The following is a 144,179-nucleotide window of genomic DNA, read 5'->3' as shown; positions in this document are numbered from 1 at the left end:
CAAACACTGCTCCATCCTTCCTCCAGAAGGGTTCCATGGGGGGCAGAGGAGAAGCTGGCATTTGTGGTGCTCACCTCTTCTCAGTCCATAGTGACCACCTCATCTTCTAGAAACAGGGAAGGCAAATATCCCAAGTCCTGGTTGTCTTAGAACCTTTGGATCTTCCTTGACGCCAAGCTGCCAAGGGTAGATTAAAAAACCTGAACCAATAATCTGCTAACTGAAATTGGCTTCCTTTTCCCGGTTGGCCCAGGCACAATGCCCAGCATATCTGAAACAATCACAAGAGTTGTGGTCCATGAGTTGGATGCTGAAGGCGATATGATTGAAGTCAGAAGCATCATTGATGCAGACAGGTTTCATTGCTTCTGTCTGGTGACGGGGAAGAGAAGTTTCTTGAGACGCCGATACTGCAGTACAGACCTCACCCTGGAGGACATACTGGAGAGAGAGGAGGGTAAAGGGCAGTTGGATAAGCTGGATTCTGGGCTCCAAGGTCAGTATGAGGTACATGAGAGGCCAGCCAGGAGACTTTGCCCCCTCCTACACTCCACCCTCAACTTCCCATTGCCAGCAACCAAGTCAGCCAGTCAACACAGACACTGGAATTTGTATGAACATGTCCACACACCTCAGTTTAAGAAATGCACTGAAGAGCTGCATGGGAGATGGGAATGGGGGCAAGTGGAAATTTATTTCCCTTTGTAAATCATTTGTTTTAAAATTAGCCGATGTTGCCCTAGCCAGTGTAGCTCCATGGTTAGAGTGTCGGCTCCTCCCACCAAAGGATCGAAGTCAAGGGTTGTGGGTTGCAGGTTTGATCCCCAGCCCCAGTCCGGGTGCATGTGGAGGCCACCAGTTAATGTGTCTCTCTTGCATCCATCTCTCTGTCTCCTACCCTCCCTCCCTCCCTTCCACTCTCTAAAAATCAATGGAAAAAATATCCTCGGGTGAGGATTAACCAAAATAAATAAACAAATAAAATAAAATTAGCTGTCTTCTCATGTATTTATAATGTTTATTATTTAAGTGGATACATAAATGGAGGTCATTTGCTTAGTGGTTAAGAAAAGACACAGGCTTTAGAGCTGGGGGTATCTGGTTTCTAAGCCTGGCTCTGCCACTTACCAGCTGGGTGACCTCTGAACAAGTTTGTTTCCTCATCTGTCAACTCAAGCAGACTATTGCAAGAATCAAAAGAAATAAATTATGTAAATTGTTTATCACAGTGCCTGCACAGGAGGAATGCTCAAAGTTCAGCCCAGTCATTCTGCGTGGCGGTTATTATTACTACTTCTTTGTGTTCCCCAGAGATCATGACTAAGTGACTGGTGAGCAGAACTCCCCAAGGACTTGAGGGGATTCATAGAGGAGTCTCTGTTCCATACCTTGCTTCCATGCTTAACTATTCTTGGGGTTTTGGGGATTTGAGAAGTCCCAGGGTAAGTGTTGTTGAAGCCTTACTTGGAGACTTGTACCAGTGTCTTACGCGTCATGGAGAGGAGTTTTACAGCTCAGACATCCCGGCTATCACCCATTTGGGTCTGATCATGAGATGGAAAAGAATTCTAACAGTACAGTTTTAGAGCATCTGCCAGGTGCTAGGCACTGCTGTTATGTGACCAAGAACATGTCCAGATTACTCAGAGGTGGTGGGTGTTTTCACATTGGAGTTTACTTAAGCAAGCAAGAGGCTTTAGGGAAATTTCAGATGAGCATTTTTCAAAGACTCTGGGTCAGTTCTCTGAAAAGTAAATTGCCAAGAGCCAATTTACTAAAAGCTAGTTCTCAGTCAGTTAGCTGAATGACCAGTTCCCTGAAAACAGAAAAACACTTTAAACCAGAACTAGGATGTTTTACCACAGTCATAAAAATTTGACTAAGTCAGTTTAACTTCCTTTAAGGGAAAGTCTATCTGTTCTCATAAAACATTCAGAGGCAGAGGTAAAACCAAACTTAAAAAACCACAACAACATAAAAATGAAGTGAATTGGTAATTTGAATTGATTTTTAACAAACAACTGGCCTGTTCCCTTTTCAAATGGGTTATATTTATTTATTTATTTTAAAATATGTTCTTATTGATTTTTTTTAGAGAGAGAGGAAGGGAGAGAGAGATAGAAACATAGATGTGAGAGAGAAACATCGCTTGGCTGCCTCCTGCACGCCCCTACCAGGGATAGAGCTCGCAACCCAGGCATGTGCCCTGACCAGGAATCGAACTGGGGACCTCTCAGTTCATGGAATAACGCTCAATCCACTGAGCCACACTGGCTGGGCATATTTATTTATTTATTATTATTTTTTTGTTAATCCTCACCCCAGGATATTTTTCCATTTAGACAGAGTGGAAGGGATGAGGGAGAGAGGGAGGGAAGGAAGTAGGGAGAGAGAGAGAGAGAAACATCAATGTGAAAGAAACAAGAGACACATAGATTTATTGCCCCCAGCAAGCCCCTCGGAGTCGGGGATTGAACCTGCAACCCAGGTATGTGCCCTTGACCAGAATCAAACCTGAGACCCTTCGGTTCTTGGGCCAATGCTCTAAATGCTGAGCCAAATCAGCCAGGGCAAGTGGGTTATTTATTTATTATTATTTTTTTTTATCCTCACCCGAGGACATTTTTCCATTTTTTGTTCAGATAGAGTGGGAGGGAGAGAGAGAGAGAGAGAAGCATTGACGTGAAAGGGAAACATCGAGTGGCCGCCACCCACACAACCCAACCAGGGCCGGGGACAAACTGCAACCGAGGTACGTGCCCTTAGCGGGAACGTGCCCTTAGCGGGAACCGAACCCGGGTCTCTCTGGACCGCAGGCTGACGCTCTAACTGCTGAGGCAAACCAGCCAGGGCTGTTTTTTTAACTTCATGGTGCTGATGGTGATGTTAAAGTGTGCATAGGATTTTTTGTTTGTTTTACTATCTGAAGTCCATACATCATTGAGACGATCTTAAACTACCTAATATCCCTACCAAGATACCATATTACCTTTGGTTGTCATACCTGGTCAGGCTCCTTTTGACTGTGACAATTTCTCAGACTTCCCTCGTTTTTGATGATCTTGACAAGTTTTAAGGAGTCCTGGCCAGGCATATTGTAGAATCCTCGCCACTGGAATTTGTCTGAAGTCTTTCTCCTAGTTGGACTCAGGTAATTCTGGGTTTTGGGAAGGCAGACCAGAGAGGCAAAGTGCTCTCATTGCATGATATCAAGGGTACATACTATCAACATGACTTTCACTGTTGATGTTTATCTTGGTCACCTGGCTGAGGTCATGTTTGTCAAGTTTCTCCCTGGAAAGTTAGTCTTTTATCCCCCTCCGCAAGCTGCATGCCTTGTGTGTAGAGGTTTGATTTCTCTTTTCTCTCTTATAAAGCACATGCGAACTTTTACATTGCTCAAGAAGCAGATGGGTCCTGAGGTATCTGCTGCACATACAGGATTGATTCCAGGCACTATTCCCACTTCTGTCATGTCTCACCAGTTCCAAAGTGTATTTTCCTCGGAAATTCGGAGCTCAGTGTGACCTTTACCCTTCTCTTTCCAGGTCGAAAGACTATGGATCTGGTAGACTCAACCACGATGTTTACAGTGGAATTGCCCAAAGAAATTACAGTTGAAAGGTCCTTTCATGGGTCCCACAAACATAAAATCTCGATTTTGGGGTCCAGGATATCCCAGCAATATCTGGATTCGCTCAAGAACAGGTGAGGCTGGTGGTAGGCAGCAGTGGAGAGAATGAGAAGGAGAAACCCATTCTGGGCACCAAGGACGTCTGAGGTGGGGGCAGCCTCAGTCCCTCCTCCCAGTACTCCTCCAACCCACTCCTTTACCAAGCGTGCCACCCTCTTCTCCACCTTCGGGAAGCTGTTTCCTTCTTCCAGGAAACCTTCCGATGCCCTCAATTCACTCACGTCTCCACTGCCCTCCAAGGTGACTGATTTCTCCGGCTTGAACCAAAATCTACTGGTTTCAAGAGGCTACTTTCCTCTGTTTTCTTATACTGAGTTGCCCAAATCTGTACTTTGTGCTTTTTTCTCCTGCTTTGTGGCAAGCCAGAGGTTTTCATGTCCCTCTCCTTCACTGGACTAGGAGAAACTCGTGACCAGGGCCTGCCTTCAGGCGCCTCGCTGGTTTGTCCCCGCGTGCCGCGGGCGCTCGGAGAGCTGAAGGGAAGCCCAGTGAAAGCAAAGCGCCTTGTGGGACATTTCCTGCGCGGAAGTGCCACCGTCCCACCCCACCTGGGTAGCACCAGTCAAGTGCCACAGAGGTTCTGATAGCTGCGGTGCTTCAAGGGACTTCAAGGACATCACCAGCCTTCCCCTCAGCGATTGTTTTGTTGCTGGTGTTGGTGTTTTCTTCCACAGCTGGAGCAGCTCAGGAAGCGAGGCCCCGTGGTTCACCTGGGTTAGCCCTCCCTGAACGGGTGGATGCCTTTGTCTTTCCTTTTTAAAAAAAATCCTCACCCAAGGATGTTTTTCCATTGATTATTTTAGATAGAGTGGGAGGGAAAGAGGGAGAGAGAGAAACATCCATGTGAGAGAGACACATGGATTGGTTGCCTCCTGCATGACCCTGACCAGGGCCTGGGATCAACCCTGCAACCCAGGCACATGCCCTAGAGCGGGAATTCAACCCGAGAGTCTCCGGTTCACAGGCTGACGCTTTAACCACTGAGCGAAACAGTGCAGGGCTGTCTCTCCTTTTTAATTAAAAAGTGAAAGGCTTACAGAGAAACTTTACTGGTCCTTTGAACTCTCTCTCCCCACCATAGTATTGTTGGGGAGGAGTCTTTGGAATTTTTCTAAGGGAGCTCAGTTCTTTCTCGAAGGCCTGTTGCTTCTGGGGTGAGGCTACGTGGTGTGTGCGGGCAGAGTTGTGGGGCAAGGTACTGGACGGTCAGCAGAGGCAAGGATGAAGGTCTTCTCTGAGGGTCTTTGGTTGCGAATACCAGAAGCTCCAATCAAGTGCCACAGAGGCTGTTTTAGTCACAAAATGAATTTCCTGATGGATCAGAGATGCCTCCTGGAGCCCAAGGGTGGACAGTGCTGCCAGGCCCCAGGAACCAGTTTGAGGAGCTGGAGCCCCTTCTCACAGGAAGGGGCGTTGTGGGTTGGGCAGACGCCTATCTTTTTTTTTTTTTTAATATTTTTTCTTTATTGATTTTAGAGAGAGAGGAAGGGAGAGGGATAGAAAGATAGAAACATCAATGAGAGAGAACATCTGTTGGCCCCCTCCTGCATGCCCCACCCTGGGGATTGGGCCCACAACCTGGGCATGTGCCCTGACCGGGAATCGAACCCGCGACTTCTTGGTGCATGGGTCGACGCTCAATCACTGAGCCACGCCCTCTGGTCTCTCTCTCTCTCTCTCTCTCTCTCTCTCTTTTTGTTAATCCTTACTCAAGAATATTTTTTCCATTGATTTTTAGAGAGAGTAGAAAGGAAGGGGGGGGAGAGAGAGAGAGAGAGAGAGAGAGAAAGAGAGAGAGAGAGAGAGAGAGAGAGAGAGAGAGAGAAAGAGAAGAGGAGAAGAGAAGAGAGAAACATTGATGTGAGAGAGACACATCGATTGGTTGCCTCTTGCACACTCTCTGACCAGGGCCAGGGGTTGAACCTGCAACCGAGGTTGAACCTGCCCTTGATCGGGAATCGAACCTTCGACCCTCCAGGCTCAGGTTGACGCTCTAACCACTGAGGAACCCTGGCCAAGGCAGATGCCTGTCTTAGTGCCATGGGAAAGGCACGTGCTGTGGACACATACAGAGCAAGGTTTCAATCCCAGCTCTGTACTTATTAGCTGGGTGACCTTGGACCATTCATAACCTGTCTCTGAGCCTTACTTTCTTTGTGTGAAAACAGGCGCAGTTGTGCCTACACCATAGTGTTGTGGTGAGGGTGAAATGAAATGGCGTGTGAAGGTCTGGCATATTCTTCCATAAGTCCTCACTTGGCCCCCTCTTGCCCCCACGGTGGGGAAAGTGCGCTTAATCTCAAATAGGAACTGGCTGCTGGAGAGGGAAAATGTCACTGAGAGGTGGGGCCCCTGAGATCCTGAGCTCTCACCACCCCTCCTCCCTTCAGGAAGCTGAAGAGAAAACTACCCACTTCATTTTTATCGATGCGCACGAGGGGAGAAGACCTGTACCTGGTGATAGAAACTCTGCAGACAGCAAAGGAGGAAACCCTGACAAGTGAACGGCAGTATACATTTTGGAACCAGCTGAACTTTTGCAGTCTCAAATATGAACGAAAGGTTAGGGTTCTGGGGAACAGGGCCTCGGGGGGAGCCCGCCTGGGCCCACCTGCTGCAGCTGGAGGAACGCCAGCCCAGACTCCAGGCTCTTCAGCTCTCCTCGGGCCTCCCTGAGCAGAGTTGCCTGCTCCTTGGCCTCCTAAGCACTTCCCTCCTTGCCCAAGAAGGTGTGTGTGGCACTGCTAAGTTCCTCCCCTGGCACTCTTCTAGTAAAGCCCTGTGCTCGTCCGCTTCATAGGGCTTCCCGCGGTTCATTATGGCATGAGGTATTTTGCTTATTCATTGTCTGCCTCCCTTTCTAAGAAGTTGGAAGGCAGGAGCCACAGCGCCTGGAATAAAACAGGTCCTCAATAAACATTTGTTTATTGAATGTACAGTGGAAACAATGTGAGTTTTGAGGTCAGATGTGGGTTCACATTTCAGCTCTGCTACAGTTTTTAGCTGTGCAACTTGCTCACCTACTTACTCTGTCTGAGCCTCATTTCTCTCGTCTGTAAAATGGGCATAAAATCTCTACCTCCCAGGATTGTTTGGAGATCAGGCAATATAACTATATAAAGCACCTAGGAATCAAGTAATGTGAGCTCCTTTTCCCTAGCATCAAAGGGCAGTGACCATACCCTCAAAGCTGGTCCTGGGCTATCGAATGAAGCAGCTCGTTTTCCCCAACATGGAAAGGATGGGTAAGCAAGGCCTGGCGGGGGCAGGGCAGGTGGGCCTGACATACCAGTGGGGTGGGGGTTGATTCAGCCAGGCTCTGTGTCAGCTGGAGGGGCCCTGGTGAGTTGAAGGTGCTCACCAGGTAGGAAAAGGGAGGTTTCAGGACTGGGAAGAAGGACTGAGGGTCCTTGCTCAGACACCTCTGAACCAAGGACCTGCTCCATCGTGACACTAATCCTTCTTCTTTTTCTTTTTAAAAAATTTTTTATTGATTTTTTTTTTTTTTGAGAGAGATAAACCTCAATGTGAGAGAGAAACAACGATCCGTTGCCTCCTGCACACCTCCACCAAGGATCGATAGTGCAACCTGGGCATGTGCCCTGACTGGGAGTCGAACTGGGACCTCTCAGTCTGTGGGACATTGCTCAGTGCGCTGAGCCACACCAGCCAGGCACTAATCCTTCTTTAGAGGCTTTAATTTCCATCTCTCTCCCAGTATTTGTTTTTTCAGTGAGGAACAGGGCTTGAGGATTGGGAGAGACTAGAAAGAGGAATTTAGAGAAAACTGGTCTTTCTGATAACGGGTCTCTCTCTTTTTGTGTTGGTTTAGATATTTGTTTCTCCGGAAAAACAAAATCCTTTCCAGAAGGTGAGTAAGTTTCTGGGCCTCCTGTTCATCATTGCAGCATAGGCGAGGATACTATTTTTTAAAAGAGGATAACAAATAACAATTGGCCTAAAAATATAGAGCTATTAGGACTAAGAATGTACCCCTGGCCAGTTCCTTAATGGTTAGAGCATTGGCCTGCGGACTGCAGGGCTGCTGGTTTGATTCTGGGTCAAGGGCATTACCTGGCTTGCAGGTTCAATCCCCAGCCCTGGTCTGGGCATGTGCGGGAGGCAACCAATCGATGTGTCTCTCTCACATTGATGTTTCTCTCTCTCCCCCACTCAATTTAAAGGTAAATGGAAAAATATCCTCGAGTGAAGATTAAAAAAATAATAAAAATAAAATAACCATCCTTAAAAAAAATTAATGAGTTAGACTAGAAGATCCCTGTGATTCCGAATGTGGCTTCCTCTGGCATTTCCCTGGATCCCAGAAGAATTGTGCTGCCTAGTAGGCCTCAGGAAGCGGTAGTGAGGTCTAGATGTGTTTGAAAATTCAAAGACTTTCAGGAGCTGTAGAAATTACAGGTTCTGTCTTAGCAAGGACTTGCTAGCTCAAAAGAGTGAATTTCTGTCATTCTTAAGTGCTGTAACAGAGGAATCAGGAGATAGATTCCAGTCCCTGCTCTGACATATTTGCTAAGTACTGAGGGCAGGCTTACCCTCTCTGCACTTCTTTTAAAACCATCTAGGCATAACCCTATGGCTGCCGATCTCTGAGGAGGTGGGCCTGGGTCTGAAAATACAGTGCTTTGTCATTTACACACGATGACGAGTACACACGGTCCCTGGCATGGGCAGTGAGGGCTCAGAGTTCAGGAATGAAAACTTTCATTACTGGGAAGGGAATGTCCACAGGGGGCTGGAGGTGACCTAAAGACTCTCTGAGATTACTTCTCCTCTCTTTGCAGAGAAAGATGGTGGTTCATCTTGCTTAGGTAAGGATGGGAGCCAGCTACTCTCTGGGTGGCTGCACACGTCACCCTTGAGCCCTCTGGTCTCAAGAACTGCAGCTCAGGTTGGGTAGCTGAGTGTGTGTGTTGGGGGTGGGGGTGAGGGGAGGTTGAGAAGAGAAAGGTAGGGCAGGGCCCAAAGCAGATTTCAGCTTTGGTCCGGATCTGTCTCCTAAACATAGTGGTTCTCATTAGTCGTACATAGACATCACCTGGGGGAACTTTAAAACCAGTGATGCCTGGGTCCCACCTCCAGAAATTCTGATTTAATTGATCTGGGGGTACAGCCTGGGCATCAGGATTTTTAAAATCATTCCCTAGATGATTCTCATTTACAGTCAAAGGCTAAGAACCACTGCTCTAATTTCCTTTAAATCCTCACTACTCTTAGTGTGATCTAAAGCCTGCCCTTTGAATGGCAAGGACTCAATAAGTTTTGATTTCCTGGAGGCGAAGAAGAATGAGAATGTGGGGTAGGTACTAGACTGGGGGTGAGCTAGGGAGATGGAAGTGGGGTCACTGGGGAGCAATGATGGTGGATGTCTGGGAAGAAGGGTGCTTCATTTTAACAGGAAAGGATTAGAAGAGAGGAAGATACAGAAGTGGTCTCCAGAAGGAAAACAAAGAATAGGGTCTTGGTAATGGAGCTTGCTGGGCTGGGTAGGTTGGGTTCCTCATTGCTGCCTCTACAGGGAAGTCCTTGAGCTTCGGGGATTTCAGAAGCCTGAAGGAGAAGGTGCAGGACACAGTGAGAAGCCTCCAGGATCTGACTGAAGAAGAGCGAGATGATGTGCTAAGCTGCCTCACTAGGTGCCTCGCGGCAGACGAGGAGCTGCAGGATCTAGACGAAAGAGTAAGAGGCCCAAGAAAGAACTGGGGCAGAGAGAGGGAGAAACCAGAGTGGAGGGCAGTGGGCAGGCTGCAGACAGTCCGCTCTAGTGGGACCGGTGCTCATCTCCCCATCTCCCCATCTCCTGGCCCTAGGTGTCCACGGTCCTGATCTCCGGTGAGCTGCAGATGGAAGGCCCGGCAGGTCCTCTCCTAAGTAGCTTTTTTAATGCTGCTGGGCTCTTGGTTGAGGCACGCAGAGAAGCCATTCTGGAGTTCCTGGATGCCTTGAAGGGTGAGGAGGAGTCTAGATGGATACTGGCGTGGAGGGCATGCTGAGCAGAGGGGCCTGTGGGTAACCAAATCTTGGGAGGAAGGTGGTACACATTGCCTTTGCCTTTTGTGATGAATCAGCCACCACATTTCAGAAACTAGCCATCTTCCCCAGGCCAGGGGGAAGGGACTGCCTCCTCTTCCCCCGTGGCACAGTCTGTGACCTCCTGTGGGCCACAGCGGGAGCCCACCTGGAAATACTCCTCTCATTCCCAGGAGCTCTCTGGAACCTTCTCAGATGCTTTTCTTGGGTCTCTTCAGACACTGAAGCCCTGTCCCACTATGTGCCGCTCCTCTTGCCAACCACCATCTTTTTCACCCTCAGAGCTGTCTGAGGAGAAGGAGCTTATGGCTGAGACCCTAAAGAAGGGGACCCTGCCCCTGTTGAAGGACCAGGTAAGAAAGCCTGGGCGGAGGGCCAGGGTCTTAGTAGAAGGGAATGCCCATGCTCTCAAGAGACCTAGAAGCCCCAGGGTTCTGTCCCTTCTGACTTCATAGCTCCTTGTCAGCTCGTGTCCATCCAGCTGGTTTGTGGCAATTCCCTGGACATATAGTTTTCAGGACAATTAGGGATGGGCAAGAGAGGGGGGTGCAAAACTGTTTGCCCCAGGATGGCAGTTGGCACCATCTTAAGTGCCAAACTGGTTGGTTAGCAGTACCTGTCACCATGTTGAGAGAGTATCAGGAGCTCTCCAGGCCCTGCAGGGAAGAGCGCCCTGCAGGATGACTCTGCCATGGGCTCAGGGGTAAGGAGTGTGGCCAAGTATTAGCCACTGCTGGTTTATTTCTATGTTTGTAGCTTTACCGTCTACTGGGTTTCCTTCCAGGTAGAGTCTATCCTGGAGCAGAAGTGGAGCGAGCAGCCCGGTGATGAGGGCTGTGACCCCGAGGCTCAGACTCTCTGTGCACTCTATGTTGCTGTCTCCATCCTGCTGCAGCTGAGTGAGAAGCCTGTCTCTGTGTCTTCCTGTTAGCTCTTTAATCATTCTCCCCACAAACCTCTGGGTGCTCCCCTCCCCGGTCCATCCTCACCCACACCACATCCCTTCTTTTAAGAGAGAAAGGGAGAGAGAGATAAAACATCAGTGTGACAGATCCATCAACTGGCTGCCTCCTGTACGCCCCCTACTGGGGACTGAGCCTGCAACCTGGGCCTGTGCCCTGACCAAGAATTGAACTGGGACCTCTCAGTCCATTGTCCATTGGATGACGCTCAATCCACTGAGCCACACCATCTGAGCCAGAATCAGGTCTTTAAAACAAGCAGCTGGTTCTTTGATACATCCTATTCCCCACATGGTAATGTACAAAAGCCAGCCTGGTGTGTATGCTTAGACTTCTGATTAAAAGCGGAAGATTGCTCATGTTTATTTCCTCTCCTTCTTGAAACTTTACTAAATAGCAGTAAAGCAGGAGAAAAGACATAAACCCACAAGAATAAAGAGAATGAGGTGGTAGGTAAGGGATTTCAACACATCTTTGGACTCTAGAAAGTCATTAAGGAGTGCGAGCCGGGAGGTACGAGACTGAGGGGTGCAGCGGAGACTGCTGCTTTTTCATCAGGAGGCTTTCGGTGCTATTTAATATTTTTAAGACAATGCAGTTAGAGGTAAAAGACATATGCTTGTTATAAAGCATTTCAAATATTTTTCAAAGTCAAAGGAAAAGGTGATCCTCTTTTCCCTCTAATGTTGAACCACTATTAACATTTTGGGGTATGTTAACTATGTGACAGTCTTTAAAATGGTAATTTAAACATGAAGCTAGGATGATATGACAAATTTGTTTTGTATCTTTTGAATGAGAGTTATTTTTTTCCTTTAAGTTTATAAAAAAGTGATATGCAACAGGAATTCTCATAAATGCTGGTGGGAGTATATATTGGCCAACACTTTGGAAGACTGTTTGACAGTATCTACCAAAGCTAAACATATGCCTATGACCCAGCAACCCCACTTCCAAGACATATTCCAAAGAGAAATGAGTGCACACATTCACCAAAAGACATGCCTATACAAAAGTGTTAACATAAGAGCCTCAAGCTGAAAACTCCTCACATGTCCAGTAACATTAGGATGGACACGTTTTGTGGTATATTTACACAATAAAAGAGAACACATTAGTACTATACATAACAACATGGATGCCTCTCACAGACATAATGATGAGCAAATGAAAGAATATTGTGGTTTTTTATTTTTATTTTTTTGGTACGTGACCCTAGCGGGAACCGAACCCAGCACTCTCTGGTCTGCAGGCTGACGCTCCAACTGCTGAGCCAAACCGGCCAGGGCAATATTGATTGATATTAGAGAGAGGGGAAGGGACAGAGAGAGAAAAACATCGACTTATTTTTCCACTTATTTATGCATTCATTGGTTGCTTCTTGTATGTGCCCTGATCAGAGATCAATCCCGAAACCTTGGCATATTGGGACAATGCTCTAACCAACTGAGCTACCTGGCCAGGGCAAAACATTCATAAAAAGCCTCTACTTGCCCTGGCTGGTTTGGCTCAGTGATTAGAGCGTTGGCCTGCGGACCGAAGAGTCTCAGGCTTGATTCCCGGTCAAGGGCACATACTTAGATTGCAGGTTCCATCCCCAACCACCCCCGTCAGGGTCATGCGAGAGGCAACCAATCAATGTTTCTCTCTCTCTCTCTCTCAAAATCAATGGAAAAATGTCCCCAAGTAAGGATTAACAACAACAAAAAAGCATCTACTTGCTAACAAGATAAAGAAGCTCAAGCCAAAATATAAGTGAAAAGGAGACCCAGAGAAATAAGTATTAGAACACTAACACAATTTTACCTCAGGTTAAGGGGGTTGAAATGTGCAAATCCAAGCAAACTGGGGCTTCAGTTTGGCCAGTCTTGTGGATTGATGAGTCCAGAAGTCAAGGCCAAGAACCCACTCAAAATAAGGAGTCAAGTAAAAGGAGACCTTCCCCATATTAAACTGGAATCTCATTGAGATAAGGGTGAATCATCAGTAAACCCACAGCTCTTGCCTCACCTGCTGTGTATGGAAGACTTCGGGTATTGAGCGATAAAGAGGTTTATAAAACAGAAGGACAAAAGTTGTGAAATAATGTGGCCATAGACTAATCTTTTCACAGAACTTAACCTGGATTTGCATCATCTGGGTGTTTCAGAATATCTCAAATTGCAAACTTAGGAATGGTTGTGTACCCAGATACCTGTCAGAGCCAAACAGAAATATTTTTGGACAAGAGTGGTTCCCAGTAAAAAATAACAAAGCATACAAGGAAATGACACCATGAGCGAGATTAAGCAGAAACAACAAACAACTCAGACATAGATTCTCATGCATAAACGGATACTTGATATATGGGAGAAGTGTCATTACAGATTAGTGGGAAAAGGCTAGACTTTTCAATAAATGGCCCAGGATATCTGGATAACCACATGGATAAAAAATGAAATTTTATTTCTACCACATAGCATATATAAAATTCCAGGTAGATTTTAGATCTAGATGTGAAAGGCAAAATTATAACTATATTAACATTAAAGACTTTTGTTCATCAAAAGATATAAAGATGTGAAAATACAAACCACAGAATGCAAGAAAATATTTCAAAGATATGTAACTTACAAAGCAATAGTATCCAATATACAGAGCTTGTATGAATCAGTTAAAAAAAGGATGGTTCAGTAGAAAAATAGATAAAAGTCTTACACAGAATTTTTTGGGAAGAGAAAATCCTAATGGCTAACAAACATATAAAATGATAATTAACCTCATTAGTAATCAGGGAAATAAAATAAAAACCACTATGAGATACCAGCATTCACTCACCATATTGGCAAAAGGTTAAAAGTGACAATATCACTTTTCACAAAGATGGCACTAAAAGCCAAGAAGGAAGCCCTGCCCCTCCCAAAGCCAAAGCCAAAGCAAAGGCTTTGAAGGCAAAGAAAGCAGAGCTGAAAGGCATCCACAGCCACACACACACAAAAAGATCCACACTTCACCCACCTTCCAACAGCTGATGACACTATGGCTCAGAAGGCAGCCTAAATATCCTCAGAAGAGTGTCCACAGGAGAAACAAGCTTGACCACTCTGCCATCATCAAGTTCCCCTTGACTACCGAGTTGGCCATGAAGAAGGTAGAAGATAACAATACCCTTGTGTTTATTGTGGATGTCAAGGCCAACAAGCACCAGATCAAACAGGCTGTGAAGAATCACTATGACATTGACGTGGCCAAGGCCAACACCTGATCAGGCCTGATGGAGAGAAGGCGGCATACGCTCGACTGGCTCCTGACTGTGATACTTTGGATGTTGCCAACAAAGTTGGGATCTAAACAGTCCTTCTGGCTAATTCTAAATAAAACATTTTACACTGTAAAAAAAAAAAAAGTGACAATATCAAGTGTTGTTAAGTGCCTGAAACAATGAGAACTTTCATGCACTGCTGCTGAGAAGATAAAGTAGTACAACCACTTTGAATAACAGCTTGGCATTCCCAGTGGAAGATTTACCTATGCTCTGACCCAGAAATTTGACTGCTAGTATAAATTCTAGGGTAACTTGTGCACATGTGCATGACAGGGGATATACTTTTAAGAATTTTTGTTAGTATGATATTGTAATAGTCAAAAACTAGAAACAATTTGAATGTTCCCCAATGATAAAATGGATAAACAAACTGTGGTATAGTTATATAATGGAGTACTATACAGCAACAAATATAAATGAACTAATGCTGCCTGAGATTAATCTTTAGAAAGAAAGAATTGAGGAATAAAAATATATTCAAGCCCTGGCTGGTTTGGCTCAGCGGTTAGAGCATCAGCCCGCAGACCAATGAGTTGTGGGTTCGATTCTGGTCAAGGGCATGTACTTTGGTTGCGGTTTGTCCCCAGCCCTGGTTGGGTTGTGCGAGAAACAACCAGTCTATGTGGCTCTATCACTTCAATGTTTCTCTCTGTCTCTCTCTCCCTTCCTCCCACTCTATCTGATAATAGGTAGAAAAATATCCTCAGATGAGGATAAAAAAAATACACACACACACATATATATATTTTCAATATGATTCTCTCTATATGATGTTAAAAAGCAGAAACTACATTGTTTAGAGACACACTTCTGTGGAGGATGGGTTATATGATGAGGCACTGAGCATAGTAAATAAAAGTAATAATAAAAGCTTACTGACTGAATGTATAAATATGGAGAAAGCTGTGGATTCATCCATCACAGGGCATACAAGTTAATGAAAAGTCTCAAAATTGGGTGTTTTATGATTTATAAAATTCTTTCATATACATTATATTACATAAAGTTACATTTTAAGAGAGGTTGAAACTGGTATTAGTTTCCCCACAGCAAGAATGAGAAAATGGTTTTTGCCAAAGATACACTAGAAAATGATGGAGCCAGGACTAGAATCAGAAGGCGAGGGTCTTTCCATGTCGGTTGCAGATGTCTTCCTCACTTGTTTTCTATCATTCAGGGGATCCATGTCTTGGAAGATGCTTCAAAAACCATTGAATAGCCTGGCTGGTGTGGCTCAGTGAACTGAGTGTCGTCCCATGGACTGAGAGGTCCCGGTTTGATTCCCGGTCAGGGCCCATGCCTGGGCTGTGGGCTCAATCAATCCCCAGTGGGGGGCATGCAGGAGGGAGCTGATTGATATTTCTCTCTCACACTGATGTTTCTATCTCTCTCTCTCTCTCCCTTGCTCTCTCTCTAAACAAACAAACAAACAAAAAACATTGAATATTAGACTCAAACAGAGCTAGACCACAAAGAAAGAAGAGGGAGGCACATATACATTTCTACCCTCAATTTAATCTTTCCACTGGTTGATTTCCTTCTGTGTGAACCTCATTCCAGAAAACTTCCACAAAAATTAGGTAGGATGTGGGAGCCTAAATTATAGCTCTTCAGTCAAAACTGTGTGACCTACATCTGAAAAAAAAAAAAAAGGACTTCAAGTTCATTTGGACTGAGGTGTGCTTCCTCTACCCTCTCAGTTGCGTGCAACCATTTCTATTCAAGGGTTGGTGGTTAAACCACTCTTTTCTGCTTTCGGTTTCCTTATCTTCTTTGTTTTCCAAACACCTTCATTGCTCTATTTGTTTCCAGGTTCTGACACCAGATATCAATGTGTTTACCCTGGGATGATCCAAAGTGATAGCATAGTATCTGTTTATCCAAAGACCACCTCACACATCCGGGAGTCTTCACAATAAACACTGCCACTCTGAAACTCTGCTTTGGCATCAGTCATGTTTCTGTAACCTCAGGGTCTTCTAGGCCTACATAATTCATTACTGTGCAATAACTGTCTGATGTTATGTTACTTTTTGACAGTTATATCTGACTCAGTGAGAAATACAAAGATCTTTCTGCCCTGGCCAGTTTGGCTCAGCAATTAGAGCGTGGGCCGCAGACCAGAGAGTCAAGGGCACGTACCTAGTATCTCAGTTGTGGTTTGGTCCCCGGCCCTGGTCAGGGTCGTGCAGGAGGCAACCAATCGAGGTGTCTCTCTCACATCGATGTTTCTCTCTCTCTCTCTTTCGCTCCCCCCACTCTATCTGAAGATAAATGGGGAAAAAAAATGTCCTCTAGTGAGGATTTTAAAAAAAATTCTTTCTTTGGCTACTTAATTTGCAGTTCTGAAGAATGGATTGTTCATGAAATAATAAGCCTGCTATGATAAAAAATAATTTCCACTCTAGGCCACTGACACATATACAAACCTGGTGATATGTTTTTCCTCATTATTGTAACTCAAAAATTATTTTTTGAGATCAGGTTTTGTTTATGACTGTAAACAATTTCTGCTCTTAGAGCTGAAGGTAACCATACGAATCTGTCAGTTGGTCTATGTTCTTCCTTCTGAGCGACTGTAGAAGTTTATGAAACAGGAGGAGGAAAGCAAGAAGGGCCCTTAGAAATGCTTATCAGATGCAGGCCTGTGGGGTAAGGAAAGCTTGGTGAATACAGTTAAGATGGAAATATGGCAGCAATCTAAAGGGTAAAAGGGCACTGGAGGATGAAAAACAAAATATAAAAGGAGGAAATAGCTTCCTGGCTCAGGAAAAAAGAAATTCACAAACCCAAGAGCAGTGCCTACACTCTGCGAGATTTTCTAAGGAGAGAGGAAGAAAAGTAACTCAGCGCTGACAGCAACAGGTGGTGATCTTGAGGTAATCAGTACCATCATTAATTCACCCTTTAACCTGCACTGTTAGTTTTCTCTCACTGGGGTTGGTTAAAATTTGTATTTTGGTATATCTTATTTGCCTAATGGGCACTTTATCATTAAACTGCTTTGTTTGGGCCCTGGCTGGGTAGCTCAGTTGGTTAGAGTGTTGTCCCGATATGCCAAGGTTGTGGGTTTGATCTCTGGTCAGGGCACTTACAAGAAGCCACCAATGAATGCATAAGTAAGTGGAACAACAAATCGATGTTTCTCTATTTCTCTCAATTAAAGAAAAAACCTGCTTTGTTTGAAGAGGTTATATAAAACGTTAGAAATATTTATTACCTGTTAAATTTAAAACTTATTAGGAAAGCCAGAACACTAGTAATTAAGAACCTAAATTGTGGAGACTTCCAATGCCATCTTTACAATTTATTAGCTGTGTGACTTTGGGAAAATTAACTTGCAATTATGTGCCTCTGTTTGCACTCTGTAAAACGTACTCTACCTTCTGTGATGAACATTTAGGATAGTGCCTGGCACATATATGCATCAGCTCCTATTTGGGAGAACGAGCGGCTTTCCCCTTGAACTGTCTAGGCATCCATCTCTCTAGGATGGTTCTGGTTCTACCTTCAAGAAGGAAACCTTGCCCTGGCCGGTTTGTTTTTTGTTCAGATAGAGTGGGAGGGAGAGAGAGGAAGAGAGAGAGAGAGAGAGAAACATCGACATGAAAGGGACATATCAAGTGGCTGCCACCCGCACAACCCAACCGGGGCTGGGCAGAGCGTCGGCCCGGGGACCAGAGAGGCCTGGGTTTGGTTCCCTCTAAGGGCACTTACTTTGGTTGCGGTTTGTCCCCGGCCCTGGTTGGGGTTGTGTGGGTGGCAACTAGTTGATGTGTCTCTCTCACATCAATGTTTCTCTCTCTGTCTCCCTCTTGCTCTATCTCAAGATAAATGCAAAAATGTCCTCTGGTGAGGATAAAAAAATGAAATAAATAAATAAAAAGAAGGAAACCTTTAATTCTCAAGGGGACAGATGTTCTACTTTAGAATACTATCACTAAAATGTTCTCATTGTTTCTCTTTTATAAAATTCTGCTGTTTCAAAATGAGACATGCTATTATAAATAAAAAAGAATAATGCATTAATCTATCTCAGGAAAACATTCATTAAACTGTGTATCTAATTTTTTTTTTATGGTGATAGACTAAAACTGTTTAAACAACAGACAGAGGTTCATCCTTATTGGAAGAGACACGTACTCTGGATGTAGATTTGCCTTCCATGCTTGTAATGCTTCTGCTAGCATTGTCACCAGTGGACTCATAGACTGCCTTTTCCACCATCACAGCCTTCCACACAGCATTATGTCTGATCAAGGAGCTCACTTCACAGCAAAGGAAGTGAAACAGTGGCCCATAACCGTGAAATTAAATGGTTTTACCACATACCCCATCATCCAGAAGCAACTGATATAAATGAAAGGCAAACTGGCTTATTTCTAAAATCTCAGTTATAGTCCTGGCCGGCTTGGGTCAGTGGTTAGAGCATCAGCCCGTGCACCAAAGGATCATGGGTTCAATTCTTGGTCAAGGACACGCACATTGGTTACAGGTTCGATCCGCACAAGTGCAGGAGGCAACCAATCGGCAACACATCAATGTTTCTCTCTCTCTCATACACAAGTTGTTGGAAGCTAGTTTTACAATTTAGTCCTTAGGTAACAGAATGGGACAGTGACTAAATTGAGAAGTGATACAGTCAGCAACAGAAACAGTGATTGTTGGGACTATGCGTCTCCACATTTGGGGGAAATGGTGAATGCTTGTAAGATGGATAGCTGTACATATATTCTTAGGCAAAAATGTAAAATTGTTTTGTCAATGTAAAAGAGCTCAAATGTGTGTATAGAAAGGTGTATAGAAAGGGTTGGACTGTACCAATGATCAATTATTGCCTCTGAACTCCAAATATATACTTTTGCCTGCTTGGTGAAAATGGATCTGAGCCTTGTAAATATTTAACTTTCCCAACTGGCACAATGTTAAACTTTGTCAGAAGATGCTGGAGAGACACTACAGGAGGAAATAAATTTTCTTTCTGGTTCTGGGTTGTTCCCTTGACAGGCTCCTGTAGCATGTACAAAGTCTTCAGTGTCCATGTGCTACAATTCATGGTGGCCAGTAGCTGCGCCAACCCCCTCCTCCTTGTGTGGTTTTGTAGCACAATGAAACTTTTCCCCATGAACAGCTTTCCTTGACACCCTAGAGCAGTGGTTCCCAACCTTCCTAATGCCGCAGCCCTTTAATACAGTTCCTCATGCTGTATGTGGGTGTATCTGCATGTGGGCGGACCCGTCTGGAGACGGACAGAGGAGCGGTGTCTCGGTTCCTAAGACCATCGGAAATATGTGTTTTCCAATAGTCTTAGGTGACCCCTGTGAAAGGGTTGTTCAACCCCCAAAGGGGTCGCGACCCACAAGTTGAGAATCGCTGCCCTAGAGTGTGGATCTCTGGCAAGTTCCAGAGAATGAATTGCCAGCATCAGTGACATTTCTGCCGCCCAGTGACCTGTGGTTGTACCCTCTTCAATATGGTCTGGATCTCAGCCTTAGGAGATGGTGGGTCTTTTCTGGACACTCTATTTCCATCCTAGTGGTACTAGCTGTTCTTTATATCTGCTAATCCTATATCCTTTAGGGTTCTCTTTATATCTTCCTAGCCAATTCCTTGTTATTCTAATCCCCTTATAGTTAATAATTTTTTTATATTAAGCTTTCTCTGTTCAAATTACTGTGTGCTTTTTCTCTACTGATTGGACCCTGACTGATACATATACCTACAATATTAATACTGATACTAAATAACCTTAATACTAAAAGCAGATAATAATGTTACAAGGAAAACTACAGACCACTATGTCTCATGAACATAAATACAAAAATCCTCAACAGAATATTATCAAATCCAATCCAATAATGTATAAAAATAACTATACACCTTGACCAAAAGGGATCTATTTTTTTTTTTTTTTATCCTCACCAGAGGACATTTTTCCATTTTTTGTTCAGGTAGAGTGGGAGGGAGAGAGAGGAACAGAGAGAGAGAGAGAGAGAGAAAAACATCGATGTGAAAGGAACACATCAAGTGGCTGCCACCCACACAACCGACCAGGGCCGGGGACAAACTGCAACCAAGGTACGCGCCCTTAGCGGGAACCGAACCCGGGTCTCTCAGGACCGCAGGCCGACGCTCTAACCGCTGAGCCAAACCGGCCAGGGTAGGATCTATTTTTTTTTTTATCCTCACCTGAGGACATTTTTGCATTTTCTTCAGATAGAGCAGGAGGGGGGGTGGGGGAGAGAGAGAGAGAGAAACATCGACGTGAAAGAGACACATCGAGTGGTTGCCACCCACATGATCCCATCTGGGGAGGGGACAAACTGCAACTGAGGTACATGCTCTTAGCGGGAACCGAACCCGGGACTCTCTGGACCGCAGGCCAACGCTCTAACCGCTGAGCCAAACTGGCCAGGGCTGAACACTTGGGATTTAAAATTAAAAATACAATATCATTTACATCACACACACACAAATTTATGCATAAATCTAAAAAAATATGTATAAGATGTATATGAGGAAAATGACAAAACTTTAATGAAATAAATAAAAGAAGATCTAAATAAATAGAGAAATATTCCATGTTCCTGGATAGGAAAACTCAATATTAAAATGTCAATTTCCCCCCAACTTGACCTATAGATTCAATGCAATGTAACCGAACTCTGAGCAAGTTATTTTGTGGCTATCAACAAAATGATTCTAAAGTTTATAAGGAAAGGCAAAAGATCTAGAATAACTAACACAATAATGAAGAACAAAAACAAAGTCAGAGAACTGTTACCAAATTTAAGACTTACTATACAGTAATCATGATAGTATGGTATTGATGAAAGAACAGAAAAATTGATAAATGGAGAAGAATAGAGAACAGAGACATAGACCCACATAAAACAAGTTAATTACTCTTTGACAAAAGAGCAAAGGCAATTCAATGGAAGAAAGACAGTTTCTTCAACAAATAGTGCTGGAACTGGACATCCATATAAAAAAATGAATCTAGATACATACTTACTTTTCACAAAAATTAATTCATCTTAGACCTAAACATAAAACACTAAACTATATAAGTTCTAGAAAATAACTGAAAACATAGATGACTTTGGGTTTTGTCATGAGTTTTTTAGCTAGGACTTCAAAAGTATGATGCATGACCCCCATGTTCATAGCAGCACTATTTACAATAGCTAAGATGTGGAAACAGCCCAAATGTCCATCAGTAGACGAATGGATAGAAAAGCTGTGGTACATATACACAATGTAGTACTACGCAGCTGTAAGAAAGAAAGATCTCTTATCTTTTGAGATGACATGGAGGGATCTAGAAAGTATTATCCTAAGTGAAACAAGCCAAACAGAGAAAGACAAGAATCATATGATCTCACTTATTTGTGGAATATAATGAACATAACAGTCTGAGAAATGGGGTAGTCCCAGAGACGTGGAAGTGGGGTACAGACTGACAATCCCCAGAAGAGGGGGTGTGGGGGAGAGATAAACCACAGAACTTATATGCATGTATGCATGAACAATGGACATGGACAACAAAGCTGGGGACGGCGGGGAGGGAGGGAGAGGGGGGAATCAGTGGGGGGAAAAGGAGAAACATCTGTAACAAAAATAAAGTAATTAATTATAAAAAAAAACAAAAGTAACTTCCGGTCAAGATGGCGGAGCAGGTAAACGCGGTATCGCGTCCTCCCACAATCACATCAAAGTTACAACTAAACTACAGAACAACCATCATTCAAAACCGCCTGAAATTGAGCTGAATGGAAGTCCTACAACTACGGAATTAAAGCAGCAGCCACATGGAGACTGGGAGGAGGGGCGGAGGCGGAGGGGCTGGTCCCACACCCAAGTGTGGCGGATAAAAATCAGGAGGACACCTCGGCTGGGAAGGTCTTCCCTGAGGACTGAGGGGTCCCCGTCCCACACCAGACACCCTGCTCAGGGTTCCAGTGCCAGGAAGAGAAATCCCCATAACTTCTGGCTGGAAAAACCAGCAGGAACTGAGGCTCAGGGAAGCTGACTCGGCTGGAGCCCCAGGCAGCTCCTCTTAAAGGGCCCGTGCACAGACTTGTCGGACTCACTCCCTCTAAGCTTGGAGGGGAGGCAGCTTGAGGGACACCAGAGACATACAGGGAAGAACTGAACTGTTTGGCATTGGAGCGAGGGCTGGAGAGGGGGCTTTCTCCAGGACAAATGTGCTGTCAGAGGCCTTGGTTCCTTTGGTGAGCCCTTCCCTGGGGCGGCAGACAGTCGCCATATCTGGGACAACAGCAACCTGGCTCACACTGGTAGCCCAGCCCTGGTGATTCCCTGAGGCACTGCCACACCCAACCTTCAGGCCCACCCAAGCTGTTGCCAGTTGCTTAACCATAGGATTGGCCTATCTTGGATCCTGCTTCAGGTTTTCCTAAATTCTTTCAAACAAGCAGCATCTGGTCTCAGCTAGCCCCATACTTCTCATTAAGTAATACACAGAAACAAACACAGGAAGGCAGCCAAAATGAGGAGACAAAGAAACAGGTCCCAAATGAAAGAACAGAACAAAACTCCAGGAAAAGAACTAAGCGAAATGGAGATAAGCAACCTAACAGATGCTGAGTTCAAAATACTGCTTATAAGGATGCTCAATGAACTCAGTGAGGGCCTCAAGAGCATAAAAAAGGACCAGTCATAAATGAAGGATGCACAGTCAGAAATGAAGGAGGCATTAACTGAAATAAAGAATAATTTACACAGATTCAATAGTAGAGTACGTAAATCCAAGAAGCAAACCATTGATTTGGAATATAAGGAAGCAAAAAATGCCCAATCAGAACAGCAAAAAGAAAAAAGAATAAAAAAAAAATGAGGATAGTGTAAGGAACCTCTGGGACAACTTCAAGCATGCCAACATTTGCATCTTGGGGGTGCCAGAAGGAGAAGAGAGAGAACAAGAAATTGAAAACCTGTTTGAAACAATAATGGCAGAAAACTTCCCTAACTTGGTGAACGAAACAGACATACAAATCCAGGAAGCACAGAGAGTCCCAAACAAGATGAACTCCAAGAGGCCCACACTAAGACACATCCTCATCAAAATGCAAAAGGTTCAAGACAAAGAGAGAATCTTAAAAGCAGCAAGAGAAAAGCAGTTCGTTACCTACAAGGGAGTTCCCATAAGGCTTTCAGCTGATTTCTCAAAAGTAACTTTTCAGGCCAGAAGAGAATGGCAAGAAATATTCAGGGTGATGAAAAGCAAGAACCTACAACCAAGATTACTCTATCCTGCAAAGCTGTCATTTAGAATCGATGGCCATATAAAGAGTTTCCCAGACAAGAAAAAGTTAAAGGAGTTCATCACCACCAAACCATTATTATATGAAATGATGAAGGGTCTTTTTGAAGAAAAAGATGAAATATATGACAAACAAAATGGCGATGAATACATATCTATCGACAATGGAATCTACAAACAAAATGAACAGGCAGAGCAGAAACATTCTCATAGATACAGAGAACATTTTGTTGGTTGCCAGATGGGAGGGGGGTTAGGGGAATGGGTGAAAAAGGTGAGGGGATTAAGCAGTACAAAATCATTGCTAGACTGACAAACCTCAAACCTCAAAGGGAAAGGGGTTGGGGGGTGGGAAGAAATAAACCAAAGAACTTATATGCATAACCAATGGACACAGACAATAGTGTGGGAAAAGGCAGGAGGGGGGCAGGTGCGGGGAGGAGGGGGGTCAATGGGGGAAAAATGAGGAACATCTGTAATACATTCAACAATAAAGATTCAATAAAATAAAAAACAAACAAAAGTATGATGCATGAAAAAATATCAGTAAGTTGGATTTTGTTAAAATTAAAAACTTTTTTTTGGTAAAAGAAACTGTTAAAAGAATGAAGAGACAAGCCACCAGGAGAAAATACAGGAGAAAACAGGAGAAAATATCTGCAAAACACATATCTTATAAAGAACCTATATCTAAAATATACAAAGACCTCTTAGAACTCAACAATAAGAGAATAAACAATCCAATAAAAATGGACAAAAAACTGAACACCTCACCAAAGAAGATATACAGATGACAAATCAGCATATGAAAAGATGCTCAGCACTGGATTTCATTGGGGAATTTAAAATTAAAACAATGAAATACCACTATGTACTTATTAAAATGGCTAAAATCCCAAAACTGAAAGTACCAATAGCTGGTGAGAATGAGGAGCAACAAGAACACATTCATTGCTGATGGGAATGCAAAAAGGTAAATTTGGGGCAGTTTGGCAGTTTCTTACAAAACTAAACATAATATTACCATAAATCCAGCAATCATGCTTCTAGGTATTTACATGATTAAGTTTTATGTCCACACAAAAACCTCCACACAAATGTTTACAGCAGCTTTATTCATAATTACCAAGGACTGGAAGCAACCAAGATGTCCTTTATACATCCATACAATGAAATATTATCCAGCAATAAGAAATTATCAAGTCACAAAAAGACATGGAGGAACCTTAAATACATATTGCTAAGTGAAAGAAGCCAGTCTGAAAAATTTACATACTGTATGATTTCAAGCATATGACATTTTGGAAAAAGCCAAATTATAGAGACAGTAAAAAGATCAGTGGTTGTCAAGAATTCCAGGGTGATGGGGAGAGATAAACAGGTGAAGCACAGGGGATTTTTAGTGTGGTGAAACTATTTTATATAAAACTGTAATGATGGATGCATGTCATTATGCATTTGTCAAAACATATAGAACTGTATAACACAAAGAATAAATCTTAATGTAAACTATAAATGACAATTAATAATGTATCAAGATTGGTTCATTAATTGTAATGAATGTATCACACTAATGCAAGATAATAGGGGAAATGGGAGGAGTGAAGGTATGGGCTACAGTGGGTATATGGAATTCTATAATATCTGTTCAATTATTCTATAAATATAAAACTACACTAAAATATAAAGTTTATTAACAATGTAAAAAAAAACAAACTAAAAGCAAAGGGACAAAAAAAGAAATTTTTGCTTTTAAATGCAAAGGTAACATATATGCCTTTATATCATATAAGAGTGATTTCAAGCAAATTAATATATGGAAAGTACAAAGTTTTTTATTGTATTATACTTTGCTACTGTTCTTGACCTTAATATAGTCTTAGGTACAGAGCAACAGATTCAGTTTGCAAACAACAAAACATTTCATTAAAAATCATCCACTAATATACTTTACTTTGTACAGTGGAGATAGGAGATTAAATACCTTCTTAGAAATGCCATGTCAACTATCTTTTTAAAATTTCTTAAATGTATGTTTTCCATTGTTTTGGTCTTATTGATCTTACTTAATGGAACCACGATGCTCTGGGATGTGAACAAATCTTATGTCCCCTATTTCCACAAGCAAGTAACAATGATTTCACCTCTAGTCTTCATACTGCAATTTTTGTTTGAAGTTTATGGGCAAACTTTAGCTCCGTAGTTAAGAATGGAACTGCAGGTCTCACAAGTGACATCAGCATCACGACTAAAAGTCCCAGGACCACAAACCACTGCAGAAGAAAACACATGGAGTAAATTATTATAATTTCAGTTAGAGATATTTTATACCAATAATGTAAAGCTGCTTTTAATATCACACCATTTGTATACCTATGATAAACTGAGTAATGTTCAGTCAATTAAGGTGTGGAGATTATTTATGAGATTCAAATATTGTAATTTAATTATTTTAAAGGCAGGAGAAAGTTAGAATCCTGTTGTTTCCATTAGTATCAGCATTTTACAGTATCTTCTGCAGTGCCCATTTATGAGTTCCTATTTCTAGTTTACTAGTTCCTATTTCCAATTCTCTGTTTTCTAGGTAGGACCATTCTGTTTTCCTTCACAGTATAAGTAGCTCAAGTCAGAACACTATAGAAATGTTTTGTAATATGAAAGAGTACATTAGGAAGAATTAATATTAATATAATTAATAAGACTCATACTCAGAAATTTGGTCTTTGAATTTTTACTTTCCTTTAGTTAAATATAGCTTTTTTTTGGTAAGAGGATCACTATAAAGATTCAATTCAATTATCCTAAGTGAATTATTCATTTATTCTTCTGACTATATACCCTAGATTTTTAGATATTTATATATATATATTTAAATTTTTACTGAATTTATTGGGGTAACATTGGTTAACAAATAATATAGGTTTCAGGTGTACAATTCTATAATACATCACCTGTAAATATTTATATTTTATAATTACCGCAACAGGTAGCACAATTACTGTGTAGACCTTCATTTTTCCCAAAGCCTGCACGACAGCTATCCATACGTGCCATTTGAAAACTGTGGTCCATAAAATGCATAGCTGGTAGAGTTTTATTAGTGTTATGGTAGAAAACATATGCTTGGCTCCGGAAAAATTCTTCTATTCGATCTCTTGCCTAGATTTAAAAATACCAGAGAATAGTACAATGACTAAACTGTGAAGCAATTTCTCCTCCTGCATCAGAGGCAATGAAATGTACTATAAGCACGCCCACGCCATCCATGTTTTATACAACAGATGAATTCCTGAAAAGTTGTGTGTTAATACTAAAATTAGGCTAGCCTTGACCTTATCAATTATTGTCAATTCGTATGTACAATGGTTAAGGAAAATTAAACTGAGGTTAATAAAAACTTGTTTTGAATTATCTGCAGCATGTCTATTCCATCTGTAGATAATATTTATTATTTCTAATTCCAAAGAGCCAAGTAAAATGGAAACTAAAAGTTTTCTCTAGTCAGCATTACAAACTAATGAAATAAATTTTATTTTTTGAGCAAAGAGTTTAATAAGGACTAATATAAACTCAGTGCTTCCCATAAGCCATGTACAATATAAAAGTTATGGGCTCATGACCTAGACCAGCGAAGTGAAAGGATTTTTTAGATTATGTCCTTAGCCTCTGAGAACAGCGGAGGAGACACCAACTATTATGATCATCGCAGAACAGTTTTGAAAGAACTACTGGTTTAATATAGGATGACCTGATTGTCAGGTTGCTCTTCATGCTGCTACTTAGTTAACATTTAGGGAACAAAAACCAGATATCCTTCTGTCATAGAAAAATATATAATATTAACCTGGGGAGATATATAATATTCCACATGTACTATTCCAAGACAAAGCATTTTGAAATAGCCAAGATTCTCACCCTGGCTGGTCTGGCTCAGCCCACAGACTGAAGGGTCACAGGTTCAATTCCCTGTCAAGGGCACATACCTGGGTGGCAGGTTTGATCCTAGGCCCCAGTCGGGCTTGTGCAGAAGGCAACCAATTTATGTGTCTCTCTCACATCTATGTTTCTCTCTCCCTCCCTTCCTCCCTCCCTTCCACTCTATCTAAAAATCAGTGGGAAAATATCCTCAGGTGAGGATTTTTTAAAAAAAGGAAAGCCCTGGCCGGTTTGGCTCAGCGGTTGGAGCGTTGGCTGCAGTCCAGAAAGACCAGGGTTCGGTTCCCGCTAAGGGCATGTACCTCGGTTGCAGTTTGTCCCCAGCCCTGGTTGGGTTGTGTGGGTGGCAGCCACTTGATGTGTCCCTTTCACATTGATTTTTCTCTTCCTCTCTCTCCCTCCCACCCTATCTGAACAAAATATGGAAAAATGTCCTCGGGTGAGAATTAAAAAAAAAAAAGGAAAGAAAGAAAGAAAAAAATAAATAGCCAAGACTCACAATTTCAGTATGAATAACCAAAAGCAAAAGTCAATAATACTTCATATTTAAATTTTTTAAATAAAAGAATAATTTAAATCTACTTGCTTAGAATGGCTTTATTATTGATAAATATTCACAACATGGAGAAATAGATTTTTGAAGTAGTTACAAAAATTTAAAATAGCTTTATTGACTACTGAACTACTTTCCCCTTACAATGAAACTCACCTGGAGGACATTGTAATTAGTGTTATCTTCACAGTCAACAGCATCGTTGCATGCACTTTTCCACTGTGGTGCAAAAGTACTAACTGGAAAGGAAAAAAATGATATATTCACAGAGGATTCTAAAAAATTCCAAACATTCCAATAATGCTGAATTCAGAATGAATGGGTGCATGTGCTTAATCTATCTAATCCTAGTAATAAAGAAAGTTGCAGAATTTGAATAATTTATACATTATGATTTTACTCCATCTGGGGGCTAATGGAAGTAACTACAAGGCTTTAAAAGAACTAGAAATAAAAATAAATTTGGTTTGGTTCCTCCCTTTTATTAAGTTCACCAAAGTGCAATTTAAAATTCTATAAAAAGCTAGGTAAATATTAGTTGCATAGTTAAAGACTATATTCATAAAATAATATTGACTTCTAAAAAGCAAGCAACAGTATATCACAGTTGAAGGTAAATAATGTGTTAATTTTTATTTATTTTTATTTTACTTTATTGATTTTTTTAGAGAGGAAGAGAAACACCCATGTGGGAAACATCCATCGGCTGCCTCCTGCACGCCCCCTACTGGGGATGGAGCCCACACCCTGGGCAAGAGCCCTGACCAGGAATTGAACCAGAATCCCTCAGTCCATGGGACTGATGCTCAATCCACCGAGCCACACTGGCAGGGCTAATTTTTTAAACTATAACCAGGCTAAGCCCAACAATATACTTTAGTGCTTAAAAAACATTTAAAGCCTACTATTTGAAAGATAGCTCACATTAATATGGTAATTAATTTTGTAATCTGCTATGGTTCAAGATTAAACTCATAAAATTAAAGTTAAATTTTTTTTTTTTTTACCTTGAAAGGCTATAAATAGCTCAGGTACCAGACCATGTTTTGGAAGTTTTACAAAATGGCATTTATATGATGGTTCTGTGACATGGCATGACAAATCAGAGATTAAATTATCCAAGGTTTTCTTCAGCACTCTAAAAAGCAGTTCATTGTATCTTCCTACACAAGACTTTGCGGTAAAACGTACAGCCATCTGATATGAATAATCAGGTTCCTGATAGGCTTAAAAAAGATGAGAATAAAAACAATTGTGCCTAGCATTAATTTTTTTCTAACAATTTTCAAATAACATGCAATAGTAAATTCATCAATCTTGCAAATCAGCATAGAAACTTAAGTTATTCAATAAAATGTTTTATCAGTTTGGTCTCACAAAAAATACAAAACTAATAGCTTTAATGAAAAGAAGGTTATTTTCATCTGACATATTATCTATTCAGTACAAGTAAAGAAATGGCTTCTGTGGGCTGGCTATACAGATAAGTTAACAGTATTGAGGGAAAAATAAGTTTGCGGGGAGGGTCTTAATTGGCAGAGTGTCATTGTTGTCGGAAAAGTCCAGTGAAAGGGATCAGTAATTTGCTTTTATAGGATTAAACATCTGTTTTTAAGATACCTGTCAAAATTACGATAAACTAGATTGCATACCTAAACACTGGGAAGTGGGAGGCTGAAAGGAGATTGTTTAGGATGCACTATCTTGACATACATAATTTAAGATTTTGCCTGGTCAAATATACCCAAAATAGTCTGTAAGTCATAAGGATTATATACAACAGACTCATTTTCACTAAAGAAAATATACACAATTCTGATCCAAACTAAGTATATTAAGTTAAAACGTGCCTATATTCTTACCAAACATCATAAAGTCATAGGTCTGCGTAATTATCTTTTCTTCTTGGGTTTGTGATTTGATAATCTTATAAGAAAGAGTACATGTGTAAAGCCCAGACAAAGACTCCAGAAAATCTTTCACCATCAGCTTTCCTGTTTGAGTTATATTTATTTGATAACTTCCTAAACAGAAATAGTAAATTACTTGGTTATTTAATATATAACAATTCAAACATTATTTAGTAAACTCAGGGTTACAAATAAACACAAAACTTAATGGACTATTTTAACTTTAAGAATTCAACAAAATCTTAATTCTGTTATATTACTCTATGGAGAACCACAAGAGATAAGTACACCTTTAAAAAAGGTTTTGGAAAAATAAAATAAAATAAAGTAAAAGGTTTTGGCTTTCTTTAATTCCTTTCTTGGCATCTAATGTCAATTGGTTTACGCCAGTAATTCAGTAAATAGAGTTACACTGCCCTGTAATACTTTACAATTTTTTCACATAAGACAGAAATTAATGTTTATAATCCTAATCCAAGAAATTCTTATAATATCATGAAATTACATATTAGATACTTAATCTCCTTTTACAGATGCTGTAAGGATGAATTTTAGGTTTTATAAAATTTTTTGAACTAATACAGCTCTGGGAAGTGGACTACAAAAATTATTGCTTCAGTTTTTACATAAGGAGAAAATAAGACACAGACCAAGATATATGATCTAAGTATAGAGCAAGTGAAACTGCAATTAAAATCAAATTTCAATTTGTTCATTCCAATAAGTGGCAGTGTTTTTCTAAAAAAATGTTAACATCATTAAAAATCAAGTAATTTACCTGTTAATGGCTTTTCATTAGGCCCAATCCATAAGTAGGTGGGGTCCACTGTTTCTTTTTTAGCAAGGCTTAGATCCATACAGACAAGGAATGGGCTATTGTGATGTAGTTCTACATATATCTTCACTGTGACAAGATAGAATAATAAATAACTACATTATATAGCAAAATTAAATAATAAATGCACTACCTACCATTTGTCCCAAAGATACTCTGACTAGTTCTTTTTGGATTTCACTATTTAAAAAATCATCAAGCCCTGGCCGGTTTGGCTCAGCGTTAGAGCGTCCGCCTGTGGTCCGGAGAGACCCGGGTTCGGTTCCTGCTAAGGGCATGTACCTCGGTTGCAGTTTGTCCCCAGCCCTGGTTGGTCGTGCGGGTGGCAGCCACTCGATGTGTCCCTTTCGCATCGATGTTTCCCTCTCTCTCTCTTCCTCTCTCTCCCTCCCACTCTGTCTGTACAAAAAATGGAAAAATGTCCTTAGATGAGAAAAAAAAAATCATCATATCATTCATTATAACAGTTAGAATGCTAAAGTCCTTTTTGTTTCTTATAGTTTTTAAGACTCTATACTATTAGTCAATTTTTTCTGTGATATAATTTTGCTTATAAAAATGTACATGATACAATGTACAAATTCAGAACTCACTACAACCATAATTTTTTGAAGGGTTAATGGAATCAATTTAAAGATCAGAAAAGAACTTGGACATGGTTGCAAAAGATCGTCACCCTTAAGGGAAACTTGATATTTAACTATAAATGTCCTCTGTTGGGAACAATAATTAAGCCTATATGGGGCATACTAGGTAGAATTTCTGCCAATTACCTACTATTTCAGATTTGGTGGAAACAGCAATAATCTGCTTGGAACCAATGCGGCCCAAGATATTAATTTTAGCCCTGGCCAGTTTGGCTCAGCGGTTAAAGCGCTGGCCGGTGGACCAGAGAGTCCTAAATTCCACTAAGGGCAGTACCTCTGTTGCAGTTTGTCCCTGGCCCTGGTGGGGTGGCGTGGGCAGCAACCAGTCCATGTGTCTCTATCACATGATGTTTCTCTCTCTCTTCCCCCTCTCTCCCTCCCACTCTGTCTGAAGATAAATGCAAAAAAAAAAAAAAATGTCCTTGGTTGAGGATAAAAAAAAAGATATTAATTTTAAAGCCTATTGAATGCCGGGTTCTAAACATATAAAGAAGACACCAAACGCGACAAATGTTATGAACCGCCCCAAAATTATCTGTTAGCCATGTGACTAATTTTCCTTGGGGAGTGTGGGAAAATTTCATCACAGTGAGAAAGGGCATTTGCGCTGAACCTGAAAAGATGTGTAGAAGTTCTTCTAGGTAATAAGGGGAGAGAGAAGGGCGTTCGCAACAGAGAAACTTCCAGTCCTGGAAGTTACTCTGAGTGGGCTTGGTACGTTGCAAAGCAGCAGAGACACCTGGAAGGGAGGTGGCGTCAGAGAAAGAGATCTGGGCTGAATCCTAGCTTCTCATCCTTACGGGCTGTGGGGCTTTAGGCAAGGTGATTAACTAAGGCGCAGTACGGTCGCTGTAAGGATGAAACGATGCAACCTTCAGGAAGTGCAAAGCACATGGTAGACCGTCAACAAGCATTCGCTGCCTTTCCCTCCTCGGGAAGAACTTTAGCAGGTCCACGGCACCCCGGCTCTTCTGAAAGACTGTGCAGGTGACGAGGTCCTGGTTACCTGTGCTTTTTGGTGTGCCATAAACGAAGCCTTTCTCACTGAATTCGGAGAAACGCTGCCATCCAACTGCAGAGGAAAGAAACCACTGACATTTTAGGGAGAAGACCCAGAGTGGGGCAGGGCGGGGCAAAGAAGGAGGTGGGACGGGCAAGAGGGGAGAGTCCCGGAGGCGTGGCGGCTGGATGCCCACCTCTGGTGAGGTACCAGAGCACCGCGGAGACTAAAAGCCACGCTCGCATCGCCGCTGGGGGCTAGCGTCGCGGGAGGCGTCGAGGGGCGGGCTCCTTCCTATGTCGGCCCCGCCCAACGCCTCCCCATCTCCTCCACAGAGCGGAGCAAACCGCCGGGGTCACGCCTGGGGGCGGGGCGAGCGGGCTCCGAGCCGCAGGACGGGAGGCCAGCGCCCCGCCCCCTCGTGCGCGCGCGGCCGCGTCGCGTGGCTGCTTCGCGCCTCCAGTCTGACGCCATCTTCCCGCGTGCTCGGCGTCTTAGTTCTCTGAGCAGCCCTTGCTGGAAGAAGGGAGGGCTGGAAAAGAACCGAAGGCTTAGCGTTTCCGTCACTTCCTTAGTCTAGGCCAGGGACTGAAGAGTTCCACGAGAAGAACCCCGAGGGTCCCAAGTATGGCGGTGGGGGAGGGCGGGTTGGGGACGCGATTGTATGAGGACCCGGGGAAGAGAGATGCTTGTGAGAACGTCCTCCTCACGGGAGCAGAGAGCATTTTCTATGCCGTTTTTCTCGTGGACAGAGTCTGAAACAAGGTCACGATCTTTTTCAAACTCTTACACCCCATTTTTACCCAACCGCATTCTACCCACAAAACGAACTTGAAGAATCCCACTAATGCTCCCGCGAGGCGTCTCCAGGCCTTCGCACTGGTCAGGAACGTTTCATCTTCATCAGACGACGCGAGAGACCTTGCACGCACATTTGTGTAGGGCTGTGTAGTCACCTTGCTCTTAGAAATGGGCCCTATGGAAAGGCAAGATCCCCAAGTTTGCTTTTCTTGTGGAGACGGATAAGTCAAGATCAGAGAACCTCAAAAGAGACCGTGCACCTGTCTGTCATGGTTCCTTCCTGGCTATTTATTTGGTGGCCTGCAAGCCTCTGTGTGTTGTATGTTTCTTAGCAGCGGGACACCCTCAGTCGTGGTTTTGAGTAGGCTGGTGGGTAGAGAGCCCAAGGTTCAGACAGGGTGCAGAGTGATTATTTTGGGTGAGATCAAGAGGGTTTTTTTTTTCAGTTTTATTTCCTTCCAGCCGAGTCAGTACTTGGACTATCTCAGATGGTCGGGAGCAACCTTGTCAGTGATTTCATTCTTAGTCACTGTTAATTTTACCTGCATAGCATAAGCCGTGAAATGTGATTCAGTGAGTCAGATCCACCCATGTCAGTTACCATGTCTAGATTCAGGTTTAGCCTAAACCGTTCCTTCTTAAAGTGATAATGAAGACAAATTCAGGCATTATCTTTGACTCCCTAGAACTTTATCATTCCAGTTTCAGTTAAAGTATGTTATAAATCCAGTGTTTTATTAGCTTCCCAGTTATAAGTAATTGATCCTCATAAATCCTATATGATAAATTCAAATACTATCAGAAGACACTTAACCAAATGAAAAGTAGTTGTTTGTTGAAAGTACCTATCAACTTTTAAAATACATTTTTAATTTTAGAAGAGTTTTAAATTTACAGAAAAATTGCAAAGATAGTACAGAGTTCTTATGTACTCCCACCAAGTTTTCCCAGTTATCAACATCTTACATTAGTATGGTCCCACAATTAATGAACCAATATTGATACATTACTATTTTTAAAAGTCCATCCTTTACTCAGATTTCCTTAGTTTTTAGCTACTGTCCTTTTTCTGCTCCAGGATCCCATTCAGGATCCCACATTACATTTAGTTATCACGTGTCATTAGGTTCCTCTTGGCTGTAACAGCATTTTAGACATTTTTTGTTTTTGATGACCATGATAGTTAACAGTTTTTATTACATTGACCTGACCTTAACTGGTTGGGCACTTTGCAGAATGTTTCTCTTGCAATTTGTTTGATGTTTTTCTCATAAATTATTAGACTGGGGTTGTGGGTTTTGGTATGGAAGACTACAGAGTTTCCCTGCCATTTTCATCACATCATATCAAGTGTACATTCTATTAATATGCCTTATCACTGTTAGTGTTACCTGGATAACCTGGCTGAGGTAGTGTTTGTCAGGTTTCTCTACTATAAAGTTACCTCCTCCCCACCTTCATACTGTACTCTTTGGAAGGAAGTCACTATGTGAAGCCTACACTTAAGGTGTGTGGAGTAGCTACATAAATTATTTTACCTATTTACATTTTATTTATCCCCTTAGGTATCACTCTTTGGAGTCTGAAATACTCAATTCTGAATTATTTAGAGAGTAGTAACATATTCTAATGTTAAGTATAAAGAACATTGCCATGGAAAAGTTTTTTAAAATAATTTTTTAATAACCAAATAACTATTCATCCTTATACCATCCCTGTGAAATTTTAGTTCCTCTTCTGCTACTTTTGATGTGCTATTTTTGCTTTTAGAAACTAACAAACAACAAATTTCCCCTTTCAATACTAAAATTAGACCTGGTGTTTAGAGTATTTCTCCGAAATTGATATTATCCTGTAGAACTCCAACCCATACAAGCTGTAGAGATGCTGCCAAGGTACCATGATCTTAAAACAAAGCCAATCTAAGGTATTCACTCATTCAAAAAAATTTACACATACATACAAAGATATGTGCCTATCTATCTATCTATCTATCTATCATCTATCTATCTATAATATATATGTGCATATACATATAATATATACACACATATACATATATGTATATATGTTGACCTCCTATACCAAGGCTTATTTAAAATAAACAAATTCATAAAATTGCACACATATTTTAACTTGTAAGAGTGGGTTTCTTCTGATATGAACTGCTGATACACAAACTCCCAACCTTAAGTCTCAGATATATTTATATACACTGACAATATAAACTTATACCAAGTGGAAGTGGCCTTTTTGAGAGTTATTCACAAGTTGTCCAATTCAACACACTGGGTATCTTTATAAGGGCTCACCTGAACATGTCCATGTCCCTTAGACTTCGGTGTAAAGAAAAGCTCTGCTTTTGAAAACTGTTATGTGGTCACTTCCTCTTTCCCCTCCCTACAGTCAAATATGTGCTTTACTTTATAAAGTGGAAAGGATGTTGGGAAAAGATGTTTACAGTACATCTTTGTGTACTAACATCTTTGAGTTAATTTTACTATCTTATCACCCTACCATCACCCTTAGCTCTAGTTTTTAAACTTACTTTTCTGATACATTACATATGTAGTTTTGTAAGCTGTCTCAGGTCCTATTTGGAAGAAGGCAGAGTAGTAGAAAATTCACAGACATAGAGTATGTAGTGTTTTGTAAGTGGTGGCAAATAAACTAAGCGGTTTCCAGAAAGGAAAACCAAAATGAGAGAATTGCTTCCAAAAATGAAGAAGTAGAGTTGATTAAAGTGCCCAAATCCTTTTGAATTGTCTTAGAAATTTCTGCAAATTTGGACCAAGAACTTTTATCATGTGAACAGAAAAACGTAATACTTCGAATGAAGTTAGTTCTCATTGTTATTCATGACTATTATCCCCAAATCTAGACCAAAAGTTCCAGATCTTGCTCAGTTTAGGACAAACATCTTTTAACTTGAACTTGCAAAAAAAAAAAAAAAAAAAAGCCATCCAGGGTCCCCTGCCCCTCACTTAATGTAATAGTACCCTCCCATCCATATCCTAAAATAGACATTTTGAGACAAGTTACTGATGCGCCATTTCCATCCTATGGGGGTTCTCCGGTTTGACATTCAAAAAGGGGATGGAGATGAGGAACCTCCGCGCTCCTCGGTGAGCGTCTTTTAAAGCCACTGCCAGCCAGCGCCGCTGTAACCCCGCGCACCGGCGGGTCTCGGGCTCCTGCCCCTTTCGATCTGCGCCGACGCGGCGCATCCTGGGGACTCCCCACGCCGGGAATCTCCCGCCAGCTGAGCGCTGCATCCTGGCGACGGCAGGAGCACGTGGAGTGGCCGGGTAGTAAGAGCTGCTGCTCCAGCCCAGTCCAGCCCGTCGGCGAGATGGAAGGTGAGCCTCCAGTCCACTTCTTTTGTAAGGGATCTTTGAAAAGCTCGACCAGGTCACACAGCTGAGAGTTCTTTCTGAATCTCGGTTTTGCTTCTATTTGTTTCTTTTGTCAAAAGCAAATTTGAGGCATTTCAGAGGGAAAAGCGCATCGGTTTTCATACATTTCTCACTTACCTTCCTTGTCCTTCCCAACTTTGGAAAGTGGTAACTTCACAGTTTTATTTCTTAGGGGGTGTCAAACATGAGGTGGCAACTCTATTATCTGCAGAAGAAAAGTACTTATGGGGTGTCCCTGAGATGGCAGCAAACCTGGATTGGAATAAATAATCCCTTTGGATTTTTTTTTTAAATCTATGGCCTCAGTGTCCATTGTGATTAGGGTAATTTGAGTGGCTTGATTAGAAAGAAAGGTGACTGTTTTTTTCTTCTAAGAATAAATGCTGTCATATGGGAAAGGTAAATTTTAAAGTGATTGGCACTTGCCAGTCCCTTGGAACTTGATCTTCTAATTTACTCAAAGCAAAAATCATGCTCACATTGAGTTTCATTTGAATGAACTCAAATGAAAGTCATAAAATTATCTTCGCTTCTCAAAAAAAAAAAAATAGAATGTACTACTTCCTTGGGATAACTAAAATTTCACACTACTATTGTAAACTTTTCAGTGGTCTTCAACAAGTGTTTCTAAAACCTTGAAAATGGCAGATGCATCCAAATTGGGGGAGGTGGTGATATTTAGAAAATCAGAATTTATGAGAAATGTATTCAATTAATAAGTGAGATGAAAACATCTAATTAAAATGTTAATTTGATAACTATTATGAATAGCATGGATATTTTCTTCATAAAGAACAAAGGATCTCTTATTGCCAATGAACTTTGATCTTTGGCAGTTTTAGGTCTGGAGTATATGAAGTTATTAAAGTTAGATTAAATACCTTGGGACATGAAAATAAATGATAAAGCTTTTGTTGCACAATATAATTGAGTACAACAGTGTGGTCCTAAATCCTCAGTTTGTACATGGGTATGCTAACAATTTTTTTAAACTACCTTGGCTCACATACACATTTTTTTTTCTCTAAGTAGAATGCCAAATAATAAGTCAGTGAACAGTATGTACTTAGTGTAGTCATAGAAACTTTAAAATGGCCATTATTCAATAATGCTTCAAGTGTTTTCTCTTTTGAAAAATTCTTTATACTTTAAAATTTTAAATGATTAGGGTTTTAAAATAACTTAAAAATTGACACTTTGAATATTTTTTAAATGGTTTATGAAGTTTAATTTTAAACATATAAAGATTCCACTGGCCAAGGACAGGAAAAATTAGGTTGCTGTACACTATGAAAAACTAATTTTAAGAACTATCATGCTTTATTATAAATGAATTGCTGAATTTGTATTTGTGAAATTATAAGTTAGTACTCCAACACTATTTTTTCCTAGTCTTAACCATTTCACTTCTCAGGAATAATGTACAGAAAAGTATAAATCCATGGAAACTGAAGTGTTTCTCTGTAAATGTTAATGCTACCAAATTCATTTATTTAATGTGAAGTAAAAAAATGATTAACTAAATAGCATAATTTAGGATATTACTGCCATAATGAAGAATTTTAGGTACACCTGGATGAAGACTCTCTGAATAAAGAAGGAATTTACAGACTATATATAGAAAGAGATACAATGTAGAATATAGATCAGTGATCAGTTGTGGGTTTAGATGACTAAATTCATAGGTCTATGGAGATAGATGGCATATAGTAAGCTTAATGCAAAAAACTTCAACACTGAAGTAAAAAAATAAAATTTAGAAATGGTTAATGATGTGAATTAGGCTATTCTACATCAAGTCCTTGAGGATAGAGTATTTAATGTGGTAAAATATCTTGTTCATTTATAGCCACCCAAGATTGGCTAATGTGGTTCATATGTGTGCTATTTAAAGTATTTTTATATTATTTTGATATTGAGGTCTCAATCTAGCATAGAGATTAGACCTATATTGTATACCTCTCATTTCTTGATAATGTAAGAAAGTGAAATACTTTATGGAATACCTTTATTTTTCACTAATTTGTTGGCCAAATTAATATGCTACAGTTTATTGTGAAATGTGAAGGTATATAGTCAGTCATTTCTTTAACATATAAAATCTTTTCAAATTCATTCATCATTTTATTTGACTTTTATTGAAACTATGTGTAAAAATGTCAGATAAAATAAGCTTTTGAAATAGAAATCTTGTCATATAAAAATAAAAAGTCAATGCACATAATCAGAAGCTATACATTTTTTTCTCACAATCTGTGATCCTAAATATTTTCTTTGTTTTACAAAGTACATATTTTATTTATATAGAATAGTGCAAGGTGAGCATGAATAATGGTTTATAATTTAATTTATACAGTATTATGTGCTGGTTAGTTGTTCTGAGGATCCTAAATATTTTCTATCCAGATTCTTTATGTTGCTAATTTTTGTTACTTGTACTCTAATAATATCCCATCTGTCTGGTATGGTTGAGAAATGAGGTGGTTCACAAATATGAATTTCACAGGCATTGGTATGTTTCTCATTTAATATAAAACCTTTCTAGTTAAACAATATTGGATAGCGATCTTTCTAAGTGTATTTATTATACAGCCCCCCTGCTTTATAAACAGGTACACAACAGATAACTTTATCTTGATGACCCTGGGTCACTATTCTGACCATCAGGTACTGTATTGTTCTATAATATATTTTCATGGGGGTTTTGAATTGTGCAGAGCTGAATGCCCCCACACTAAATATTCCGTTTATTGTGCAATTTCTGTCTCTTTGGTGTCATCTTCTACTTCTTACCACATGCTTTTCCATGCTCTGGATAGTTGAGATTTACAAAGATGTATAGCCTTCAAATGGTGGAGTGGACTAGCCCTCCATTATGAGCAGATGAAGGATGAAATGGTAAAGTTCAAAGACACAAAAGTCACAGAGAGGCCGTGGGGTCCTGGTAGAACATAATTTTAGAAAATTTTCTATAATCCAATAAAATATACTATTTCACACTTCTGTGTTTGCTAAAATTTTCAGCCCATTCTTTACCTAGTTGTGCCTACTTATTTTTCAAGACTCTGCAAAGGCATTATCTCCATGATCTCCTTCTGATGACCTTCCCTGGTGCCTTCTGGTAGTTACCCTACTCAGTTCCTCACCTCCCATAGCTAGGCTAGAGGCCTTCCCTTTCTGTACATACTTCTGTCAATTGTACCAAAAGTGTTTATTGATTTAAACTGGTCTTTACCCTTACTTTTGTACGCTCAGTGCCAGAAACAGCTCCTGCTTCATAAAAGACTCTCAGAGTTTGTTGTATTCAGTTAAGAAAATAGTGCTGAGAAATAATTTTTATTATGTTTATTATGATGCCTTTATTTAATTAATTTTTGTGAGTAGGAGCCCTGGCCTGTTTGGCTCAGCAGTTAGAGTGTCGGCCCGCGGACCAGAGAGTCCCAGGTTCGGTTTCCGCTAAGGGCACGTACCTCGGTTGCAGTTTGTCCCTGGCCCCGTTGGGGTCGTGTGGGTGGCAACCACTTGATGTGTCTCTCTCACATCGATGTTTCTCTCTCTTCATCTTTCTCTTCCTCCTGCTCTATCTGAAGATAAATACAAAAATGTCCTCAGGTGAGGATAAAAAAAATTAATTTTTGTGAGTAGGAGATTGGTTCTAGCAATTTGTTGCTAGAACTCAGAAGATTCTTAAAGTGCTTAACTAAATGGTATAATAGAAAAAGAAAGCTTAGAAAACAAAGCTTTGGGTTTTTTTGTTGTTGTTTGTTTGGCTAGACTATCACTTAAAGCAAAATTTTATCTATTAACTTTATATCAGCAGATTTCAGGATCACATATTAGTCCATTGAATACAGATCAGCCTGGCCGGTGTGGTTCAGTGGTTGAGCGTTGACCCATGCACCAAGAGGTCGCTGGTTTGATTCCCGATCAGGGCACATGCCCAGGCTGTGGGCCCAATCCCCAGTGGTGGGGCATGCAGGAGGCAGCCAATTGATGTTCTCTCTCTTTTCCTCTCCTTTCCTTTCTCTATAAAATCAATAAAGAAAAAAAAAAAGAAATACAGATCAAATATGAGCAAGAAGTTTGTTTTCTCAATTGGTAAGATATAGATGTTATTATAAAATTAGCATAAAAATTTCCAGTGACACCTATTAAAAACCTTATTATAAACTTGTCATTAATATATAAATATATGTATACTTATAGTTATTTAGGGCTAAAATATTATTGGTAGATTTTTTTTTTTTTATCAGACATCCAATGTTAATTATCTCCTGACTCAGTTCTTAGACCATACATAAGAGTTGAATGATGAACCAGAAACCTGCATGTAGTAAGTGCTCAATAAATATTTTTTTGTGCTAAGTATTCATTAATTATTGTGAAGAGACACTAAACATCACAAGGACATATAGTGCACTCTGCTATCTAGCCTTTTAAAATACAACTCTCTATTAAGTGGTACTTTTATAGTAATTAAAAATCATAGGGATGACCCTAAGACCTTTTAAATCATTACAAAAAAGGTGAAATAATAGAAAATAACTAATATATCTCTATTATGTGTATAGTATTTGAAATATGATCTATGTGTAACTCTATTAATTACTACAATGTAATATCTCAAAATACTTTAATCCCCAGTGATTATGAATGAAATAATTTTTTCAGCCTTAATTGAAATCTGCTTTTGGCATCCAATTTTTAGAGTCCAAAATGGTATAGAGTAAATCAGGGGGTCAAGCCTGCAATCCGGGTATGTGCCCTTGACTGGAATTGTGTCTGTGACCTTTGGTGGATGGGCCAGTGTTCTAGCCACTGAGCCACACCTGCCAGGGCAGAAAACATTTTAATAACATCACAATACAAAACTATATTTTCTACTCTTAACTCTTAATTATCTAAAGATTATTTAACTAGATTTCTTGCTTATTTTGGACATTAATACGCCTGTAACGCCTTCTAGACTGTCACGTTCCAAAATGTTGGGATCTTCTTTATCACCAGTTGTAATTAATATACAGTCCAGTCCCCAGAACATAGTAGGAGTGCAGTCATATTTATTGAATAAATTAATGAATGAGTGGCCTGTATGTTTGGTCATTTGCTTTTATGATAAAGAGAATAAGGAAAATAGTAACATTGAAACTAATTAATTTTGCTGGTCAATTTGTCACACGTGCTGTTAAAGGTTTGGTAGAAGCATTTGGAATGTTGGCTAAATCTGATAGGATGAATACTACCATCTTTCTAATCCAATATTGGCTCTGCTCTGGGCAAAATAATATAGTGGCCTTCTAACTTTTGGATTTGCTTTTAAAAGTTGCTACATTCTTTATTTCAGTGAAGTACTACAATTTTCACAATAAACCATTTCTTCACAACTAATATTTTGATTCTTAAAGTTAAGAATAACATATTTCTCTTGAATTCTGTCACTATCAGTTCATTTGCCATGTGATAGCTATTTGAGAGACTATTAATTTATCAGAGTATTTGGCACATCAGTGCAATCTCCTGTATTGGTAGTTATATAGACACTGTGGATATAAAAAATATCATGCTTCTATTTTTTAAACCTATAAACCTATAAATGTTTTAAACCTATAAACATTTTTATAGATGTGGAATTACATCGTAGTGATGTATAATAGCCCCGTCTGAAAACTGGAAGTAACTAATTTTTATAATATTTAACAATGAATAGTTTTTGCCATTATCTGCCTTCATCTCTGTAGTTAAGAAATCAGACCTGCTAATATTAATAGTTGATTATATGCTTGTGTACAGTGTAGACAGGAAGGAAAATAGTGACATTGAAACTGGTTAATTTTGCTGGTTAATTTGTCAGAGGTACTGTTAAAAGTTTGGCAGAAGAGTTTGAATGTGTGCCTGCGGCTAGCTTGATTTAACTTTCATGTGTATCATTTATCAAATTTTAATTCATGGAAGATGATCAATGTGTCACTTTTTACTATGTCCTCAAAATAAAACTTTTAAATTAACTCTTTGAAAATATTTAAACTTTATGTGATGAGTAAGAATATGGTTCTGCATTGATATTTTTTATCCTGTGAATATTTGTCCATGTAAAATTATTTAAGTAAGAGTATCACTAACTCTCCTATTTCCTGTATTTAATTAAATGCCTATAAAGGCTTGGGCTAAGGTACTTGGGACATGCTTTTGTCACAGTATAGTATGGTAATCAACTGCTCAATAACAACAATATGTGGCATGGTAAATTTTTATAACACTTATTATAAGGTTGAAATAATTCTTGTCTGATTTTTTTCTTTTATCCTCACCTGAGGATTTTTTTCTGTTTATCATCAGATAGAGTGGGAGGGAGAGAGCGAGAGAGAGAAACATCAATGTGAGAGAGACACATCGACTGGCTGCCTCCCACATGACCTGACCAGGGTTGGGGAAGAACCGCAGCCAAGGTACATGCCCTTGACTGGAATCGAACCTGTGACTCATTGGTCCACGGGCCGATGCTCTAACCGCTGAGCCAAAACTGGCCAGGGCTCTTGTCTGATTCTTATGTTCAGAATTAAAGAATATGAACAAATGTTAGATATTTTTAGTGATCCAACTTTGAAACAAAGATCACTCACCATCCTCTTTCAAATTTATTATTTTGAAACAATAAGGTGAAAGATTTTCAAGTAGTAGTAATATTTTTATATGTGTGCATCTTTATTTTTTTCATGTTAGCAAATAAGACAAAATACAAAAATAATTTACATGTTGAAGCTGATATAAAGCTGCAACTTCATCAATAATTCAAGATTTCCAGTTTTTCTTTATTAAAACAGCTGTTTTTCTTATTGTTTGACTTTTTAGTAATTATATATTTGAACTTACTATACTTGTATACTAAGATATCACTTTATCTGTTTTATGTATGGTAATTAATGTAAGATTTGATTTGAAAAAATGAAATACCTCTTTAAAAAATGTTTAGAAACTACTGGTATATTGTAGCCACTATGGAAAATAGTATGGAGATTCCTCAAAAAATTAATAGAACTACCATATGACCCATCTATCTCACCTCTGGGTATTTAACTGAAAAATACAAAAACACTAATTTGAAGATATATGCTCCCGTATGTACATTGCAACATTATTTACAATAGCCAAGATATGGAAACAACTAAGTGTTCATCTATGGATGAACGGATAAGAAGATGTGAAATTATATATAAAAAACAAAAACTCATAGATACAGAGAACAGATTAGTAGTTACCAGAGGGGATGTGGGTGAAATGGGTGAAGGGGATCAACTGTATGGTGATGGATGGTAACTAGACTTTTGGTGGTGATCACTTTGTAGAGTATACAGATGTCAAATTATAATGTGCACCTGAAATTTCTGTAATCTTATAAACCAATAAAAATACAAACAAAAATAGAAAACTGGTATAGAAACAGATACTTTCCTGCTAAGTAGTCTCTGGAAGCCAGTATCGTCTAAGATTCAGCAAGTTCTGTGGAAATTATGACTGTCAGAAATTAAACCCCTGGTACCTTTGGCTATACAACTTTCTTGTAAGACAGAGCTTCCTAATTTTAGTTTGGCACTGTGGATGTTATGCTGTACCACTCAGAGTTTGAGAAATAGATGCCCTATTGGACTACAAGAAATATTTGTCCAAAGCAGTTATGTGCCAATGGATTCAAGGAGGCCAGCTGAGAGAAATTACTTATAACTTGTATAAACCATTGATTCTCTACCTCTCTTGGTTTGTGAATCATTTCAGCAGGACAAAAGAGTTAATGGACCATCCTAACCAATACAATTCTGTTTGCCACCATAGAAACAAAATTTCCCATAAGAAATAGGAATATTTTTGTAAGTGGACAAAATAATTAGGAGACCAATTTTATGCATTCTAGAAATAAAATTGTGAACTTGTTTGGTAAAAAAAAAATAGACTTAAAAAAATTTTTTTTTATTCTCCCATTGACCCCCTGCTCCCCACTCCCGCCCCCCCCCCTGCCTTTTCCCACACTGTTGTCTGTGTCCATTGGTTATGCATATAAGTTCTTTGGTTTATTTCTTCCCACTCCCTAACCCTCTTCCTTTTGAGGTTTGTCAGTCTAGCAACCAATTTGTACTTCTTAATCCCTTCACCTTTTTCACCCATTCCCCCAACCCTCCCCTCCCATCTGGCAACCAACAAAATGTTCTCTGTATCTTTGAGAATGTTTCTGTTCTGCCTGTTCATTTTGTTTGTAGATTCCATTGTCGATAGATATGTATTATTGCCATTTTGTTTGTTCATATCTTTTTCTTCAAAAAGACCCTTCAACATTTCATATAATAACGGTTTGATAGTGATGAAAACTCCTTTAACTTTTTCTTGTCTGGGAAACTCTTCATATGGCCATCAATTCTAAATGACAACTTTGCAGGGTAGAGTAATCTTGGTTGTAGGTTCTTGCTTTTCATCACTCTGAATATTTTTTGCCACTCTCTTCTGGCCTGAAAAGTTTCTTTTGAGAAATCAGCTGACAGCCTTATGGGAACTTCCTTGTAGGTAACGAACTGCTTTTCTCTTGCTGCTTTTAAGATTCTCTCTTTGTCTTGAACCTTTTGCATTTTGATGATGATGTGTCTTGGTGTGGGCCTCTTGGGGTTCATCTTGTTTGGGACTCTGTGCTTCTTGGACTTGTTTGTCTGTTTCCTTCACCAAGTTAGGGAAGTTTTCTGCCATTATTGTTTCAAATAGGTTTTTGATTTCTTGTTCTCTCCCTTCTCCTTCTGGCACCCCCAAGATGCGAATGTTGGCACGCTTGAAGTTGTCCCAGAGGCTCCTTACATTATCCTCATTTTTTTGGATTCTTTTTTCTGTTCTGATTGGGTATTTTTTGCTTCCTTATATTCTAAATTGATGGTTTGCTTCTTGGCTTTACCTGCTCTACTACTGAATCTGTGAAAATTATTCTTTATTTCAGTTAGTGCCTCCTTCATTTCTGACTGTGCATCCTTCATTTCTGACTAGTCCTTTTTTATGCTCTTGAGGCTCTCACTAAGTTCGCTGTGGTTCTCACTAAGTTCATTGAGCATCCTTATAAGCAATATTTTGAACTCAGCATCTGTTAGGTTGCTTATCTCCATTTCACTTAGTTCTTTTCCTGGGGTTTTGTTCTGTTCTTTCATTTGGGACCTGTTTCTTTGTCTCCTCATTTTGGCCGCCTTCCTGTGTTTATTTTCTGTGTATTACTTAAGGAGAGGTATGGGGCTATCTGAGACCAGATGCTGCTTGTTTGAATGAATTTAGGAAAACCTGAAGCAGGATCCAAGACAGGCCAATTAATTCTATGGTAAAGCAACTGGCAACAGCTTGGGTGGGCCTGAAAGTTGGGTGGGGCGGGGCCTCAGGGAATCACCAGAGTGGGGCAACCAGTGTGAGCCAGGTTGCTGGAGTCCCAGATATGGCAGCTGTCTGCCGCCCCAGGGAAGGGCTCACCAAAGGAACCAAGGCCTCTGACAGCACATTTGTCCTGGAGAAAGCCCCCTCTCCAGCCCTCGCTCCAATGCCAAACAGTCCAGTTCTTCCCTATATGTCTCTGGTGCCCCTCAAGCTGCCTCCCCTCCAAGCTTAGAGGGAGTGAGTCCAAGTGAGTCCGTGCGCAGGCTCTTTAAGGGGAGCTGCCTGGGGCTTCAGCTACCTCAGCCTCACCGAGCCTCAGTTCCCACTGGTTTTTCCAGCCAGAAGTTATGGGGACTTCTCTTCCTGGCACTGGAACCCTGAGCGGGGCACCTGGTGTGGGAGAGGGACCCCTCAATCCTCAGGGAGGACCTTCCCAGCCGAGGTGTCCTCCTGATTTTTATCTGCCACACGTGGGTGAGGGACCAGCCCTTCTACCTCTGCTCCTCCTACCAGTCTTGATGTGGCTGCTTTTTTAATTCCGTAGTTGTAGGACTTCCATTCAGCTTGATTTCAGGCAGCTTTGAATGATGGTTGTTCTTTTTTTTTTTTTTTTTAATCCTCATCCGAGGACATTTTTCCATTTTTTGTACAGACAGAGTGGGAGGGAGAGAGAGGAAGAAAGAGAGAGGTAAACATCGATGTGAAAGGGACACATCGAGTGGCTGCCACCCGCACGACCAACCAGGGCTGGGGACAAACTGCAACCGAGGTACATGCCCTTAGCGGGAACCGAACCCGGGCCTCTCCGGACCGCAGGCGGCCACTCTAACCGCTGAGCCAAACCGGCCAGGGCTGATGGTTGTTCTTTAGTTTAGTTGTAACTTTGATGTGATTGTGGGAGGACGCGATACCACGTTTACCTGCTCCGCCATCTTGACTGGAAGTCCAGACTCTTGACATTTATGAGTATAATCTGTTGTTTTGACTCTTTGTGAGTGACTCTGAAGAGAATACAACAATAATAGTAACTTGTAAATGTTATGACTTTTGTAAAGATTTAAATAGAACAATGAGTATAAAAATCATAGCTTAAATTTGAATCAGTAGGACTGAGAGACTAGAGTACACAAACAAGTATATAGCTTCTAAGAGAGCCAAGCCAACAGGATCCACGCATCTTAATAAATGGAATGTGGAGATTCCCAAAGGACCCTACAGTTATCTATTGTAAACATCAATGACCTAATGTGATTCTATTTGCCCCAAACTAAACAACTAGAAACATTTTACAGATAATTAAATAATTTGGGGGTGGAGGCACATTCTCTGTACCGCAGGCCGACGCTCTAACCGCTGAGCCAAACCGGCCAGGGCACATTCTATATATGGTGGACAAAATAGGTTAACAATAATACATAATATAATAATTAATAAATAATAATACAAGAATAAACTGTGTTTCATATACTTACAACTATAAACCTACTTTGGGGCACTGAGTTTATTCTTGTATTATTATTTATAGTATTATTCATTATTATTATTATTAACCTACTTTTGCCCACCCCATATAATAGGACAGATAATAATTAAACAAAATTAATATAGTGCTTATAAATCTTATAGCTATTACTCTATACAGTAATGCTTAATGATTGTATGGTGACCCCTGAGGTATTCCATGGTCAGTCACAAAAGTTAGATGAGACATAAAAACAAGACAACATTTTTTTTTGCCCTGGACAGTTTGGCTCAGTGGTTGGAGTGTTGGCCTGCGGACCAAAGAGTCCCGGGTTTGGTTCCCGTGAGGGGCACATACCAAAAAAAACAAAAAACAACAACAACAAAAAAACCAAAAAACAAGACAACATTTTTTATCAACAGAACACTTTTTTTTTTTTTTACTAAAATCTTATGTGGGACAGATGTAAGTGTGATATTCCACTTGAGATGGGAGAAGAGGTCAAGGGATCATTGCTAGGTCTACCTAGCTGTTGGCCCTTTCCTTCTCTGCCACAGAACAGCACCTGTGGCAGCTCTCTGGAACTCTGGAGTTCCATAGAACATATTTTGAAAATTACTGATTCAGACTGCTGCATGTTTTTTTCTACTGGTAACCCTGTATCTAAACTTACCTGGTTTGATCCATCTTGAGGATTGCTGCCAAAATGATCTTCCTAAAATATCAAGCGACTCCCCTACTTAAAAACCACTTTAAGTATTTCTTAGTTGGGCATTTCAGATGACCCACAATGTAGCTTCAGTATCCTTTGTCCACTCATGTTATTCTGGACTGCTTAGTTTTTCTTGAACATGTACTGCTTTGCCTAACTCCCCATTTTTCTAACGCTGTTCAAACTCAACAATCCAAAAATGAACTCCTGGTCTCTCCAACCCAAACCAAATTCCAACTTTTCAATACTGTTAATAGCACCACCATCGTGCCAATTGAAATCTTCACTCACCTATTATGGTCTATCCCAAATGCCCTAGGAAGCTGTCCTTCATTCTAAGTTGGAATCTCTCCCTTTTCTGATACTCAGTAACATTTTATGTATGTCTAATGACTTCTAGAACCAAACTCCATTTTATGTATAAACATGAAATATTTTCGCATGGTTTTAATACAATCCAAATTGTCTAAGAATGCAACTACTATATAAATTAAGAGATGATTCTTTGTTTAGTTTAGAGCCAAGACTTTGTCCCTTGTTGATGCAATCTGTATCCTTCTGCATTTTTAGCTCTTGCATTCATGGTGATTCTACAAATATATCTGACTACCTTATTATTATGTCTTCTAAAATAATTGTTCATGTATATTTACATATTGAAATACAAATTATTTTATCATCAATTTCACCTTTATTTTAAAAAAACTTATATGTGTGGATAAGTTATGTTTAATTCATGATGGTAAAAGAGGTATTATACAATATTTTTTCTAAAAGGAGGACACTTGGTAAAGTTGAAAACCACTCTAAGTTTACTGTACTGCAAGAGACTAACCATAGCCTAAATAAGATAATGTGTATGAAAATCATCTTGCATTGTACTATACACAAAATTAGTGTCCAACAAATGTTCAGTTTGGTTCACAAACTATGTACAAGGATACTTTGGATCCTTGCTAATCTAAATATGATCTGTAGACCAGCAGCAGGCAACATCTGGGAATTGTTACAAATGCAGGCTCTTAGGCCAGACTTGCTGAATCAGAATCTGCATTTTTAACAAGGTTCCTAAGGAATTCTTATGCACATTATAGCCTGATAAGTATTGCCCACTGTTTGAAGAGTACCCGTGAAGTTTATCATTAGTCTTTTTTTTTTTTATCCTCACCTATCCTCACCCGAGTACATTTTTGCATTTATCTTGAGACAGAGCAGGAGGGAGAGAGGGAGGAAGAGAGAGAAGCATCAATGTGAGAGAGACACATTGAGTGGCTGCAACCGAGGTATGTGCCCTTAGAGGAAACCGAACCCGGGCCTCTCTGGTTCGCGGGCCGACACTAACCACTGAGAAAACCGGCCAGGGCTATCATCACTCTTATAGCACATTATGAATTAGTAGTGGATCATCTTTATATATGTATTTTTATTGTTTAAATGCTGATCGTATGTAGGTATGTATTTATTTATTTACATTCTCACCTGAGGATATTTTTCCATTTATCTTCAGATAGAGTGGGAGGGAGGGAGATAGAGAGAAAGAGAGAAACATCAATGTGAGAGAGACACACCGACTGGTTGCCTCCTGTACAACTCTGACTGGGGCCGGGGATGAACTGCAACCAAGGTATGTGCCCTTGACCGGAACTGAATTCATGACTCCTCGGTCTGCAGGCCGATGCTCTAACACTGAGCCAAAACGGCCATGGCTAAATGCTGATTTTAAAAGACAGTTGAACAACAAAAGCTTTATAACATTTACTTTTGATATTGTAATACAACATTTATAACACAATGTAAGAAGTCTTCATTCATTTTTTTTATTGAAAAAATATTTATTGAATACCTGTTATGTGCCATGTATGCAAAAATATTGGCAATATAGTGGTGAACAAGAAGGACAGTGCTTTTGCTGTCATGGAATTTATAGTCAAGTAAGAAAAACAGGCCCCCAAACAAGTAAGTAACAAAAGAAATAATTAAAATTATGTTATGTATTATGAAGGAAATAAAAAGAGTGCTAATGTAGAGAATAATAGTAGGGGCAAGGTTGGTGAACCTCTCCTCTAAATAAGAGGTCAGGCTAGAGCCCTGGCTAGTTTGGCTCAGCAGTTAGAGCCTTGGCCTGCGGTCCAGAGAGACCCGGGTTCAGTTCCCGCTAAGGGCGCATACTCAGTTGCAGTTTGTCCCCGGCCCTGGTTGGTCTTGCGGGTGGCAGCCACTTGATGTGTCCCTTTCACGTTGATGTTTCTCTCTCTCTCTCTCTTCCTCTCTCTCCCTCCCACTCTATCTGAGCAAAAAAATGGAAAAATGTCCTCGTGTGAGGATTAAAAAAAAAAAAGAGGTCAGGCTAGAGACAGAAATGTGGTTATCCTCTCAGCATGTACAAGATTCTTAACGCCATGGTACTGAATGGCATCACCTACAGAGAGCATGTGTTGTGAGAATGGGGCTCAGAATTGAGGTCTGAGAAACATCTTTTTATTTTTTTTATCCTCACCCAAGGACTTTTCCCCCCACCATTTTTGTTCAGATAGAGTGGGAGGGAGAGAGAGGATGAGAGAGAGAGAAACATCGACGTGAAAGGGACACATTGAGTAGCTGCCTTCCACACGACCCCAACCAGGGCTGGGGACGAATTGCAACCGAGGTACGTGCCCTTGGCCAGAATCGAACCTGTGACATATTGGTCCGAGGGATGACGCTCTAACTGCTGAGCCAAACCAGCCAGGGCTGAGAAACATCTTATTTAGGTTGTCAGGTAGAGGAGAAGACCGCAAAAGAGAAAGAGCAGTAGGGCAAGACAGGAGGAAAATCTGCAGTGTGGTGTAACGGAATTCTAGAGAGGAGTGTTCCACGAAGGAGTGGGTGGTCAGCTATGTTACATGTTGCTGAAAAATCAAGTAAGGTGAGGACAAAAAGTGTGGGTTGGTTTTCGCAACATAAAACCTGCTAGTGACCTTAACAAAAATGGTTTTTGTGGAGTGGTGGGGATGGAAACCAAATTGAAGTGGTTACGGCAGGTAAGGGAATAGAGGAAGCAGAGACATTTGATACAGACCATTTTTCCCCCCAGAAGTTTAGCGAGAAGGTGAGAAGCAGAGAAATAATTGGGTCTGGTGCTGGAGAGAAATGTGAATAAGAGATTTTGTTTGTTTTTGTTTTCCAAAGATGAATGGCAGACTACCTATAGTCTATGTTTATTGAAAAAAACCAGACACCCCCCCCAATCACATGACAAAATATCTTGAAATCTCAATTCTCAGGGAAGTTTGGAGAATTAGCTATCACTGAAACTATCTTCATATTTGTCACATGACATGTAAATCAATTTCCTAACCATGAGAATTTTTAAGATATATGGTGTCAGTGGATGGTTAGTGTAGATATAATCTATAAAGACTATAGAAGAATCATGAAAAACCCTTGAAATTCAAACTTTTTGCAAAAGTTGGAATATACTGCTCTGATTACACTTCTAAGGTTTGGATATTTAGATATGTGAGAATGTTTGAGTGTTCAATAGATTTTTTTTAAAAATTAAGGAATAACTTATACAATAAGTACACATCTTATGTATGTAGCTTGGTTAATTTTTACTTATATACACACCTTCCAGATCAAGATAAGGAGCATCTTGCATCACACCAGAAGGTTTCCTTGTGCCCATTTATAATTAATATACCCCTTTTGCCCCAAGTTAACCACTATTTAGACTTATGTCATCATAGATCAGTTTTCCTGTTCTTGAATTTCATATAAATGGAATCATATAGTATGTGCTGTTTTAGTATCTGGTTTCTTTTTATTCAACATACTCTTGTGATCCATTCATATTGTAAGTTTATTAGTAGTTCATTCTCATTTGTTGACTAGTATGAATATACTATAATTTGTTTATTCACTCTACTGGTTGATGGACATTTGATTGTTTCCAATGTTTATATTATGAAAATTCTTATGCATGTCTTTTGGTGGATATCTACATTCATTTCTCTTGGGTATAGATCTAGGACTAGCATTTCTGGGTCATATGGTAGGTGTATATTTAGCTTCAATACATACTGCCAAACAGTTTCCAAGGTGATTGAGCCCATTTACCCTCCCACTAACAATGTCTGAGAGTTCTAGTTCCACATCTTGCCAACATTTGCTATTGTCAGTAAGTCTTTTTAATTTTAGCCATTTGGTGGGTGTGTAATGGTGTTTCATTGTGGCTTTAATTTGCATTTTCCTGGTGAATAATGATGTTGACTACCTTTTCATATGTTTATTGGCCATTTGGATATCCTCTTTCCTGAAGAATAAAATTTATTTTATTTTATTCTTTTGTTAATCCTCACGCAAGGATGTTTTTCCATTGATTTTTTTTTAGATAGCGTGGAAGGGAGGGAGGGAGAGGGAGAGGAAGAGAAACATCAATGTGAGAGAGACACATCAATTGGTTGCCTCCCCCACAACCTTGACCAGGGCCAGGGATCAAATCTGCAACCCAAGTTTGTGCCCTTGACCGGGAATCGAACCTGTGACCCTTCAGTCTGAGAGCCGATGCTCTAACTGCTGAGCCAAAGTGGCCAGGGCTCTGTGCATTTTTTAAAAGTTGGGTTGTTTGTATTTTTAATTGGTTTTGTATGCATTTAAAAAATATTTTGGAAATGTGTACATTGTCAAAAGTGTATTATAAATATTTCCTTCCAGTTTGTAACTTGCTTATTTATTTTCTTAATCTACTTGATAACTAGAATTCTTAATTTTAATAAAAACTAATTTATCAAATTTATTTCTTTGGGGATTAAGTGCATCTTATGTCCTGTTTAAGAAATCTGCCCTGGCCGGTTTGGCTCAGCAGTTAGAACTTCAGCCTGCTGAGTTGCGGGTTCGATTCCGGTGAAGGGCACGTACCTTGATTGCTATTCATCCCCAGCCCTAGTTGGGGTCGTGAGGGAGGCAGCCAGTAGATGTGTCCCTCTCACGTCGATGTTTCTCTTTCTCTGCCTCCCACTCTATCTGAACAAAAATGGAAAAATGTGCTCAGGTAAGGATAAAAAAAAAAAAAGAAAGAAATCTTTGCCTACTCCAAGGCCATGAAAATATTCTCTTGTGTAGAAATTTGATTTTTAAAATTTTCACATTTAATGATACTGTTTTTTACCCCCAGTTATTTTATTTTTTAAAAAAAGCTATGCATTTTATAGTTATAAAATAAAAATCTTACTAGGAATCTTTTGGGTTCAGTCATATTAGCACAAACATTTTTTAAAAGTAGCAATGACACCCTGACCAGTTTGGCTAAGCAGTTAGAGCGTTGGCCCACGAACCAGAGAGTCCCAGGTTTGGTTCCCACTAAGGGCACATACCTCTGCAGTTTGTTCCCGCCCCCGGTTGGGGTCGTGTGGGTGGCAACCACTTCATGTGTCTCTTTCATGTGGATGTTTCTCCCTCTCCTTCCCTCTCTCCCTCCCGCTCTATCTAAAGATAAATGCAAAAAATGTCCTCGGGTGAGGATAAAAAATAAAAATAAATAAATAAAAGTAGCAATGACATGAAATGCACTTACTTCCTTTTCTCCCTATGTTCATTTAGTGGTATTGATATCCTTAGTAAAATTGAAGTATATTTGTCTACAACTTCAGAGTATCTGTCCTTTCAAGGGAAAATAACCCTAGATGTTAAATTTGTTGTGTTAAACCTTTGCTCCACAGTCTATAATTTCATTAGACATTTAATCTAGGGGGAAAATGGAATACTTTATTTTTAAAAAGGGTTAGGTAGGAACAATTGGAGTGGTAACATGGGCTGTATTTGATTTGGTATCCTTAGAAAGTAGTCTTGATTATTTCTTAACCTTTACCTTAATCCAAGGAAGAAAGAAAAGGAAGTCTTTCATGGTTTGAGGGATTACTCTCATTTTAAGGCATGCTCCTTGTTTTTATGCTTTCTTTACCTTCAGTCATAGTCATTTGAGGTATTTGAAATTATTTGGGTTTAAAATCTCTTCTATTTCTGACCTTCTTCTAAGATCTATAATCTATATAGGAAAGCACTTTAATTAAAACATTATTTAAATTCTTTGAAACAAAGGTAAAACTCAAGAAACTAATCCTGCTTCTCTCCTTAATGTGTCACTGACATTGTACCCTTGGGCAATTAGGTGACTATATATTTTTTGTCTTGAATTTTTTTCTGCAAAGTGGGGAGAATAATAAATGCCATTATACCGGTTTATCTTCCAGAAATACTATGAGATAATATGAAATTTCATTTGCACTACTAGGCTAAGGGCTTGATGCCATCTTTTTGGAGGACTACAAGCAAACAAAAGCAGGTTCAGAAGAAAGCTCTCACCATGGTTAGGGAACTGAATGGTAGCATCTGAGTAATAACTTATATGTTCCCAGAAAGCTGAACGGGTACCTGAAATGGACATAGGAAATTTGAGTTCAGCTACACTTAAGGAAGTATTTTTTTTAACCATTCGAGTTTTCTGAAATGGGAAGGAATAACTTCTGTATTATTAGAAATGTCTAAGCAGAGGCTGTACAACCCAAACAGGGAGATATTGGAGGAAATTCAAGCATCAGGTGGCAGAGGAAGGTCACTTAAGCTAGTTAAGATACCCACTCCATTTCTAATATTTTAATTACATCCGTTTTAGAGATCATTTTTCATTATACAGAATTGTTCTTGTGATAACAAGATTCCAGGAATTGATTATATGCAGTAGTAATAAAAAGAAATGATGAAGGATCTTTCAGAAATAGTAGCTAACACTTCTGTCCTGAGTGTTAACGTTGCAATTGTGAATACATTTTTGTACTGAGTGACTCAGTTTTCAAAGCTTTTGGTTAAAAAGTAAAAGTGGACATTTTAGATAAAAGAAGCTGTAAGAGGCATGGGGATAAGAGAGTCGCTTTACTGCTATGAAGATAAAAAGGAATGTCAACATTAGAGACAGCTTTCTGGCAGCTGGCAAAGTCAGTACAGGAGTCTTTCTGAGATTTGACATTTTTCTCTCCTTTAACACCTATACTTCCTACTGGGAAAACAGAACAGCCAGTGGAAATCTGATCTCTGAAACTTAAAATACAATTTTGTTAGCTTGTATTCTCAGTTGAATAATAATTACTTAATAGAATTAAAATGAAGACAAATTCATAACCATTCAAGTTAAAAATATGGTTACAAATTTTGTTGCTAATGTAAATATTTGGTTTTGTTAATAGATAGTTTATATTAGAGCAGAGAGGTAGAAACATTCACATGTGAACTTTGATGAAATCTCAATGAACCAGACTTCTGCCATTTCCAAGTTAAAAATGTAGTTGTAATCTACTCCCTTTAATTTTTCAGCACATAAAATGCTAGCATTTCTGAGAAAAATATTGGTATCACAACAAAAATTCTAACTAGTGAAATTTTTAAAACAGCATATTTGGCCATGGCCAGTTTTCTCAGTGGTTAGAGCATTGGCCTGTGGTCCAGAGAGACCCGGGTTTGGTTCCTGGTGAAGGCACTTAATCTCGGTTGCAGTTTGTCCCCAGCCCTGGTTGGGTCCTGTGGGAGGCGGCCACTCATGTCCCTTTCACGTCGATGTTTCTCTCTCTCTCTCTTCTTCTCTCTCCCTCCCATTCTATCTGAACAAAAAATGGAAAAATGTCCTCAGGTGAGGATAAAAAATAACTAAATAAATAAAATAAAATGGCATCTTTGTCAATGAAAAGAGAATCTGAAGGAATAAAGTTTGAAATTGTCATCTCTCAGTAAGCATGTGATGAAGGCTTATTTTCAATACTGGTAAAAGTAATGTATGATGGCTAGTAAAGCTTTGAATTTATGAAGTGCTTTGGAAAGCTACAAAAGAAATAGCCTTTAACGTTCACAATCCAATGTATTTGTCAGCTACCTCAGCAATAAAATAGTTATGCCTTTTACAAGATTTGTTATTTAAGAGGTAAGAAGTCAATGGGAAACACTAATGATTTAATTAAACCTTAAAAAAATATTAGATTGAGTAGTTGTGAGAAGGGCAGGAGGGCACCTGATACGAATGAGTGTTAACTAGGGTTTTCTGCTGGTTTATAATTTTGGCTTTTAAATGAGATAAGAAAATTTGTTTTACCTAGTGATACCAAAAAATTCTAATGAAAACACAATGCCACATATATATTTGTACACACATATATATAAATACAGTAAAAATATTTTATCTAGTGTTTGGCATCATGTGGTAAGTTTTTTTTTTTACCCTTTGAAAAGTCACATTAATTTTTCAGTCAGTCACAAATTGGGGTTGCACCAGATTACTTTATTTGAAGGAAGGGTACAAATGCAAAGATGTAAGTGGATGATTTGATACAAGATATAGAAAAGGTAAAGGTAACTCCAACATGCACATACTGTTTTGGTGACCAGGGAAGTCACCCTCATGGCTGTGGGACGCCAGCCTGAGACTTAGCTCTCGTCACTGTCTCCCAGGGTGTGCTTGTCAAAGAGATGCTCTGCCAGGCCAGTTTCAAGGGCCCCCAACTTAGGCAAATAAGTTAGGTGGTCACCCACTGCTTTGATGGATTTCACCTGCTCATTCAGGTAGTGAGTCTCAATGAAGTCACACAGGTGAGGGTCAGTCATTTTTGTCAGTGGCCAGTTTGTGCAAATCCAGTCGTGACTGATTTATACTTTTTTCCAAATGTAATGCACACTCCATCGCATTCAGCCCATTCTCCCAGTCGTCACGGTTTGGTTTCTTGATATCCTGAAGGAAGATTTGGCCATCTCATTGGTTCTGCAGCTTCTTCAATTCTCAACATGTTCCCTCTCCTCATGAGATTGGTGAAGAAAATATTTGGCAAAGTTCTTCAAAGCCACATTATTGCAGTCAAAGTAGTAAAACATGGACAGGTAGATGTAGGAAGCATAGAGCTCCAGGTTGATCTGGTGGTTGATGGTAGCCTCTGAGTCCTGGTGGTAGTTCTGGCATACCTGCAAGGTAGACAGGTGGTCATGGTGACTGTTAAGGAGAGGCAGCTGCATGACTCTGGAGCGGTGGTGGGGGCATTGGGGCTCTCCAAGGTCACTGTGAGGAGGTGGCAGAAGGCTGGATCTGGGCAGCTGGCTGGGATGGGTCAAGTGCCAGGTTCGTCCAAGCACTGTTGAAGCAGGAAACCATGGCAACTCTGCAAAGACTGTCAATCAGTCACATTTATAAAATACTTTGTATGAAAGGTGCTGTCTAGATGCTTTATAACTTTGGTAATGGCATTAAAGGAAATCACAACTTTTTCCTAAATTTTCCTAATTTTCAATTATCAGAATTTTGGAAATATTGATAGAAGATGGCCATTGTTAAACTGTTTCCTGGTATAGTATCTTTAAAATTTTGGTTGATATTTAATTTTTTACATAATTTGATTTACTTTTATTTTCTGATCCAGAGTTTCATGTGTGTTTTAAAGTGATAGCTTCACAGTGGTATCCCAAGCAGCAGTGAGATATTCTAACATCTAAAACAGCGCTGTTTGGTAAAACTTTCTGAAACGATTGAAATGTTCTTTTTGTTGTCCAATAGGTAACCACTAGCTACATGTCCTTTGAGTACTTGAAATGTGGCTGATGTGACTGAGAAACTACATTTTTAATTTTAATTAATTTAAATTTAAACTTAAATACCACAAGTACCTAGTAACTACTTTATTAGACAACACAGTATTTGTATTAGATTAGTATTAATAACAGATCTAGAGCAGAGCTTGGCAAACTTTTTCTGTAAAGGACCGGTTACTGAATGTTTTAGGCAGTGCAAGTCATATAGTCTCTGTTGCAACTACTCAGCTTTGCCATTGGAGTATGAAAGAAGCCATAGACAACATGTAAGAGAGTGAGTTTGGCTGTGTTTACAATATAACTTTATTTATGGACACTGAAATTGAATTTTATGTAGTTTTCAAGTGGCACAAAACAATATTCTTCTGATTTTTTTTCTAGCCACTTAAAAATATAAAAACCATCCTTAGTTCACACACAGGCCACACAAAAAACACATGGTAAACCTTAATTTGCAGAACCTTGATCTAGAGTACTCATAAGGATCTAGAGTGTTCATAAGGATCAAAAGATGTAAGAATTCATGGTAGAGATATATGTCCATCATGAATGGGCACTATTTGGGGAGCTAAAGACACAGCAAAATAGCAATAAAAAATGCAGACAACATCCCTGTTCTCATGGACCTTACATTCTGGTGGGGGGGGGGGCAGATAAAAACAAAAATGACCAAAAATATATCAGATGGTGACAATGAAGAAATTTTATAAAGAAAATAAAGCAAGGTAAGAGAAAAGTGACAACAGATGATGACATTTTATATAGGGTAGTTAGGTTGGTAAGGTGACTTTTGAGCACACACCTGAATGAAGAGAGGAAGTGGGCCAGGTAGCTACCTGGGGGAAGAGCATTCTGTTATGAGGAAAAGGTAAATGCAAAGGTCCTGAGGCAGGAACATGCTTTACCTATTCAAGTAACAGGAGAGATGTAGACAATTGATGATATTTCTTTTTCAACAATATTAAACCACTTTGCAATTCTTCCATCATCTGTACCAGAGATGTATAAACACCAATATAGGAAACTATTTAAACTATTTCTATCAAAAGCAATATACAGGCCTTTCCTTCTTAGTTTTCCAGAGCATCCTTTTGGAAAATATTTTAAAGCTATGTTGACTGCCAACACATTGAAAGACTCCATTAGATCCCATCAGTTGGAAACTTTTTGAGGTGTTTTTTGTTTGTTTGTTTGTTTGTTTTTTAGACTGAAGTATAAGAAATACAAAATGGCCCATTAAAAACTGAAAAGTTTTTGTTGCACTTAGAAATATCTGACAGGTTTCTGGTCTTCAGTTGGGAATTCCTCTACCATCTACCTACTACTCGGCTTCATGTTTTTGTAAAGACCTTAAGTTCAGGGAGAGAAAATGTACTTCAGTCTACTTTGTCCTTGTGTTTTAAGTATTTTTTAATTCCTAAGAAGAACATCCATGTTGCCTGATTATACATGGTTTTAATGTCTCCTTTAAGTTCTGAATACTAAGGTAGTCAGAATCTTGTCTTAGAAACTGTACTCAGTTACTTCTGAATGTAATTTACAGCACAAAAAGGCCTCTTGAGAAAGTATTGAGAGCTATTTAAATGTCATTGTCAGGAGGTTTAAAAGGGTCAGGGGACCAGGACCTTCTCCTTTGGGTCACCAAATCAAAAGACATCTTACTTTGTAGTAACTAGAAGATGTTTTCACATGAAGATTGCTAATGTGAAACCTTTGAGCTAAGTTTCTTTCTTTTTTTTTTTTTTTCTGTTAAGAATCCCTTTAGTATGCAATTAAAAGTTTCACAGGTAGTTTTTTTTTTTTTTTTAACTCTTAAAAAAAAACACTATCAAACTTACAGAAAAGTTGCAATACAATACAGAAAACTATTTTTTCCGGAAAATTTGAGAATAAGTTGCTGACATGATACCCTATCGCCCTTGAACACTTTATTATGTATGTTTTACCTTTTCCTACAAAACAACCATCAAAATCAGGAAATTAACTTTGATACATTCCTATCATTTAATCCTTGGACCCATTTAGATTTCTTCAATTGTTTCTCTAAAGTCCTTTACTGTAAGTGGATTCAGCTCCGAATCACACATTGTATTTAGTTGTCATAACTCTTTACTCTCTTTCAATCTGGAACAGTTCCTCAGTCTTTCATGACCTTGACACTTATGAGGGTTACATGCTAGTTATTTTGTAAACTGTCCCCCAGTTAGAGTTTAGTTTGTTTTCTCATAGATAGATTCATAATACGCATATTTGGTAGGAATATCACAGAAGTGATGCACTTTTCTTTTCATTATCAGGTGGCACATAATTTTCATTGTCCTATTATTGATGATGATCACTGCTCAGTTACAGTGGTGTTTACCAGTTCTTTATTTTATGGTTACTCTTTTAATCTTTGTTATAAGTATTTTTGGGAGAAGCCCTTTGAAACTATATAAATATTTCATTTGTCTTCAGACTTTTAACTTATTCACTTATTAATGTCAATATGGACTCATGAATTTTTGTTTGTTTCAATGGTTTATAATCCAATACTATCATCATTATTTTAATGCTCCCTTGTTCCATATTTGGCCAGTGGAAATGCATTCAGGGTGATTTCTATGCCCCTTTAACATTTCCTCTTCATTCTGTGAACAATTCCTTGCTTTCTGATACAAAATGTTTCAGACTCATCTTGTACATTCCCTACCCCAACCCTGGACTCAGTCATTTCTCCAGAAGTTAGTATCTGGATTCTAGAAGCTGTTGTGTGTCACTGCTCCCAGGTGCTCTCAGTGGACAGGGCTAGGGACTATCTGTATGTTATCCCATATATACATGTATACACACATTAACACCTATATTTATATTTTATATCTATTTACATATAGTAGAAGCCATGCATTTATGGCAATACCTCCATTTCCAGTACAGCACCACACATTTTCATATTTGTTACTTCTCTGACAGAGAAAAACCTGGTTCTCATTATCCTTATTATTGCTACTTATTTGATCAATCCTTCTTTATATGACCAATCATCCATTGCCACTACCATATCCTTCTCAGGGCAGGTGCTCTCCTTGCCTCATTTGGGTTCTGACATTCTGTACCATAGGCACTGTTCTGTGTGGACATAATTTTCAACTGCTTGGAGTCTGATATGCAGGGCTTCCTCTAATATGTCGATGTCCACTCCACCCCACTCAGGTTCTGACACTTTGCACTGGACCACTCCCATGCATAGACGCTTTCCTCACTCCATTTTGGTTCAATGGTGCCAGCCCCCACTGTCCCATGTGTGGGTGCCTTGCTCACTCTGTTTAGGTTCTGAAACTCCACACCAGACCACCCTCATAAATGTCTTCTTTACCATACTCAGACTCTGATTTGTCATGCTGATTTGTCCCTTAGCTTAGATACCCGCTTCATCCCTTTCAGACTCCAAAACCCCAAGTCAGGCAGTTCTCCTGCCTGAATGCCCTCCTCACCCTGCGCAGGCTCTGAGTTTCCATGCTCTCTGCCCTCTATGTAGAATACCTCCTCACTTCTTTCAGACTGCTCATCCCACATAGGCACACTCTTCATGCTGGTTTGTCTCCAGCAGGCTGCCCTAGACTGCCCACATTCCTTGTGTAGACACTCTTACCTCTCTTGGGTTTTAACACCCATACTAGGCTGCCTTTTTTCTTATTTAAAAAATATGTGTATTTTTTCTGCCTTTATGTTTTGCTGTTAACATCTAATGCTGATGTGTTAATTTTTTTGTTGTTGAAAGTATTACAGATGTCCCTCTTTTCCTCCCATTGACCGCCTCCTTCCCACTCCCACTTCCTCCTGCCTTCCCCAGCCTAGTGTCCATATTGATTAGCTGTACATATACGCATATAAGTTCTTTGGTTTATCTCTTCCCTCCCCTCCCACCCCCTTCCCTCTGAGGTTTGTCAGTCTGATCCCTACTTCCATGATTCTGGGTCTCTTTTGGTCTACAGCTTATTTTATTCATTATGTTCCACAAATAAGTGAGATCATGTGGTACTTGTCTTTCTCTGACTGGCTTAGTTCACTTAGCATATTACTCTCCAGGTCTCTCCATGTTATCTCAAAGGGTAAGAGATCTCTTTCTTACAGCTGCTTAGTATTCCATGGTGTAAATGTATCACAGTCTTTTTATCCACTCATCTAGTGATGAGCACTTGGGCTATTTCCAGATCTTAGCGATAGGGGTGCATATATTCATTCTGATCGGTGATTCAGGCTTCTTAGGATATATTCCAAGAAGTGAGATCACTGGGTTAAATGGCAGTTCAATTTTTAATTTTTTGAGGAAACACCATATTGTTTTCCACAGTGGCTACACCAGTCTGCATTCCCACCAGCAGTGTGTAGGGTGCCCTTTTCTCTACATCCTTGCCAGCATTTGTTGTTTGAGGATTTGTTGATGGCCGCCATTCTGGCAAGTGTGAGGTGATACCTCATAGTCACTTTAATTTGCATCTCTCCGATGATTAGTGATGAGCATTTTTTCATATGTCTCCGGGCCTTTTATATGTCCTGTTTAGAGAAGTGTCTATTCAGGTCCTCTGCCCATTTTTTAATTGGATTGTTTGTCTTCTTTTTGTTGAGGTGTATGAGTACTTTATATATCTTGGATATTAACCCTTTATCCAATGAATCCTTGGCAAATATTTTCTCTCAGAGAGTGGGTTCCCTTTTCATTTTGATGCTGGTTTCCTTTGCTATGCAGAAGCTTTTTTTTCTTTCTTTTTTCATTAATTTATTTTTGTTACAGATGTTTCTCCCATTTTTCCCCATTGACACCCTCCTCCCCATCTCCCCCACTCCATATCTGGCTTGTATGCAGAAGCTCTTAATTTTGATGTTGTTTTATTTATTTGTCCCCTTTGTTTCTCTTGCCCTAGGTGATGTATCAGTGAAAATTCCACTATATATGATGTCTGAGGTTTTTTTGCCTACATTTTCTTCTAGGATTTTTATGGTTTCACAGGTTACATTTAAGTCTTTTATCCATTTTGAGTTTATTCTTGTGTATGATATAAATTGGTGGTCTAGTTTCATTTTTTTTTTTTTTTTTTGCATATTGCTATCCAGTTTTCTCAGCATCATTGAAGAGACTGTCTTTTCTCCATTGTATGCTCTTGCCTCCTTTGTTGAATATGAATTGTGCATACTGTCTTGGGTCAATATCTGAGTTCTCTGTTCTGTTCTATTGATCTATATGCCTGATCTTGCGCCAATACCAGGCTGTTTTGATTACGATGGCTTTGTAGTATAACTTGATATATGGTGTTGTGATTCTTCCCACTTTGTTCTTCTTTTTCACAATTGCTGTGGCTATTTGGGGTCTTTTTTTTTGTTCCATATAAACTTTTGGAGTGTTTGTTCTAGATCTGTGAAATATGCCATTGGTACTTTAATAGGGATTGCACTGAATCTGTAGATTGCTTTGGGTAGTATGGATATTTTAATGATGTTGATTTTTCCGATCCATGAACATGGTATATATTTCCACTTTTTTATTTCTTCTATTTCTTTTTTCAATGTCCTGTAGTTTTCTGAGAACAGGTCTTTTACCTTTTTTGGTTAAGTTTATTCCTAGGTATTTTTGTTGTTGTTGTTGCAGTGGTAACTGGGATTGTTTCTTTTCTTTCCCTTTCTGAGTGTTCATTGTTGGTGTATAAGAATGCCATCAATTTCTGGATGTTAATTTTGTATCCTGCTACTTTGCAAAATTTATTTATTAAATCTAGTAGATTTTTGATGGAGTCTTTAGGGTTTTCTATGTACAATATCATGTTGTCAGTGAGTAGTGACAGTTTCACTTCCTCCTTTTCAATTTGGATCCTTTTTATTTTTGATTCTTGTCTAATTGCTGTGGCTAAGACTTCCAGTATTATGTTAAATAAGAGTGGCAAAAGTGAGCATCCCTGTCTTGTTCCTGTTCTTAAGGGAAATGCTTTTAGTTTTTGCCCGTTGGTTTTTTATATATGGCCTTTATTATGTTGAGATATGATCCTTCTATTCCCACATTGCTGAGTGTTTTTATCAGAAATGGGTGCTGGATTTTGTCAAATGCTTTTTCAGCATCTATTGATATGATCATATGGTTTTTATCTTTCATTTTGTTTATGTGGTGTATCATATTTATTGATTTGAGAATATTGTACCAGCCTGTATCCCTGGGATGAATCCCACTTGGTCATGATGAATAATTTTTTTAATGTATTGCTGGATCTGATCTGCTAATATTTTGTTAAGGATTTTGGCATCTATGTTCATCAGGGATATTGGCCTGTAGTTTTCTTTCTTTGTAGTGATGTGTTAATTTTTTAAAATTAGAATAGAATATGTGACTATATATTTCAAAAAATTGGAATATGACTTCATTATACTATATAATATTTGAAATCAGTACTATCCTGAACGTTTTTGGGTATATGATTATCATTAAAATAAAGAACAAAGGAGATTCAATATTTGTATTGAATTTATTGGGGTGACATTGATTAATAAACTTATATAGGTTTCAGGTGTACAATTCTATAATATATCATCTGTATATTGTATTGTATTTTTACCACCCCAAGTCAAATTTCCTTTCATCACCATTTATTCCCTCTCTTCTACTTCCCCCAACAATTTTCAGTTTCTGGTAATGGAGGAGTACTTCCTATTGAACCAACCTTCCAACAGAAAACAATTATGGATTCTGGACAAATTATGAAAAAAACTACAACAACTATTACCTGAAAGCATTGAAAATTACAAAACCAACTTGTTTTTATGGAATTTTTTGTCCAAGTGGAGGCACCAGCTTTAGCCTCAGAGTGACCAAAACTTGGGTAGATAATCTAAAGTTTTACTGGCTTAAAAAAACATAGTGAAGCCCAGGTCAATGTGGCTCAGTTGTTTGAGTGTCGTTCCCTGCACCAAGAGGTAACTGGTTCAATTCCCAATAAAGACATGTGCCCCAGATGTGGGCTCAATCCCCAGTAGGGGTCATGCAGGAGGTAGCTGATTAATGTTTCTCTCTCATAGATGTTTCTCTCTCCCTTCCTCTCTCTCTAAAATCAATAAAAACATATTTAAAAAAACAACAACAACAACATAGCAAGCACAGCCACTAGGAGGGAAGTAAGAAGAATTCCTGGAATGGAGAAGGCAAGGAGGGCTTTTTTGTGTATAAATTCTTGGGCTGATCCAAATCTATAGCTGATCCTTGATCTATGCTTAAATGAATAACACTCTGAGCAGCCCATCTGAACAGAAATTTGTGCTTCTGCAAGGGTGGTCTGGGAAACACTCAATCTCGGGGATACTGGGGCATCTAGTTACCCTAGCTGCCTACCACAAATGACACAGAATTTGAGTTTGAATCCAGGCAAATTAACTATATGCTTTAAAAAGTAATATAAAGAAAAATTTCCATTACCTTTAAAGGAACTAAAATAATTAATAAATTCTGTAACATCACTTACAATGTCCAGGGTATTATCCAAAAATTTTAGGTCATATGAAGAAGTAAAATATTACCTGCATTTGAAAGAAAAGGAAATCAGTGGTGACTGACCTCAAGATGATATAGATATTGACATTGGAAGACAAAGATCTTTTTTTTTTTTTTTTATGAATTTTTTATTTATTTATTTTTTTGTTACAGATATTTTACCTTTTTACCCCATTGGCACCCCCACCCCACCCCACCCTCCACCCTTTCCCCGGCTTAGTTGTCCATGTCCATTGGTCATGCATACATGCATATAAGTTCTGTGGTTTATCTCTTCCCACCCTCCCACCCCCCATCCCCTCTTCTGAGGGATGTCAGTCTGTGCCCTACTTCCATGTGTCTGGGTCTACTGTATTCCTCAGACTGTTATGTTCATTATATTCCGTATATAAGTGAGATCATGTGGTATTTGTCTTTTTCTGCTTGGCTTCTTTCACTTAGGATAATACTTTCCAGGTCCCTCCATGTCGTCTCAAAAAATAAGAGATCTTTCTTTCTTACCGCTGCATAGTACTCCATTGTGTATATGTACCACTGCTTTTTTATCCATTCGTCTACTGGTGGACACTTGGGCTGTTTCCAGATCTTAGCTATTGTAAATAGTGCTGCTATGAACATGGGGGTACATATATTCTTCCTGATTGGTGTTTCAGGCTTCTTAGGGTATATTCCTAGAAGTGGGATCACTGGGTCAAATGGAAGTTCAATTTTTAATTTTTTGAGGTAGCACCATATTGTTTTCCATAGCGGCTGCACCAGTCTGCATTCCCACCAGCAGTGTATTAGAGTCCCCTTTTCTCCACACCCTCGCCAACACTTGTTGTTTGATGATTTGTTGATGGCGGCCATTCTGACAGGTGTGAGGTGATACCTCATTGTTGTTTTAATTTGCATCTCTCTGATGATTAGTGATGTTGAGCATTTCTTCATATGTCTCTTGGCCATTTGTATGTCCTGTTTGGAGAGGTGTCTATTCAGCTCCTCTGCCCATTTTTTAATTGGGTTCTTTGTCTTCCTTTTGTGGAGTTGTATGAGCACTCTATATATATTGGACATTAACCCCTTATCTGATACATCATTGGCAATGATGTTCTCCCATACAGTGGGTTGCCTTTCCATTTTGATGATTGTTTCTTTTGCTGTGCAGAAGCTTTTTAGTTTGATGTAGTCCCATGTGTTCATTTTCTCCTTTATTTCTGTTGCCTTAGGTGATGTATCAGTGAAAATTCTGCTCCGTATGATGTCCGAAATTTTGTTGCCTACATTTTCTTCTAGAATTTTTATGGATTCAAGGGTCACATTTAAGTCTTTTATCCATTTTGAGTTTATTTTTGTGTATGGTGTAAGTTGATGGTCTAGTTTCATTTTTTTGCATGTAGCTGTCCAATTTTCCCAACACCATTTATTAAAGAGGCTGTCTTTACTCCACTGTATGCTCTTGCCACCTTTGTCAAATATTAATTGAGCGTATTGCCTTGGGTCCATTTCTGGGTTTTCAGTTCTGTTCCACTGGTCTATATGCCTGTTCTTGTGCCAGTACCAGGCTGTTTTGGTTACAGTCGCTTTGTAGTATAACCTGATATCTGGTATTGTGATCCCACCTACTTTGTTCTTCTTTTTCAAGATTGCTGTGGCTATTCGGGGTCTTTTTTGGTTCCATATGAACTTTTGAAGTATTTGTTCTAGTTCTATGAAATATGTCGTTGGTATTTTGATGGGGATTGCATTGAATCTATAGATTGCTTTGGGTAGTATGGACATTTTAATGATGTTAATTCTTCCAATCCATGAACAGGGTATGTGCTTCCACTTTTTTATATCTTCCTCTATTTCTTTTTTCAATGACCTATAGTTTTCTGCAAATAGGTCCTTTACTTCTTTGGTTAAGTTTATTCCTAGGTATCGTAATTTTTTTTGGAGCGATGGTAAATGGGATTGTTTTTTCAGTTTCTCTTTCTGTGAGTTCATCATTGATGTACAAGAATGCCGTCGATTTCTTGACGTTAATTTTGTATCCTGCTACTTTGCCAAATTCATTTATTAAGTCTAATAGATTTTTGATGGAGTCTTTAGGGTTTTCTATGTACAATATCATGGAAGACAAGGATCTTAAACAGTTATAATAATTATGCTCAAAGATTTAAAGGAATATATGCTTGTAATGAATTAACAAATAGGATATCTCAGCAAAGAAACTATAAAAAAGAACAAAATGGAAAATTCTAAAACTAAAAATTATAATATATGAAATAGAAAGTTCATTGAACAATCTTAATAGTAAATTAAGATGACAGACAAAAGTAAATGGATTTGAAGATATATCAATGAAAGTATTCAATCTGAACAACAGAGAGAAAAAAACCTTAAGGGAAAAAACGAACAGAGCCTCAGGAAACTGGAGAAATATGAAAAAGTCCAACATACATAAGCAATTGAAGTCCTAAAAGGAAAGGAGCAGGAAAACAGAGGAGAAAAAATTTTTGAAGAAATAATTTTGGCCCTGGCCAGTTTGGCTCAGCGGTTGGAGCATCAGCCTGCGGTCCAGAGAGACCCAGGTTTGGTTCCCGCTAAGGGCGTGTACCTGGGTTGCAGTTTGTCCCCGACCCTGGTTGGTCATGCGGTGGCAGCCACTCGATGTTTCCCTTTCGTGTCGATGTTTTGTGCTCGCCCTCCCTCCCTCCCTCCCTCCCTCCCTCCCTCCCTCCCTCCTTCCCTCCCTCCCTCCCTCCCTCCCACTCTATCTGAACAAAAAATGAAAAAATGTCCTCGGGTGAGGATAAAAAAAAAAAAAGAATGTCTTAAAATTTCTCAAGTTTGGTGGAAAGCATAATTTTACAGATAAGAAGTTCAGTGAACCCAAGTAGGATAAATCCACATAAAATCACACCTAGGCATATCAAACTGCTGAAAACCAAAGATAAAAAGAAAGAACATTTTGAAAGTATTTAAAGAAAAAGAATAATATATAAATTTTATCACTAACTTATCAGAAACAGTAGCGGCTAGTGAAATGCCATTTTTTTTTTACATTAAATTTTTTTTTTTTTTTTTTTTTTAGAGAGAGAGGAAGGTAGAGGGTGAGAGAGATAGAAACATCAATGAGAGAGAACATCAATTGATTGCTTCCTGCATGCCCCCCACTGGGGATCAGGCCTGCAACCTGGGCATGTGCCCTGATCGGAAACCGAATCAGTGACCTCTTGCATGGGTCGACACTCAGCCACTGAGCCACACTGGCCTGGCATGGAATGCCATTTTTAAAGTGCTAGAAGAAAACTGTCAACCCAGAATTCTGTATAAAGTAAAAATATTCTTTTAAACTGAAGGCAAAATAAAGATATTTCCAATAATTTTTCTTCTTAATCTTTATTTATTTATTTATTTATTTATTTATTTAAAATCCTCATCTGAGGATTATTTTTTTTTCCACTTATCTTCAGATAGAGTGTGTGTGGGGAGAGAGAGAAAGAGAAACATCGATGTGAGAGAGACACATTGATTGGTTGCCTCCTGAATGACCCTGACCAAGACCGGGGACCAAACCGCAACCAAGGTATGTGCCCTTGACTGGAATCAAACCCGCTACTCATTGGTCCTGGGGTCGACCCTCTAACTGCTGAGCCAAACTGGCCAGGGTTTAATCTCTCTTTTTAAAGGACAGTGTAGCAAGTTTTTCTTTTCTTTTTTAAAACTTTATTTTAAAGAGGGAGGAAGGGAGAGAGAAAAAATCATCAGTATGAGAGAGATACATCAAACTGTGGCTTCCTGAATGTGCCCCATGACCTTCTATCATGTATGGAATGACACTACAACCAACTGAGCCACACCAGCCAGAGCTGTTCTTTTTTTTATTTTTTTATTATTTTTATTTATTTATTTTTATTTTTATTTTTTTTAATTTTTAATTTTTTTTTTTGTTACAGATATTTTACCTTTTTTACCCCATTGGCACCCCCTCCCCTCCCCACCCCCACCCCATCCCTGGCTTAGTTGTCCATGTCCATTGGTCATGCATACATGCATATAAGTTCTGTGGTTTATCTCTTCCCACCCCCCCACCCCCTCTTCTGAGGGATGTCAGTCTGTGCCCTACTTCCATGTTTCTGGGTCTACTGTATTCCTCAGACTGTTATGTTCATTATATTCTGTATATAAGTGAGGTCATGTGGTATTTGTCTTTTTCTGCTTGGCTTATTTCACTTAGGATAATACTTTTCAGGTCCCTCCATGTCGTCTCAAAGGATAAGAGATCTTTCTTTCTTACCGCTGCATAGTACTCCATTGTGTATATGTACCACTGCTTTTTTATCCATTCGTCTACTAATGGACACTTGGGCTGTTTCCAGATCTTAGCTATTATAAATAGTGCTGCTATGAACATGGGGTACATATATTCTTCCTGATTGGTGTTTCAGGCTTCTTAGGGTATATTCCTAGAAGTGGGATCACTGGGTCAAATGGAAGTTCAATTTTTAATTTTTTGAGGTAGCACCATATTGTTTTCCATAGCGGCTGCACCAGTCTGCATTCCCACCAGCAGTGTATTAGAGTCCCCTTTTCTCCACACCCTCGCCAACACTTGTTTGATGATTTGTTGATGGTGCCCATTCTGACAGGTGTGAGGTGATACCTCATTATTGTTTTAATTTGCATCTCTCTGATGATTAGTGATGTTGAGCATTTCTTCATATGTCTCTTGGCCATTTGTATGTCCTGTTTGGAGAGGTGTCTATTCAGCTCCTCTGCCCATTTTTTAATTGGGTTCTTTGTCTTCCTTTTGTGGAGTTGTATGAGCACTCTATATATATTGGACATTAACCCCTTATCTGATACATCATTGGCAATGATGTTCTCCCATACAGTGGGTTGCCTTTCCATTTTGATGATTGTTTCTTTTGCTGTGTAGAAGCTTTTTAGTTTGATGTAGTTCTATGTGTTCATTTTTTCCTTTGTTTCTGTTGCCTTAGGTGATGTATCAGTGAAAATTCTGCTCTGTATGATGTCCGAAATTTTGTTGCCTACATTTTCTTCTAGAATTTTTATGGATTCAAGGGTCACATTTAAGTCTTTTATCCATTTTGAGTTTATTTTTGTGTATGGTGTAAGTTGATGGTCTAGTTTCATTTTTTTGCATGTAGCTGTCCAATTTTCCCAACACCATTTATTAAAGAGGCTGTCTTTACTCCACTGTATGCTCTTGCCACCTTTGTCAAATATTAATTGAGCGTATTGCCTTGGGTCCATTTCTGGGTTTTCAGTTCTGTTCCACTGGTCTATATGCCTCTTCTTGTGCCAGTACCAGGCTGTTTTGGTTACAGTCGCTTTGTAGTATAACCTGATATCTGGTATTGTGATCCCACCTACTTTGTTCTTCTTTTTCAAGATTGCTGTGGCTATTCGGGGTGTTTTCTGGTTCCATGTGAACTTTTGAAGTATTTGTTCTAGTTCTATGAAATATATCGTTGGTATTTTGTTGGGGATTGCATTGAATCTATAGATTGCTTTGGGTAGTATGGACATTTTAATGATGTTAATTCTTCCAATCCATGAACAGGGTATGTGCTTCCACTTTTTTATATCTTCCTCCAGAGCTGTTCTTAATCTCTTTAAAATACAATTGCTGTAGCCCTGGCTGGCGTGGTTCAGTGGTTAGAGCGTTGGCCTGCCAGCCAGGGAGTCCCGGGTTTGGTTACCGCTAAGAGCATGTACCTCCGCTGCAGTTTGTCCCTGGCCCTGGTTGGGGTTGAGCAGGTTGCCAATGTGTCTTTTTTCACTTCAATGTTTTTCTCTCTCTTCCCCCTCTCTCCCTCCCACTCTATCTGAAGATAAATGCAAAAATGTCCTTGGGTGAGGATTTAAAAAATAGTAATATAATTGCTGCATAGCTAATACCTTTTATTCTCCTTGAGGCACTTTTTAGGGAGGACATAGAGAAAGGAATAGTCCTGCTCTGAAGAGGCAATCTGCTGCTAAAGCTTCCAAAATGTTATCTTAATAATTTTAGGATCCTCAAATCTGAAAAAAAATGAACTCCAAGCAGCTAATATTTATAATCTTTTTCTTTTCAGATATAAAACCAAATGTGGAAATGAAAAGCACGCAGGAGGAGTCTGTACCCACAGGTAACATCAGTTCTTTCCTGTCTAGAAATATAACTTTACTGATATTACCAAAGAAAGAGAAACATTCTGATTGCAGTAAAAATGCTATGGAAATGTGTTGGGGAAGAAAAATGTGGTTGTCTCTTCCTGATACAAAAAATAACTCATCCATTTAGATCATATAAGTTCTTTGATACTGTAGGGTCAAACCATACCCTACCTAATGTTAATCACTGTTTTTGTTTTTGCTTTTATCCTCACCCAACGACATTTTTCCATTTTTTGTTCAGATAGAGTGGGAGGGAGAGAGAAGGAGAGAAACATCGACGTGAAAGGGACACATCGAGTGGTTGCCACCCGCACAACCCAACCAGGGCCGGGGACAAACTGCAACTGAGGTACATGCCCTTAGCGGGAACCGAACCCGGGTCTCTCTGGACTGCAGGCTGATGCTCTAACCGCTGAGCCAAACCGGCCAGGGCATCACTGTTTTTTGTTGTTGTTTTGTTTTTTACCTAACTAATTGGTTTGAATAAAGACAGTATTTGTTGAATAATATAGAGCCTTGTATTTGAACAACTTGTATTTTCACTCTAGAACAATGATCAGCAAACTTTTTTGGTAAAGGGGCAGATAGTAAATATTTTAGACCTTGTGGGCCACATACGGCCTTTATTACATACACCTCTTTATATTTTTTATAACCCTTTAAAAATGTAAAAACCACCCTGGCCAGTTTGGCTCAGCAGTTAGAGCGTCAGCCGTGGACCAGAGAGTCCTAGGTTTGGTTCCCACTAAGGGCACGTACCTCGGTTGCAGTTTGTCCCTGGCCCCAGTTAGGGTTGTGTGGGTGGCAACTACTCGATGTGTCTCTCTCACATCGATGTTTCTTTCTCTCTCTCTCCCTCCCACTCTATCTGAAGATAAATGCAAAAATGTCCTCGGGTGAGGATAAAAAAAATAAAATAAAATAAAAATAAAAATGTAAAAACCATTCTACCTTCTGGGCCCATACAAAAACAGGCCATGATTAGATTTGGCCCTCGGGCTGTAGTTTACTGACTCCTGCTTCAGAATGAACTATAAACATTCAAAATAATTTTTTTCCCCAAAATAACTTCTAAGTTTTCTCCATTGATTAACTTACTTTTTAAAAATCAAAGCTTATGTTGTATTACAAAATTTATCACTTTAAGTGCCTTTTTGTGTTACTGTGAGTTGTAACTTACGTGTTTTTTGTTGTTGTTGTTTTTTGATATGTGCCCCTAGTGGGAACCGAATCTAGGACTCTCTGGTCCGCAGGCCGATGCTCCAACAGCTGAGCCAAACCGGCCAGGGCAGTAATTTATGTTTTAATTTAACCTGTACCTCCTATGAGTTGTTTAGGTATGCACTTTATATTAGTTATTTTAGGCTTGAGAAAAATGAACCACTGTTTATAACAGTCTTAGAGTTCATAGAGTGTGTTATAATGTGCAGAAATTAAAAACTTTACCTATAAATCAAAACATGAGTCCTTGATAAACACATTTCAGGACCGCTTAGTTATGGATTTTATGAAATATGTTTCCATTTCACTCCTGCATCCCAGTAAAAGTCCTGCTCCACGTGTTGGGTCAGAGCTGCTGCTGTAAGGAGTGCCACTGCAGCTCAGTTTAAATGCTACATGATTCAGGATCTTTGACTGTTGCATGTAAATACTTTATTGAATATTGGGAAGGAGTTTGATAGAAAGTGGTTAACTTTTCAGTTCTTCTATTATCTTTTTGTTAAGCTACCATGCTTAGCTGTGAAGTAATTCCATTTCTTTTTTCTTCTAATATTATCAGTATTCATTGTACAGAATTATATTTCCATAAAACTTGATTTTTAACAAATTGGCTGTTTATTTAAGCATGTTTTTATTATGTCTGCTCCCTCTCACTTATGAACTCCCATAACACTTTGTATTTCCCTTAATTGTTTGTCCGAGCCTACCTTATAGACTAGTATTATCTCTTGTCTGAGTCTTACATTACAGTTGTGGGCTTGCCTTATATACATCTACAGCATATAAGTTCCTTTGGGACAGGAATTATGATTTATTCATATCTGTAGCCTTGTCAGCATTTAGTACGTGTTTGAAGAAATAACAGATCTTGAGGACCAATATGTTTTCCAAAGAATCACATTTGTAATACAAATAGAAAAGGAAAATAGGAACCTTACAGGCTTCCTCTAAGGAAAGCATCTTTCCCAAATTGGATTATGTTAACTATTTTCAGGCTAAGTATTTCTCATCACTATATACCAATACTTCTTGGTCACAAATAGCAATAACATCCTATTAAATACTGTGAGATAGCCCAAAGGAGAGAGTTTCTATACAAAAGGAACCTGAGTTCATTTTAACTCAGGTGAAAGAACTATTCAAGAAAATCATGTCTAATAGAAAGGTGCATGTGAATCCTGGGTATATTTCTAAACTTCAAGAGTTTTCGCATGTATCCCACTTGGGGTATATGTGAAAGGGATACTATCACTAGGGATTTGTGTGAAGCTGAAATGGGAATCTACTTAATACATGTTTATAAAAAAAAATTTAAGTTGAATGCCTAGTTAAAATTCTTTTATCTTCTAGAAGGTCCAGTGGTTTTAAGTGACTACAATTTAACCAAACCTCATGAAACAGAAAATGTGGACAGTGCAGAATGCCCAACCAATGAAGATGAAGATATAGGAGGTGAGCCATGGTGTACATACTAATAGCTAATGGTTATAGATATGGTTGAGACTTAATATGAAGAAGAAATTAGGAACTCTCCAAGGAAAACTTGTATTTGTGGATTGAGTGAGAGTAATTAAGTTTTATTCATTTTATAAATATTTGCATTCAATAATTTGCTAAATAAGATGTCAGCAAATTTTGAGAATGTAAGGTGTTTATTCAATGTTCAAGTTATACTAACTTTATTTTTTTTATTTTTTTATCCTCACCTGAGGACATTTTTCCATTTTTTGTTCAGATAGAATGGGAGGGAGAGAGAGAGAGAAACATCGACGTGAAAGGGACACATCGAGTGGCTGCCACCCGCACAACCCAACCAGGGCCGGGGACAAACTGCAACCGAGGTACGCGCCCCTAGTGGGAACCGAACCCTGGTCTCTCTGGACTGCAGGCTGACGCTCTAACCGCTGAGCCAAACTAGCCAGGGCCTAACTTTACTTTTTAAATATTTTGTTGTTGTTAATCCTCACCCAACGATATTTTTTAAAATTGATTTTTAGAGAGTGTGGAAGGGAGGGATGGAGGAGGAGAGAAGGAGAGAAACATTGATATGAGAGAGACACATTGATTGGTTGCTTCCCAAACGCACCCTGACTGGGGCCGGGGATTGAACCTTAATGTTTACTCTTTCTCATTATAAAAATAATATATGTTCGTTATAGAAAGATTTGTCTGGGGTGTTTTCCAACACCAACAACCAATTCTTCAAATCTTAGACACCAACTGGCCATCCAACAATTCAATTCTCATTCTAACTCCTGGAGTTAATGCTGAACCCATAGGTTAAGGGGTCAGTTTCACAAGACTGCCCTCACTTCAGACACCAGTTGTAAGTACCAGGTGCCCTGGTTACCTGCACTTATTCTAGCTTGGCTACAAATTCAGGATTTCTCACAAACCTCCCTAAGATTTGATAATTTGCTAGAATGACTCACAGAATTTAGGAAAGCACTTTACTTACTACTGTCAGTTTATTATGAAGGATACAACTCAGGAACAGCTGAATGGAAGAGATGCCCTCGGGCAAGGTTTGGGGTGGGAGAGCTTCCGTGCCCTCTCTGGGCACACCTCAATGTGTTCACCAACCCAGAAGCTCTCTGAATCTCATTGTTAAATAGTTTCTATAGAATTCAATGTACAATTCCTTCTCCCCTTCCTGGAGGTTGGTGGAAGGGGCTGAAAGTTCCCACCCTCTAATCACTTGGTTTTTCTCGTGACCAACCCATTCTGAGGCTATTTAGGGTTTCCACCCTAAGTCACCTCAGGAGCATAAACTCGGGTAGGATTGAAAGGGGTTCATTGTGAATAACAAAAGATACTTCTATAATTCAGGAAATTCCAACAGTTTTAGGAACTCTGTGCCAGGAGCCGGGGACAAAGACTGAATATATTTTTGTATTATACCACAGTTTGATAGTTCATAGAAGTGGAAAGAAAAAAGAAAAACCCTTTTCTATCCTACCACACAAAGATAGTCTCTATTAACATTATGGATTATTTCTAGTCTCTTTTTGTGACTTTTGAGCACAATATTCATATCAACATTGTGCACATTTCATGCTAATATTTATGTTGATAAATCTGTTCACTACTGCTTTACGAATGTCACTCAGATCTCATCTAAGATGTCATTTCTTCAGAGAGATGTTCCCTGACAACCCAGTCAGTATTTTAACACAGTACTCTATTTTAATTCTCTGCATGGCACTTCCCATGGATAATTTTGGAGTTTTATTTATTTGCTTATTGTCTTCCTCCTTCCACCTTTCATGAGGTAGGATCATAGGCTATCCTTTTCACTGCTAGGTATTTGTAGCACCTTGAACAGTACTTGGCCCCTAGTTGGTGTGCAATAGATATTTGTTGAGTAAATGACTAAATGAATGCCGTACGTTAATTATATGTGTTTATAAATGTGTTTTGTAAAGGAATAAAAGAAAATATTGTTTCTTGAGATATTTTTCTTTTGTTTTAGATTCTTAAGGGTTCAAGAAATAGAGTTCTATGTCTAAAACTTCTGAGATTCAAATCACAGCTTCAACTAACATTCCAGCTCTGCCTAGCTATACTTTAATTTGTACCAGTTCTTAACCACAGAGACTGAAAAATGCTGCCTGGCACAGGATGTGGTCATTTGTGCTGAGGAAAGGCATATGGTGTTCTACCAGCTTCATGCAGCTTCTTGAAGGTGACATCCATGGAGTCACACTCAGAATGAAGCAAATGATAACTGTGCCTTCAGTTTGCATTTTTCTGAGTTAGGGTTTCTGAGTTCTGGTATGTAATGCTATTAAATGTATGTTTGAAATGATGGTCCCTATACAACATTTGGTCTGGGAATTATCATTTATGTTAGAATTTCCTCTGGGTTCAGAAGTAGCTATGAGTTTTATGTCTTCAGGTAGTTGGGCGAAAAACAGATTAAATACTCAAAATAAAAAAGAAACCAAATAATTTCTATTCAACAATAGTAGTTTAAAACAAATATTGTAAAACCCCATGTGGTTCAGTGCTTCTCTAGGAATCCATACAATAGTTTGCAGGCCTCTGAATTTGACCCTGCTCCAGAAGTGCTTTCAAGAAGAAAAGTGAGAGATTCAGCCCCTGTGGTCTACTTGTTTTGGGTCATCTTCAACTTCTGTAGCTGCCTGTGCCATTTCTATCACCTTACCTCTGATACATGTCAGTGGATTGATGGAATAACTATGAGTTTTCAGTTGTTAGGGGTCTGGGAGTGTCATGTAGTTCTTGGTATAAATTAGAAGATATAATCAATCATTTTCTCTAAGCTGGACTGAGAAAAGAATTAATAGGTTAACTTTGGTGTTGAAAAATTAATCCATTCTTTCATGATTAAGCTTCAAATTGATTACTATGCTATTTTTTATTTTTTTATTGATTGATTCATTGATTTTTAGAGAGAGAGAAAGGGAGAGGGAGAGAGAGATAGAAACATCGATGAGAGAGAACATCGATTGGCCACCTCCTGCATGCCCTCCACTGGGGTTTGATCCTACAAACCAGGCATGTACCCTGACCAGGAATTGAATCGGCAACATCTTGGTGCATGGGTCAATGCTCAACCAGTGAGCCACACCTGCCGGACGATTACTGTACTATTAATGTTGGCACTTAATCTGGGCCACATACCTCTGGAAAAGGTTGTAACCAGGCCCCTGACTTTTAAAAAACTATAATATGAACAGTATAGTCAAATTATACACGCTAAATTATAAAATAGTAGAATTGAAGAGTAGCATTGCCTGATAGATGTTCCTGTTGCATAAGAAGTTATTTCTGCAACATGTAGCATAGGAAAACATTAATATTAGAGTTAGAAATATACTTTTAAAAATAATTAGGGAAATATAGATATAATATAATAATGATTATAAATAACTTTAAAGTATGCTTTAGAGCATTTTATTCTATTTAAGTTTAATGGAAGCATTGTTCATGTCCCCAAAAAAGTTTTAGAAACTAAGACCTGTTTTAGAATGTTTTAAATTCAGTATAATTATAATCATATTTAATTTGTATGTTAAATAAATGAAATGTCATGTGTATCTTTCTCAGTTTCCAGCTCTTAAAAAGTTGTTTTATAGAAAAGTTCAGACTCCAATAGAAACAGTCACTTTATTTTTCTCTTGTGGAAAGATAGACTAAATTTTTAGGTGGAAATTCTACCCAATTAGAATTGTTGTTTGATAAACAAAATATTTGGAAAAAAACTTTTAAAAGGTATTTATATTTAAATTCATCCCACAGGTATATAAATACACACACACACATATATATACAAACATATATATTAATATACATATTAATATATTCCTAGGATACCAGTGCAGGAGTTAGCAAACTTCTGTAAAGGAAATGCTTAGGCTTTGTAGTTCATACGATCTCTGTTGCTACATCTAAACTCTGTTGTTGAAGTATAAGCAGTCATAGAAGATACATAAATGAATGCAGGTGACTGTGTGCCACTAACTTTATTTACAAAAACAGGCAGTTGGTCAGACTTGGTAGATCATAGGTTGCTGATTCCTGGCCTAGTGTGTACATTTGTTGTGTGATGAGTTCAGAAAGCTTTCAGTCCTTGAAAGGAAGTATTTGTATAAACGTTTTAAAAGGCCATAAATGGGGAGTTTAACATTTTTATTTTATTTTCAGTACGTGCCCCTAGCGGGAACCAAACCCGGGACTCTCTGGTCCGCAGGCCGATGCCCCAACTGAGCCAAACCGGCCAGGGCGACATTATTATTTTTTAAATTAGAAAAATATATTTGATTAACAGCTAAATTATTAACAGCTAAAAATTATTAACAGCTCTGTTTATCACATGTTGAGAGTGGACATAGCTTTGGGTCTCTACAGGTTACATAAATTAATTGGTCACAAATAAAACCATATGTGGATTAAATGTTGTTTTACCACTGAGTTGGCTCCTCTTTTCCTCATGAAAATTTGAATCTCATAGACTAATGCACTGGAGATATTTACATCAACTCAAGTTTATTTTCTCCATGAGGCCTTGGCACTATCCCAGCTCCCCAAGTATAGTGTTAGAGCTGAGTTTTTAGAGTGTGTTTGATTGGTACTTGTTTAAGCACTTACTTATATTCTATCTGGAATTGTTTGTGCATAACAGACTTTCACCCTTACAAACTTTTTTTTGGAAAAAAAAAAGAGTCCTAGTAGCCCACATTTATATCTTTCTAAAATACCTATCTATGAATTGATGTAATCCACCTGGATTGAAAAGCACAAGAAATGAAGAGGCTCAGAGTTCCTTTTCCAGCCTGTTCATTGACCCCTATGAACAATTATTATTTCTCTTCTTAGTTGTGACCAACTGTAACTGTTGTCAGACTGGTCTTGAGCAGTAAGAAATACCCAGAGATTCCCAAGTCTTTGTTTTTCTGTATCATTGGATGAATGCTAGGCATCATAAACACTTCACTGAATACAAAAGATATTGGGTCCTTCCTATTGGATCTAAAATGTCATAGTGATATCGTAATGTCAAAAGCAGAATTTGAAGCAATATTTATAACATGTCATGAGAAGGAATATTCCTACTGCTTGTATCTAGCCTGTGTTCACAGAGGAACACAATAAAATAAAAGCCTCTGGATATTAGGGCTAGGGGTAAGATATGTTTAATGGTAGTGTACCCCATGGTATAATTAGGTAGAGATGAGACATGAGATGATGGAATGTTATCCCAGCAAAGCCCTGTAAAAGAGAAATGCAGTTAAGGGCTGCATAACTAGGGTAGAACCTCAGCTTTTTGTTTTAGTCTTCCTTCTTCCTCTGAAATTGGATCCTCATCTTTGCCATTTCCAACTTAGAATATGGAGGGAAAGATTCTGTCCTGGGTATGTATTTTGAGGTTGTGACTCTACACACATATGCTGGTGGCATTACTTTTCTCTCTTTGAATAATTAGGGAATATAGATTTGGCTACCAAGTGTCTGCATTGAACACTCTACTGGCCCCATTTTCAGCAGCCCCCTACCAACCACTATCCCTTTGCCTTTATGCTAACAGTTTGTTCTGGATATGCTGTGGGGCAAAAGTACACCATGTACCTCAGTATCCATCAGCATCAGCTGTTTACCCTGCATAAGTTGCACGTTTACCCTTTGTTTAGTTTCATAGGGCTTCTACAACAAATTACCACAGTGGCTTAAAACAACAGAAATTTATTCTCTCACAGTTCTGGAAACTGGGAGTCACAAGTCAAGGTGTCAGCATGGTTATTCTCCCTCTAAAGGCTCTAGGGAAGAATCCTTATTTGTCTTTTTCTAGTTTCTGGTGGCTTCCAGCAATCCTTGGTGTTCCTTGGTTTGTGGCAGCATAACTCCAATCTTTGCCTCTATTGTCACACAGTCTTCTTCCTTGTGGGTATCTCTGTCTTCTCTTCTTGTAAGGACACTTGTCGTTGGATTAAGGGTCTATCCTAATCCAGTGTGACCTCATCTTAACTAATTACATCTACAATGACCCTATTTCTAAATAAAGTCACATTCTGAGGTTTCTGACAGACATGCATTTTGGGGAGACATCAGTGCACTACACCCTTCATCTCCTGAATCTTTACAACTGAATATAAAACATACAAGGTGCTCATTATGAAATATATTTCTTTTTAATTAATTGTACAGTGGTGATCAATTAGTGTATTTATTTGTTTTTGTTGTGTAAGAGTTAGAATCTAATTCCATGAGAAAAGTTGAATTTGATAATTTTTTGAAAGGCTTTATATCTTCTCTATTGTGGTACCTTGTGTGAAGCTTAAATCAAAGATAAGAACTTTAATGGGAAAGTTTGCTGAAAAAATAATTTTTCTCCCTTAGGAGATATAACTCCCATCTTCAGTAGCTTTCCATGTCAGCGTCTCAATTTCTTTTGAGGTGTACATTTTGCACTCATGAGAAATACAAACGACTTTGATGCTTCTGAAAGGGGGGGAAAAAAACAAGCCACATTTGTGGTTTATGGATGCTAATTACTGCTACATTCAGATGTGTGAAGGAGGGGCCTATGGCTGGAGTGAGCTGGGAGAGACCAAGTCTGCCTCGCCTAGGCGCTCACTGAGGTTCCAGCGGTACTGCTCATACACGCAAATATATGCTTCAAAAGGAAGTGCCGTTTTTTATCAAAATATTACATCTCTCAAGCCCAGATCAAGACCTGTCGCTCATGGGATGCAGGGGTTATCTTACAAAATCAGCAGTACTTTGCTGCAGAAGTTCACTCACAGGGGATTTCTGTAAGTAATTACAATGGGCAGAGAGGCTTCATGGCTTCTACTATGTCAAAAGAGCAAGTTCTGTTGGTGATAAAACCCAGATACCTCTCCTTGAATCTTAAAAAAAAAATCATCTCTGAATTTTTTGTAACCAAGCTGTGTAGCACAGTGAACTGCAAGGAACTTAAAGAGAATATTTGTCATCTGCCAAAGAGAAATGGACTGCTGTAATGGTTGACAAAAAAAGGGGGGGGGGGGGGCGGAGGTCTTTCCACTATCGTTAGTGGGTCCTCCAAGACTCTTATCCTCCTTTGTTTTTCTTTAACTGTGGATCAGTAGTCCTGTGCTTCCTTGCAGTGGAAGCAAGATCAGTGTGAAATAAAATAGATTTCAGTCCAGTTGGTTAGCGGTTTGCAAAACACCCATATGTGCCTGCAAGTGAGCTCATCTGCTCAAAGTTTGACACCAGGCATGGTGTCCTGAGCCATGTGTACCCTGGTGCAGTTTGGTAACCACATGAAGGCACTCTAAGAGGTAAGTGAGGAGTCCCACAGGTGTGCCAGAGTCAGCTCATAATCGTTAAATATTCAGGAATTTTGTGAGCTGGCTGACTTGACATTGGTAGCTTGAAATGGGCCATGGTATTTATACCATTGACATCAGCAAGTGCTACAGAAAAAAAAGCTCTTCCTCCTCCACTCTGAGTTGGTTTTTAAGCATTTATCAGCACACCACTGGACCAAGGAATGAAATCCTGTTCTGGCTGACTTGGTCATCATTTTTCATAATTTGTCAGAGGGGCTTTTTTTTTGTAATTTGCACGAAGGAGAACAGTTTTGGAAATGAGATGAGTGTATGAGGTCTCTCCACAAAATGGTAGGTAGGGTTCAGAAATGTTTTCTTTAAAATATGAGGGTCACAGTATTTTGTGAAGTTAATGAAATATAGGAGTTTTGGCTAGATACTGTTACAAAAAGCATAAAGCAACAACAGTTAAGTTTAGACTAGACACAACTGACCATACATTAAATGTAAAAAGTCCCAAGTGATCATGAAGCAGTTACTTCCTAGTGAATCCCATAGCATACGAATTTTAGCTTGCTCCTGTCAGAGAAGGGAGAAGCAGTGGACAACTGGAGGCAATCACCAATCCTGTTAGATCAAATTTATGCATATTGCATTGTGACAGGGTCTCACTGTATGTTATTGTCTCCCAAAGAGTTGATGAGATGACAAGGACAATCTGCTTTAGTCTTATTCTTCTTTTATGCTAGAGTTTGGGGTATATACTAAATGCTCAGTATTTATCCATTTTTCTTTCTGCCTCTCCATCCATCCATCCATTTATGCATTCATCCCCTGCATCGCTCCGAGTGCTCACTACATCATTCTTGGTTATGTAAAGTGAAGAGCATCTTACATACATCTTGGCAACGGGGTCTTTTTTAGTAATGACCTTCAAACTGGGATAAATGGAAGACTTTCCAAGGATTACTTGAGTGTGGATAATTTTAAGAGAAATCAATTGCTAGGTCTTCGATATTATTATGTTCTCTTTCCTAAAGCTCTTTGCCCTGTAAGGCTGCTGTAGTTAAGGTTCTCCTTTCACTCCTCCTCTCACACAATGATCCTTCTCCACTCTATAAAGGCATATATCTCACCCATTCCAAATCTTACTTCTTTGCAAAAAAGTGTACATGATTTCAGGATGCCAAAAAAAAGGGTCAATTGGGTAACACCTTTAATAAAAACACTTTCATAAATGTATCTCGCTTCATCCATCTCATTAAGAGATACTTTCCCAAAATTTTTACTTTCTGTATTTAATATTGATCAAGATTTATAATATACTTATATTGTTTTATCAAATGTATGCTAATAATTATAATAATAACTCAATACCGCCCTGGCCAGTTTGGCTCAGCGTTTAGAGCGTCGGCTCATGGACCAGAGAGTCCCTGGTTTGGTTCCCGCTAAGGGCACGTACCTCCGTTGCAGTTTGTCCCTGACCTGGTTGGGGTCGTGTGGGAGGCAACCACTTGATGTGTCTCTCTCACATCAATGTTTCTCTTTCTCTTCCCCTCTCTCTCCCTCCCATTCTATCTGAAGCTAAGTGCAGAAATGTCCTCAGGTGAGGATAAAAAAGATAAAATTCTATGAGGAAAGGAAAATGGAAATAAAAATTCAAGGAGAAAATTTCTGATTTTTTAGAAACTTATTTATGTATTTTTAAATTTATGATGGAGTAGATCAAATCACTAAAATTTATATTCCAGCCCGGCTAGTGTGGCTCAGTGGTTGAGTATCGACCCAAGCACCAAGAGGTTGCTGGTTCGATTCCCAGTCAGAGCACATGCCCAGGTTGTTGGTCTGATTCTCAGTGGGGGGCATGCAGGAGGTGGCCAATCAATGTTCTCACTCATTGATGTTTCTCTCTCTCTCCCTCTCCCTTCCTCTCTGTCTTTAAACATCAATAAAGAAAAAAAATTTTAATTTATATTCCATTAGATACATGTGAAAGGGTGCAATAACAGTTTAAACCATTCTTATTTACAATAAACAAAAATTGTTTTATAATTTTTTAAATTATGAAAATTTTAGATGTCAACTTAATATCCACTTAATGTTCACCCTGTATAAGGGAGAAACATAATTTTTAAAAATTCTTTTGAAGGTTCTTGAACAAAAAATTTAAAGGCTAACCATTTTCATGTAAAGTATATAAAACATAGCACAGAGGAGCCTTTAATTTAAACCTGAGCCTATTTAGAGGCCTAATACAAAGATTTTCAACGTCAGATTTCAAGGTTTGAGAAACCTATTAAAATTATGTAAAATTTTGTGTTTATGGGCGTGTGTACATTTTTCTGGGCAAAGAGTACAGTTCTCAAAAGAGGTCTAAAACCAAGAAAAGATGAAAAAGCCCTGATCAAAGTGTATAAGGTCTTAAGGCTTCTTGACTTTGCTGTTTTTGTAATAGTTTCATATATAATGAACTACAGAATTGCTTCCAACATAAACAATTTTGGTTTAGTTTTATTTTTATTTTAATCCTCACTCGAGGATATTTTTCTATTTATCTTCAGATGGAGTGGGAGGGAGGGAGAGAGAGGAACATCAGTGTGAAAGAGACATATCAACTGGTTGCCTCCCACATGACCCTGACCAGGACCAGGGACAAACTGCAACCAAGGTGCGTTGACTGGAATCAAACCTGAGACTCATTGGTCCACAGGCCGATGTTCTAACCACTGAGCAGACTGGTGAGGATTTGTTTCAGTTTTGTATGGATATAAAATAATATATACTAATTATTTAAAAATCCTGTGATAGGCACAATCCCCCTTTCTTAATCACCAACCTGAAACCTGTCTTAGAGCAATCTTGATTTTGTTCCTTGCTGATTCAAAGGTCTTTTCTTTTTCTTAATTTTGATGGGGAAAGTTGCAGATGCTTCATCCTTAGTAAAATGCTGGATGGAAATTTGGAAAAGTTTTGAAAAGAATAGACATCATCTGCCCCTGACAATTCTGGTATGTGGTTTCTTCCAGCATCTACTACTTAGCAGTCTCGTAATAGATTGACATAGTGTACAGGCTTAGAATTAGGGAAATTATATTTGCAAGTGAGTGACAACACAGTAGTATTAAAGCTTTGGATTTTAAAGTGTCACACACATAGGATGAAGATGTCAGAGCCAGGCCTAAAGGAGGACCCTGGTAATCCACCCTTGGTGTATAACCTTCAAATACCAATAAACAAGATTATCTGGATTTAACATGTGACCTTTCTCATTGTGACTGGTAGGTCCAGATGTTTTCTCATTCAGCTGCCTGGTTGAAATCTGCTTTTTAACTGACAATTGCAATTGGATCTAGATTTGAGGTTGCAGGAATGACAGTCTTAAAAACTAGATTCTGCAGTGGGTGATGCTTTCTAAACAGTAACATATGGAGACCCATGATTTAATAATTAAAAATAATTTGTGACCTTACCCTTAAAAGATTTGTTAATTAAGTCAACTGAGATGGAATTGTCGTAGATATTTCACTGTATTAGTCAGTCTGGTGGCATTAAAGACATTGACAAGATTTGTTAGAACTAACCTTTTCTGCACCTGTGTCTACAGAAGCAGAAATCCCAGTCATGCCTTTGTTACCCTTTGTTAACTTCAATGAAGTTCATAGCAGCCCTATAGAAAATAGGAAAGGCTCTTGACTTCTCGTTAGTCACTCTAGGCTTGCGGCCATGATCCTCAGTCACCAAAATTTGGATACTACTTAATGTACCTTTGTTACCTCTCTTCATTGCTTGGAGCCCAGAACTATTTCTGGCATTTTTAAATGAACTGTTCCTTACTCTAATTTATTATCTTGATTTTCTGGTTCTAGTCCTTCAGGTTGTACTGGTTCTCTCTTTGAGACTGTATAGAAGAGATAATTTTTATTTTCTTGTGGGAGTTACCCTCAGAGAGCTTCCCCATGGGCTTTATGCTACCACTGACTTGTAGGTCAGGGATAGTGCTCATTAATTAAATAATAACAAAGCCTAGTAAAGCACACTAAATTACTAACAGAATAGAAAGTGAGACATAAAAGCACATAAAAAGATATAAAAAGCACAAAATATTACAAAGAACTGTTATAACTAGAAAATATGGATCTTTATGGATTTTAGCACAATTTGGAGAGAGCAAAAATTAGTAATTACTTACTTAGGTATTCTCTGAAGTTGATAACAAAGTAAGTATGGGAGATGTCCTGAGGCCAACTCTTTTACAGTTGATTGTTTCAGCCTGCACCTTGTGTTTTTAAACATAACACTTACTAATTGTTTCAAAAGGGGCATGAAATCAGTTGTATAGGAACAAAAGGAGTTAGTCTTATGAGGATTTGCCATATGGGAGTAGCTCAAAAGGCTTGTTATGATGTTTCTTGTAATAGTTGGTGAAAGAGTAGCTAGACTCTCCCCTCTTGAGACAGTCAGTGTCAGTATAGCTATTTATTAGTCTGATTTTCTTAATCCTTTTAATTTTAAAAAACAAAAAATAGCCCAGCTGTTGTGGCTCAGTGGTTGAGCATCTACCCACGCACCAAGAGGTCACCGGTTCAATTCTCAGGGCACATGCCTAGGTTGTGGGCCAAATCCCCAGTTGGGGAGCATGCTGAAGGTGACCAGTAGATATTCTCTCTCATCGCTATTTCTCTCTCTCTCTCCCTCCCCATTCCTCTATCTCTAATAAATAGAGATAGAGGAATGGTTTAGTGTGGTTATAACTTACATACCTTTAAGTGTTCAATTCAATGATTCTGAGTAAATTTATAGAATTATGCAACTAGCACTATGTTTTAAAACATTTCTTTCACCTGTTTGATGTCAAGCCCTATTCTTATTCCTCTGTCCCAGGCAACCACTAATCTGATTTATGTCTCTATAGATTTACCATTTCTGACCATGTCTTATAAAAGGAACAATAGTCTTTTGCTTCTGGCTTCTTTTCATTTAGCATAATGTTTGTTTGTTTGTTTTTAATCCTCACCCGGGGACATTTTTCCATTTTTTGTACAGACAGAGTGGGAGGGAGAGAGAGGAAGAGAGAGAGAGGGAAACATCGATGTGAAAGGGACACATCGAGTGGCTGCCACCCACACGACCAACCAGGGCCGGGGACAAACTGCAACCGAGGTACATGCCCTTAGCAGGAACCAAACCCGGGTCTCTCCGGACCGCAGGTGGACGCTCTAACCGCTGAGCCAAACTGGCCAGGGCTAGCATAATGTTTTTTAAAGTTAATTCAAGTTGTTGCATGTATCAGTATTTTGTTTCTCTTTATTTCTGAATAGGATTCCATTGTAGATATAGTACATTTTGTTTATAAATTAACTAACATTCTGATTGTTTACATTTTTTGGCTCTTGTGAATAATCCTGCTATGAACATTTGTGTACAAGTTTTTCTGTGGACATAGTTTTCATTTATTTTGAGTAGATACCTAAGAGTGGAATTGCTGGGTTTTACAGTCAATTTATGTTTAATTTTATAGGAAACTGTCTATATTAGTGTCCTGGCCAGGTAGCTCAGTTGGTTAGAGCATTGTCCCAATATGCCAAGGTTGCAGGTTCAATCTCTGGTCAGGGCACATGTAAGGAGCAACCAATGAATGCATGAATGAGTGAAACAACCGAATGATATCTTTCTCTCTCTCTCTCAAAAATCAATAAAAAAAGAGACACTGTCTATATTAGTTATTGATCACTACATAACAAATTACCCCAAACCTTAGCAGCCTAAAACAATACAAATTTTTGTTGTTGTTAATCCTCACCCAAGGCTATATGTCCATTGATTTTTAGAGAGAGTGGAAAGAAGCTGGAGGGAGAGAGAGAGAAACATGGATGTGAGATTGGTTGCCTCTTATATAACCCTGACTGGGGCCAGGGATTAAACCTCCAACCCAGGTACATGCCCTCGACCAGGAATTGAACACTTCAGTCCTTGGGCCAGTGTTATAACCGCTTAGCCAAACCAGCTAGTGCAACAATACAAATTTACTTTTTCAGGATTTCAGGCACAGCTTCTCTGGGTCCTCTGCTTCACAGTCTCTCACAAGGCTGATATCAAGGTATTGACCTGACTATAGTCTCACTTGAAGGCTTGATGAGGGAAGGATCAACTTCCAGACTCACTCATGTGATTGTGAAGATTCAGTTTCTTGAGGGTGTTGGACTGAGGGCCTCACTTCCTCACTGGAGGTTGGCCAGTAACTTCCTTCAGTTCCTACCATGTGGGCTCTCTAGCTTACTTCATCGGAGAAGCACTAGAGAGAAAAAATAAGAACAAGTGGAAGTCACATCTTTTATAATCTAATAACAGAAGTGATTTCCTATCATTTTTACCATGTCCTATTAATTAGAAGCAAATTACTAGGTCCAGCCCACATTCAAGGGGAGAAGATATACAAGGATATGAATTCTAGAAGTCAGAGATCATTGGGAACCATTTTAGAAGACTGCCTACTCTATGCCAAACTTTTTTCCAAATGGCTGCACCATTATACATTCCCACCAGCAACACATTAAGGTTCTATTTTCTCCACATCCCCACCAACAATAATTATTGTCTGTCTTTTTGATGATAGCCATTCTAGTGGGTGTGAAGTGATGTCTCATTGTGGTTTTAATTTGCACTTTGCTAATAACTATTGATGTTGAACATCTTTTCATTTGCCTATTGTTCATTTGTATAATTTCTTTGGCGAAATGTCGATTCAAATCGTTTTCACAGTTTTAATTTGGTTATTTGTCTTATTGAGTTGTAAGATATTTTCATTTATGAATCATGCTTTTGGTATCAAATCTAAGAAATCTTTGCGTAGCCCAAGGTCATGAAGATATTATGTGTCAGCTACCATCCTAGGCTTTTATACACATTATTTTGCCTAATTTCATTACTGTAACAACCCTGTTAGGTATAGATATTATCATTATTGAAGAAATGAGAAAATTCACAGAAGTCAAGAGACTTGCTGAGATCACACAGCTAGTTAATATAACTTGAACCGAAATTCTTTCTGTCTTACTCCAAAGCCCATGCACTTTCATCAGAACTTAAAAAAAAAAAAGACATTCAAATCTATTTGCAGTGGGCAGAATAAGAGGAAAATACCATATCATCTCTTCCTTATAATTACCAGTCCCCATTCTGATGCTATTTGAATACTGTTAGTAGAAACCTCTCTCTGTGATCTTAAAACTTGCCTTTGGAAGTAAGAAGGGTTGTATACTCTTATTTTTTCATTAGATTTCATTCTAGTTTTAGTCTGTGAGACAATATTATCTCCACAGTTTCTGGTGGAGCTAGGATACATCTTTGCTTACAGCCTTGAAATGTTACTGGGCAGCTGTTAAACAGTTGTTATACTTTACCCCCAGGGAGAAGCATGTTCCAGTGACAAGATAGCTTATTCCCTTATGTGCTTTTAATGTTGTACATTCACCTAGGACAAGTCAGTGCTGAATTTCTTTCATGTTTCTTAGTGCTCTATTCCATTATTTGAAAACCAGAGAGAGAGAGAGAAGTCCAAATAATATGTAGCAGATGGTAAATTTTTTATTATTTTGTACACATTTTGTTTTGGGTTTTTTTTTGGCCAGAACCTAAAACACTTTTTTTTTTACCCTCACCCGAGGACATTTTTGCGTTTATCTTGAGATAGGGCAGGAGGGAGAGAGGGAGGAAGAGAGAAAGAAAGAGAGAGACATCGACACGAGGGAGACACACTGAGTAGTTGCCACTCACATGACCCCAACCGGGGCCAGGGACAAACTGCAACTGAGGTACATGTCCTTAGCAGGAACCAAACCCGGGCCTCTCTGGTCCGCGGGCTGATGCTCTGACCGCTAAGCCAAACCGGCCAGGGCGTAAAACACTCTTTTTCTTAGAAAAGATGTTAAGCTGTGCTCCAAATCAAAAAACTTGTTATAGCTCTGGCCGGTTTGGCTTAGCAGTTAGCGCATCGTCCTGCTGTCCAGAGAGACCTGGGTTCGGTTCGCGCTAAGGGCATGTACCTCAGTTGCAGTTTGCTCTCAGCCCTGGTTGGGTCATGAGGGTGGCAACCACTCGATGTGTACCTTTCACATCGATGTTTCTCTCTCTCTTTCTCTTCCTCTCTCTCTCTCTCCCACTCTATCTGAACAAAAAATGAAAAAATGTACTTGGGTGAGGATAAGAAAAAACAAACTTGTTATAAATGATAGTCGAAGTCCTTGGGTATTCATTGGCTCCAGTGTGACCACTGAAGAATCTTAGATTTGTCCAAGTACTGAGCGTGGTTGCAGCCTGAGCATGCCATTTGTTAATGTCATCTGTCCACTAGAGAGCAACTGATGGGATGTACTGCTGCTACTTTTTAAAGTGCAGCTTCTCTGACAAAATGTTGTCTTCTGACATGCTTTCATATTTAGTATGAATGTCCATTTTTGTGGTTTGGAAAAAGCAACCCATTTCTTCTCAGCTGCCTGCCCAACAGTCTCCTTTACATATTTTGTTTTAATGTTAAAAAAAAAGAACAACAATCTTTTTTTTTTTTTAGTTTATTGATTTTTACAGAGGAAGGGAGAGGGAGAGAGAGAGAAACATTGATATGAGAATGAAACATCCATCAGCTGCCTCCTGCATGCCTCCTACCAGGAATCGGGCTGGCAACCTTTTGGTGCATGGGACAACACCTAGCCAACAGAGTCACACCAACCAGGATAAAAAAGAGCAAGAATCTTTTCATTTTTAATTCTTATATCATTTCCTTCTCTTCCTAAAATCTTTTATACTCTTTGGGTCTGGTTGGAATACCTTAAGTTAGAAATACTATTTATTGTTCTCCTCTGCTGTGGCTCAATATGCTAGCCTTAGGCAAAATTACAACCTTAATTTTGCACTTGAAGTAAAGAACAGAATAATGATTTACTTCTTCTTTCCTTCCATTCATTTGGTAAGCAATGACTGAACTGTATGCCAATCACAGTGCTAAAGGTTAAGGATACAAGTGGAATGATATTGACATCAAGCAGCCATTATGTAAAGGGGGAAATGGGGAATACTATAGGAGGAGCAGATTTAGAAAGGAAGTAAAAAGGAGAAAAATAATGAACTAAGTTGCAACTTGTTGAATGTGAAACAAGTGTAAGAAATCCAAGAAGTGATTGGAAGTATCTGTTGGGCTTAGCAAGAAAGACTAGGCTAGAAATACAGATTTGAGAGTCATCAGCAAAAAAAGTTACATCATATGTAGAGAATACATAAGGTGAAAAAACAAAAGGTACAAGAAACAGTCCCATGGAAATCATTCACACCTGAGATGGAGAAAGAGGAGTCAACATAGGAAATAAATAGATGAGGTAGGAATAGAACCAGGCATGCATAGGCTCAGGAAAGAGGTTCAAGAAGCAGAGACTGGTCAGGGGCATCCTGTTCCGAAGTGGTGAAGTAGGAGAAGCAGAGCCAGACCACTGCGGGCAAAGATGTCAAGTGGAGAACTGGTTATCACTGTGGGGCTTGGACCTTTTTCTGATGTATCATGAGAAGAAACTCTGCATACTTCAGCTCACCTTCAAAATGTTATAGAGCCCTGGCTAGTGTGGCTAATTGGTTGGGGCTTTGGCCTGTGCACCAGAGAGTAGCGGGTTCAATTCCTGATCAAGGGCACATGCCAGAGTTGCAGATTTGATACCCAGCCCCATTTGGGGCTCATGTGGGAGGCAACCAATCAATGTATCTCTTATCACATCAGTGTTTCTCTCTGTCTCTTCTCTTCCACTCTCTCTAAAAATCAATAGAAAAAATATCCTCCAGTGAAGATTAATTTTTTTAAAAATGTTATAGACAAGTAGGGAGTGATATGCCAAACTGACATTACTTCTTCCCTGTCTGGTCTAATTATCATTAAATTGGTTCAGGTTGTCCAAAGAGTTCATTCATTCATTCGTTTATTCAATACCTATAATAACTGGACCCTCTGAAGGTTCTGGGGTCACAAATATTATTAAAACCTGGCCCCTGCCTTGAAGATCCTCTCGTCTATATGGGAAATAAACATGTTAACTGTCATATAACACAACACATACTATGTATACCAAGAATTTCTTTTTTTTTTTATCCTCACCGGAGGACATTTTTCCATTTTTTTTGTTCAGGTAGAGTGGGAGGGAGAGAGAGGAACAGAGAGAGAGAGAGAGAGAGAGAGAGAAACATCGATGTGAAAGGAACACATCGAGTGGCTGCCACCCGCACAACCGACCAGGGCCGGGGACAAACTGCAACCGAGGTACGCGCCCTTAGCGGGAACCGAACCCGGGTCTCTCAGGACTGCAGGCCAACGCTCTAACCGCTGAGCCAAACCGGCCAGGGCTATACCAAGAATTTCTTTTTTTTTTTTTTGTACAGATAGAGTGGGAGGGAGAGAGAGGAAGGAGAGAGAGAGAGAAACATCGACGTGAAGGGACACATCGAGTGGCTGCCACCCGCACGACCAACCAGGGCCGGGGACAAACTGCAACCGAAGTACGTGCCCTTAGCGGGAACCGAACCCGGGTCTCTCTGAACCACAGGCCGACGCTCTAACCGCTGAGCCAAACTGGCCAGGGCAAGAATTTCTTAATGCTCTAGATATAGAAAACGTTTTCATTTCTTTCCTTACTCATGATCCTGAGTTTGGTGTTGTGACAGTCAAAATGTTTTTAACTATTTTAATTATATTTGGATGTCAGTTTTTGAGATTTTTTTAAGAATTATATTTTAATAGGCTTAAAATTTTTTAATGAATTCTGTTCAAAGAAAGAGTGAATATTCTATACAAGGGTATTATAAATGAAAATAAAATATTTTCCAAAAAAAAACAGAGGGACAAATGTAATACTTTCAACAATAAAAACTTTTTATTTTATTTTTTTATCCTCACCCAAGGACTTTATTTATTTATATATATATATTTGCATTTATCTTCAGATAGAGCGGGAGGAGGAGAGGGGGGAAGAGAGAGAAAGAGAAATGTTGATGTGAGAGAGACACATTGACTGGTTGCCACTCACACGACCCCAACCGGGGCTGGGGACAAACGGCAACCGAGGTACATGCCCATAGCAGGAACCGCTGAGCCGAACTGGCCAGGGCAATAAAAACTTAAAAAAATATATATTTTCCTCGCTTGGACTGTGTGGCTCAGTGGTTGAGCATCAACCCATGCACTAAGAGGTTGCCAGTTCAATCCCCAGTGAAGGCACATGCCTACGTTATGGGTCACATCCCCAATGGGGGGCCTCTCATCCATGCTTCTATCTCTCTCCCTCTCCCTTCTTCTCTCTCTAAAATCAATAAAGAAGAAAAAATTTTTTCCTCTGAATTTATAAATAAAATGTGTACTAGGTACATACTTTAGTCTATCCTCTATTATGCTTAGGCAACAACTAAAACCTTAACCTCATTAAATGTATTTTCTTTCATTAATTTTTAATGGATAACAGTTGCTTTTCAGAATAATATAATACATAGGTTAAATAATCAATAAAAAAATTTATAGTTTTCTAATTTTATAATGACAGAAATGAAAAAAATAATTTATATTTGTGTACTTCTTAGTAGTTTAGAAGGAACTTTCATACATCATGTTTTTCAATCCACACAACTCAGGATATTTCACCTGGTCCCATGATATCTGAAGAGCTTAGCCCAACTGAGCTGCTCAAACCTTACCTACTGTTTATGTGTAGTGTATTTCTGTTGTTAAAAGTAATACATCTCTTCTTGTTCTAATGGAAAAGCAAACAATTGCATTAAAATTATTAAGCAAAATTATTTTTATTATTATGGCAATAAATGAGCTATTTGATAGTTGGATAATAAGACAAATGTTAATGTCATTAGTAAACTTGAGGGTGGTTCCTTTGCAACTGAAACTTCATGTTTTCATGCTAGTGCTTTTGAATTTGAAGTGACATGGTTTATTAATTACCAATTTAGATTCTTTTTTTTTTTTTATCCTCACCCGAGGACATTTTTCCATTTTTTTGTTCAGATAGAGTGGGAGGGAGAGAGAGGAAGAGAGAGAGAGAGAGAAACATTGACGTGAAAGGGACACATCGAGTGGTTGCCATCCACACAACCACCAGGGCTGGGGACAAACTGCGGCCAAGGCACGTGCCCTTAGTGGGAACCGAACCTGGGTCTCTCTGGACCGCAGGCCAATGCTCTAACCATTGAGCAAAACTGGCTAGGGCCCAATTTAGATTCTTTTTTTTTTTTTTTTTTATCCTCACCAGAGGACATTTTTCCATTTTTTGTTCAGGTAGAGTGGGAGGGAGAGAGAGGAACAGAGAGAGAGAGAGAAACATCGATGTGAAAGGAACACATCGAGTGGCTGCCACCCGCACGACCAACCAGGGCCGGGGACAAACTGCAACCGAGGTACATGCCCTTAGCGGGAACCGAACCCGGGTCTCTCAGGACCGCAGGCTGACGCTCTAACCGCTGAGCCAAACCGACCAGGGCCCAATTTAGATTCTTTAACTGCAAATTTTAAATTCTATGTTTTTTGTTTTGTTTTAATCCTCACCTGAGGATATTTTCCCATTGATTTTCAGATAGAGTGGGAGGTAGGAGGGGAGGGAGGGAGGGAGAGAGAGAGTCACATTGATGTGAGAGAGACATATGAATTGATTGCCTCCTGCACGAACTTAATTAGGGCTGGGGATCAAACCGCAACCAAGGTACGTACCCTTGACTGGAATCAAACCCAAGACTCTTTGGTCCATGGGCTAATGCTCTAACCACCGAACAAACCGGCAAGGGCTAAAACTGTATGTTTTAATGAGAATTTAAACCAAACCAAATATTATACTACTATCTCTTATTTTACCGTGATTGAGATACTAATACTTTATCTCTTATTGGTCTAATTCACCTTTTACAGTTTTTTCTTAACTTTAAAATTACTAGATGTTATTTTTTTTTTAAGAGTTTAAAAAAATTTTCTTTTCTTTATTGATTTTAGAGAGAGAGGAAGGGAGAGGGAGAGAGAGACAGAAACATTGACAAGAGAGAACATCGATTGGCTACCTCCTGCATGCGCCTCACTGGGGATTTGGCCCACAACTTGGGTATGTGCCCTGACTGGGAATCGAACTGGCAACCTCTTGGTGCATGGGTCGATGCTCAATCACTGAGCCACACCGGCTGGGCCTAGATGTTATTTTAAATTTTAAAGAGAGAAAAATGAAAACATAGTGGATCATATAAATCAATGCCCAAAAGTTTCATTTCCATTGAAGCTTTATAATTTTACTGGTTAGCAAATACTATAACTTTTTATTCTTTAGTTCTCAAAATATCATTAGTTTTTTTCCCCCTCCTGACTTTACACATAAAAATGTAAATTCAAAAATGAAAATGACCCATATTTCAGTGTTCTTGTTCATAATACAAAGAGGCCATGGTAGGAAAGGAATATAGACATTAATTTTATAAGGAAAACTGTTCTAGTTCATCTATTTGTGCTATATTGGGTCATAGCAACAAACTCTGTAGACTAAATGCCTACAATCCATATATCTCCCATTTTGCTCTTTAGTGCTTCGAGCTTCTAAATCCTATTAACAGCTGTCAAAACCTGGTAAACTATTTAGATGCTTTCACAATTTGTTTAATTGGATAGTTAGAAAATGGCATGCTAGAAAAGCCCACCCCCCTTTCTTTTAGCCTGGCTGAACATCTGTAGCATTAGGGCCTCATTATCTCTGAATTGGCATAGCAAATCAGTGGCATCATTAAAATGCCACATTAAGATGATTAAGCTTCTTTGTTATCCAGTTGACTTTTGCATGTGCTGAGAATTTCATGGTTATGACCCCCAATCCTTGTAAAACACTTAAACAACATCGCCCTTTTGTGTCTTCCCTAACAGCTTCTATCTTGTTTTGTCTCTTCTCACAATATCTCTGGCAAACTTGAGGCTATTACTCAAAACTTTGTCCTTTTTTGACTTGCGTTTTGAAATCTCATAGTTCAGAGTGGAAATTCAGAACCCCTTTTTTACACCGGGAAATTCCTACTAACAATATGCTATCCAAGACACCCAAGTTGCCTGTTCTGTTTGCCATCTTTGATATGTTCTTCTCTCCAACTGAGCATTTTATGTGCCTCAGTAAAAACAAACTGAGGCACAGTTGGCTGAGACTGCTATTGCCCCTGAAGGATTTAGATGTTGGATCCTTTCCAAGACCCATTGTTTTTGCAATGTCTCAGGTGAAACCAAAAATGTCTACTCTGGAGTGCAAGCCTTTCATGTGATAACCATCACCCCAGGAAATGAAACCATGTGCATCAGCCCCAGTGAGCCAAGCCTTTGTTCTCTTCAGCCTACAAAATTCTCTCTGGGGTGTGTGTGTGTTAGTGTGTGTCATCTTCCTAAGAGGCCTCCAGAACATAGGCAGAGATGGGAGCAATTGTACCCCAGAGTAGCTCCTTTAGAAAGAAGTTCAGTTTAATCTAATTTTCTATGGGTTAGATTCAATTTAGACGTCTTTTGCCCCCCTCTGGGAATGTTTAGCAATTACCTTTATCAGCAATTTGTGGTTTGGTATGTCCTTTTCTCCACAAGTTCAATTATAAAAAATTTATTCAGGAAGCCTTTAACATTTTTTATTATGGTATGTATCATACATACAAAAAGGCAAATATAAATATGTATATAGTTTAATGAGTAACAAAATAATCATCCATGGACACCACCCACTCACCCCTCGGCTTAATAAGCAAAATATTACTGGGGCCTATGAATATTCTTGATAGTCTTTCAAGTGACCATTTTAGTTGTGTGTCTAAGAAACCTGATATATATTACAAGAGACTAGAATTTACAAAATTAAATGGGAGATTATTCACATTACAAAAGGTGTATTCACTTTACAAAAGACTTCAGGATACTATATGGCAGGTCCTCAAGTATACTCAAGTATTTCTTGCCAGATTTTAAAGATTTTCTGTGTTTAGGTGTTGCCAGTCGCTGACAACTGAAAACAATGAAAAATGAAGATGAACACATCTCTGGGTGTATAATGTAAATCAGTGGAACAATGTTATTGGTTTTACATGTAACATTTTATGAACACAACTATACAAAGTGAATCTGTAGAGGTTAATGACATCATGCTAAATATAAAGTAGAATGAAGTAGATATATGAGAAAGCACAGAAACTGGAGAGGTTTTTTTTTCCAGTTTAGGGTATCAAGGAAGACTGAATGGAAGAGAAGGCATTTTAACAGCACCTGAAAGTTTGAATAGAATGTTGATATGGAGGAAAGACTGGAGAAGGAGCTTGGAAAACCATGATTAGTCATAAATCTACTGTGCTTCTCAAAATTTAATGTGCATAAGAATCCTTTAGTGTCTTGATAAAATGCTAATTATGACCTGGTGGGTCAGGGGTGGGGCCTGAGAGTCAGCATTTCTAAAAAACTCCTAGGGGATGCTGGCACTGCTAAACCAAGGACCTCACTTTGAATAGCAAGATTCTAGTCTAGGGGAAAAGATGATTCAAGGAAGCTAGTGAGAAATAAGATGATCAGGTAGGGTTGGGGCAGGTTCTGGAGAGACCCTGGAATGTCTCACTAAGGAGTTTAAACCTTATTCTGTAAGCAAAATGAAATCATTGTAAGTTTCTGAACAAGGGTTTTAGTGCTACAGGATGGTTAAACTGGCAATAGGATATAGTATAAATAGAGGTCACATACTCTGGGCCAGTTCAAAGGCTAATGCAGCAGTATATTCATGTACTAAGTATTTATTCTGTATGTATGTCATGAAAAACACTGTGTCAAACCCTAGAGCAGTAGTTCTCAAACTCCATTGTGCATAAAATGTACCTAGAGAGCATGTTTTTAATGCAAATTCCCAATTAGTATATCTATGGTGAGTCTCCAAAAATTTCTAATTTAAAACTACACAATCTTGGTCTTACATATATAGGTTAAGCAATGTTATAGGGGATAGTAAGTTAGAAAACAGAACCTGTGTACCTTCTGAACTCAGATAGTCCCCATGTCCATGTGGGAGATGAAGCAAGTTTATTAGTAACTCGAAGAAAGAAGGAATAGATTATTTTGCAGCTGGGGGAATCAGGGAAGGCACAGTGGGAAGAAATGGTACATTATTAGTCTGGCTTTAAAAGATGTGTAGGATTTGGGCCTGTGGCAGTGTTGGGGAAAGATCTTTTAGACAGTGGAAATAATGACATGAAGAATTCTTAGCGCAGCCAGTGTGGTTCAGTGGATTGAGCGTCATCCCATGGACTGAGAGGTCCTGGTTCGATTCCTGGTCAGGGCACATGCCCGGGTTACGGGCTTGATCCCCAGTGGGGGGCATGCAGGAGGCAGCTGATCGATGTCTCTCTCTCTCTCTCTCTCTCTCTCTCTCACATGGATGTTTCTCTCTCTCTCTCCCTTTCTCTCTCTCTAAAAAATCAATAAAAACATTAAAAAAAAAAAAAGCCCTGGTGCCCTGGCCGGTTTGGCTCAGCAGTTGGAGCGTCGGCCTGCGGACCAGGGAATCCCGGGTTTGGTTCCCACTAGGGGCATGTACCTCAGTTGCAGTTTGTCCCCACCCTGGTGGGGGTCATGTGGGTGGCGGCCAGTCGATGTGTCTCTCTCTCATCGATGTTTCTCTCTCTCTCTTCCCCCCTCTCTCCCTCCCACTCTATCTGAAGATAAATGCAAAAATGTCCTCGGATGAGGATAAAAAAAAGAATACCTAGAAGTTGTTTAGTTTAGTTAAAGATATCTGAGTAATCAAAGTCAATATTACAAAGATACGTTGGGGCCAGATATCGAAAGGTCCTTTATTTTATTTTATTTTTATCCTCACCCGAGGACATTTTTTTATTTTTTGTTCAGGTAGAGTGGGAGGGAGAGAGAGGAACAGAGAGAGAGAGAGAAACATCGATGTGAAAGGAACACATTGAGTGGCTGCCACCCGCACAACCGACCAGGGCCGGGGACTAACTGCAACCGAAGTACGTGCCCTTAGCGGGAACCGAACCCGGGTCTCTCAGGACCGCAGGCCGACGCTCTAACCGCTGAACCAAACCGGCCAGGGCTTGAAAGGTCCTTTAAAGTCTTTGTTTCTGAGTTTGGATTTTATTTTGTTGGCAGTATAGAATACTGAATAACTTTGACAGGGCCATGATATAGCAGAGCTATTATTTAGGAAGATCACTATGGTGGTGCTGTATAGGATGCATTGGAAAGGAAGCAGGGAAAACAGTGTGGAGGCCACCACAATAGATCATGGAGAGCATAATCAGTTCTGAGATTTAGGATAAAGGGCATGCACAGTAGTGGGGAGGAGAAGCAGACTGAACAGGGTACAAAAACAGAACCTATAGGTGATTAAATATGGGGCATGAATAAGAGGAAGGGAAGATGACTGTAAAGATTCCAACCTGAGTAACAGAAGATTCCTAGGAGGCCTTTGGGAATAGAGGTCTGAAGAAGGGGAGAGAGATTACACCTGAAGATACATACTTGGAGATTATTCATATAAAATGCTAGCTGAAGCCTTCAGAGTAGATTAAATTACCATAGGAGAGATGGTGTAGAGAGAGGAAAAAAGAGAGTTAAGGACAGTATTTAGGAAGCAGAGGAGGAAAAGGAACTAGAAAGAAGCAATCTGAAAGGTAAGGAAAGAAGGTAGTTTCATTGAAGAAGTAGAAGTAGAGAACAAGGAATAGTGATTTATAGTGTCAGAGGCTACAGAGAAGTTGGGGAGGATAGCACACCAAAGACCATTGGATTTAGGAATCAGGAGATTATTGATTTTCAGGGGGAGCAGATTCAATGAATTATGCAGGCTGAAGTCAGACTACAGGAAGTTTACATCAGTTTTGAGGCTGTAGGGGCAGTAAGCACAGATTACCTCTGTAGTAAATAATCTAGAAAAGAGTGTTGAGAGAGGATGAGTATAGATATTTTGAAATAAGAGGCTAAACTAAATTGCAAAGGGAATGGAAAAGAGGAGTTGGCATCTAGAGAGCCTGAGGACATAGTACCTATAGGTCCTGGAGACTGACTTGATGTAGAGATTGAAAGGAAAAAATTCCAGTTTTAAGACTTGGAGGCTGGAAAAAGGAAGATGCCATTTGTAAATATAAAGAAGTCATACATTAGAAGCAGGTTTGGGTTCAAAGATGACAAGTTTCATTTTAGACATGTATTAATATTTTCAAGAGATCCTAAATAGAATGCCCTCTTTTTCTCTGTTCTGATAAATCTACCTCCCAAGGGATGGAATAAAATCTCTTCCTTAGAGCAAACTACAGTCTTTCTTGGTAGTTTTGATGAACTATATTTGGACTCTGGGTGCTAAACCCAATAATTTCTCAGGAATTCCATTTATATCTTAAATACTAATGTATTCTAATATTTAACTCTGTTTACCATCCCATGGTAAACCATAATGAATTGTTGATCCCCTGTAACCACATAGAGAAGCCATCCAGATCTTTTATTTATTTATTTTTTGTTAATCTTCACCCAAGGATATTTTCCCATTGATTTATAGATAGAGTAGAAGTGAGGGAGGGAGAGAAAGAGAGAGAGAAACTTTGATGTGAGAGAGACACACAACCTATAACCCAGGCACGTGACCTTGACCAGGAATCAAACTCTAGACCCTTTGGTCCTCAGGTCAATGCTCTAACTGCTGAGCCAAACCAGCCAGGGCATCCAGATCTTTTATCTAAAACCGGTAAGACCCACCCTGGCCTGTTTTGCTCAGTGGTTAGAGCGTCAGTGCGGACTGGAGAGTCCCGGGTTTAGTTCCCGCTGGGGGCATGTACCTCGGTTGCAGTTTGTCCCCGGCCTCAGTTGGGGTTATGTGGATGGCAGTCACTCAATGTGTCTCTCTCATATCGATGTTTCTCTCTCTCTCTCTTCCTTCCTTTCTCTCTCCTGCTCTATCTGAAGATAAATGCAAAAATGTCCTCAGGTGAGGATAAAAACAATTTTTAACTGGTAAGACCCTATCCTTGGCCAGCATGGCTCAGTTGGTTGAAGCATCAGCCTGTACACAGAAAAGTCACGGGGTCAGTTCCTGGTCGGGGCACATACCTGGGTTGTGGGTTCCAGCCCTGGTTGGAGCACATACAGGAGGCAACCGATCTGTGTTTCTCTCTCACATCCATCACATCAATGTTTCTCTCTCTCTCTCAGTTTCTTCCCCCCTCTCTCTAAATACGTAAATAAAAAAATAAATGAAACTGTCAAAACCCTGAAGGCAAACCAACAGCTATACCAGGAACTCATTTGGTCCAGTAGGTCCAAGAAACTTTTCTAATGCCTGTCCATTTTCCCTTAGGACCCTTGGTCTCAAGTACTGTCTTCCTTGTTCTATAGCTAAGTCCTAAAGAACAAGCACCAGTATTTTATCTTGAGCCTGGTCAGTGTAGTATTGGGTTCTAAGTCAAGTTCATTAAAGCCGAAATCCTGAGGGAAGGAGCAACTAATTCTCTTATGTTCTATGTTTTTAGAAAGACTGAACACATTGATCATACTTGTTTTTAATTGTCACTGACCACAGAATGGCCTGAATCTGTTCATATTGACATTTTATAACCAAAATTAAAAGAATTCTTTTCTGCTGGCTCTTTTCTATCTGCTGTTTTTGGTTTTCAGTAGCTTAAGTTTTCCGTTGAGGTTCTTTTCAACGCCTACATGCAAACTGAAGAGCACTCAAGCTTTGGTGGGATATCACCCACAGCTGGAGTGCTGGAGGAAGGGAGGAGAGTACACGCCTCAGGTGCATCCTTCTCTAAAAAAGATTTTTTTTAAAACAAAAACCACTTAAGCAAACAAATTCCATCTGAAAGGAGGCAAGACCTGTCCAGAGATAGAAAGGAATGAACCCCTTTCCATCTAGGAAATGGATATAAATTAATATATAACCTAGATGCATAGGATGGGCACATTTGAACCATATTGGACTTGTCCTACAGCCCTACATCTCTTTATATCAAAAAGTGAGAGGTTGTGAACCATGAACCGTGGTGAGAAGCAGTGGAACAGTGTTGTAGCATGGCTCCTTTGTTAGTGGTTAGGCCCTGTCTTGCTCTATTAAGCAAACACAGTTAATATAGATGAAAGGTAACCTTGATAGAAGTGAAAATTGAAACTTGGTTGAAGGTAGCAAGCCAGGCACAGCTGCAGTTGTACTTCCTCCTATGTGGCAACAGGAGCTGCACTCACTGGTGTTTTTGAAGGGATGTATTTTTTAAAATATCTTTTCTTCAGGGTGTTTGGTTTTTAACATCTACACCATTGATAGGAGAGTGTGGAATATGTCAGTAAATGAGCCACTTAGACTTTATGTGTCTAGAGTATGAGGTCAAATCCAAATTCAGCATTCTAATCCTGTCTGTTATTAACTGGCCGTGTAACCTTAAACAAATCACCAGAGACATCTCTGTTTCCAGATTTCCTTATCTGAAAAACAGGAGGGTTGGATTAGATGATCTTTAACTTTCCTTCCAGCCCTAAAATTCCATTGATTGTTTGAAAAAGTAAGCATTTATGCAGCATGTTTTAGATATGAAAAATCCCTTAGCCATGTTCATTTCTTACGTTCGTATGTTGCAACTCTTTTTAAGATAGTACCTGGTCATCCAACTCACTTGGACCAGATCCTTCTCCCTATCCAGTCCTAACAATTCTTGGGTCTTGAGTTTAGCCCTCCCTAACTTGAGTATAGGTGCCCTTTGCTTACCTATGTCAATGAAAGTGACTCCTAAGAAGGGCTATGTTAAAGAATTACTTCTCCTTTTATCTTTCTCAACAGTATTTCACTAGTACTGCCAGCTTCCTCTACTTTCAATGTTGTCTCTTTATCAGTTCCAAGAGAAACAGATAAGACTCATTTTAGCAGTTTATTTACATGGAAGGGGAAGAGGCAAAGCATGGCTTAATATCAGAAAAACCGTAGTAACTATTTAATTCTTAGTCTTAGTGGCTTAAAATGAATGCATTGGAAGAATTAAAACAGTATTTTCTTCTTGAAACCAAAGAGCATATCATCTTGTCTTTTCATTGAAGCCACCAAAAAAGGTACTAGATCTGAAAACCTTTTCTCCCCCAATACTTGAGAAGAGTTGCTCAAAATGATTTTTTTTTTACAGTTTCTTTGAGAAGTCATAGCTAAAATCTATTATCTCTAAGTTTCTAGATGGCCTAAAACGCTGTCGTGTGTGTGTGTGTGTGTGTGTGTGTGTGTGTGTGTGTGTGTTTTCCCCTGACTGTGGTTCTGAATTCCAATGATGAGTGATCATCTTAATGGTGTTTTCTTGTGTTGTATATGTACAATATTATGTTAGCTTCATTTGGTATTTAATTGTCAGTTGTGGATCTGCTCTCTGAGCTGCTTTGATAGATCCAAATACAATCATTGTTCATTTCTTGCATTTTACCTCCCTGCAGATGATTCAATGAAAGTGAAAGATGAATATAGTGAAAGGGATGAGAATGTTTTGAAGCCAGAGCCCATGGGAAATGCAGAAGAGCCTGAAATTCCTTACAGCTATTCAAGAGAGTATAATGAATATGAAAACATTAAGTTGGAGAGACATGTTGTCTCGTATGATGGTGGCAGGCCAACCAGTGGCAAGATGAACTGTGATGTGTGTGGATTATCCTGCATTAGCTTCAATGTCTTAATGGTTCATAAGCGGAGCCATACTGGTAAATAGTCTCCTTTATCCATTCTTCTGAAAGCTGTCCTAATGCAGCCATGTGAGAAATGAAGGGTGGAATGTGCGATGACTTTTGATTACTTTCAATGATTTTTGCTATAATTCTGATGTATCGCTCCCTCTCCGCATTTCCATTTACCCAGTAATTTTTATTCCTGCTTCACAATGCATTTGGCAAACATTGCAAATGCTATGAATAACAAAAGGAGTGTAGAAAGCAGTGTTCTAGGTCAGCCAAATATTTTTTTCTTCAGTTAATAAGTAGGAGTTGAATTGTGTGATACTTTCATATATTTTTGCATAACTTTTATGAAAAGCAGATCTCATTATATTGGGTTCAAATTTGGTAGATGAAAGGATATAGTTTTTATTACCAGTTTTAAAAAATTTATCTTCAGACAATAAACAGTCTATATAGAAATGCATACAAACATAACAAACAGTTCCATTGAGCCCAATGGATTCCATCTGTTATGAATACTTTTGAAAGAAGCATTTCTGGCCCTCAATAGCTTATTAGGACTTGAGTCTGTGGCTCTTTTTTCAGACTGAGATTATATTTAAAAGGAATGCTAAGTAATGTAAAAATGTACATCTAGAAAGCTCTTCTAGAGCTACTTTTTGTTTTGTTTTAGTTTTTGGGTTTTTGTTGTTGTTGTTGTTTTTGCTCTGATTCAAGACAAGATGATACTTAAAGTAGCCTTGCTAGGTGAGTGCTTTTTCTCTTCTAGAGGGAAGATTCCATAAGGAAGTCTTCTGTTTGCCTTGCTATACAGCTCCCAGCTGACCCCAATAAGAACAGAACTGTCTAAAAGATGAGCTTTTGCCATAGGCATCTAATCTGTGCATAGGCTTCACACTTGCCAGTGATCAGAAATCTCCTTTTTGTCCTTTTTAAAGGTGAACGCCCATTCCAGTGTAATCAGTGTGGGGCATCTTTTACTCAGAAAGGTAACCTCCTCCGCCACATTAAACTGCACACAGGGGAAAAACCTTTTAAGTGTCACCTCTGCAACTATGCATGCCAGAGAAGAGATGCACTCACAGGTCATCTTAGAACGCATTCTGGTAAGTGAGAGCAATGAGCGTTCCAGCTCTAGTAAACGTGTGTTCCTCAGTGCCCATTGTGGAAACTAGAAAGAGTTAAGTATGGAGGTTTTCATCTGTCATTCCTGTTCTGAAGGGTTACAACAGCAGAGACCTCTAGGGCTAATTACACTTCCATTAAGGCATTAATTGCTCTCCGTCTGGCTCAATGGGGATGATCCTTACTATCCTTGCTCCCCTAGAGAACAACACAGACAGGAAGAGCCTGCCCTGTAAAAATGCCTTTTTTATTTTGATTTTTTTGCCTTTTTAATTTTTGTGAAAAAATTTTAGCCATCAGTATTTTCTTATGGTGAACTTTATTAAAAGATATTTTCCTTGAAAAAACACACATACTTTTCATTCAAAAGTCTGGACAAGCCAATGTTTTATAGTTTTTAAATTATGTGAAACTGTAAACTAGGTATAAATCATTAGTAGATGGTTACTTTTGGCTATTCTGGGCTAAATTTCCTTTTTATCAAAATATAATTGACATAATATATAATATTTAGTTTTAGGTGTACAATGGCTAAATTTCTTAAACCCAGCGTTCTTCTTGATCAGCCTGTTTATTTTTAATCTCTAAAAGAGGAGCAGCAATAAGAATTCATAACACACAATGTTCTGTCTTGATGTTTTTCACTTCTTATTTTAACCAAGCAAGATAATAAATTTGTTTTCAACATTTAGAATTTCCCTCCTAGAAAAATAAAACTGACTTTATTTTTCAAATTTGGGACCTCATGTTCTTGATGTTATCTGACGAAATTTTAATTGAAGAAAGAAAAAAAAAAAAAAAACGTTTGTTTTTATGCCACTCCACATACTGCTTTGACTAAAACCCAGTCCCAAATCCTCAACTGGTCACAATTCAGAGACTAAGGATGAATCAAGTCAGCCCCAACAAAATTCACCATGAGGCATCATAAGTGGCAAAAGAAGGGTTTCATTTATAGCTGAGTGTTCAAAGTAATGAATTAAGGCTGTTTGGTCTAAAAAACTAGACTAGTTCTCTTCTGTTGCTTTTTCAAAGTAAGATCTAGCAGTAGTAGTTATTTTTAAGACAGATTCTAGAAGACACCAATTTATGCAGAAACAACATTTTTAGCCCTAGCAAACCTACATTTATTTTAATTTAGGATTCCATAAGGATCTTTTAGTGCTGTAACTCCCAAAGGCTCTATTTTATTTTATTTTTTGTTAATCCTCCCCTGAGGATATCTTTCTCATTGATTTTTAGAGAGAACGTAAGGCAGGGAGGGAGAGGGAGAGAAAAACATCGATGTGAGAGAGACAACATTTATTGGTTGCCTCCCGCACATACCCCTACTGGGGCTGGGGAGTGAACCTGCATCCCAGGTACTGCAACCCAGTTATGTGCCCTTGACAGGGAATTGAACCCACAACCCTTTGGTGCATGAACCAACACTCCAACCACTGAGTCTCACCGGTCAGGGCCCAAAGGCTCTGTTTAAAACAGAGCAAGAGGATTAAAAAATAAAAATCTCAATTTCTAAATTTCTGACAAATTTATAGGTACATTTTATCAACAAACCAGAAAGACCAGCCCAGCACATAGAGTCGAAGTTATTATTTACATATTTTAAGTAATATAGCATTTGGAAGAGTTGGGATAATAAAGGCCTGAATTGTATGAATGAACTTCTGAGGAAACCTTTATTTTATCTTAGAAATTAAGATGAAGTCATTTTTCAATTCATTTTTATTTCTATTATTCAAAAATATCCTTAGTTCACCCTGGCCGGTTTGGCTCAGTGGTTAGAGTGTCAGCCTGCGGTCCAGAGAGACTCGGGTTTGGTTCCCGCTAAGGGCCCATACCTCGGTTGCAGTTTGTCTCTGGCCCTGGTTGGGTCATGTGGGTGGCAGCCACTTGATGTGTCCCATTCACATCTATGTTTCTCTCTCTCTCTCCCTCCCACTCTATCTGAACAAACAATGAAAAAATGTCTTCAGGTGAGGATAAAAAAATGTATATATATCCTTAGCTCATTGTTCAGTTTTTATTGATTTTAGCCTAGACTTTGCTATTACAACTTTGCAAGGATGAGCTAATTTATCCAAATAGGTCAGTGCTCTAAAAATGTCATCAGTTTTTAGCTGAATGGCTAAATCTCACAAAGTACATCGCTCTTTACTTACAACCAGATGGACATCACAAAATAAGTAATCTCTTCCTATTTCATTCTTTTTTTTATCATCAACCAAGGACTTTTTTCCATTTTTTTGTTCAGATAGAGTGGGAGAGAGAGAGAGAGAAACATCGACATGAAACGGACACATCGAGTGGTTGCCATCCACACGACCCTGCCGGGGCCAGGGATAAACTGCAACCAAGGTACATGCCCTTAGCAAGAACCAAACCCGGGTCTCTCTGGACCACAGGCCGATGCTCTAACCGCTGAGCCAAACCGGCCAGGGCCTATTTCATTCTTAAATTACACTAACCTCCTTGAAGAATAAAAAGGCCCCATATTGTTCTCTAAGGAAGCAAGATTGGATCTGGAGCCAAACCACTATGTTCATTGATAATCATTAAATCCTAATTTTTTATTTATGAACGGACACTGTCCTTTTGAAGAATACCCTGATATAATAATCCATCATAGACCATAACTTTACTTCACTTTGCTGAATTTAAAAGTAATGCAGATAGCCCTGGCTGGGTTGCTCAGTGGTAGAGCGTTGGCCCGTGGACCAACGAGTCATGGGTTTGATTCTAGCCAAGGGCACGTACCTCAGCTGTGGTTTGTCCCCAGCCCTGGTCAGGGTCATGAGGATGGCAAACAGTTGATGTGTCCCTCTCACATCAATGTTTCTCTCTCTCTCCCTTTCTCTCCCTCTTTCTCCCTCCCACTCTATCTAAAGATAATAGAAAAATATCCTCAGGTGAGGATTAAAAAAAAGTAATGCAGATACAGAAGTATTCAAATTCTCTGGCTGCCCTCAGCAGTTTCATTCCTAGTGGGCTGTTTTCACAGAACTTTGATACACCATTTATTCTGTAACCGAGGGTCACTGAGTGCCCCCTGTGCTCTCCTTATAGTTGAGAAGCCCTATAAGTGTGAGTTTTGTGGAAGGAGTTACAAGCAAAGAAGTTCCCTTGAGGAGCACAAGGAGCGCTGCCGTACATTTCTTCAGAGCACTGACCTGGGTGAAACCGGTGAGTTCATGCAACACTCATTCTACACACGTTTAGTAAGCATCTACTATTCCGGGTGGTGGGATACAATAGTAAATAAAAAAACCAAAAAAATCCTGCCCTTGTGGAGTTTATATTTTCATGGGAGAGACAGATCATAAACAAAGCAAATAAGTAACATATACAGTATATTAGAAGGTGGTAAGTAGTATCAAGAAAAATGATGGGTGGGGGGAAAATGAAGAGGGTAAAGAGGATCAAATATATGGTGATGGAAGGAGACTAGACTTTGGGTGGTAAGCACACAATAGAGTATACAGATATTACATTATAAAGTTGTACACCTGAGCCCTGACTGGTTTTGCTCAGTGGTTAGAGCTTCGGCCTGTGGTTCAGAGAGACCCGGGTTCGGTTCCTGCTAAGGGCACGTATCTCAGTGGCAATTTGTCTCCAGCCCTAGTTGGGTCATGAGGGTGGCAGCCACTTGATGTGTACCTTTCACGTCGATGTTTCTCTCTCTCTCTCTTCCTCTCTCTCCCTCCCACTCTATCTGAACAAAAAATGTCCTCGGGTGAGGATAAAAACAAAAAACAAACAAAAAAATAAAGTTGTACACATGAAATTTATAGAGTGTTATTAACCAATGTTATCCCAATAGAGTTAATAAAAATAAATAAATAAATAAACAAATAAAAGAAGCAGGTACTTGGGGCTGACAGTGAGTCAGGGAAGGCTTCAACCAGATGACATTTTAACAGACTTTAAGGGATGCAGAGAGAGCCCTGCAGATAACTAGGAAATAGCAAGTGCAAAGTCCCTGGGGCTTGAGTTTGAAGAAATATAAATAGTCCTGTGTGGTTGGAGTGAGTAATAGGACAAGGAAATGGGAAAGCAGATCTTATCAGGCCTTGTCTGGCCATTGTAAAAACTTCCTTTATTCTAAGTGAAATTGAAAATCTTCAGAGGGTTTTGAACAGAGGTGATATGATTGGGCTTCTCCTTTGAAAAGAATCACTCTACTTGCTATTGAGAATAGATTATATTTGGGGCAAGATTGAAATTTGGAGAGTCTGGTTAGGAGGCCATTGCAATCATTCAAGCAAGTGAAAATTGTGTCTTGGTTGTGGTAGGAGGGGTGAGAAGTGTTCTAATTCTAGATATATATTTAAAGGTAGCACCAACAGGATTTCCTAACAGATTGATGTGGGATGTGATGAAGAATTCAGTTGCTATGAATTGAAATAGCAAAGATTGAGGGTAGAGCAGCCTGCAGGGTGGCTAGGACCGAGCTGATGAAAACTGTGAGGATTTCCTTTGCACAGGGTCCCAAAATTATATACTTCTCTAGTCATATTTTATTCAGTGTTTTGAATTATGTGCCTAGTGGTGATTGGTTGAAACACTAGATTGTTTCCATATATCAATTGTGGTTTTATTTCCTTTTCATTCTTCAGTTGAAACAGCCTGAAACTTTTTTATGTTGCATCTCTGCAGCTGTCGTTTGTCCCATGCCAATGACCATCAGCCTGGTTCTGCAGCTAGGGTTGTCTGACATTTTTATTTGGTCACTTGAACCACTTGCTTAGGTACAAATCCTCATGAGATCTGGTATTTGACAGTAGTAGTTGTAGTTGAATAGTTTGAACATTCTAAAGCAGAAAGATTACAAAACTATGACAGAAATAATGTGAAACTCAGGGAAAATGGAGTGGAAATATGAGTTTAACGGTACCTGTTTTGAGTGAGAGGAAACTTTTATTGTAGATAAAGCATATTTTATGGTGTTAGGAGCTAGCCAACTGAATTCTGTTAGTTTACACTGCTTCTGCTTTTTATTCTGATGGCATCTTTGGTTTTATCAAGGAGTTGGATTTCCTCCTTATTTCTAAAGAGAAATATTTACTCTCTTCAAAAGAAACCCAGCCAAAACGTGCATTTTGATATCCTAAGCAACATGCTTGAGGTTAGTCAGGCAATACCTGTGCATCTTCACTTGTAGTTCCCATATTTCAGATCATAGACAAAACTCTTGCTGTGAGAAATCCCCAAGTTACGAAATTTATATTCCAAATAGAGCATAAGTATTTAAAGCTAGAAAGATTAAAGAGCATCTAATCCTACCTCCTCGTTTTTGAGGTAAGGAAACTGAAATTAATCAAAAATTCAGTGACTGGCTTAAAAATCACTAGAACTTTAATTGTTTTCATAATTAACTATATATTTTTTTAACTTTCAAAAATTATGTAAGAGCCCTGGTCGGGCAGCTCCCTTGGTTAGTGTCACCCCAATAAGCCAAGGTTGCAGGTTCAATCCCTGATCAAAGCACATACAGGAAGCAACCAATAAATGCATAAATAAGTAGAACAACAAATCAATATTTCTCCCCCCCCCACTTCTTTTCTCTCTTTAAAATCAACCAATCAATAATTTTTTTTAATTTATGGAGATCATTCACATACCATAAAAGTTATATTTTACAGTACACAATTTAGTAGTTGTTAATATGTTCACAAATTTATATAACCATCCCACTATCTAATTCTGTAACACTTTCGCCCCTCTCAAAAGAAATCCTGTCCTTATTAGGAAATGTCACTCCCCATCTCCTCTCTCTCCAACCCCTGGCAACCACTAATCTGCCTTCTGTCTCTATGGATTTGCTTATTCTGAACATTTCACATAAATGCAATTATACAATATGTGGCCTTTGGTATCTGGTTTCTTTCACTGAGCATATTTTTAGGGTTCATCCATGTTGTAGCATGTATCAGCACTTCATTCCTTTTTATGGCCGATTTGTATTCCATTCTATGGATTTACCATGTTTTATGTATCCATTTATCAGTTAATAGACATTGTGGTTTTTTATCCTACTTTTTTTAATTTTGGAAAATATGGCTATATTTTTAAAAGGTTATGTATTATCTGATTAGCAAAGAAATACTGTAACAGACATACTAATAGACACATACATGTGCATATATGTATGTCTTAATTCTCCTGGAAGTAGGGGAAAAATCATTACCCTGCCCTCAATGAATAGTAAGCTCAAAATTGTAGATTTTGAAATAAGGTTACCAGCTTACTTTCTACCCCATAACCTTTTTTAGGAATTTCAAATTAGGAAGTTATCAAAAGAAATATTTTAGCTATCCTCAGTGTTAGAAGATGATTCAAGAAATGCTGAAATACAGAGGTTAATTTGCATTTCATAGGGTGGTTTGATGGATGCGTGCAACATACTTTAAGTCTCAGCAAAAAAATAAAGGGTTAACTAAGTCAGCAAGTTTTGATTTTAAAAAATGTTGTAATGGTGGTTTCAGATTACAAAGTGTATAAAGTCACAACTTAATCAAATATAATAAATACTGCTTGTCAGCCAATATATTACTGTCTTTTATATTTCAAGTAGTTCCCATGATTTTTCCTGAAGTTCAAAATGTAAAGAATATTTAATCCAACACAAACCAATCCCTTAATTATTGCCACTGCTTTCTATATGGTTTCCTTTTCTGTTTCCTTCTTAAAATTGGGAATCCCAGTCTAGACATAGTGTTCCATTCTGAGCCTGATGATTAGATAACACCAGTAGTACATCTTATCCCTTTATCCCTAGCTCTTTTTTTATTTTAATATTTTTTCTTTATTGATTTTAGAAAGAGAGGAAGGGAAAAGGAGAGAGAGATAGAAACATCAATGAGAGAGAACATTGATTGGCTGCTTCCTGCATGTCCCTCACTGGGGATTGGGCCCACATCCTGGGCATGTGCCCTGACCAGGAATCGAACTGGTAACCTCTTGGTGCATGGGTCAATGCTTAACCACTGAGCGACACAGGCTGCACCATCCCTAGCTCTTAAAGTGATGATGTTCCATTACTACTATGGATGCAGCACTTATTCATCCAGTGCTTATTGTAAATTGAAGTGCAGCCTAGTGTGAGAGCCAAGCCTTGGGACCAACCTGCCTCCATCAGGAAGCAGACCATTAATGGAAGCAGAAAGGTAAAAAGGCCTTGTATTAGAGTCTAGTCTGCAAAAGAAAGCCATGTTGACCAACAGGACTTCTGGCCTTACTAATCATTTTTCTTTTATTCAAATCACATTTGTTGTATTCTCTTATGTGTCAGGCTCTGTGTCAGAGCTGTTTGTAAAGATAAATTAAGGTTAAACCCCTACCCTTGAAGAATTCACAATCCAACAAGGAAACAGGCAATTGATCTGTTGACATAATACAGAAGTCTAATAGAGATGTGTGTGATATTGCTACTTCAGTCCACGTTTCTTCACCAAATGCACAAGTGACATCAAGATACTCGAATTCTGCTGTCTTTTTTCTTTTCTTTTCTTTATTGATTTTAGAGAGAGAGGAGGGGAGAGGGAGAGAGAGATAGAAACATCGATGAGAGAGAACATCGACTAGCTACCTCCTGCATGGCCCCCACTAGGGATCAGGCCCACAACCTGGGCATGTGCCCTGACCAGGAATCAAACCGGCAACCTCTTGGTGCATGGGTCAACCCTCAACCACTGAGCCACACCAGCCAGGCTAATTCTGCTGTCTTAATGCAGTACAGTCATCCCCCGCCACTTCGCTCTTCGACTTTTGTGGCTTCACTCTATCGCAGTTTTTTTCAAATATATTCATTAAAAAGTTGATCGAGACAATGAAAATAATATAGTGTGCGTTCAGTTGTCTGAATCAATTATACACCCCTGTATTACAATTACAATTAAAATTACTGTACATATGGACTATAGGCCTATGTATTCAAGCACCCCAGGAATCCTTCAACATCAGGTGCAACCACTTGAGTCTGGAACAGATTGACCACAATAAACAAGGGACAACTAAATATATGAAAAGAAGAATGACTGCAGAAGCAAAGCCCACAGATGTCATTTTCTCATTAGTTTGATCCTTATTCCAGAAAGGGACTAACAGCTAGTATAGAGATTCATTTAGCCTCATTTCACACAAATTTTGAATACTTGAAGCAGGACAAATTCTTGTATGACGAGTTCTAGCAACAAGAAGATTTTAAAATAATTAAATAATTATATTTATTTATGAATCTAGGAGTCAGAACCTTTTATCTTCATTCTCATTGTTTCAGTTGTGCTGATACAAGCATGAGAATTTCCAAATAAACTTATATTTTTACCGAGTAGCAGACCAAAGAAAAAGTTTGTAATGTTTTAAAAGACTATTTTTCCAACTGATTATTTTGCTTAAAAAATGATACTTACAGGTAATATTCATTCTACTTGCTCAAAAAGGCAATAATTTTATGTACCTTTTTTGCTGGAACCTGTCTCAGTCTTTGATAGCAATCTCTTGTTAGACAATTCTGATTGCACAATAACACCCTTTTGTTCCACTCTCCATGAAGCTACTGACAACATAGAAAAGACAGGAAGCATGCCTCTTATTTGAGCTCCATTTAACACTTCAAGATCTAATGAAGGATTTTGAACAAAAACAAAAATACAACAAATTACATGCTTAAATCTGCAATCACTTTGAGATAGAAATGGCATCATGGGAACAGTAAACTAAAAACCAGACAAATTATTTCAGACGTGCATAGAGATTAAAGGTAGTAATCTAGCCTTGGCCGGTTTGGCTCAATGGTTGGTGCGTTGGTACGCAGACCAAAGAGTCTCGGGTTCAGTTCTGGTCAAGGGCATGTACCTTGGTTGCGGTTCAGTCCCCAGCCCTGGTTGGGGTCATGTGGCAGGCAACCAGTTGATGTGTCTCTCTCACATCAATGTTTCTCTCCCCCCCCACACACACACACTCTATCTGAAGATAAATGGGGAAAAAAACCCTCTAGTGAAGATTTTTTTAAAAAAGGGTCCTGTCCAGTTTTTCCCAGTGGTTAGAGCATTGGCCTGTGGACCAGAGTCCCAGGTTCGACTCTAGCCAAGGGCATGTACCTTGGTTGCGGTTCATCCCCAGTCCCAGTTGGGGTCATGTGGGTATCAACCACTCGATGTGTCTCTCTCACATTGATGTTTCTCTTTCTGTCTCTCTCTTCCTCCCGGCTTCCTCCTGCTGTATCTGAAGATAAATGGAAAAATATTTTTGGGTGAGGATTCTTTAAAAAGGTAGTAATCTATTCTATAATAAGATTTCATATTGATTTTACTATTTTTTTTCAACATTCTCTAAAATCATTTTGCTAATGAAAATTGGTATATCCACTATCTAGTAGGCAAGGGACATGAAGGGGAACTGATCCAGAATTATAGTCCTATTCCTATGCTCACTCATGAACCAAGCGTGCAAATAGTTCCTTGCCACCATCCCATATTCCCCACACCCACCCCTTGCAACATTAAACTGCCAAACACCACCCAGGAACGGATTTCCTATTTCATCATTTAAACCCATTATCTTGTTCCCTTACTATCTTGCCAAACTGGTTTCCCTTCACTTACATTTCTGAGACATAATGCAGCAAGATAACAAGTCTAGACTTTGTATAAATAGACAGTTTGGTCTTAAAGTTGAAACAGAGGACCAAAAGCCAATAGTTCTTCATTTTGTTCTTTTCTTTTTTCTTTTTTTTTTTGTCCTCACCCGAGGACATTTTTTCATTTTTTGTTCAGATAGAGTGGGAGGGAGAGAGAGGAAGAGAAAAGAGAAAGAGAGAAACATCGATGTGAAAGGGACACATCAAGTGGCTGCCACCCACACGACCCAACCAGGGCTGGGGACAAACTGCAACCAAGTTACGTTCCCTTAGCGAGAACCAAACCCGAGTCTCTCTGGACCGCAGGTCGACGCTCCAACCACTGAGCCAAATCGGCGAGGGCTGTCCTATCTTTTCAGTGTATGGCCTAAACTCTTTGTACAGTGGCGAGGGACAACTGTATATAAATAAAGAACCCTACTTCGCAGAAATTCATTTATCACGGTAGAGTCTGTAACTGGTTAACCGCGATAAATGAGGGCTAACTGTAATTCCCAAATATTGTCTAACTCCAAAGCATTTCTATGTGTTTTAAAGGGCACTCATTTGCTGGTATTGTACAGCAGCAGTCCAAGAATTGCAAGGCACAGACTAGCTGTTTGGGAAAGAAAATGAGCCTGGCTGGTGTGGCTCAGTGGTTGAGCGTCGACCCATGCACCAAGAGGTTGCCAGTTCTATTCCTGGTCAGGGCACATGCCCATGTTGTGGGCCAAATCCCCAGTGGGGGGCATGCAGGAGGTGGCCATTCGATGTTCTCTCTCATCTATATTCCTCTCTCTCTCCCTCTCCATTCCTTTCTCTAAAATCAATAAAGAAAAAAACAATAAAAAAGGAAAGGAAATTAGAGCGCAGCGTATTCAGTAGAAGGTTTGGCCCTTGCCTAACTTGCCAATTAGAAAACACAGTTAACTCAATAAAGATTAGCTTAATTTCTAGAGTGTATTCACAAGTACAGTGAGAGTTGGGCTCTTGGAGTTGGTATTTTGAGCGAGGGAGTGGGTGGATGAAGCCCTTTAGTTTACTTGCGGAGGATTTCTTTCAATCTAATCAGAATTGTGGAAATGGGGAAATCTCCACCCATGCCTCAAATTATCTGTCTATCCATAACCTCCAGAATTTTGTCTTTTAAATGTGAGTCATTTGGTCACTGATTTATAGAGTAAGATTTATCTAGAAATAACTGTCAAGACAAGCTTGGTGAGTAACCAAGGATAAAAAGGTGATGTTATCTCAGAGGGTTGCCATTTAGTGACGTGCCCTAATTACGTTATTTAGGTCAGTGTATCCCCGCTTTAGCATCCTCCCAAATATAGAGGATATTGAGTATTCATCCTCAAACAGCTGCTGTGGTATTGATAGTGACTTTGGTAAAATGTAGACAGTGGCTGCTGAGAGACAAGGTGGGGTGGGGATAGACTGGCTGCACAATGCTTAGGGGGAAGTCCTGGGAATGAACAGATACACCTCTGGGTAAGACAGGGCCATTAGAGGAGTGACTGAAGAGACTAATAAGAATAGTGGTGAAATGGGGATAAAGTTAAAATTTCCCCAAGTACTGTTTTTTATTCTCATTTTACTATAAATATTTTTTATAATAAGTACAGGGTAGTGGGGGGAGCTTTACCTGGATTTAATCCTCTCAAAGGTGCTCGAACAAGAATGAATGTTTCCAGTCAAAGCACAAATTTAGCTGCCTCTCTGATGCTTCTGAGAAAAAGCCTCAGGAACTTATTTCAAATTCCAGGCCTTTGTCTTTCATCTCTCTGCTCTTGGGGATCTGGGTAGTACCACATCTGGTGGTGGTTTGTGTGAAAGGAAATAATATATATAATAGTTTCCTGTTTGGTCATTTAAACTTATCCTTGTGCTGGACAAAATTTGATCCACTTCACTCAGTAGCATTGTCCTGTCACTCAAGTGCCAGTTATTTACCACGGTTGGTCAGTTAAAGTTGCACCACTAGCCCCAAAGCTGCCCAAGCCTCTTACTCTGACCCTTGCTGTTTTCATTACACAAATAGTATTGTTAATAGCTTAAATTTGAGGCTGGGATTTATTTCTTTCGAACATAGAATTACTTTTTATAAGAAACTCACGAAGTCTAAGTAAATATGGTCATTATTATCATCCTCTTAATCATTTTTGGAACCACATTTCATTTTATTTCTGATTTTTAAAAATCCTGAGTTTTATCATTTATTGTGTAATGATTGGCATAGTGTTTAAAAACAAAACAAAGCCCTAGCCGGTTTGGCTCAGTGGTTAGAGTGTTGGCCTGTGGTCCAAAGAGACCTGGGTTCGGTTCCCGCTAAGGGCATGTACTTTGGTGCGGGTGGCAGCCACTCAATGTGTCCCTTTCATGTCGATGTTTCTCTCTCTCTCTCTTCCTCTCTCCCTCCCGCTATATCTGAATAAAAAATGAAAAAATGTCCTCGGATGAGGATAAAAAAATAAATAAATAAAAATAAAAGTTTCAAAAAAAAAAAGTTTAAATAAATAAAAACAAAACAAAACCAAAAGCATGCCAATTGTGTATGGGGGGGGGGGGTCGGGAAGAGGGTGTCAATGGAGGAAAAAGGAGAAACAAAAATAAATTAATTTAAAAAATACCAATAATAAAATGAAAAATATTTAATATTTTGACTTCTCTTTTTCTAAGTTGGCTTCGGTTTTCTTACCCTGATTATTCTTGACAGTCTTGCCCTGGAGGTCTTTCTCTGTCTCATTTACTGGAGAGGTGGCCAGTGTTCTCTCTGGTATGTCCATTTGTGGTACTGAATGTCTGAGAGACCATGGAATTGGTGACATTATTTCCATATATTAGAAACTCTTCACACAGCAAACTCTTCAACTCCAGAACAAGTACTGGCAATTCCTGAGTCTGTATGTAGAGTTGGGGGAAAAAATCTGTTCTGCAATCATCACTTGCTTTTTACTCTCATAATTTAACTAATTTCAATTCCTTTTCCTTAAAGACATTAGAAATGCATGGATCCTTCATTTTAATTAAGACCTTCTGAAATGCTTATAATGAAACAGAAAAATGTTTGTAGTATCACAGTATGTTTACTTAGGGCAGAAGTGAGCAAACTATGACCCTTAGGCCAAATGTAGCCAATAGCCTGTTTGTGTACAGGGCTTTTTACATTTTTAAAGGATGGTGGGTTGTGTTTGTTAGTTTTTTTTAAAAAGCAGACTATAGAACCCAGACAGTATGTGTCCCATTAAAGTTTAAAATACCTACTCTCTGGCCCTTATTAGGGACTGCTTGCTGTACAAGGGTAAATTATACTATATTTTTTTCCCATTGACTATTTAGTTGATTAGATATTCTTCTAGTGGTTCTCAAGTCTGGCTGCATTTTAAAATAAATTGGAGAGCTTAAAAAATGTTCCCTATCTCTTCCTTCCAGAGGGTGTCAATGTGGGGGAAAGGAGGGACATCTGTAAAAAATATTAATAAATAATAATAATAAATACTGTTGCCTAGGCCCCTACACTAGAGATCCTGATTTAATTTATCTGAAAAGGTGTCCTGGGCATAGATATGTCTTCCATGCTCTTTAGGTGGTTCTAATGTTCAGGCACATCTGAGAACCACAGGCCTGCACTACTGAGTGGTCTGTTCGTGGATTGACAATTAGAATACTTTCTTAGGCAGTTTTTATTCACATTTTTTCATTAGAAATGTAATAAAGATGCATTATACAAATTGCTCTTTAATTTCAAGACAGAAGTGTTGCTCAGGGAAATTTTAACTGAGACGATTTTTAAATGTGAAGAGCATATGAAATAGATAATGCAGAGCCCAGAGAAATAGAAATTTAAAAGATAGGAACTGAAAGAAGCATGCTAGGAAAAAAAAAGAAAGAAAGAAAAAAACCACTCAGAATTTCAATACACAAATCACTGAGTAGGTTGCTTGCTGTCTGGGTAAGTTATCTATTTTCAAAAGTGCTGTTAACATAAACAGAGCAGTAAATCTAGGACACCATGCTTTTTTTCAAAGTTGTTAAGAAGAATTATATCAGTCTGCAGGTGTCACACGCAGTTACTCAGAATCAGAAAGAAGGCTGAGCGGAGGTTAGAAGATCTCTGTCTATCTATCTTTTTGCAACCAACCACGTCCAGTCTGTTTATTTAATACTTCCTCTTGCTAATGAAGGTACTGTTTGGGGATGGGTTGGGCTTTCCCATCTCAGCATAAGGACTGCAAGATTTGAATGTGCCCTGGTGCTGGCTTCACTGACCACAGCAGGTCCCCCAGGCAAGAATCTGAGCAGTAATAACCGGTAACAAAAGAGTGTGCATCAGATCTCTGACACTTTTACTTCCAGTTTATTTCTTTTTCTCCCCCATTTACCAACTTTTTTTTTCCCTCTTCTTTTTACATTTTCCCAAACCAGCAAGTACGGAGGCAAGACACATCAAAGCAGAGATGGGAAGTGAAAGAGCTCTCGTTCTGGACAGATTAGCAAGCAATGTGGCAAAACGAAAAAGCTCAATGCCTCAGAAATTCATTGGTAAGAATACAACCCTTTTTCCTGCTGTTGTTAGCAGATAGTTTGAATGAGATAACATAGGATGCTTACTACACAGGCCCTTCCTAGTTTAATCTCTTAAAGTAAGGTAATTGGTTTTCCATTGTACACGTTTATTCTTCGTGATTCATTTTGATAACTAGAGCAAATAGAATAAAATATTTTAACTAAAGAATCTTCATGACTGAAGATGGGAGTGTTTAGTATCCAATTTCCTAAATGGAGTGGGTGTTAAAAATGCTATTCCTTCCTCCTTATTCTAAATGACATATGTTGCACGAGTTTATGCAATTTACACCAGTAAGATGTTCGAGATAACATTTTGTAATCTTTTGTAATTATATTTTACAAGTTGGTTCCGTTATCATGCTCAAACATTTTTCATGCTCTAAAATATATTGCCATATTTTCTTGAATTTGATTCAGAATTGACTTTAAGAGAAAGTGGTTGAGAAAACATAGATTTAAATAATAAGATTTGATTTACTCATTTATCTTACTGGAGTTAATTTGTATGACATTGGTTTTCACATTGTCAAAAAATACAACATAAGGAGATGGCTAAGAAATAATTATGTCCATTAAAATATTAGGGCTGCCGAAGGGCACAGATATTTTGCTGAACTTTTCCAGATGCTTACATAAATGTGACCATGGTATTTAAAATAGATTTGTATTTGTGAAGTAGGCAGCTGAATTAAATGTATTAGGTTTGCTATAAATTGAAAGTCAGTGCTATTGAACAAAAATAGTTATCACATTAAAATAGACCTCCCTCAACACCAATGATATTTTAGAAATCTGTCAGTCTGTTTTTCCAACGCTACTGTTGCTGTTGATTTCTTATTTCAGTCCTTTTGTGTTTGTTTTTTTCAATAGCTTTTACAGATATTAAGTGCGTATCTAGTTTTTAAATCTGGTTTAATTTTATTCTAGTCTAGGTAATTTTTTTACAGGCTGACATTTTATGTGAATTATAGAGATATATTGAAGAACCCTAATATTTCATAATTACCTAGCTAGGTATTTATGCTTATTTCTTTTGATAAGCTGAAAAGTGTTTGTACCCTTTTAGTTACTTTAAGAATAACTCATGTCAGGCTAAAGTTGTTGCACGTCAGTTCAGAGAGACCCCCTTTCTCCCCCTCCTCCTTGCCATCTTTCCTCTCCTTGATGAGAGATGTCAGGGAGCTTCCATATGGAGTTAGGCACAGTAGACTAATTGTGATTCCAAGACATTATCTTAAGATGTTGCTTATATCTCTTTTGAGCTTTGCTTGTGTGAAGAAGTTCTGACAAGTTCAAAAGAAAGCTTGGATTGTTATTCTATGCCATGAGTATAATTTAATTTGGGGAAAGTTTGACTCCAGAAATGCTGCAGCTGATGTAGGAGGGACATGGGGGGAAAATGGCAAGAAAAAAATATAAAGTGACTTAATTTCAATCCAGTTATGGTCAATACATTTTGATCTAAGAGAACTAAAATATGAGAGAAGGTACCTATTTCTTATAGCTGCCCCACATCTATTGTTGAGCTAAAGCCCTACTTAATATAATAAAGGTTGCTTGGTATTTTCATGGATTTAAAAACACACGTTTTGTGCCCTGGCTGGTTTGGCTCAGCAGTTAGAGAGTCGACCTGCGGTCCAGAGAGACCCAGGTTCGGTTCCCACTAGGGACATGTACCTCAGTTGCAGTTTGTTCCCGGCCCTGCTTGGGTCATGCGGGTGGCAGCCACTCAATGTGTCCCTTTCACATCGATGTTTCTCTCTCTTCTTCTCTCTCCCTCACACTCTATCTGAACAAAAAATGACAAAATGTCCTCCAGTGAGGATTAAAAAAAATAAAATTTTAAAAATAAAATAAAACCACACATTTCGTATGTCCAAGTCCATGCCACTTTGCTCATTGCATCAGGGATTCATGTTCCATTTGTTCGTTATCATTGTGACCAGAGGATTTTCATGCCCCCATTTCCAGACTCATGAGAGATGCTGATCTTTCTTTCATCTTCTGAACCATCACTTTCTCTCTGTATGGAATCAGGAAACCAAGTAGAGTTAGCTCTCAATTTGCACTGAGGTAGCAATTTCAGGGCCCCAAGTAACTGGGGGAATTTTTTTTTTTTTTTGTAAATTGTGGTATAGTGCAATAGGAAGAACCCTGGATTAGAAGCCAAAAGACCCAGGTTATGATTCTAGCTCAGTCATTTCTTAACAGTGTGTGTGTTTAGACAAATCACGTAACCTTTCTGGGCCTCTGTTTACCCATCTGTGAAATGAGGAGACTGAATAGGTGATGAAGTGATCAGAAAGGTCCCTCCCAGCTCTATCATTCTACAAGTCTTTGAGATGGGTTAGAAAAGGAAGCAGTTATGAGTACCTTTGTGTTTATCAACCCCATTTGTGTCATTTCAGATAACTCTTTTCTCAAGGTTGTACAGATAATGGTGTTTATGTTAGGAACCATATCATATATATTAGGGGTTTCTTTTAGTAAGATGAATCTAAGATTCTATAAAACTGCTGTGTTAGCTCAACAGTCATCTATCTGACTTAGGGCATCACTACTTGTTCATTCTCTCTTTCATCCATTCTTTCATCATGAAATGGTTATAGAGTTCCTGCCACATACATGATATTCCTGTTCCTGAGCATCGTTCTAATCTTCCAGCATTAGCTTATACCTTGAACCTTTGTTTTTAGAGATATTTTTAAAAATAAGTAGAGCTCTTGAGTCATTTAACTGAATCAGCCTTTTGAATCAATCTTTTTGGTGGAAAATATTAATATCAAGGGGGGCAGGGGAAGGAACATTATGACAGTGTGATATGAAGTGATATAAAATATATGGGGATAGTGTTTCCCTCCCCCACCCCTCTTCTCTTTCCTATATTTCCTTTCCAAGGTACCATTTTCTGAAAAGATCTGCTGCCAGGGAAATGGCAATGGGTGAAGTGTGAAGGAAGAATGAGTCACTCCCTTTAATCCTTGCTGACAGCTGCACAGCACTCAGACCAACCTTGGCTTCCCTGACCTCTTGAACTGTGAGGGTAAAGGTGAAATTATACCATCAGGTCAGCCTGATACTTTCCCAGCAAGTTAGAGATAATTACCAGTAGGTAACATTTCTCATCCATTAGAATCGAACTGAGGAAGGAGGGACACACACACACACACACACACACACCTCTGTTGAAGAGTAAGAGTACAATTAAATTGCCCAAGTAGGAGAAAAAATAAAATCATTGTTCCTTAATTCTCCAAGAAAGTTTGTATCACTTTCTCTCTAATGAACACACATTTATTAGAAATCAGCATCTTTCCATCATCAAAATTTTAGTTGTTCTTTTCAAAGGACAAGAAGACTGTCTAGACTGTGTGGCTCATTGGATTGAGAGGTCCCAGTTCAATTCCCATGCCTGGGTTGTGGGCTCGATTCCCAGTGTGGGTGTGCAGGAGGCAGCTGATCAATGTATCTCTCACATTGATGTTTCTATCTCTCCCTTCTCTCTCTAAAAAAAGAGAAAAAAATCAATAAGAAGACCTTAGTTTTAGTGCCCAACCCTTTTAGGGGTTGTCCTTTCTCTGAATCTTATTCTCCTGTTGGACTATACTTCTAAGTAGGCCATCTTCAAATACTTGGCTCAAAATAGAGGCCAGATTTCTCTCTGGAGGGAGGAGGAAAATGACTACATTTCTGCATATTGCTTTTTCTGATTTTCATTCTTTTTCCAAAAACAGATGTGTTATTCAGACCAAAGTGGTTACCATAGCATCTCCTTATTTTTTTTATGTTACTTTATTAAAGGAAGTTTTCATGTCTAAACAAACATGAAAAAAGATCTCACTCACCTGCGGTAAACATATGAGTGAGGTTTTGACACTTCAACAAACACCATCCATTCTCCCTGTGAAGTAACTAAAGAGAAATTGTCCGCTTTGGTTAACAGAGTGACAGGAAGCAGTTTTAATACCTGTTTCTAAGAGTACAAAGTATCTTCTCCCATCTCTTCCCAAAAGGCTAAAATCCATAATCTTATATGCATTAAAAAGTCACAGCATTTTAGAGCTTGAAGGGATATTAGGAACCACCCAGTGAAGTTCTTTAACCAAGGAGGGAAAGGGGATACAAGAAATGGAGAGACAGGGCCAGTAGGTGACAGAGCAGGGCTGAGAAGTGCTGCAGTCTAAGGGAGGTCACCCAGAGCAGTGCATGTTGTGTACGACATGGGGGCTTTGGACAGGGATGAGCCCCGTCATTGACAGCCCGTGGAAGAAAAGCTCAGAAGAAGACCAGTCGTTCTCCCTCAGGGCTGTGTTTTCATTTTTTATTATGAAATTAAATTTATTGGGGTGACATTGGTTAATACATTATATGAGTTACAAGTGTACAGTTTTGTTTTGTTTTAGTTAATCCTCACTCAAGGATATTTTTCCATTTATTTTTAGATAGAGTAGAAAGGAGGGGGAGAGAGAGAGAGAGAAACATTGATGTGTGAGAGACACATCAATTGGTTGCCTCCCACACGACCCCGACTGGGGCTGGGGATCAAACCTGCAACTTAGGTACATGCATCAAAGCCACAACCCATTAGTCCATGAGCTGACACTCAAACCACTGAGCAAAACTGGCCAGGGCAAGTGTACAGTTTTATAATATATCATCTGTATATTGCATTGTGTGCTCACCACCCAAAGTCTAGTCTCCTTCCATCGCCATATAGTTGGCCCTTTTAACCTCTTCATCCCCCCACCCCCACCCCAGTGGTGTTTTCTTGAGGAAAAAAAGTATCTTCTGCTGGTTACTCCATCAGGACAAACAACATCCAAATAGCATTTCACTGTGTCTCACAGAGGACAAAGGCTTCTGCAGCATAAAAAAAAAATGTGGTCTCCAGCTCAGTTTTCCTCACCGCCACCCCCACAGCTCTCTCTGCTCACTCTCCTTCCTGCTTCTTGTTCTGTGGCTCCCCTCTGCTTTCCTCCTCCTGGAAGAAGTGTTAGTCACTTCAGTGTCGTTTAGATTGAGATCAGAGCCATAATCATCATCAGATATTCCATTTAACCTACTTACCTGTCTTTTTAAATTTTTTTATTTTTTATTTTTGGATATGTGCTTGCAGTAAGTGGTAATACACATGGGAAATTGTATGAAGGTAACAGCGAATACATTCAAGTGACTCAAAGAAATTAAACACAAAGTAAACCTGAATGTTTCACACCATCATGATAGTAGTATTGGAATTGTGGTATTTTTATAATGTTCAGATCATCCCCCCCCCCCCCCCCAAAAAACAACAAACCTTTCAATGGCTTCCCATTGGAATAAAATTAAAACCACCAGGCAGTCTGAGCCTTCTACCTCTGTCTCCAGTCTGCCTTTCTAATATTAATATTTTGGCCAATTACTCCTTTAATTCAGCCACAGTGTACTCCCACTTCTTTGCAATTATTTTCTACTTCCACGTAATCATTATTCGCGTGCCCTCTGTCTGCAATGCCTACCCTCGCATCTGCCCTTTGAGGTGTGTGTGTCCCATGTTCCCCCACTCTCCTGAGCTTTTGCCTCTCTTCTCCCTCTGGCTCACAGCAAGTTTGGCAGCCTGCTTTTTGTGAAGTATATGACCGTCTCCACCACCATCACTGCCACCACCTCAGATTACAAGGAGACTTCAAAGAAAAGAATAGATGGATAAGTGTCCCATGGTACATGTGGCATATTTGAGAAGTGGTCTATATTTTTCTCTCTTCACTCTCTTGGCTACTCTATACTTGGTCTCACTACATAGTATTAAGGATACTGATTTGTAATGAGTTTGTGTACATGCTGCATCTTCTATTAGATTGCAATTATGTTTGTATTCCTCAAAGCACCTAACAAGGTGTGATGATGATGATGATGATAATGATGATGGTACTTATAAGAGATCTGTCACTTATCAAATGCTTACATATGCCAGGCATAATAGATATTTCTTTTTTTTTTAATCCTCACCCGAGGACATTTTTTTGTTCAGATAGAGCAGGAGGGAGAGAGAGGAAGAGAGAGAGAGAGAAACATCGATGTGAAGGGACACATCAAGTGGCTGCCACCCGCACGACCAACCAGGGCCGGGGACAAACTGCAACCGAGGTGCGTGCCCTTAGCGGGAACCGAACCCGGGCCTCTCTGTACCGCAGGCCGACACTCCAACCGCTGAGCCAAACCGGCCAGGGCATAATAGATATTTCTTGAATGCATGGTGCTGGTCCTTATGGAACAAAGCACAGTTGCTTTTTCCTGAAGTCACTGCCAGTGGTGGATTGTGCTGCCATGGGCAAGGTAGTAGCCAGGAAACAGCAGTTAATGCTCAAATGCATACTTGGATTGCATCCTATTCTCCATTTACCAACTGAGCAACCTCAGCAATCTTATCAACCTATTTGCACTTTAGGTTCTTCATCTAAGAGATGATAATTCATCTTAGGTAAAATGACACCATATGCAAGTACCTAGGACAGCATGGGATATATAGTAGTGGCTCAATAAATAGTAGCTATTCTTATTAGTATTATACATGAGGCACAGTGCTAGGTTCTGTGAAGTATAAAGACCAGAAGTAACAGATTAGGGTGGTGGATCTTGTCCCTCGACCCCAAAGGCAGAGGACTGAATCCACATGTTCAGAGGTCCTTTTTAGCTCTAGGCTGTGATTCTGTACTTTAAAGTTGGCACCTAGAAGCCAACAATCATGTGCCCTGGCCGTATTGCAGCAACTCAAGATAGGTGGTTGCTTAGTAGAGTTACCAAAACCTAAATAGTAGGGATTGACAACTTTAAAAAGAATCACAGGTAGGGAATGGCCCAACCAGGCAACCTTGGTTTCTAAACTTACAACTTGCTGTTGCCATTTGTATTTTCAATGGAAGAAAAACCTCTAATTCAGCCTGAAGCTGCTATCATTAGTCATTCAAAGGTGTGGTATGATTTTGACTAGAAGCTGGACTAGAGGCTCCGTGCAGGTTTGGGAGCAGTTACACTGTTGTGGTTTGACTAACCTTTCTTATGAGTGTGTTACTAAAGAAACGTGAGCTGTTGGCTTTTCAATTACTGTAGCTTACCCCTCCTGAGTTTCATACACATTGAGTCATCGAGTCTACAGGTGACTGATAATCATCTGCACGACTCAAGTTACCGTAACTCAGAGATGAGGGGATCTGATGGCTGCAGGGTGTGTGCACGTGAAGATCTGAGGCTCTCCCATCTTCTTTACAATGAACAATGGTCTGTGTTAACCGCAGAACTCAGTCACCTATTTCCACTCATCCAGGGCTTCATTTTCCTCTTAATGTTTTGCGTCTTACAACTTGAGCACTCAGCTGTTTTCTGACATGTGCTGCAGGTGGTATAGGTTGTGAAATTGTAGGCCTAATTAAGTAAAGCCAACTCTTGGGAGAAAGGATAAAAGCAGAGTTTGTGTTATATATACCTGCCCCACCCCGGAAACTTTCTGGAGACTCTGTTGGGTGAAAAGATAAAAGATTCTGGTATTTGGGGAGTTGAATAGAGCTAGCCACACTGGAAAATCATCAATAACTTTGAAAAAGCTAAGAAACCAAAGTTCATCGTTTCTGTGTCACTCTCAGGGGAACGAACATTTGTGACCTTAGCTGGCTTTCCTGTTCTCAGTCTCATTCTTCCAAACAGCCTTGATCAAAGATGCACCCAATCTGGAAGCTGAAAATAAGAAAGAACCATGGATCACTTTGGCAAATGTCCGCTTTTCTGTTGCTTATTATTGAGTTGCCAAGGCAGGGTATTTTTCTTTGCATATTTTTTCTGTCAAGTATTTGTCCAGAAACTATCAGGTTGGCCTTAAGGTAGTCGAGATACAAGACAAATCCATCCAATTACGTGAAATCTTTTTTATTTTAATCCTCACCTGAGGACATTTTTCTATTTATCTTCATATAGAATGAGAGGGAGGGAGGGAGGGAGAGGGAGGGAGAGAGATAAACATTGATGCGAGAGAGACACATCAACTGGTTGCCTCCCGCATGACCCTGACCAGGGCCAGGGACAAACTGCAACCAAGGTAGGTGCCCTTGACCAGAATTAAACCCGCGACTCTTTGGTCCATGGGCCAACGCTCTTAACCACTGAGCCATAACAGCCAGAGCACATGAAGTCTTTTAGCTGGTCTTTTTGGCTCCAGTTTTTCACTGTTCTGGTTCATCTTACACATTGCTGTTACAAATATCCTGAAAATAATATTTTGACCACAAGCTTCCCTTGCTCAAGGACATGTAGTGGTGTGCTGTTTGTTCAAATCCAAACCATGTGGTTGACCATTTAAAATGCCCATCATATGGTCTCACCATGTGTTATCTTTTTTCAATATCTCCCAAAATGTGAGCTACAAAGTACCAGGAGACCCACAGGGCATTTAAAAACCTTGATCCATGTGGCAAGAAAATTATTTTCTTTTTAGTTTTCTTTCCATCTCCCTGATTATATCAAGGAGAAAGTAAAACTTATTTTGATGCTAGTTGTTGACGCTCATCTCATACTTGGTGATCTCTGTTTTGAACAAAGACTGGGGATCTGTGTCTCAAGTACTCACAGTAGAATCTGATAAAAATTGAATCGGCCCTGGCCGGTTTGGCTCAGCGGTTAGAGCGTCGGCCTGCGGTCCTGAGAGACCCGGGTTCGGTTCCTGCTGGGGGCGCGTACCTCGGTTGCAGTTTGTCCCCGGCCCTGGTCGGTTGTGCGGGTGGCAGCCACTTGATGTGTCCCTTTCACATCTATGTTTCTCTCTCTCTCTGTTCCTCTCTCTCCCTCCCACTCTACCTGAGCAAAAAATGGAAAAATGTCCTCCGGTGAGGATTAAAAAAAAAAAAAATTGAATCGATTACTCTGTTTCATCATCTTTATTTTTCATAATTACTGTCTATTTGTGGCAGGTGATTCTGCTTTTCCATTTATGTTAATGACATAAAGTTTCCTTAAAAAACAGAGTTATTTTGCCCGGCTGGTGTGGCTCAGTGGTTGAGCATCGACCCATGCACCGCCTGTTTGATTCCTGAGCAGGGCCCATGCCCAGGTTGTGGACCAAATCCCCAGTGTAGGGCATGCAGGAGGCGGCCAATCGATGTTCTTTCTCATAGATGTTTCTATGTCTCTCTCCCTCTCCCTTCCTCTCTCTCTAAAATCAATAAAAACAAACAAACAGATTTATTTTTAAAAGGAAGGAAGGAAACTGATTCAAACAAAACAAAAAATCCTGATGTTTACCAAGTGCTTTCTATGTGCCAGGTACTGTTTGTTCTAAGTGCTTGCCAGTGACCCTGTGAGGTAGATACAATTATTATCCCCATTTTACAGGAGGACTCGAAGCCATAGACAGGTTAAGTAACTTGCCAGGTTAAGGTCATGCAACTAGTAACCAATAAGCCAGCATCAGACCCAGTCCATGTGACTCTAGCACTCATGCTGTCAACCAGCACACCGCCCTGCAGAATGTGAAGGAATAAGTAAAGTTTGAGAAATACTTTATTTCATACTTCTTGATATTAGCTAGAGCTGGACTCTCCATCTTCCCTGCCCCAGTCCCACTTCTCTGCCTTCATTCATGCTCCTCCCTCAATTAGGATGACTCGTCTACCTCTCTGAGAATCTAAATCCTACCATTTCCAGATTCTTCTCAAAATTTAGGTTTTCCAAGAATTATTTTACTTCCCCCAGTATTCCTGAAATTTTTGCATTCACTTAACACTCAAATAAACACTATGTACCAAACCACCTTGCCCTCGTCTTATAACTCGTTTTACAGAAGACATATGGCTCTCCAGCTTAAATGCCTCAAACACGGCACTTAGAATAAAATCAAAGCCTCCATAGGGCACATCCCTTTCACAACTTTTAACATTTCTTTTTCTCCAGTTCCATCTGTATGGGTTCTATTTCTTTCCCAATAGGTTGAAGAGACCTCAAGAAAAGAAACTGGTTCTTCCATTCCTTTTGGGGCTTTTTTATGTTTCTTTTTTATTAATAAACCCTTTACTGAATGGTGCTGACACATTTTGGAATCACAACATGCCTAGGAAGCGGGAATATGGTTCAGCAAATCTCTCCAGAATTCATCATCTATGGAACGAAAAAACATTAGCAATAACCTTAGGCCCCCTTCCAGCTCTTGACACTCTTCCCCGCTTTCTCTTCTTTCAGCCAGCCACTCACCACTGAGCACATCTGCCATGGCTGCAGACCCTGCTCCTGCCTTCCCTGTGGCCAGAGAGCCTCGGTTTTCTAACACACAACACCCACACGCCCTGAAGGTGGCTAAACTCTGTTTTCAAAATTTCTCAGCAGTTTGACATAAGAAATAGGAAAGGGTGACCACAAATAAATTTTTCAGTTAAGTGTGAGATAGGTCCTAATCATCATGCATGTATCAGTGATACATTTTTTTTCCAAGCAAAAATATCACACACTTTATGAAAGAGATAAAGATCATGATCTTTTATCAAGAAAGCTTTTCTAAAACTTTCTACATTTGGGGCTCTTTTACTTAAATCTCAGTATGGCTACTGCTGTGTTTGAGGAGTGGCAAGTGTAGGGAGTGGGGAGTTTCTGGGGCTATTATTCTACCCTGGTAGCTATTTTAAAAGCTGCAGACCAGTCACCCGTCATCCCCGCTTTTGGCAATACTTTCATCCCCCTGGTTCCCTAGGATTACCAGCAGAAAATAACAAGCAAAATAAGAGTTTGGGAATTGACTGGGTCTTAAATAGTTCCAGCACAGAAGTGCAGGCACAACCATGCTCCTGCACAGGGACCCCCTAAACCCTGTCCTCGTGTTCTGCTTCGCTTCCTCTAGAGTTCCCCTCTGATATGAATAGCGGAAACAACTCACACTGTAGCTTCGACTTAATGATATCTCTGCCCCCCCCCCCCCTTTTGCCTGCTAACCTGATTTATTTTGACTGCCCAAGCATGTGCTGTCAACCCCTGTCCCTGGAGACTTCAGCACCATATGGAACCATTCTGCCTGGGCCGGTGTTCTAAGCAGACAACATGTCCTTTCTCACTTTTTTTTTTAATCCTTACCTGAAGACATTTTTCATTTCTTGTTCAGATAGAGTGGGAGGGAGAGAGAGGGAGAGAGAGAGAGAGAAACATCGACGTGAAAGGGACACATCGAGTGGCTGCCACCCACACGACCCAACCAGGGCTGGGGACAAACTGCAACCTAAGTATGTGCCCTTAGCAGGAACCAAACCCGGGTCTCTCTGGACCGCAGGCCGATGCTCTCACCGCTGAGCCAAACCGGCCAGGGCTGTCCTTTCTCACTTTTCAAGGACTCTGGAAAATCATTTTATAAACGCTCCACCTTTGTGTTTTTCCTTTAGTAACTCACCCTTTCACTTGTTCTAGGTGAGAAGCGCCACTGCTTCGACGTCAACTATAATCCCAGCTATATGTACGAGAAAGAGAGTGAAATAATACAGACCCGGATGATGGACCAAGCCATCAACAATGCCATCAGTTATCTGGGTGCTGAGGCCCTGCGCCCCTTAGTCCAGACACCACCTGCTCCCACCTCGGAGATGGTTCCAGTTATCAGCAGCATGTATCCCATAGCCCTCACCCGTGCCGAGATGCCGAATGGTGCCCCCCAGGATCTGGAAAAGAAGAATGTGCACCTGTCAGAGAAGAGCCTGCCTTCTGAAAGAGCCCTCTCCCCCAACAATAGTGGCCACGACTCCACAGACACTGACAGCAACCACGAAGAACGCCAGAATCACATCTACCAGCAAAATCCCATGGTCCCCCCTCGGGCCCGCAATGGGATGCCACTTCTGAAGGAGGTCCCCCGCTCTTATGAACTCTTCAAGCCCCCACCCATCTGCCCACGGGATGCCATCAAAGTGATCAACAAAGAAGGAGAGATGATGGATGTGTATCGGTGTGACCACTGTCGAGTCCTCTTCCTGGATTATGTGATGTTCACTATTCACATGGGTTGCCACGGCTTTCGTGATCCTTTTGAGTGTAACATGTGTGGATATCGAAGCCATGATCGGTATGAGTTCTCGTCTCACATAGCCAGAGGAGAACATAGAGTCATGCTGAAGTGAACATCTGGTCCTAGAGATAATTGGAGCCTGAGCATTCAACATCGTTTTTAAAAACTGATACCCCCACCTAACAAATTACTCTCAAAACAAACTCAGTTCCAAACTCTTTCCCATATAACTTTTAGAATCCAAAGGGTCGTGTTTTCATGGCCACCAGAGAAACACCGTCTCCACTCAGAAGTTGTTTGTAGATAATGCATTATTACTACTTCCATGAAACCTTTGATTTCCTATCGGGAACTTGAATTCTGATATTTAAAAGCCAGAGTGGTGTTTGGTGCAGTCTTTTGCGGCAACAGAACAGGCATTTCTTGCAGTTTGTTGCCAGTAGAAAGAGTCCCCATCTTTTGAGGTGCATGAAACACTTTCTGAGACATGTCAGCCATAGGTGCAAAAGCCTTTGGTCACAAGCCCAGATCCACACAGAAGAAAAGCTGACCAACTGGCCTTGCCATAAGATAAGTTTTATAAAAAACTGAAGACTCAGTCTTGGAGCATCAGATCCATTTCTTTTTTTTTTTTTTTTTTTTTATCCTCACTCGAGGACATTTTTCCATTTTTTGTTCAGGTAGAGTGGGAGGGAGAGAGAGGAACAGAGAGAGAGAGAAACATCGATGTGAAAGGAACACATCGAGTGGCTGCCACCCTCACGACCGACCAGGGCCGGGGACAAACTGCAACCGAGGTACGCGCCCTTAGCGGGAACCGAACCCGGGTCTCTCAGGACCGCAGGCGGATGCTCTAACCGCTGAGCCAAACCGGCCAGGGCCAGATCCATTTCTTATTACATGAGCCAATAACAATCAAACAAAAAACAAGTCATCTGATAATACATCTGCTTCTACTCTTTACCCTCCCGTCTCCAATTAAAAGCTGTGTTGGGTTAAAGCAGTCATCTACAGGAGAAATTCTATATACCAGAAGAACCAATGGTTTTCAATATAGAATGTCATGGAAATGCCAGGATGTTGTCCACGGTGGGCTACAGCATCCATTTCCTGTGATCAAGATGGGCAGAGCTGGGCTCTGAGGAGGAAAATGGTTTAGCAGCACCACCAGGCAAGAAAACGAACAAACAGACACCTAAAAGTTCTTGGTCTCCTTCATGGAGTATTAATGAACAGACCCAAACCAAACTTGCCAACAATTTCAAAACAAAACAAAAACCAAAGCATCAAACAAGTATAACTTCGCCTCCCTCTCCCCAACAGAAGAGGCTCAGGGATAGACACCTGGAGTGTTGCTTCGAGCAGAGCGGAGCTTCACCATGGGGTGATGTGGGGCACCTGAGCTGGCAGGTTCTTCTTAGCAGGCAGGTTGGGTGTTTTCTCACCTGGAGCTGCTATATGCCACAGAGATTCCTGGACATCTGATGTTGGTTCTGCGGATGGTTCTGGTCATCTTTATCCTTCATTATGGAAGACATGCTATCAAAGAAAGCTCTGTGATAATTATAAGATTAGCATTGGAATGGTGGTCACGACTCCTTTTTGCTAATTCCACATTTGCCCTTAATTAGCTGAAGGACTTTGGGTAAATCGCTTAACTCTTAAAACTAACTTTCCTCCACTGTTGAATAAGAGTTGGATTTAAACATTCTTCTAACTTTAAATTTATGTGATGATGCCTGTAACTGCCTATTTTTTAAAGCTGGGTATTAAATGCCCACGAATGTTTGAAAAAGTAAGCATTCATGCAGCATTAAGTATTAAGCAGGATAGTCTGTATATGAATTATCTGTTTCACATATCTTTGGTGTGAAAATGGTACTGTTGTTAAGTTTTTCCTTTAACCACTGAGTTGTGAATGTGAGGAGGGTGGTGGAGAGGAACAAAAAACAGGAAGGTATTTTGATCTTCCCCAAAGTGTACACACAAACTGGCCCCTGCAGCTGCTTGCCAAAGCCTTTTTTCCCTTCCCTTTTTAAGAGCTTGTGTTAGGAAAAATAAATTCTGCTTCCAGGGACAATTTCATGGAGCCTATTTACAAATTAAGAGTCAGCTTTGTGAACATCATTACCAGAACCAAGAATCTTATCCCTGGCCGGTTTGGCTCAGTGGTTAAAGCGTTGGCCCGTAGACCAGAGTCCCCGGTTCGGTTCCCGCTAAGGGCACATACCTCAGTTGCAATTTGTCCCCAGCCTCAGTTGGGGTAGTGCAGGTGGCAACCACTCGATGTGTGTCTCTCACATCGATGTTTTTCTCTCTCTCTCTCTTTCCCCCTCTCTCCCTCCCACTCTGTCTGAAGATAAATGCAAAAATGTCCTCAGGTGAGGATAAAAAAAAACAACTAAATTCCTGGTAGATTTTTGCATTTTATGTATTGGCCTTGATATTTCTAAAGGGTTTATGAACTAAGCTCAAACTCATTTGTGTAATTAAAGTGTTCCACCTCAGACTGCACAAATGGCTTATCCCTCTTTGTAGCATGGCGTCTGTCTCAGGAAAAAAGATTTTGTGAAATTCCATGGCAACGGTCCCAGTGTGTTGGAGATTTCAGCTGAAAGACTAGATGTGTTTCGGTGTGTAATCTTCACTGTATCACTGTGTTTCCATAATCCTAGACGCCAAGCTGTGCCAGGTTCCTTATATCCATTGTGGAAAAGGTGCTGCTTATTATGTTCTTGAAATATCACTCATCCTGTTGGCTCTTCAGGTTACAAAAGAAAGAGAATTTGGAAGCAAGGATTAGTAGGAAAGAAAGCTAGGGAAAGCAAGCATTTCCGCCAGATTACTGGGAAAATTTTCACTGAAGACACCAACTTTTGCACCTTAAGGTAGTGAAACTAAGGCCCACCCCACCTACCTGGGGATACTTCGATATGACCCTCATGTCCCCTGGGACTAATGGGTTTTCTGAGTGATTTACAAAGGCTGCACTTTCACTGTAGCATTCTGAGCCGGGGGTGGGGGGCTGGGGGGGTGGGGAGGCACAGCCAGTCCAGAGAAAATGTATATGTGGAAACTCTACATTCTTAAGTATTAAAGTTGAACCAGGTGGTACATAGCGGTTACCACCACGTAAGTTAACACTGCCTTCTGTAGGCTCTCCTTGTACTGACTAATGCCCCCCACATCCCCCTGTTGGGGCTATCAGCAGAGGGAGAAGGAGAATTTTATCAAGATGCCCAGAGAAAAGGGTGGGGTCAGGGCTCACATCTTTCCCTGTCGGACAGGGAAGTCCTGTAGCAGCTTCAGGCAGCACATGTACCTTCTCAGCCAGAGTCTCTGGACACAAGCCTTGTAGGTCTCTTGGCTTCATTTCCCCCCAACCCTCTTATCAGACAGGCCTCCCACCACATACCCAGGAGGCCACAATTTCAGAAACAACCAACCCTGTGAAAAGTTCCCTTGTAGCCAAGGTGACAGAATTGGGGTGAAGGTGGAAAAGGAAAAGAACTGGCTCCCCAAATGTTCCATTTCATTGCTTGAAGTGTGGCATAGGTGTGCCCTGCTGGCAGAGAACTGTACAGGACTCTCCGCCATCGCCCTTCACCGCCATCACCAGGGGAAAGGATATTGACAAGCCTCCCAGTCTTTAGATTCCTTAAGTCACTCTCCCAAAAAGATATGTGCGTTGGTACAGATCAGCTACTAATCTTATGCTTTGTTACCTCTGAGCTGCTCCTGACTCAGCTTCTGACGTTGTCAGTGACAAAATGTTTCACCCTTCAAATTCAGCACTTAACATTTTGTAGGAGGCCCATCCTCACTGTGGCCCAGGTATAAAATGACCTCAGATTTCTTTTGCAGAGACAAATATTTTTTGTTTTGGTTTTTAGCAAAGACAAAATTTTAAAAACAAAATTTTTCTCAGTTGAAACATTGTGTTACTAACAAAGCTCACATCGGCATAAACTTTTTCCAAATAGCCTCTGTATCACTATTCTTATTCTCCTCTGCTAAAGGCGAGGTTTAGAATGTTTTAAGGGAAAAAGCAGTACTTTTGATACATATATCCCAGGGCAGGCAGTAAAACCATAATGGAAATGTCAAATGTTAAATCTTGTAAAGTTCTAACTTTTAAAGTGCATCCCGCTGGTGCCCTGGCCACTGTGCTCAGTGGTTAGAGCATTGGCCCACGCACCAAAGGGTTGCAAGTTCAGTCCCCAGCCCAGTCAGGTGCGTGTGGAAGTGAACCAACAGATGTATCTCTCTCTCTCTCATTGAGGTCTCTCTCTGTTTCTCTCTCTCTCTCCACCCCCCATTCCCTCTCTCCCTTCCACTCTCTGTAAAAATCAATGGAAAAATATCCTTGGGTGAGGATTAACCAAAATAAATAAAGAAATAAGTGTATCCCTCTGGGAGCAGGTATCTTGATCGCTAGTGGAGATTTGGAAACTCAGGAATACTCAAGACATGAGCCCTCAGACATGTTTAAACTCTTTCACAAAGACTCAAAATTAGGACTTGTGAGCTCAAGAAGAGTAAAGAAAGTGATGAAAATGTTGTTCTAGAACATAATGTCAGACTGTGCAGAAGATGAGAGGTACCCAGCAATCTCTCTCTTTAAAAATATTTTTAACCCTCACCCAAGGATATTTTTCCATTGATTTTCAGATAGAGTAGGAAGGAGGGAGGGAGGAAGAGAGAGAGAGAAACACTGATGTGAGAGGACACATTGTCCCACACACGACCCTGACCAGGGCCCGTGATCAAACCGCAACCGAGGACATGCCCCTGACTGGAATCGAACCCAAGACTCTTTGATCCTTGGGCCGACACTCTAACCATGGAGCCAGCTGGCAAGAGCATCTTTTTAAAAATTTTGTATTGAATTTATTTGGTTGACATTGGTTAATAAAATTATATAGATTTTAGGTGTACAGTTCCACAACACACCATCTGTATATTGTACTGTGTGTTCACCACCCAAAGTCAGATCTCCTTCCGACACCATTTCTCTCTCCTTCACCCTCTTCTACCTCCCTCCACCACCCTTTCCCTCTGGTAATCACCATATTGTTGTCTGTGTCTATGACACAGTGACAACGATCACTTATCTTTTAGAGACTTGAGAACTATTGTTCATAGACTCTCTATGGGCAGAGTTCAGAAAAGTAGAATAATTGGGGACTTAAGTGCCTATAAAAAGAGTATAATAGTGAAGCCAAAGGCTAGACCTGGGCCACCCTAGGAAAAGAACCCTTTTTCTCTAAGACTACAGGACCGAAGTGTTCTGTATGATCAGTAAACCCAGAGTTGGAGACTGCTGCCTCTAAGGACTATGGACTCAGAAGAGAGGTGTCAGCTTTAAACTTGTGTGAGCTCATAACACAAGACTGTATGTGTGTTTATCCGAGCTGTATATAGTCTGTACCCATGCCTTTGAGATGCTAAACAAATCTCTGTACCTGCAAGAAACTGAATGAAAGCTTCCTCTAAATATTATAATAGTGGACTGTCTTATACATTGATTTTGAGTTGTTATTTGAAACTAGAATGTTAATATTTTGATTTAAAAATGTGATATCTACCTCCCAGGGACGTTGTGAGGTTTTTATGTAACTTTGTCTATAGGGTAATGCTACTTTTTTGGTTGGTTGGTTTAGCGACAATGGGAATTATGTTGCAAATTTTTCACTGTATGTACCACAGCTGGATTTAAGGACGTGGAAAATATTCAAAGATCATACTAGGACCATAAGAGTACTTCATTTGCCAATGAAGACAACTAATCTCTAAACAATTTCCTTCACGTTATTTTAATGCATAAGAGGAAAGAATATGCTGAACCACATGCCACAGGTACTCCACGGCACTGCAGCCAGGGAAGTAGAATAGCTTCTCTCCTCACTGTCCTATGAGCCCTCAACCATTAAGTCCCCAAGCAACCCAGAGTTTCTCCAAATGGTCCTCGATGCCAATCTCCCCACTGACCCTCTCTAGAAAGCCTAGAGAGCTGTCCTGTAATACTACCCCTTCTCCCAAGCCCATGCCATGCATCGCTGGGGCCTATTTCATGTTCTCAATGTAAGTGCAGCTTTGCTTCTTCCCCTCCTATGAAGACAGAACATTTTCACGTTAGGAAAATGGGGCAGCCTTAAAAATGACTGATCCCATTGCCAGTGACTCATTTATACAAGGGCTCTTCCAAGTTAGCAGACTAGGCCCTTTTTGGTGGGCCTGCTTCTGTGGGTTCACAGAAACCAAATTACTGTGGGTTGCAAAGAATTAGCAGGTCATTTGAAAAGCAGACATCCCTTCACCCAGACTGTGGTTTTACATGCTCAGGTTCTCAGTCTGTGAGCTTTGGTGAGGGATCATTTTGGCGGCTGGAAAAACCATAGCTTATTTTTAATTTCTGGTTGCCAAAGCCACCACGTGTGGTCTGTGGATGACCCTTGTCTGCAGAATGACAGGGGAGGGAGGGAATGTGGTTTGGGGCTCAGGGTGGCCTTTCCACCAGGAGCCAGGGAGGAAGACCTTGCCGAGTGGTTTTGACACAGCCTAAGCTCACAGCATTCTCATCTGGGTTTCTCAGAAATGCCCTCCCTGCTCAGCAGTGACCTTCCCTCTTCATGCCTCTTGAGTTTTTCCTGGAGTCCAACCTTTTGAAGCTCTGTGAGGTGCCCTACTCTCCATAAAGCATTTAGAGCCAGCTTCTGAAATGTAGCAATGCCGACCTCGCTAGAACCACCAGTGTATCCTCGCACCCAAAACAACCCTGCTGATAGTTGTCAAGGTTTCTTTACCGTGTTTGATTTTTACACTGTAAAATAAATGCTGGTGTGTTTAAAATTAGTCATTGTGCATGCCTATCATTTGTAATTGCTGCTGTCAGAAAATGGAAGTGTTTAATTCTGCCTCCAGGAGTATTTCCTAATTTAGCCCCTCTGGCTATTGCTTAAAGTCCAAGTATCAAGATAAATGAAAGTATCACCAAACTAAAGCATCCCACCAGATGCCTTGCTGAGCCTGCCACTGGTATCCTGCTGCTGGCCCGTGTCCCCATAAGTGAGGTTCTGGTTCCATTGGTCCTTAGAATCCAAGGAGTTTGGGCCTGGACCTGAAAGGATCAAAACATTGAGCACAGTGTCTCCCAATTAATTCCAAGACACCACTCTGCCCTCCCTCCCAGCACGGATTTTTCCTAAAAGATAGGCCAGTCCTGACGTCTTCATCTGTGGGGTCTCAGAAACATCTATGTTGGGAAACTCAAGTTGCAGTTGCTGAACCACATTTAAATATAGTCTTTAGACACCTGGAGGCCCACACCTAGGTGCTGGGGAAATTCCTGGAAGAATGGCATAGGGATTGTACAGTTTTCTTCATGTCTTGATGTCTTTTGTTGTCTCTTAGAAAATGTCAGAAGAGACCTGGCCGGTTTGGCTCAGCGGTTGGAGCGTCGGCCTGCGGTCCGGAGAGACCCGGGTTCGGTTCCCGCTAAGGGCACATACTTCGGTTGCAGTTTGTCCCCGGCCCTGGTTGGTCGTGCGGTGGCAGCCACTCGATGTGTCCCTTTCACATCGATGTTTCTCTCTCTCTATCTCTTCCTCTCTCTCCCTCCCACTCTATCTGTACAAAAAATGGAAAAATGTCCTCGGGTGAGGATAAAAACAAACAAACAAACAAAAAACAAAAAAAAGAAAATGTCAGAAGAGCCCTGGCCGGTTTGGCTCTGCAGTAGAGCATCAGCCCAGGAACCAGTGTCTCGCGTTTGATTCCAGCCAAGGGCAGGTACCTTGGTTACAGTTCGTCCTCTGCCCTGGTCAAGTTCGCGTGGGAGGCAACCAGTCGATGTATCCCTTTCATATCCATCTTTCTCTCTCCCTCTTTCTCCCCCACACTCTGAGGATAAATAGAAAAATATCCTCCTGTGAGGATTAAAAAAAAAGAGAGAGAAAATGTCGGAAGAGAGTCTGAGAGGTGGTCTGGCCTTCTGCTCAGCCTCATCCAAAACACCTTCCCTCTCCCCTCTTCTCTGGAAGGGGCAGGAGGAAGAGATTTCTGAGGCTCAGGATTAGCAAACATGCAGCCAGGTTGGTGGCAGCGTTCAGTGGCTCTACTTTCAGCACCATCTCCCTCCCTTCAGCACCACCAGACTCCCACCAAGGGCAGGGAGAGAGGACTGACATTGCAGCCCATCTTTGTATTTACATCAAAAAGTGATTGAATACATCAAAAGTGGCCTCACGGTAGCTGATTTTCAGCCTTGGAGAGAACAGTGGGTGGCCGTCTCCATCCCTGCTGCCTTCTCAAAGCAGAAGCAGCTCAGGGAGAAAAGGGAAACAGGGACACTCAGATTCCCTTTGCCAAGGAGTAGAGGAGAGAGATCCACAGCTGGCTGGTGCTGGGGTTGGGGTGAATGGACTTCCAGCCTGAGGACGGTTTCCTTTTTTAATTCTTGGGAACTAATTTGATGCTTTAGAGGGTGGTGGGCCTGGCAGTGGAGGCCACACCTGCACCCTCCTCCTCCCCCATCACAACACAATCAGGCCATTCGCACAGGCTGTGGTGCCCAAACCTCCACCTGCAGGCAACTGCCACTGAAGGCAGGCAGAGGGACAAGGACCTATCTGTCTTCCCTGTCTCCCACCTCCTAGCAGAAGTGGAGGAAGCATGGAGGTGAGAGCTGTGGGAAGGCCAGGAAAGCTGAGGGATGGCAGAGGGTACATGCAGCCCAGGACACAAGTTTCAGCTGCAGAACATTCCTGGGTCAGACAGTTGTTTGCATAAAAGCCAAAAGCCACTGCACCTGGGGTGGGGAGGCCCTCTGGGGAGGTACTCCCTGGCTTGGGGGAGAGGGGGGAAGGAAGGTGTCATGGAAAGTCCCTGAAGGACACGGGGTGTTGAATTTTCTGCGGTTTTGTTTTTAACTCTGTCTTGACCTGTGAAGTAGGCAGCTGCCTCCCTTCCCCCCGAATAACAGACCTTCCCCCAGAATAACATGAACATACCCAAGGAAAGAGTGCTGCAGTGGAAAGAATGGAGGTTAGAGGGTGATGTAAACTGCCCCCCTTCCCCAGGACTGAGGGGGCAGGAAGCCCCAGAACAGCCTTTTCCCATCACCTCCCCTCCCCCTTCAGCCCTCTGGCCCCCTAGCCCAGAAGAGCTACCTAGTCAGATAAACCACAGCTCTGGGGCGGCTGATGGATGGGAACTAGGGGGGCAGATGCCACCTCCTCCCCCAGGCTCATCCTTCCACCGCTTAATCCCCATGCCACCCCCACTGGAATTACATTCTCAGCACCTCCACCTCCCTCTCACTCACAGACCCTAACTGCACCCCTAGACCTGTGTGTGTTGGGGGAAAGCAGCCGGAGTCCATGACTCCAGAAAAGCTCTGAAGTCTCAGCAAAGCAAATGACTGCCTAGTGCAGACTCCAGCTGGGTATTTGGACTCCGGGGTTCCTGTCCCAGCCCTGCCACAGCCCTGCCACTCTCTGGGTACCCTGGGCACTTTGCTTTCCCTCTTTGGGCCTTGATTCTTCCCTGTTGTCGGATCTCTGAAGTTCCTTCCAGCTGGGACTCAGCCTGGTCTCAACCCCATCGCTCCAGCCAGGCTTTTCCTCTAACTCCAGAAGCAAGAATAGCAGAGACGGCCCTGTTCCCGCTCCCTTCTCTCCCCACCAACTCTGGTGGTGCGCTGGAGCTAGGGTGGTGGCGGCCTGTGATGTTCCCAAATGGTCACTTTTTTAACCGGTTATGAAATTCCAATCCTGGCCCACCGGGGTGCGGGGGACAGGGAGGTGACAGTAGGAGGCTCTGAATACGGGCATTGGGGCTGGGTCTGAACGCTCGGCCTCCGTCCTTTCTCAGGATCTCCTCTTAATTCTGCGTGAACCCAGACACCAGATTCCCGGGTTGGAGGTGCCTGAGAGGAAAGCTTAGGCCGGGCAGAGGGGGAAGGGGTGCGGTGCGAGGTGGGACTTGAGGGGGGTGTGAGGGGAGGGGCAGCTGCACTTCTGAGAAACAGCTCGGCATCTCAGCAGCCCGCAGCCTATAACCCCCCTGCCTGCGGCTTCACAGCTCGCTCCTGCTGCCGCCCACGCCGCTCGGGGCCTCTCCGGGGGTCGGCAGCCCCCGCGGAGGCGGTGGCGGCTGGGGAGGAGCGGCAGCTCGGGGGCCAGCGGAGTGGAACCCATAGGCAGACGGAAAACGGAGGGGGGCGTGGGGCGCGTGCACCCAGCAGTAAAGGCCCACCCCTCACTCGGGGTCTCGAGCGCAGGACGTCGGCCCGCCGTGTGTCCCTCCTCCACCCCCACCCGGGTACTCTCCCAGCGCAGCCCGAGCAGGATCCAGAAGTGAAACTGCTCGAGGTCACAGCCCAGCGCCGGCGCTGCGCCCCGCCCCGCCCTTCCGGGCACTGCAGCCCTGCAGGATCACCCAGCGCTCGGGCGACTGCTTGGAGGAAGCTGGGGGCGGGGAAGGGGAAGTGCCCCACGGGACAGTCTGCAGAGCGCGGCCTTCACTCCCGGGGGTGCCCGCTGGTAACCACGAGTGGAAACCTCGAGAGGCCCCGACCTTACACCAGGAGAGGAGCGGACAGCGCTTGCACTTCCCGCCACGGCCGCTGGGTGTCACTGCAGCCGCGCGGCTGAGCCGGCCGGGGCGCCTTGGAGGGCGTGGGCACTGGTCCCTGGGAGTGCGAGGACCCGAGCCCGCCACGCCCGCGAAGTTTTGCCCGGCCTTCGTTCCCCGATGCCCACGGTACTTGGTTGAGGCACTCAGACCTTCCTCCACCTTCCTGGTCTCAGATGTCGGCCACTCAGCCCACCGACTTATAATGCACAAATTAATCCTCTAGCCCCGCGACCGATGGGCTCATTGCTGGGGGGGGGGGGGGGGGGGGACCGACGGCGCTGAGCTCCAGACAGCGCCCCCAGCCCCAAGCGCGCCCACGGGCGAAGCGGACCGACCTTACGGTCGCAGAGAGGGAGGTAGCTCTGACTAGCCGGCTCCAGCAACCCGCGACGGACCAGTGCCCCTGGGTGGCAGCATCCGCACGCAGGCCGGGTTGTTCCAGAGGGAGAGGGGCCGGAAAGGCGGGCAGCGGGTGCAGATCACCTTCCGCACGTGCTTTGGTGTCAGAGCGACTGTGTCAGGGTCCCGCGGTGCATCCTCACTGCCACTGTAGGCTCACCTGACTCAGGTCATGCCCTACTCACCCAGGCGGCTCTCCCCACCTCCCAGCTTACCCTTTAGATGTGTGGGACCAGGTGGCTTAATTTGGGAGGTAACCAAAAGATGAGAACTTGTATGGGGACTGTTAGGTGTAAGAGGGCTTTGGGTGAGTCAAGGCTGGGAGAAAGGAGATAACCTGGAATACTTTGGAAAATTGGGGTAGTGTTTTGTAGGAATGCCCACTTCTACCAACCTGGATCTAACTCAGAGCAGGTTGGGCAGGTAGATGCAAAAGAACATGCCCCATTGGCTGTGGCTCTGTGGGGATACAGGTGGCCCTTTCCATGCCTGCACACAGCTTCCTCTCCAACTCCAAGGTCATAGGGCCCAGCTCCATTATGGAGACCCTAGCGGGAACTATGTGGTGGCCCTAAAAGAGTGGCATTGGCCTCCCAATCTTCCTCAGTCTCCTGAAAACCATCCCAAGATAAACCCATACCATGAAAACACAGCTGTAGCTAAACAGCCCAGGGGCCCAGCAAAGAAAAACCTGCCCCTTCCTTGAGGCAGATGCAACCCTGCAAGGTAGCACCAGAAGCCATCATAGTGCAAAGTGCATGGGATTGACTGGCAGGCCTCAGCAGGGCCAGGTAGGGACAACCGTCCTCAGTCCAGATAGTGCCCCCACTTTCCAACACCCCTTCCTGTATGGAGATCATGGGGGACACTTAGGATCTCCACTCCCCTGTGGTTCTAGACTTCAGTCTGCAACATCCAACCCCCCCCCCCCATCCAACTCCCTCTTTTCCCTCCTCTCCCAACTCCCCACCCCAGCTGGAAGCTCAGAGTCCGCTGTCCTAAGAGGCCACTTAGGAGTGCACCTCGCTCTCAAGGCCCAAAGCTGAGATTCTGACTGGAGAGCAGACGCCGCAGAACCCACCGCTGTGCAAGCTGTATCAACCCCTGACCTCTCTGGGTCCCCTTCACTGTCTGCTGGACCAGATCAGTGGTTCAGTAGTGGAGGCCTTTTTTCCCAAATATATCATGAAGCCAAACTCCCAAATATAAAGGCAGCGCTCCCCCAATCCCACCCCAACCTGGCCTCCAGACCCTGCTGGAACCCTTGGACTCCAGGAAACTATTAAAAAACTGCTTATCGTCCGGCCAGTGTGGCTCCGTGTTTGAGCGTTGACCCATGCACCAAGAGGTCACCAGTTCAACTCCTGGTCAGAGCACATGCCCAGGTTGTGGGCCAAATCCCCAGTGGGGGGCATGCAGGAGGCAGCCAATAGATTTTCTCTCTTATCGATGTTTCTATCTCTCGCTCCCTTTCCCTTCCTCTCTCTCTAAAAAAATCAATAAAGAAAATTTTTTAAAAAAGAAACAAAATCCACACCCCTCTCACACCTGGGCCACAATAAGTTCTTCAGGGTGAATCCCTAGCAGGTTCCAGGCTGGAGGGTGGGTGCAGCCTCTCTGCCTACTTCCATCTGACAGGCCTGGCTGCCCAGCCTGGGATTAGCCGAGGCTCCATCACGAGTGGCTGCCACAGCTGCCAAGCCTGGCCCAAGGGCTGGCTGTGGTGGCTGATCCTTTTCAAGGTCACCTCAGGACAACCCCCAGCCAGACCAGAGCTGCAGAGAAGGGAGAGGCTCTCCAGGGGAGGACCCCCTTATGAGCACTTAGAAATTCCACGTGGAAGTCAGGCCGGCAGGGGCAGCAGAACAGTCCAGACCTGGTGCTGGCCTGGCTGAAGTCCTGGCTCGCCCAGCAGCCAGGACAGGGCAGTCCCCTCACAGAGCCGGCAGTCTCCACTCCTACCAAAAACGACCCCACCCACCACCTTGTCCTCAGCCTATCAAAGATTGGGGAAGAGATTCTCCATTAAATATATATGTATATAATAATAGAATTTTCAAGCTTAAGTTAGAGAATCATTTAATGAATCCCTACATACCCATTACTCAGCTTCAATCCAATATCAATTCATAACCAATCCACAACTATATCCACACCCTCTCTCCTAACCTCTGGGTTTGCTTTTCAAACAAAGCTGAGCCCTGACCAGTGGACCCAAGGGTTTCAAGTTTGATTCTAGTCAAGGGCACGTACCTGGGTTGTGGCTTTGATGCTGGCCCCTGGTCAGGGTCTTGCAGAAAGCAACCAATCGAAGACACATCAATGTTTCTCTCTCTCTCTCTCTCTCTTCTCTTTCCTTTCTCTCTCTCTCTCTCTCTCTTCCTCCCTCCCCTTCCAGTCTCTAAAAATCAATGGAAAAATATCCTCTGGTAAGGATTAACAACAACACAAAAATTAACTAAAAATAAATAAATAAAAAGCTGAGACAGTTCACCAATAAATACTTCAGAATAAATTTCTTAAAGTCTTTTTTAAAAATCATAACCACAATACTATTATCACACCTTAAAAATTTTACCATAATTCCTTAGTATCACCAAATAGCTCATCAGAGTTCAAATTTCCCCCAGTTGCTCATAAATTTTTGTTCTGTTTTGCAGTTAGCTAGTTTGGATTTGAATCAAATAAGGTCAACACATTATATATGTACGTCTAAATTTCTTAAAACCTAGAGATTCCCCATCTTTCTTGTAATATCTGCTGTTGTTAAGGAAACTGGGTTATGAGTTCTGTAGTTCCCCAGTTTGGACTTGGGTCATTGCACCCCTATGTGTCACGTCACACGCTCCTCTGCTCCCTGTATTTCTAATCAACTAGTTTAGAAATAAACTCATGGCTC

The 144,179-nt window shown here is 40.3% G+C and overlaps 3 protein-coding genes and 1 pseudogene across 6 annotated transcripts; 3 read left to right on the top strand and 1 right to left on the bottom strand.

Annotated features, from left to right (window-relative positions):
• The first annotated feature begins 258 nt into the window (after window positions 1-258).
• On the top strand, window positions 259-10,673 carry GSDMB (gasdermin B). Its single transcript, XM_036268418.1, has 10 exons — window positions 259-507; window positions 3,557-3,708; window positions 6,085-6,256; window positions 6,855-6,939; window positions 7,527-7,565; window positions 8,497-8,523; window positions 9,231-9,391; window positions 9,523-9,661; window positions 10,025-10,095; window positions 10,527-10,673. The coding sequence occupies exons 1-10, from the start codon at window positions 259-261 to the stop codon at window positions 10,671-10,673; spliced, it is 1,242 nt and encodes a 413-aa protein (XP_036124311.1).
• Window positions 10,674-13,566: 2,893 nt separating this feature from the next.
• LOC118635004 lies at window positions 13,567-14,034 on the top strand (annotated as a pseudogene).
• An 11,307-nt stretch (window positions 14,035-25,341) lies between these two features.
• On the bottom strand, window positions 25,342-32,420 carry ZPBP2 (zona pellucida binding protein 2). The gene is made up of 8 exons (XM_036269874.1): window positions 32,372-32,420; window positions 32,182-32,247; window positions 30,472-30,597; window positions 29,646-29,807; window positions 28,791-29,009; window positions 27,940-28,022; window positions 26,273-26,453; window positions 25,342-25,567 (listed from the first exon to the last, which is right to left on the bottom strand). Exons 1-8 carry the CDS (start codon window positions 32,418-32,420, stop codon window positions 25,473-25,475), a joined length of 981 nt encoding a protein of 326 aa, XP_036125767.1. The 3' UTR covers window positions 25,342-25,472.
• Window positions 32,421-36,202: 3,782 nt separating this feature from the next.
• IKZF3 (IKAROS family zinc finger 3) lies at window positions 36,203-130,857 on the top strand. Of its 4 annotated transcripts, none has more exons than XM_036268143.1 (8): window positions 36,203-36,335; window positions 71,129-71,182; window positions 73,785-73,883; window positions 102,696-102,956; window positions 103,868-104,035; window positions 107,121-107,237; window positions 118,099-118,215; window positions 129,652-130,857. In XM_036268143.1, the coding sequence occupies exons 1-8, from the start codon at window positions 36,329-36,331 to the stop codon at window positions 130,353-130,355; spliced, it is 1,527 nt and encodes a 508-aa protein (XP_036124036.1). In that variant the 5' UTR covers window positions 36,203-36,328; the 3' UTR covers window positions 130,356-130,857. The 4 variants fall into 4 exon arrangements, with proteins under 4 accessions (XP_036124036.1, XP_036124035.1, XP_036124037.1 ...); XM_036268142.1 differs by having other exon boundaries at window positions 73,782-73,883; XM_036268144.1 differs by lacking the exons at window positions 36,203-36,335; window positions 71,129-71,182; window positions 73,785-73,883; ... (1 more) ...; window positions 103,868-104,035; window positions 107,121-107,237 and adding an exon at window positions 117,638-117,984.
• Window positions 130,858-144,179: the final 13,322 nt, after the last annotated feature.

This window comes from Molossus molossus, unplaced genomic scaffold, assembly GCF_014108415.1.
Source record: "Molossus molossus isolate mMolMol1 unplaced genomic scaffold, mMolMol1.p scaffold_m16_p_19, whole genome shotgun sequence".
NCBI lineage: Eukaryota > Metazoa > Chordata > Mammalia > Chiroptera > Molossidae > Molossus > Molossus molossus.
This window is presented reverse-complemented; position numbering and strand designations above follow the sequence as displayed.

What these genes read in the sequence shown, in the direction of transcription:
- GSDMB (XM_036268418.1), top strand. Translation starts at nt 259, where the DNA reads ATGCCCAGCATATCTGAAACAATCACAAGAGTTGTGGTCCATGAGTTG. An exon ending in GGCTCCAAGGTCAGTATGAG is followed by an intron (nt 508 to 3,556) that starts GTACATGAGAGG and finishes CCAGGTCGAAAG; the next exon opens with ACTATGGATCTGGTAGACTC. An exon ending in TGGTGGTTCATCTTGCTTAG is followed by an intron (nt 8,524 to 9,230) that starts GTAAGGATGGGA and finishes CTGCCTCTACAG; the next exon opens with GGAAGTCCTTGAGCTTCGGG.
- ZPBP2 (XM_036269874.1), bottom strand. Translation starts at nt 32,420, where the DNA reads ATGCGAGCGTGGCTTTTAGTCTCCGCGGTGCTCTGGTACCTCACCAGA. An exon ending in GCTCTGGTACCTCACCAGAG is followed by an intron (nt 32,248 to 32,371) that starts GTGGGCATCCAG and finishes TTTCCTCTGCAG; the next exon opens with TTGGATGGCAGCGTTTCTCC. An exon ending in CTATGACTTTATGATGTTTG is followed by an intron (nt 29,010 to 29,645) that starts GTAAGAATATAG and finishes ATCTTTTTTAAG; the next exon opens with CCTATCAGGAACCTGATTAT.
- IKZF3 (XM_036268142.1), top strand. An exon ending in GGAGGAGTCTGTACCCACAG is followed by an intron (nt 71,183 to 73,781) that starts GTAACATCAGTT and finishes TTTATCTTCTAG; the next exon opens with AAGGTCCAGTGGTTTTAAGT. An exon ending in TCATCTTAGAACGCATTCTG is followed by an intron (nt 104,036 to 107,120) that starts GTAAGTGAGAGC and finishes CTCTCCTTATAG; the next exon opens with TTGAGAAGCCCTATAAGTGT.